General features: G+C 46.1%; 1 protein-coding gene across 1 annotated transcript; it reads right to left on the bottom strand.

The window, feature by feature from the left end:
• Positions 1 to 810: 810 nt before the first annotated feature.
• Positions 811 to 2,073, bottom strand: LOC138647915 (beta-1,3-galactosyltransferase 2-like). Its single transcript, XM_069737274.1, has one exon. It carries the CDS (start codon positions 2,060 to 2,062, stop codon positions 932 to 934), a length of 1,131 nt encoding a protein of 376 aa, XP_069593375.1. The 5' UTR covers positions 2,063 to 2,073; the 3' UTR covers positions 811 to 931.
• Between the last annotated feature and the right edge of the window lie 142,106 nt (positions 2,074 to 144,179).

Genomic DNA, 144,179 nt, shown 5'->3' with positions numbered 1-144,179 from the left:
AGAACACTTTCATTCGAAACGCGTAATCCATCACTCACTATTTTAACAGCATGTTTTTAAAGGCATTGTAATAAAATGAAGTTTTGGATGTCTGATGCTGGAACTTTTTTGTTTGATTAATCTCCTCACTATATATTTATATATTAAATGCTTTACATTATCACGGAACTTGATCCTGCGATTGCTTCATTGCTTGTACTATATATAGTAATACCACAGTACTGCACAGTGGTTCAATGGTTAGCACTGTAGCACTGGAGTTCTGGGCGCAAATCCCACCAAGGACAACATCTGCTAAGAGTATGTTCTCCCCGTGTTTGTGTGGTTTCCACTGGGTCCTCTGGTTTCCTCCCAAACTCTAAAGGCACAATGATAGGGAAGTTAGATTGTGAGAGCATATGGGGACAGTGATGGAGATTTCTGTAGAGTGCTGTGCATTACATAAATAACAGTCATATCTGCTCAGTATGATGCAGATCTTATGCTTGAGAATCATTTTGTAATTGATTGCTGAACATTTAAATTATAACAGAAAATAATGTATTTTGGAGCAGTCCAGAAGGATGATGATGTTTTAAGGAATTTTTTTGACAAGTCTATATGTAGTAAGGCTACCTTCACATTTGCGTTGCTTCAGGCGCAGGTTTGGCGACGCATAGCGACGCATGCGTCATGCGCCCCTATATTTAACATGGGGGCGCATGGACATGCGTTGTCTTGTGTTTTGTGACGCATGAGTCTTTTTTGGCGCAAGCGTCAGAGCGCAAAGGACGCAGCATGTTGCATTTTTTTGCGCCCAAAATCATGCCAAAAAAGGACGCATGCATTACAAAACAATGCATTTTGCATGCGTTTTGCATGCATGGTGCGTTGCGTTGCCGACGCGTCACCAACGCAACGCCCAACAACGCAAATCTGAACGTAGCCTAACTTATGCGCAGAGGTGCTTAGTGTCTTGTAGTCTGGTCCAATAATACAGTATCTCACTAGGACTCATTTGATGGGCTGTAACAATATTGTGGTATCTGCAATTTGAAAACGCGACTCTCCAGTTATTAAATTCAGAGTTTGGGGGTGGCGCCACTGGTTCAACTCCTAATTTCTTAAGGCATAAACCAATAAACACATCCTCCAGATGTATCCATCTAACATTTGGAAGGATTTTGATTATTTTGTGGGTCAGGTCTCCTGAGAGAACATATCCAGTCCCAGAACAAAAAGAAGGATATGTTTCTTCGGGATACTCATCTGGTGACACATACCATTTACTGTCTAAATTGCGAATGGGTGAACCATTAAGCATTAGAAATCCTGTGAAATAATTTGTTCTTGGTGGATGATTTGGTTGGAGGAGCTTGTTGACCAAATTTTCAGTATTAACAAACATGTCACTGTCTGTCTTCATTACATACAAGGCGTGGGGACAGTATGTGGTTATCCAGTTCAAACCCATCAGAACCTTCATGGTGAGGTTTGCGTATGTGTCCAGGTAATTCTGTTGGATAATGTCATGAAATCCTTGACTTTCTACTGAAATGGCTGTTTCAGCTTCAGTATTTAGTATAGGGTCTTTACCTAGGAAAAATAACCTAAGTATCTTGACTCCAGGTAGAAGATCCTCTCTTCCCCAAGTTTTTCTTATTGCCTGACGAGCTTCATGTTGCCACCTTTGTACAGTTATAAGCAGAACTAGAAATGGAACACGTTCCTTGCATTTATCAGGTTCATTGATAATATATTCATATTTTGATTTGTGGATATTGTCAGATATTTTAGTCATATTTATTCTAGTAAATGAAGGATATCTTGATTCATTTTGTGATTGTTCAGTGTAGAGTTCATTCACTTTTGGTGCATCATTTTCCTGAGATTTCCATGACAATGTAGAAATCACACTTTTTAAATTACTATCCTGACTTACTAATCTCAATGGAGACCAAGCAAAATTGCTTAAAATCAGCAGAGTCACAGTGAGAAGAACCAAAAAGAAAAACAATAGCAGTGTAACAGTCAACTTAGTGCAGTGTGACTTTTTAAAGAAAATCATCTTGAAATAATTCATAATGCAAATTCTTGACTTCTATCCTTTTGAACACAGCATCTGAAAAACATGAATGAAATAAATCAATATTACATGAGGTAACACCCTGAGCTAGATAGGATAGGGCTACCCAAAAAATATAGTGTGCAATGGCAAATCTCAAAAGGGAATCTGTCAGCAAGATTTTGCCAGCTAATCTGAGAGTAGCATGATATAGGGCAAGATGCTCTGATTCCAGGTATGTCTTATTTATTAGGTTGTGCTTTGTAGTTGAAGCGATGGCCAGGGGACCCCCACGGTGCAAGAAGACTATTGTACACAAGATGAGGTGCAAACAACAAAGGGTAGATTTATTGGAAGGCAAGGAACTAAGTGGATGAGGAAGATGCAAGCAGGCGTATACAATGGCAAAAGACAAGTTACAAGAGTTATAAACTTTATCTTTTCCGTAAAATAGCATGGTGCTCCAACTATTACAGACTCAAAATATGTCTAACAAGCAAATGTAAACAATAAACAAGTGATGATGCTACTCTACGTATAACCTCCCTGGCCTTTACTAAGCAGGCCACATGGCTCCCGTGTACTGACTATTGAAGCCTACACTAGGCCCTAACAGGTGCACCAAACAGGAACAAACTCACGGCGATGTTGGAGAATCAGATCCAGTGCCAGGGGGGCCCCCCAGCAGTCTAAAACGGTGGTGCGCACGGCTTTCTGTCAGCTCTGTGAAACGTGGTCTTCTCCTTGCTTCTGGATCCTAGGGATGCTCCTGGAAACTGTAAATCCCTTTCTCTGTATCTTTGTGGCCCTCTTGCAGCTATATCAGGACACAGTTCTTTTCTCTTTCAGCTATCAGCACAAAAAGTCCTCTCTGTAGCAGCTCACACACGCTGCTCCAGCTCCACACCTGCACTCTGCACAGACTAGTTCATTACACCGACTATTGCAGGGGAGAAGCAGAACATTCCATCATGCCAGACAAGAGGGTGCAGCCTCTTAAAGTTACAGTGTGTTCCTTACTGTCCATAACAGCACCACCCTCTTACATAGTTTCAATGCAAACAGTATTTTATTAGCAGGAGATTATCACTTTATTATCACTACAGCTCACATGCATAGCGGTCAGGCTCATATGTGTGTGATCCCCCAGCCACCACTGTGAAGCAGCTTGGTGACATTGCACAGGGCATCAAGGAGCTGCCTAAGGGCTATGGGAAGGTTATGTACAGAACAGAAGACTTAGTGTTGATGCATCTACATAATGCTAAACAGATGTTCTATTAAATAAACACCAAGCAACCCAGTAAGTGATGCATCTATGGAATCATGTTTTCTTCCCCTATGTTAAAATCACAGACATATCACATGCGAGTTACAGTTTCATAGTTATGGCAACTACTAGTAATGAGTAAATACATTCGGCACTCTTTGTTACTCGCACAAAAAGTACACTATTCGGGCTATTCATTTCTCAGCAAGTAATTTGCTATTCACCTCGGCATATTCGAGTGACCTTCCCAGCATGTTTAGAGCTTTATTTGAGCTTGTTTGCCGATCACAGTAATGCTGGCGCTATCTTTGGTGTGACATTACTGTGATTGGCTGGCCTGAGTAAGGGATATTTAATCTCTGCCGGCACCATCTTGTGCACATTGGAGCCGGAAACAGCGCAAAGATAGGGAAGGGTGAGTGTAGGGTGAGTGATAGCACTGTATAGGGAGAGGTTGTGATTCCCGGAAGCTCTTTTAAGAGCTACTGAGGGTGAAGATTAGTGCATTGTTAGGTGGACATAGCATAGGGAGAGATTTAATACTAGTGAAAGTGAAAGGCAGGCACCTAGGTGTTATCATCATTACAAGTACATGCTGGAGATCTCTGCTAGTTTGCATTGTGTTGTATAGTTTAGTAACATACTGTGGAATTAGGGAGAGATAGGAAGGCTTTCATCCACTACCATAATATACAAAGCAGCTCTTTTTAGAGCCAAATAATATTACTTAGTACCAGCATATACTAAACAAATTATTTTGGAGCTACATAATATTCCTGCGTACCACCAGCATATAATTTTTTTTTACAGCTAAATAATATTCATCAGTGCCAGCATATAGCAAACATCCGCTTTAAAAGTGAATTGTTAAATAATATTCCATGCCTATTGCTGAAATAAGCAATATTTATCTAGCAGTTGTGCGACTGTCACAAAACCTGCTGAGCTACGGAAGCCTCACTATTTATCAGTAGTTTCCCCGAGTCTGCTGTTGGCTTGTCTCATAAAGGCAATATAAAAACTAAGAAAAAATGTATATTGGTTAAATAAATAGCGTATCTTTCTAGCAGTTTTGCAACTGGTGCCAAGCCTGCAGGGATACGTAAGCGTCACAATTTCCCAGAGGCAATAATTTTCCTTAGGCCGGGGTCATACTAGCGTATGGCATCTGATATGAAAGCATGGGATGTGATATGCTAATGACTCAGCTTCTGCTCTGCTGCAAGCGGTAGCCAAGTGTCATGCTACTGTGCTCTAAGCCTCTCGCACAGAAAGGATCAGAGCACAGCTGCGGAGGAGGTGGAGAAACCAATTCCTCCATCTCCTCCATTGCTGGCATCTGCATATATCACACAGCAATCGGATGATATCCGAGTGATGTGCACTGTGTCACTCGCACTCATAGACTTATGTGGGTGCGAGTGAGCAGAGATTCGGCTGAGACTTGGTGCCAATCGCAGCATGCTGCGATAATTCTTGCATGCCGATCCGGAATGAAAAAGTAATCATAGATGTGATCTGCCCCATAGGTTAACAATGGTCCGAGTGCTATGCGATGTTTTCTCGCATAGCACTCATCGATGTTATAAGCTAGTGTGACCCAGGCCTTAATCTGCTGTCAACATGTGTCGTAAAGGTGATATAAAAAAATAGAATTAAATAAATAGCGTATCTCAAGCTAGCAGTTGTGCGACTGGCGCCAAGCCTGCAGAGATATGCAAATTTCACAGGAATTTTCTATTGTTTAAATAAATAGCATATCTTTATCTCCCAGTTTTGTGACTGACGCAAAGCCTGCTGAGATACGCAAACATGACTGCTTACCTGTGATTTTCCCGAGTCTGCTGTTGCCATGTGTAATAAAGCCAATATCTGAAAAAAAAAAAACCCACACATTGCTAGATACAGGAAATTTCTACATAACACCTCTGTGAGGGTACTTGTGAAAAATAAAGCAAGGATTTTTTTTTCTTAACACATTTAATATGGGAAAGGGTGACATTAAGGAAAGTGGACGTGGATGTGGTGGTGCCGACCAAGGCCATGTGACAGATAAGAAGGTGACTGCATCTCTTTCTAGCTTCCTGCAAAAATTCGGTTAGCGTGTTACACCACTGATGAAGTGAGATGTTGTTGGTTGGATGGCAGACAAAGGCTCCAGTGTGTTGACAAGCAGCACCACCAATTCTTCCAGATGGTCCAGTCTCAGTAGCCAAGAGCCTGTGCCTCAGAATTCTCAACCCGGTTCTCCTTCCTCCCCCATCAAGAGTCCCAGGAGACATATAACTAGAGATGAGCGAATATTTCAAAGTTCGATTCGGATTACGATTGCCGAATTTGTAATAATTGCCAATTAATTTGTTTAATATTCACTGAACATAACCGAACACCATTAAAGTCAATGGGAGGCAAAAACAAACACATGCACAACCCCTTATAACGGTGTATATGTGGTTATGTCCTGTGGAAGAAGACATTTGAACTTTGAAACGCGTAGAATAAACCACTTTCTTTTATCTGGATATCCTGATTCTACATCGATTTCAGCAGCGCGTATTACATCCACAAACCCTTTATTTCGTCATGTCATCCACTTGAGCACATCATCTTTCTGGGCCTCATCAACAAGGTGTACCACTGTGCATTGTCACGCTCGCGCCTAGACTTGTTGGTGCGGAGGTGTGGCCGGGGCATGCGGGGGTGTGGCCCCACTGTGCCACAGACCAGACTACACTGGAAGGGGCATAGCTAAGTCGTTTCCTTGGTATTCGCTGGAGCCTCTGATGGTGAGGTCAGGCTTGTGCGGCAGGAAGCTACCAGGCTCCACTCCAGGGTGGTGTTTGGCTGTGGCTGCTGATCCCAGTGGGGGAACGGAACATAGATAGACAGGCGGGCATGGCTGGGACACAGGCAGACAGACGGGTACAACAGACACTGACAGGCACGGCTGGGACAATGGCAGGCCGATGGGCATGGCTGTCACTCTGGGAGGAGAGGCGGACAAGGCTGGTACACTGGCAGAGCCAGTAGGGAAGGGGAAAAAAGGCAGATACGTGAAAACAGTTAGGAACCTGTTCAGACAGGAGGACTTATGAATAGGAAAAGAAAGACCGTAAGAGCAGATGCAAAGCGAAAGCACAGGAGGCAGAGCCAAGAACATAAACACAGGAGGCGGAGCCAAGAGCTGGAGGCAGAGCCAAGAACAGAAACACAGGAGGCGTAGCCAAGAGCTGGAGGTGGAGCCAAGAACAGAAATGCAGGAGGTGGAGCCAAGAGCAGGAGGCGTAGTCAAGTACAGAAATGCAGGAGGCGGAGCCAAGTAGAACTGCAAGGAGCGGAGCAGGGAAGAGCCGCAATGAGCGGAGCCGCAGAGCAAGAGCTGAGCGGAGAACAAGACCACAGAGTGCAGAGCCAAGAGCAGAGCAAAGCAAGACAGAGTGCAGAGCAAAGCAAGACACAGAGTGCTGAGCAGAGAGCATAGCAAAGCAAGACAGTGCAGAGCTGAGAGCAGAGCAAAGCAAGACACAGAGTGCAGAGCAAAGCAAGACACAGAGTGCAGAGCCAAGTGCAGAGCAAAGCAAGACACAGAGTGCAAAGCCGAGTGCAGACAAGGGCACAGGCCAGGGTACAACTCCCCACTGGGTGGCAGACACAAGACACAGGCCAGGGTACAATGCCCTACTGGGTGGCAGACACAGGAGTCAGAACACAGGGGCCTCAGCACCCCAGCAGCAAGGAACTGACTGAGGAAGTGCGGTGCACAGGCCCCCACCAATGGGTGGGGAAGTCTTAAGTACAGAAAGCCTCATGGCTTACCTGATGTGCAATATTGTTATACAGGGTTTTCACTAAGGAATGTTATTATTGAAGGATGCCATAGGCACTGGTTTATTATACTAATATATAATACCATGCATGACTGTTTACATGTGCTATATAGCTTTATGCAATACTGTTTTTTGTTAGGCACCAGGTCCGTATATGTTTACATTGTAGGGAGCCATTATATATTTATCTAATTAAGTTTTCTTGGGGTGGTGTACTTGGTCCCCTCTATGGGTATTTCTGTGTGATGATGTATTATGTATTTTATCAATTTTAATAATTATTAATAAATTTGATATTTTGAGTGTATTTTGGTTCTCTTCTTTTGGTCGTCTGGTTAATTCCAGTCCAGCCCTATTGGGCTGTTAAGATAAATTGAAGTGCCAAATTTGTTTACTTTAGGACATTTTTGCTGTGTACTTAAACTATTTTAGAATCAGGTCCCCTACTGTATGACACTGGGAACAGAAGATTTTTAGTGGCCTCTGAGTCAGGCCTCTATAACACACTAGATGCTACAAACTATTTTAAAGTCAGGTCCCTTACCGTATGACGTTAGTAACACAAGAATATTTGGGTGGCCTCTGGATCAGACCTCTACAGCTTAATTTCAACCCAACAAAATGACAAAGTGTGATATTGCTGGCTGTCTAACTTTTTGCAACTGAAAAATTATGATTTGCACATGGAGCACAACAGAAGCAGTACATAACATACTTTTAGGACATGTGCCCTGCTGGCTTTGTCTGTAGACCTCAGTAATGGCAAAAAAATGCTGGAAGGCAAATTTAACAGCCACACTGGACACAAGCTAGCTACACTACCTGACTGATATACAACCGCCTAGCTAACTAGCTAGCTAAAATATTGCTGCTAACAGTGCCTGTGTCAGGAGGAGCCTCTCTGCGCTATTACAGTGTCAAAATGGTGCTAACACAAGATGTCCACTCTTTATATGGAGAGGTACTTGTGATTTCAGCAGCCAATGACACAAGCCATTGTGTCAGGACATTGTGGATGTTTCTCAGTGAGAAATACACTACCGTTCAAAAGTTTAGGGTCACTTAGAAATTTCCTTATTTTTTAAAGAAAAACACAGTTTTTTTCCTATGAAGCTAACATTAAATGATTCAGAAATACGCACTATACATTGTTAATGTGGTAAATGAATATTCTAGCTGCAGACATCTGGTTTGTAATGCAATATGTTCATAGGTGTAAAGAGGCCCATTTCCAACAACCATCACTCCAGTGTTCTTATGGTACTTTGTGTTTGCTAACTGTGTAAGAAAGCTTATGGATGGTTAGAATACCCTTGAAAACCCTTGTTCAAGTATGTTAGCACAGCTGAAAACAGTTTGGCTGATAAGAGAAAATATAAACCTGACCTTTCTTTGAGCTAGTTGAGAATCTGGAGCATTACATTTGTTGGTTCAATTAAACACTCAAAATGGCCAGAAAAAAAGAACGTTCATGTGAAACTTGACAGTCTATTCTTGTTCTTAGAAATGAAGGCTATACCATGAGAGAAATTGTCAAGAAACTGAAGATTTCCTACAACAGTGTGTACTATTCACTTTGGAGGAGAGCTCAAACATGCTCTAACCAGAGTAGAAAGAGAAGTGAGAGGCTCCGCAGCACAACTGAGCAACAAGACAAGTACATTAGAGTCTGTAGTTTAAGAAATCAATGCCTCACAGGTCCTCAACTTGCATCTTCATTAAATAGTACATGCAAAACACCAGTGTCAACGTCTACAGTGAAAAGGCGATTCCGGGATGCTGGCCTTCAGGGCAGAGTGGCAAAGAAAAAGTCATATCTGAGACTGGCTAATAAAAGGAAAAGATTAATATGGGCAAAGAACACAGACATTGGACAGAAGAAGATTGGAAAAAAGTCTTAAGGACAGATGAATCCAAATTTGAAATGTTTGGATCACACAGAGCAACTGAAAAGATGCTGGAAGAGTGCCTGATGCCATCTGTCAAGCATGGTGGAGGTAATGTGATGGTCTGGGGTTGCTTTGGTGCTGGTAAAGTGGGAGATTTGTACAAGGTAAATTGGATTGTGAATAAGGAAGGCTATCACTCGATTTTGCAGCGCAATGCCATACCCTGTGGACGGCGCTTGATTGGATCCAATTTCATCCTACAACAGGACAATGACCCAAAGCACATCTTCCAACTATGCAAGAAATATTTAGGGAAGAAGCAGGCAGCTGGTATTCTATCTATCATGGAGTGGCCAGCACAATCACCAGATTCAACTCCATTGAGCTGTTGTAGGAGTAGCTTGACCGTATTGACCATCAAGCCACACCAACTTGTAGGAGGGGCTTCGGGAAGCATGGGGTGAATTGCTCCAGATTACGTCAGCAAATTAACTGCTAGAATGCCAAAGGTCTGCAATGCTGTAATTGCTGCAAAGGGAGCATTCTTTGACAAAAGCAAAGTTTGAAGGAGAAAATTAATATTTCAAATAAAAAATTTTTTTTCTAACCTTGTCAATGTCTGGACTAGATTTTCAATTCATTTGGCAACTCATTTGATAAATATAAGTATGAGTTTTCATGGAAAGCACAAAATTTTCTGATTGACCCTAAAGTTTTGAACTGTAGTGTATTTGATCCCCTACCAACCATTAAGAGTTATGGCTTCTACAGACCTGTTAGATGCTCCTAATCAACTTGTTACCTGCATTAAGGACATCTTTCTGACAGTCACCTTTATAAAAGACCCTGTTCACAAACTCAATTAATCAGTCAGACTATATCCTTTACAACATGGGTAAGACCAAAGAGCTTTCTAAGGATGTTATGGACAAGATCATAGACCTGCACAAAGCTGGAGTGGGCTACAAAACCATAAGTAAGATGATGGGTGAGAAGGAGACAACTGTTGATGCAATAGTAAGAAAATGGAAGAAATAAAAAATGAATGTCAATCAACATCGATCTGGGGCACCATGCAAAATCTCACCTCATGGGGTATCATTGATCATGAGGAAGGTGAGAGATCAGCCTAAAACTACATTGGGGTACTAGATAATGATCTCAAAGCAGCTGGGACAACAGTCACCAAGAGAACCTTTGGTAACACATTATGCCGTAAAGGTTTAAAATCCTGCAGTGCCCGCAAGGTCCCCCTGCTCAAGAAGGCACATGCGCAGAATTATCTGACTTTTGCCAATTAACACCTGAATTATTTTGTGATTGATTGGTAGAAGGTGCTGTGGTCAGATGAGACAAAAATTGAGGTGTTTGGCATTAACTCAAATTGCCATGTTTGGAGGAAGAGAAATGCTGCCTATGACACTAAGAACACCATTCCCACTGCCAAGCATGGAGGTGGAAACATTATGTTTTGGGGGTGTTTCTCTGCTAAGGACACAGGACTACTTCACCGCATCAATAGGAGAATGGATGGAGCCATGTACTACAACATCCTGAGTGACAACCTCCTTCCCTCCAGGACATTAAAAAGGGTCATGGCTGGGTTTTCCAGCAAGACAATGACCCAAACATACAGCCAAAGCAAAACAAAGGAGTGGCTCATAAATAAGTACATTAAGGTCATGGCATGGCCTAGTCAGTCTGCAGACCTTAATCCCATATAAAACTTATGGAGGGAGTGGAAGATTTGAGTTGCCAAGCGACAGTCTCAAAATATCAATGATTTAGAGATGATCTGCAAAGAGGAGTGAACCAAAATTCCTCCTGACATGTGCGCAAACCTCATCATCAACTAGAAAAAAAGTCTGACTGCTGTGCTTGCCAACAAGGGTTTTTCCACCAAGTATTAAGTCTTGTTTGCCAGAGGGATCTAATACTTATTTTTCACTGCAAAATGCAAATAAATTTATATAATTTATACAATGTGATTTTCTGGATTTTATCTCTCAATGTTAAAATTAACCTACCTTTGAAATTATAGACTGTTCATGTCTTTGTCAGTGAGCAAACTTATAAAATCAGCAAGGAATCAGATACTTATTTCCCCCACTGTACGTGGCAAGGTATGCTGCGTCAGCACCAATTTCCAAAAGTCATCTCAGGCTTTTGCCTGTCTGGCTTCGCTACAGCAGCGCTTTAATTTGCCTCGTCATGACTGATTTGTGACCTGCTCACACGCTAGAATTCAACCTTTCATATGTTGGCAAGGCTTATTGAGCAGCAGAGGGCAATGGCTGAATTCCAGCTTCTCAATGCCCGTCAGAGTAACACTCAGCCCCCACACATAACAACTGCCAAGTTGGTGTGGATTGCTGACATATGTGAGGTTCTTCAAAACTTTCAGTACTGCACCAAGATGGTGAGCACTGATGACACTACTATCAGTTTAACCATCCCGCTGCTTTGTCTATTAAAACGTTCGCTGCAGAATCTCAAAGAGGAAGCTTTGAATGCTGAGCAGGTGGCTATGGAGCATGATTTTACAGCGGCTGATAGCACACAACCCAGCTTCACACAATATTTCCAGGCCACATTGGGTGATGATAAGGAACAGGAGGAGAAGGAGGAGGAACAGGAGATTTTAGTCTGTGCTGCAGACGAGGAGTAGGCAATGCATCATGAGGAGAGGATGGTTAGTGTTCATCCTGGTGGGGATACTGAATGTTTGACTCTTTGTAGTCTGCCACACATGGCACAGTTCAGGCCCAGATGCCTTTACCAAGACCCTCGTGTGAAACACATTTTGTACACCATGAAATACTTGCTGTGCACCTTTCTTGACCCATGGTACAAGGAGACATTTCCTTCTCTTATGTCGGAGGCAGGCATGCCATTTTCAGGGCATGCATGTCAGAGAGCTGTTGTGGAAGACTTACTGAAAATATAACCCTTAGACAACGCTGCTGGCTGAGGTCCCGGCTCTTTTCACCCACAAAGATTACAGGGGAGGACCACGGACGACACCAGGTGCAACTCGGGGGGAGAGGGGGGGGAGGCCACCAACTGTGCCATTTACATGAAACCATCACAGCAAGGGCTATCTGTGGGTGTAGCTATGACGAGGAGGCAGAAGTTGACCAAGATGGCAAAGGAGTACTTAAGTGACCATACCAGCATCCTTCCTGATTCTTCAGTGCTCTTTAACTATTGGTTGTCCAAGCTGCACACATGGCCCGACCTCTCCTTGTACGCCTTGGAGGTGCTGCCATGCCCTGCCGCAACTGTGTTATCTGAGCGGGTTTTTAGTTCAGCTGGTGCAATCATAACGGATAGGTGCACACGCCTGTCTATAGAAGATGAAGACAGGCTGACTTCTAAAATTGAACAAGGGCTGGATTTCCTCTGACTTTGTAAGCCCTACGGATGAGAGCAATGTAAAAGCAGCCCAAATGTTTTTTTTTTTCGAAAGTTGTCTTAATGTCCATGTTTTACCATCCAAACCCATTTTGTTCATGAAATCACATACTACTCCTCCAACAAGTACTTAGTGGTCATATATTTATACCCCACGTGGGTAATGTTTTTTAATTTATGGAAACCTTTGTACATTGTGCAATGGTGAAACTTGTACTTCCTATATCTACCCACTGTAATAACTGCAAAATGTATTGTGACGTCCCCATCACGTTCTCTTTCAGAGTGATTAATACAGACTAGTGATGAGCGAATAGTGAAAGACTCGGATTCAAGAAAATCGGCACAAATAATTTTTAATATCCATGTAATCGTACCGAATAACAAATCCAATATAAGTCAATGGGAAAGCCAAATATTTTTCTTCTGGACCCAACAAACAGGTATGGTTGCCTGAGAAAAATGAGAAAAAAGCTGAAATGGATGGGAGAGTGCTAAAGCTAAATGGGAACAGCATGTAGAAGATTCCTTCATGCCTTTATGACTCACATATGGTATCTGGGAATAATGTTGTCAGACTATTTTGCGGATTTATTGAAAGACCTACTAAAACAAACCTACTTTTTTTTTTAAAGGAAAAATGCTAAGAAACATTTTTTTCTTCATAATTACATATATAACGAAAAATAAAAATAAAAAAATGATACCTCCCTTTTAGCATATGTTCACACAGAGCGATTTGGCTTTAGTTTTTCCGTTAACATTTGTGAAGCCTCTCTCCATCTCCTCACTCCTATATGTGGGAGGTCCCTCCCTCAATCCAAATTGTTAGCTAGATAATGGACTACATATTCCCCATCACTTTTCAATGCCGGCTAAAACATGCCCACATCCACTTCGTTGTTGCAGAGCAGCGTTCAGTTGTTCCTTGTCAGCATCTATGTCTCCTCCCAAATTGTTAGTTAGGTAGGGCATACATATTCAGCACCACTTTACATTGTCCGGTGCTAGACAAAGACCATTGTTGGCTTTTCCAGGCTCCTAAAAAACAGTCTCTATATTAAACGGTCAATTCCCTTAATGTTTCTAAATTTGGGTCCAAAAAAATGGTGATGGGGTATTGCTCAGTTTCGGTTCATTTTAAACATGTCTAAGAGACTGGGTGATACGCTCCACAGACCTATTCAGGCCGCAGACTTACACATATTGGAACATGGTCATTGCCATGCTAAGAACTTTACCTGAGCTCTGTAGCAATGCCTGTCACCTGAGTAATACACTCCACAGACCTCGACACTCTCTGGGAGTGGGGAGTGAAGAATCATACTCTTCTTTGATGGAGGAGGGATAACGTTAAGGGGGTGTTTTTCAGGGTTTAGTCTTAGGCTATCTCTTAAAACAAGGAACCTGTTATGATCTGGTGGCCTTGGAGCAGCATGAGACGTACTCTGGAGAAGGTGGTCCCTGTACTGACCGCAAACCCTGAACCTAGCAGCGCAACTAAAAGTAGCCGTGGGGGGTACCTAACACTCCCTAGACCCCTCGGCACAGCCTAAGATCTAACTACCCCTAAAGACAGAAACAGGAAACCTATCTTGCCTCAGAGAAAATCCCCAAAGGATAGATAGCCCCCCACAAATATTGACGGTGAAAGGAGAGGGAAAAAACATACGCAGATATGAAATCAGATTTTAGCATAGGAGGCCATACTAGCTAAAAAGAAAGAATAGAACAAAGTACTATGCGGTCAGTATAAAACACTAGAAAATATCCACCGCAGAAAATACGGATCACCACATCTGACTAAAGACATGGGGGGTATATCTGCATCTCCAGAGAAATAGCTAGGCTACAAAAAATCCTTCACAGACCAAGCTGGACAAGACAAAAACATGAAAATGCACAGAACTATAAGGTCCACTGCAGGTGGACAGCAAAAACAAAGCCAGGACTTATCTTTGTAGAAAAACACAGCAAACTGGAGAGACCAGCAGGGAAGTGAATCCTTCAAGAACAATGGACAACTGGCACTGACTAAAGGATCCTGCAAAGCTATATACCCCAGTCAGTCCTGCAATTAGTAGATACACATGTCCACTCCTGCAATCCAGGAACAACTGCATTACCCTCTACCACCACCGGAGGGAGCCCAAAAGCTGAATTCACAACAGTACCCCCCCTTGAGGAGGGGTCACCGAACCCTCACCAGAGCCCCCAGGCCAATCAGGATGAGCCCGATGAAAGGCACGAACCAAATCAACGGCATGGACATCAGAGGCAGAAACCCAAGAATTATCCTCCTGGCCATAACCCTTCCACTTGACAAGGTACTGAAGCTTCCGCCTCGAAAAACGAGAATCCAAAATCTTCTCAACAACATATTCCAACTCCCCATCGACCAATACAGGGGCCGGAGGATCAACAGAGGGAACAACGGGCTCCACATATTTCCGCAACAAAGATTTATGGAAGACATTATGAATAGCAAACGAGGCCGGAAGCGCCAGGCGAAAGGACACCGGATTAATAATCTCAGAAATCCTATAAGGACCAATAAATCGAGGCTTAAACTTAGGGGCAGAAACCTTCATAGGAACATGACGGGAAGATAACCAAACCAGATCACCAACCCGAAGCCGGGAATTAACACACCGACGACGGTTAGCAAAACGCTGAGCCTCCTCCTGAGACAGCACCAAATTGTCCACCACATAAGCCCAAATCTGCTGCAACCTGTTGACCACAGAATCCACACCAGGAAGGTCAGAAGGCTCAACCTGCCCAGAAGAAAAACGAGGATGAAAACCAAAATTACAAAAAAAAGGCGAAACCAAAGTAGCCGAACTAACCCGATTATTAAGGGCAAACTCGGCCAATGGCAAAAAAGCCACCCAATCATCCTGATCAGCAGACACAAAGCATCTCAAATAGGTCTCCAAGGTCTGATTAGTTCGCTCAGTCTGGCCATTTGTCTGAGGATGAAACGCAGAGGAAAAAGACAAATCAATGCCCAGCTTGGCACAAAAGGCCCGCCAAAACCTAGAAACAAACTGGGAACCTCTGTCGGACACAATATTCTCCGGAATACCATGCAAACGTACCACATGCTGAAAAAACAATGGAACCAAATCAGAAGAAGAAGGCAATTTAGGCAAAGGCACCAAATGAACCATCTTAGAAAATCGGTCACAGACAACCCAGATAACCGACATTCTTTGGGAGACAGGAAGATCGGAAGTAAAATCCATAGAAATATGCGTCCAAGGTCTCTCAGGGACCGGCAATGGCAAAAGCAACCCACTAGCGCGGGAACAGCAAGGCTTAGCCCGCACACAAATCCCACAGGACTGCACAAAAGAACGCACATCCCGCGACAAAGAAGGCCACCAAAAGGACCTACCAACCAAATCTCTGGTACCAAAAATCCCAGGATGGCCAGCCAACACAGAACAATGAACTTCAGAAATCACTTTACTAGTCCATCTATCAGGAACAAACTAGGGTTGAGCGAAACGGGTCGTTCATTTTCAAAAGTCGCCGACTTTTGGCAAAGTCGGGTTTCATGAAACCCGATCCGACCCCTGTGCGGGGTCGGCCATGCGGTACGCGACTTTCGCGCCAAAGTCGCGTTTCAATGACGCGAAAAGCGCCATTTCTCAGCCAATGAAGGTAAACGCAGAGTGTGGGCAGCGTGATGACATAGGTCCTGGTCCCCACCATCTTAGAGAAGGGCATTGCAGTGATTGGCTTGCTGTCTGCGGCGTCACAGGGGCTATAAAGGGGAGTTCCCGCCGACCGCCATGTTACTGCTGCTGATCTGAGCTTAGGGAAAGGTTGCTGCCGCTTCGTCAGAAGCAGGGATAGCGTTAGGCAGGGTCCATTAACCACCAAACCGCTTGTGCTGTAGCGATTTCCACTGCCCAACACCACCTTCGGTGTGCAGGGACAGTGGAAGCTACATTTTTTTTTCTTTTCCCCCTCAGCGCTGTAGCTCATTGGGCTGCCCTAGAAGGCTCCCTGATAGCTGCATTGCTGTGTGTACGCCGCTGTGCAAACCAACTGCTTTTTTCAAAGCACAAATCCTCTTGTTCCTTCCTTTCTGCACAGCTATCTTTTTGGTTTGTACACACTTTTTATTTAATTTGAGCATCAGTCCACTCCTTATTGCTGCCTGCCATACCTGGCTGAGATTACTGCAGGGAGATAGTAATTGAAGGACACTCCCTGTTTTTTTTTTTTTTTTGTGGGAGATTAAGATTGACATTTCTGCTAGAGTGCCATCCCTGTCTGTGTCATCTCTCACTCAGTGGGCCATAGAAAGCCTATTTATTTTTTTGCTTGATTTGGGTTCTAAAATCTACCTGAAAAAATCACTACATCAATCAGTGGGAGAAAAATATTGGCCTCAGGGCTTGTGTGCCACTCCTGACTCCTGTGTGCATCATCACTCACTCAGTGGGCCATAGAAAGCCCATTTTTTTTTTTTTGCTTTATTTGGGTTCTAAATTCTACCTGAAAAAATCAATAAATCAATCAGTGGGAGATTAATATTGGCCTTTGGGCTTGTGTGCCAGTCCTAAGCGTGCCATCTCTCTCTCTCAGATAGTGGGCCATAGAAAGCCTATTTATTTTTTATTTTTTTTATTGGGTTTATAAATTTTCCCTGGAAAAAAAAAAAAAAGTGGGAGATTAATATTGGCCTCTGGGCTTGTGTGCCAGTCCTGAGCGTGCCATCTCTCTCACAAATAGTGGGCCATAGAAAGCCTATTTATTTTTTTTTTTTTGGTTTTATAAATTCTCCCTTACAAAAAAAAAGGGAGATTAATATTGGCCTTTGGGCTTGTGTGCCAGTCCTAAGCGTGCCATCTCTCTCTGTCTCTCAGATAGTGGGCCATAGAAAGCCTATTTATTATTTTTTTTATTGGGTTTATAAATTTTCCCTGGAACAAAAAAAAAAAAGTGGGAGATAAATATTGGCCTCTGGGCTTGTGTGCCACTCCTGACTCCTGTGTGCGTCATCTCTCACTCAGTGGGCCATAGAAAGCCTTTTTTTGTTTTGTTTTCTAAATTCTCCCTGAAAAAATCATTTTATTTTCTTTGGTTTCTAAATTCTTCCTGAAAAAATCATTTTATTCTATTTTTTTTTTTCCTAAAGTCTCCCTGAAAAAACAAAAAAAAACAAAACAAATCAGTGGGAGATTAATATTGCCCTTTCTGCTTGTGTGCCAGTCCTGACTCCTGGGTGTGCCATCTCTCTCTCTCTCTCCAATTGTGGGCCATAGAAAGCCTATTATTTTTTTAGCTTGATTTGGGTTCCAAAATCTACCTGAAAAAATCACTACATCAATCAGTGGGAGATAAATATTGGCCTCTGGGCTTGTGTGCCACTCCTGACTCCTGTGTGCGTCATCTCTCACTCAGTGGGCCATAGAAAGCCTTTTTTTGTTTTATTTGTTTTCTAAATTCTCCCTGAAAAAATCATTTTATTTTATTTGGTTTCTAAATTCTTCCTGAAAAAATCATTTTATTCTATTTTTCTTTTCCTAAAGTCTCCCTGAAAAAAAAAAAAAACAAAACAAATCAGTGGGAGATTAATATTGCCCTTTCTGCTTGTGTGCCAGTCTTGACTCCTGGGTGTGCCATCTCTCTCTCTCTCTCCAATTGTGGGCCATAGAAAGCCTATTATTTTTTTAGCTTGATTTGGGTTCCAAAATCTACCTGAAAAAATCACTACATCAATCAGTGGGAGATAAATATTGGCCTCTGGGCTTGTGTGCCACTCCTGACTCCTGTGTGCGTCATCTCTCACTCAGTGGGCTATAGAAAGCCTTTTTTTGTTTTATTTGTTTTCTAAATTCTCCCTGAAAAAATCATTTTATTTTATTTGGTTTCTAAATTCTTCCTGAAAAAATCATTTTATTCTATTTTTTTTTTCCTAAAGTCTCCCTGAAAAAAAAAAAAAAAAAAAAAAAAATCAGTGGGAGATTAATATTGCCCTTTCTGCTTGTGTGCCAGTCTTGACTCCTTGGTGTGCCATCTCTCTCTCTCTCTCTCTCTCTCTCTCTCTCTCTCTCCAATTGTGGGCCATAGAAAGCTTATTATTTTTTTTAGCTTGATTTGGGTTCCAAAATCTACCTGAAAAAATCACTACATCAATCAGTGGGAGATAAATATTGGCCTCTGGGCTTGTGTGCCACTCCTGACTCCTGTGTGCGTCATCTCTCACTCAGTGGGCCATAGAAAGCTTTTTTTTGTTTTATTTGTTTTCTAAATTCTCCCTGAAAAAATCATTTTATTTTCTTTGGTTTCTAAATTCTTCCTGAAAAAATCATTTTATTCTATTTTTTTTTTTTTCCTAAAGTCTCCCTGAAAAAAAAAAAAAAATCAAATCAGTGGGAGATTAATATTTACATTTGTGCTTCAGTGACAGTCCTGCATGTGTGGCATCTCTCTCATTTGTTGCCACCAACAACAGAGTGTGTAACATTGTGCCTGATTTTCGTTGTGGTCTCACTCACCTGTAAAGGGGTAGCTAAATCATACTGAAGTTATAGCTCACCGTGTAATTTGTGTGACAGCAACAAATACCGTTAGTTTGTTTACGTTTTTAAAACAATGAGGAAGTATGGTGGAAGAGGTCGTGGCCGGGGGCGTTCATTGTCAGCTGGTAATGAGGGTAGTGGTAGTGGTGGAGCATCAGCTGGTCGTGGGAAAAAAAATATTGCACCTAAGTCTGGAGCTGTGGAGCCAGGTTCGTCGTCTGGCTACACAAGGCCTCGAACGCTCCCTTTTCTGGGAGTAGGAAAACCGCTTTTAAAGCCGGAGCAGCAAGAGCAAGTTTTGGCTTATCTTGCTGACTCAGCCTCTAGCTCTTTTGCCTCCTCTCGTGAAACTGGTAAATGTCAAAGCAGCGCGTCGTTAGTGGATGTTCACGGTCAGGGACAAGTCCCTTCCTTGTCCTCTTCAGCAAAAACAACAACAGAGAAGAATGCAGCAGGCGACACAACGGGTTACTCCATGGAGCTCTTTACACATACCGTCCCTGGCTTAGAAAGTGAAGCAGTTAACAGTCCATGCCCATTACAAGTTGAATCTGACATGGAGTGCACTGATGCACAGCCACAGCCAGACTACTATGCTGGTCCTTTGACTCAGACCACAACATTGCCCTCGCAGGGTGCTGATCAAGAATCAGACCCTGATGAGACTATGTTGCCCCATCACGAACGCTATACCACCGACCGACACGGTGACACAGACGAAGTTGCACACGAGCTACAAGAAGAGGTAATAGATGACCCAGTTCTTGACCCCGATTGGCAGCCATTGGGGGAACAGGGTGCAGGCGGCAGCAGTTCTGAAGCGGAGGAGGAGGGGCCGCAGCAGGCATCAACATCGCAACAGGTTCCATCTGCCGGGCCCGTATCTTGCCCAAAATGCGTGGCAAAGCTAAAACCTGTTGGAGGACAGCGTGGCCATCCGGTTAAAGCTCAGTCTGCAATGCCTGAAAAGGTATCCGATGCTAGAAAGAGTGCAGTCTGGCATTTTTTTAAACAACATCCAATTGATCAGCGCAAAGTCATCTGTCAAAAATGTTCAACTACCTTAAGCAGAGGACAGAATCTGAAAAGTCTCAATACAAGTTGCATGCATAGACATTTAACCACCATGCATTTGCAAGCCTGGACTAACTACCAAACGTCCCTTAAGGTTGTAGCACCCTCGGCCAATGAAGCTAGTCAGCAACGCAACATCCCTTCCGGCAGTGTAGGGCCACCATTTTCCGCACAACCTGCAGTATCTGTGCAGGTTTCTTTGCCAGGCCAAAGTCGTCAGGGTCAGGGAATCACCAGTTTCGTAGTAGGAAACACTGCATCTAGGGCACCGGTGGCAACAATACCATCTCCCACCGTCTCTCAGTCTGCCATGTCCACCGGCACCCCCGCTAGTTCCACGATCTCCAGCTCTCCAGTCCAGCTCACCCTACATGAGACTATGGTTAGAAAAAGGAAGTACTTAGCCTTGCATCCGCGTACACAGGGTTTGAACGCACACATAGCTAGACTAATCTCGTTAGAGATGATGCCCTACCGGTTAGTTGAAAGCGAAGCTTTCAAAGCCCTGATGGACTACGCTGTACCACGCTACGAGCTACCCAGTCGACACTTTTTTTCCAGAAAAGCCATCCCAGCCCTCCACCAGCATGTTAAAGAGCGCATCGTCCATGCACTCAGGCAATCTGTGAGCACAAAGGTGCACCTGACAACAGATGCATGGACCAGTAGGCATGGCCAGGGGCGTTACGTGTCCATCACGGCACACTGGGTAAATGTGGTGGATGCAGGGTCCACAGGGGACAGCAAGTTTGGGACAGTTCTGCCTAGCCCACGGTCTAGGAAACAATTGGCTGTAGCCGTTCGCACCCCCTCCTCCTCCTCTTCGTCCTCCTGCAGAAGCGAGAGCTCGTCCACAGACCGCAGTCGCACAACCACTTTATCCGCAGCTGCCACTGTTGCACACCAGGTCTCCCATTATGGGGCAGCTACTGGCAAACGTCAGCAGGCTGTATTGGCTATGAAGTGTTTGGGCGACAACAGACACACCGCGGAAGTTCTGTCCAAGTTCTTGCAGAAAGAAACGCAGTCGTGGCTGGGCACTGTAGATCTTGAGGCAGGCAAGGTAGTGAGTGATAACGGAAGGAATTTCATGGCTGCCATCTCCCTTTCCCAACTGAAACACATTCCTTGCCTGGCTCACACCTTAAACCTGGTGGTGCAGTGCTTCCTGAAAAGTTATCCGGGGTTATCCGACCTGCTCCTCAAAGTGCGTGGACTTTGCTCACATATCCGCCGTTCGCCCGTACACTCCAGCCGTATGCAGACCTATCAGCGTTCTTTGAACCTTCCCCAGCATCGCCTAATCATAGACGTTGCAACAAGGTGGAACTCAACACTGCACATGCTTCAGAGACTGTGTGAACAGAGGCGGGCTGTTATGTTTTTGTGGGAGGATACACATACACGGGCAGGCAGTAGGATGGCAGACATGGAGTTGTCAGGTGTGCAGTGGTCGAAGATTCAAGACATGTGTCAAGTCCTTCAGTGTTTTGAGGAATGCACACGGCTGGTTAGTGCAGACAACGCCATAATAAGCATGAGCATCCCCCTAATGCGTCTGCTGATGCAAAGTTTGACGCACATAAAGGATCAGGCGTCTGCAGCTGAGGAAGAGGAAAGCCTTGATGACAGTCAGCCATTGTCTGGCCAGGGCAGTGTACAGGACAAGGTAGCGGGCGAAGAGGAGGAGGAGGACGAGGAGGATGATGGGGATGATTATATTTTTAATGAGGAAGCTTTTCCGGGGCCACTGGAAATTGGTGGCGCGGCAAGGCCGGGTTCTGGTTTTTTGAGGGACACAAGTGACGTTGATTTGCCTGAAACTGCCCCTCAACCAAGCACAACCGCAGATTTGAGAACTGGAACTTTGGCCCACATGGCGGATTATGCCTTACGTATCCTCAAAAGGGACACACGCATAACTAAAATGATGAATGATGACGATTACTGGTTGGCCTGCCTCCTTGATCCTCGCTATAAAGGCAAATTGCAAAATATAATGCCACATGAGAACTTGGAACTAATATTAACAACCAAACAATCAACTCTTGTTGACCGTTTGCTTCTGGCATTCCCTGCACACAGCGCCCGTGATCGTTCTCACACGAGCTGCAGGGGCCAGCAGACCAGAGGAGTTAGAGGGGCAGAAATCAGAAGTGGCGTTGGCCAGAGGGGTTTTCTGACCAGGTTGTGGAGTGATTTTGCTATGACCGCAGACAGGACAGGTACTGCAGCATCAATTCAAAGTGACAGGAGACAACATTTGTCCAGTATGGTTACAAACTATTTTTCATCCCTTATCGATGTTCTCCCTCAACCGTCATTCCCATTTGATTACTGGGCATCAAAATTAGACACCTGGCCAGAATTGGCAGAATATACATTGCAGGAGCTTGCTTGCCCGGCAGCTAGTGTCCTATCAGAAAGAGTATTCAGTGCTGCAGTTTCAATACTAACAGAAAAAAGGACTCGTCTGGCTACCCAAAATGTAGATGATCTAACCTTCATTAAAATGAACCACAACTGGATTTCGAAATCTTTTGCCCCACCTTGCCCGGCTGACACCTAGCTTTCCTATGAAAAGGTCTTGCCTGTGGACTATTCTGAATGCCTTTTCCAATCTCGTAATTTTCTGCACCTGATTGTCCAGCATACGACATGTTTACACCTCACTAAATGGCCAAACTCCCCACACGGGGCCGTGGTATCGACACTTGGCGACAGCACCCGTGAGATTGCAGTTTGTCTGAAGAGGTGGGTGAGCCCGCTTTTGGTCGACGGCACTGCCACTGGGTCCCTCCTAGTACAATAAAGTGTCTCTGGCGGTGGTGGTGCGCACCCAACGTCAGATACACCGTTGTAATATGAGGGGCCCTGGGCCTGTACCGCCGGCCACAAGACAGTTTCCCCCCACCCCAGCTCAAACAGTGCTCTACCACTTGCAAAATTATCTCACAGCTCCACCAATGTTTAGTCTATGCGCTGACATCCTTCAATGCCTGCCACTGACAATACCATTGTATTGACATTTTTGTTATGTTAGGCCTTCGATGCCTGTCTGTGGTCACTCCTTCCACTAGGCCTCCACTGACCACACCACTGCTGCCCGTGTACCCCTGGAACCAATTTAAAATTGCCTACAGCCATGTGTTATTATTTTAGGCCTTCAATGCCTGTCTGCGGTCACTCCTTCCACTAGGCCTCCACTGACCACACCACTGCTGTCCGTGTACCCCTGTAACCAATTTAGAATTGCCTACAGCCATGTGTTATTATTTTAGGCCTTCGATGCCTGTCTGCGGTCACTCCTTCCACTAGGCCTCCACTGACCACACCACTGCTGCCCGTGTACCCCTGGAACCAATTTAAAATTGCCTACAGCCATGTGTTATTATTTTAGGCCTTCGATGCCTGTCTGCGGTCACTCCTTCCACTAAGCCTCCACTGACCACACCACTGCTGCCCGTGTACCCCTGGAACCAATTTAAAATTGCCTACAGCCATGTGTTATTATTTTAGGCCTTCGATGCCTGTCTGCGGTCACTCCTTCCACTAGGCCTTCACTGACCACACCACTGCTGCCCGTGTACCCCTGGAACCAATTTAAAATTGCCTACAGCCATGTGTTATTATTTTAGGCCTTCGATGCCTGTCTGCGGTCACTCCTTCCACTAGGCCTCCACTGACCACACCACTGCTGCCCGTGTACCCCTGTAACCAATTTAGAATTGCCTACAGCCATGTGTTATTATTTTAGGCCTTCGATGCCTGTCTGCGGTCACTCCTTCCACTAGGCCTCCACTGACCACACCACTGCTGCCCGTGTACCCCTGGAACCAATTTAAAATTGCCTACAGCCATGTGTTATTATTTTAGGCCTTCGATGCCTGTCTGCGGTCACTCCTTCCACTAGGCCTCCACTGACCACACCACTGCTGCCCGTGTACCCCTGGAACCAACATCAGAAAATATAAAAATAAGTATTTTGCTTATAAAAAAGAAAATACTGGAGAGATATCAAATGCAGACATTTTAACATTAAAAACAAACACATACAACAAAAATCTGGTACAGTACTAAAAATGGCCACCAGCTACAATAACTTTCTCCTGCAAGTAGTTAACTGAAAGGTTTTTTCAATTTTAAACACACATATGGCATCCACCGAGTGTTGTCCTGTCGCGTCTTCTTTATATTATTGCCAAGAAGATGCAAAACAATGAAAATAATAAAATCATTATTTACCAAAAAAATAGAGTAAGTCAAAACCACATTGCAAATAAACATTCATTACAAATAAAGAAGCAGGGCGCGTCCGAGGGTGAGTATATACCTATTAAGAATATAATCACCCTCGGACGCGCCCTGCTTCTTTCCGACAGCCTTCCTTCCTAAGAATCAGCCCTTCCGTGGTGTAGAGAGAGGGTTTGTTACACTCCAAGGTGTTCCCCAGGTTGCCTTTCCTGAGCTTCGATCTTCCGGCTCTCGTTTAGTAGTTGTTGGAAACTACGCTGCATTAGGCCTACAAATTGGGTATGGGGTGTAGAGAGATGGTGTGTTCCACTGTAGAGAGATGGTGTGTTCCACTCCAAGGTGTTCCCCAGGTTTCCTCGCCAATGCTTCGATCATCATGCTCTCGTTTAGTAGTTGTTGGAAACTACGCTGCATTAGGCCTACAAATTGGGTATGGGGTGTAGAGAGATGGTGTGTTCCACTCCAAGGTGTTTTCCAGGTTGCCTTTCCTGAGCTTTGATCTTCCGGCTCTCGTTTAGTAGTTCTTGGAAACTACACTGCATTAGGCCTACAAATTGGGTATGGGGTGTAGAGAGATGGTGTGTTCCACTCCAAGGTGTTCCCCAGGTTTCCTCGCCAATGCTTCGATCTTCATGCTCTCGTTTAGTAGTTGTTGGAAACTACACTGCATTAGGCCTACAAATTGGGTATGGGGTGTAGAGAGATGGTGTGTTCCACTCCAAGGTGTTCTCCAGGTTGCCTTTCCTGAGCTTCGATCTTTCGGCTCTCGTTTAGTAGTTCTTGGAAACTACACTGCATTAGGCCTACAAATTGGGTATGGGGTGTAGAGAGATGGTGTGTTCCACTCCAAGGTGTTCTCCAGGTTGCCTTTCCTGAACTTCTATCTTCAGGCTCTCATTAAATTGTGGTTAAACGGAACAACTGCATTTGGCGTACTAGTTGGTTTGGGGCCTACTATCGGTGTCTGCCACTCCTTGCTGTTCTCCTGGTTTCCTGTCCTGAAATTCCGTTTTCAGGCGCTCGTTAAGTAGTTGTTAATGTTAGACTGCATTTTGCCTACTAGTTGGGTTGGGGCCTACTATCGGTGTCTGCCACTCCTTGCTGTTTTCCTCCACTGAACAAAGCTGTGCCGCCTGTTTACTACGGTTGCCAATTTTGAACTGCATTTCGACTACTTACTGATTTGGGCCTACTCTCTGTGTCAGCCTCTCATTCCAGTTGTCCTCCACTGCAATGCCCCCTGGTTATTCCTGTGTTACCAATTTTGAACTGCATTTAGCCAACTTTATTCATTGGGCCTATATCTGTGTTTCCTCCTCATCCTGCCCATTGCCCAGCCAGTGATAGATGAGTCTGCTGGTACATTGACCCATAACGCAACATTCCCCGTGCACGCTACACAACAACATTGTGACCCTGCTGAAAGTCAGGTTGCTCTTCCCGCATACCATACCACCTTACACGGGGACAAAGAGGAAGGTGCAGATGAAAGTGCAGGTTCCTTCATCAGGTGGGGGGGAGGAATACTAGTTGGCGACGTCACTGGCACAGGGCCTCTCATAGTACGCAAAAGTGTTGCTGCCGGTGGGAGGCGCCCCCGCCGTGCAAACACACCGCTGTACTTTGAGGGGCCCTGTGCCAGTGCCAATGCCAACGAGTGGGCCCCCCCTGCTTGCTCAGGTTCACAGCACTTGCAAAGTTGAAATACTTACCTCTCCCTGCTCCACTGCCGTGACGTGGTCCAGATTTCCTGGGCCCACTAATTACTTGAACCAGCCCTACCCACCACAACTTTAGCCAAATGACCCCCAATTTCAAATGCCTTCCAATTATTATAAGGTAAATTACGCTTGACAAGCTTCATTAAGAAGAATGGATGGTTTTGACATTAAAATGGGCACTCTAGGTGTTTTCCTGGCCCCCACTCACTGCCGACTATGCTGCCCCATTGACTTGCATTGGGTTTCGTGTTTCGGTCGATCCCGACTTTACGTCATAATCGGCCGATTTCACTCGACCCGACTTTTGAGATAGTCGGGTTTCGCAAAACCCGGCTCGACTCTAAAAAGGTCAAGGTCGCTCAACTCTAGAACAAACAGTTTCCCCACAGGACAGCGGTCAGGCTTATCAGCCTGAAATTCCTGAAGAACCCGTCGCAAATCAGGGGAGATGGCAGAAAGAATCACCCATTCCTTCAAAATGCCGACCGGCTCAAGAACCCCAGGGGAATCAGGAAAAAAACTCCTAGAGAGGGCATCCGCCTTAACATTCTTAGTACCAGGAATGTACGAGACCACAAAATCAAAACGAAAGAAAAACAAGGACCATCGAGCCTGTCTAGGATTCAGCCGTTTGGCAGACTCGAGGTAAATCAGATTCTTATGATCGGTCAGGACCACAATACGGTGCTTGGCCCCCTCAAGCCAATGTCGCCACTCCTCAAATGCCCACTTCATAGCCAACAACTCCCGATTGCCGACATCATAATTGCATTCCGCAGGCGAAAACTAACGAGAAAAGAAGGCACACGGTTTCATTAAGGAACCATCAGAATTCCTCTGAGACAAAACGGCCCCTGCCCCAATCTCAGACGCGTCAACCTCTGGTATGACCTGGTGGTTAAACTCACAGGACAAGCTCTGGGAAGTGGGAACTTTGCTGACCGCAATCCCTAATCCTATCACACACACTAGAAATAGCCGTGGAGCGTACCTAACAGGCCTAGACGCCTCGGACACAGCCTAAGAACTAGCTAGCCCTAGAGATCGAAAATAAAGCCTACCTTGCCTCAGAGAAATTTCCCCAAAGGAAAAGGCAGCCCCCCACAAATATTAACTGTGAGTTAAGATGAAAGTCACAAACACAGAAATGAAACAGGTTAAGCAAAGGGAGGCCAGACTAACTAAATATACAGAGGATAGGAAAGGTATCTTTGCGGTCAGCACAAAACTACAAAAGACCACGCAGAGTGTGCAAAAAGACCCCCGCACCGACTCACGGTGCGGAGGCGCCACCCTGCATCCCAGAGCTTCCAGCTAGCAAGACAAAATCATGAAAGCAAGCTGGACTAGAAAACCATGAACAGAAAACAACAAACGGGGACTTAGCTTCTTGCAGGAAGAGACAGGTCTCCAGAAGATCCAAGAGCAAACTGAACCAGCACAGGACCATTGACAGCTGGCCTGGAGTAACGATCTGAGTGGAGTTAAATTGAGCAGCCAACCAAAGGATAAACCACGTCACCTGTGTAAGGAACCTCAGAAGCAGCAGCTTCACTCACAGCCACCAGAGGGAGTCCATGGACAGAACTCGCCGAAGTACCATTCACGACCACAGGAGGGAGTTCAACAACAGAATTCACAACAGTACCCCCCCCTTGAGGAGGGGTCACAGAACCCTCACCAGAGCCCCCAGGCTGATCAGGATGAGCCAAATGAAAGGCACGAACCAGATCGGCAGCATGAACATCAGAGGCAAAAACCCAGGAATTATCTTCCTGACCATAACCCTTCCACTTGACCAGGTACTGGAGTTTCCATCTCGAAACACGAGAATCCAAAATCTTCTCCACCACATACTCCAACTCCCCCTCGACCAACACCGGGGCAGGAGGATCAACGGAGGGAACCATAGGCGCCACGTATCTCCGCAACAACGACCTATGGAACACATTATGGATGGCAAAAGAAGCTGGAAGGTCCAAACGAAATGACACAGGATTAAGAACTTCAGAAATCTTATATGGCCCAATGAAACAAAGCTTAAACTTAGGAGAGGAAACCTTCATAGGAACATGACGAGATGACAACCAAACCAAATCCCCAACACGAAGTCGGGGACCAACACAGCGCCGGCGGTTAGCAAAACGTTGAGCATTCTCCTGGGACAATGTCAAATTGTCCACCACATGAGTCCAAATCTGCTGCAACCTTTCCACCACCGTATCCACACCAGGACTGTCCGAAGGCTCAACCTGCCCTGAAGAGAAACGAGGATGGAAACCAGAATTACAGAAAAAGGAGAAACTAAAGTAGCCGAGCTGGCCCGATTATTAAGGGCGAACTCAGCCAAAGGCAAGAAGGACACCCAATCATCCTGATCAGCAGAAACAAAGCATCTCAGATATGTTTCCAAAGTCTGATTAGTTCGTTCGGTTTAGCCATTAGTCTGAGGATGGAAAGCCGAAGAAAAAGACAAATCAATGCCCATCTTAGCACAAAAGGACCGCCAAAACCTCGAAACAAACTGGGAACCTCTGTCCGAGACGATGTTCTCCAGAATGCCATGCAAACGAACCACATGCTGGAAAAACAGTGGCACCAAATCAGAGGAGGAAGACAATTTAGACAAGGGTACCAAATGGACCATCTTAGAGAAGCGATCACAAACCACCCAAATGACCGACATCCTTTGAGAAACAGGGAGATCAGAAATAAAATCCATGGAAATATGCGTCCAGGGCCCCTTCGGGAGCGGCAAGGGCAAAAGTGTCATGATCCCAATGGCAGGGGATCACAAAAGGACAAGCACAAAAAACAAAACAAGCTCTAGGGTGATGGAAACTGAGCTGACCGCGATCCTGAACCTAACACACAACTAGCTGTAGCCGGGGAACGTGCCTACGATGATTCCTAGACGTCTCGCGCCAGCCGAAGGACTAACTTCCCCTATTAGAAGAAACACAGACCTCTCTTGCCTCCAGAGAAACACCCCACAGAAATAGCAGCCCCCCACATGTAATGACGGTGAAATGAGAGGAAAGCACATACGTAGTTATGAAAACAGATTCAGCAAAATGAGGCCCGCTAAAGCTAGATAGCAGAGGATACAAAAGTGAACTGCGCGGTCAGCGAAAAACCCTACAAAAAACCATCCTGAAATTACTTGAACTCATGTGCCAACTCATGGAACATGAGGAGTAATATCAGCCCACTAGAGCAACCAGCAAAAAGGAATCACATATCTGCAAGCTGGACTAAGACAAAAATTAAGCAAAACGTGGAACAGGAAAATCAAAAACTTAGCTTGTCCTGAAGATTACAGAAGCGGGAAGCAGAGGTAACAAGACACACTGATTACATTGATAGCCGGCGAGGAAATGACAAGAAAGCCAGGTTAAATAGGAAACTCCCATATCCTGATAGAACAGGTGGACACCAGAGACCGCAGAAAACACAAGTCACCCAGTACCATCTGTAACCACCAGAGGGAGCCCAAAAACAGAATCCACAACAGTACCCCCCCCTTGAGGAGGGGTCACCGAACCCTCACGAGAACCACCAGGGCGACCAGGATGAGCCCTATGAAATGCATGGACCAAATCAGCAGCATGAACATCAGAGGCAACCACCCAAGAATTATCCTCCTGACCATAACCCTTCCACTTGACCAAATATTGGAGTTTCCGTCTGGAAACACGAGAATCCAAGATCTTCTCCACAACATACTCCAATTCTCCCTCCACCAGCACCGGAGCAGGAGGTTCAAGCGAAGGAACAACAGGTACCTCATACCTCCGCAACAACGACCGATGGAACACATTATGAATAGCAAACGATGCCGGGAGATCCAAACGAAACGACACAGGGTTAAGAATTTCCAAGATCCTATAGGGACCGATGAACCGAGGCTTGAACTTAGGAGAAGAGACCTTCATAGGAACAAAACGAGAAGACAACCACACCAAGTCCCCAACATGAAGTCGAGGACCCACGCGGCGACGGCGATTAGCAAACTGCTGAGCCCTCTCCTGGGACAACTTCAAATTGTCCACCACATGACTCCAAATCTGATGCAACCTATCCACCACCATGTCCACTCCAGGACAATCAGAAGGCTCCACCTGACCACAGGAAAAACGAGGATGAAACCCCGAATTACAAAAGAAAGGAGAAACCAAGGTAGCAGAACTAGCCCGATTATTAAGGGCAAATTCGGCAAGCGGCAAAAAGGTAACCCAGTCATCTTGATCAGCAGAAACAAAACACCTTAAATAAGTTTCCAAGGTCTGATTAGTTCGTTCCGTCTGGCCATTCGTCTGAGGATGGAATGCAGACGAAAAGGATAAATCAATGCCCATCTTAGCACAGAACGTCCGCCAAAATCTAGACACAAACTGGGATCCCCTGTCAGAAACGATGTTCTCCGGAATCCCATGCAAACGAACCACGTTCTGAAAAAACAGAGGGACCAACTCAGAGGAGGAAGGTAACTTAGGCAAGGGTACCAGATGAACCATCTTAGAAAAGCGGTCACACACAACCCAGATGACGGACATTTTTTGAGAGACAGGGAGATCCGAAATAAAGTCCATGGAAATGTGCGTCCAAGGCCTCTTCGGGTTAGGCAAAGGTGACAACAATCCACTGGCCCGAGAACAGCAAGGCTTAGCCCGAGCGCAAACTTCACAAGACTGCACAAAAGAATGCACATCCCTCGACAAGGAAGGCCACCAAAAAGACCTGGCCACCAAGTCTCTAGTACCAAATATTCCAGGATGACCTGCCAACACAGAAGAATGGACCTCGGAGATGACTCTACTGGTCCAATTATCCGGAACAAACAGTCTTTCAGGCGGACAACGATCAGGTTTATCTGCCTGAAACTCCTGCAAAGCACGTCGCAAGTCTGGGGAGACAGCCGACAAAATCACCCCATCCCTAAGGATACCAGTGGGCTCAGAATTTCCAGGGGAGTCAGGCACAAAACTCCTAGAAAGAGCATCCGCCTTCACATTCTTTGAACCTGGTAGGTATGAAACCACAAAATCGAAACGGGAGAAAAACAGTGACCAACGAGCCTGTCTAGGATTCAGACGCTTGGCAGACTCAAGGTAAATCAGATTTTTGTGATCAGTCAAGACCACCACACGATGTCTAGCACCCTCAAGCCAATGACGCCACTCCTCAAATGCCCACTTCATGGCCAAAAGCTCCCGATTACCAACATCATAATTCCGCTCAGTGGGCGAAAACTTTCTAGAAAAGAACGCACATGGCTTCATCACAGAGCAATCGGAGCTTCTCTGCGACAAAACCGCCCCCGCTCCAATCTCGGAAGCATCAACCTCAACCTGAAAAGGAAGTGAAACATCTGGCTGACGCAACACAGGAGCAGAAGAAAACCGGCGCTTAAGTTCCTGAAAGGCCTCCACAGCCGCAGGAGACCAATCAGCAACATCAGCACCCTTCTAAGTCAAATCCGTCAAAGGCTTAACAACACTAGAAAAATTAGTTATGAAACGACGATAAAAATTAGCAAAGCCCAAGAACTTCTGTAGACTCTTAAGAGATGTAGGCTGCGTCCAGTCACAAATAGCCTGAACCTTGACGGGATCCATCTCAATAGTAGAAGGGGAAAAAATATACCCCAAAAAAGAAATCTTCTGGACTCCAAAGAGACACTTTGAACCTTTTACAAACAAAGAATTGGCCCGCAGGACCTGAAACACCTTCCTGACCTGCTGAACATGGGACTCCCAGTCATCAGAAAAAACCAAAACATCATCCAAATACACAATCATAAATTTATCCAGATATTCACGGAAAATATCGTGCATAAAGGACTGGAAGACAGAAGGAGCATTAGAAAGTCCAAAAGGCATCACCAAATACTCAAAATGGCCCTCAGGCGTATTAAATGCGGTTTTCCACTCATCACCCTGCTTTATCCGCACAAGATTATACGCACCCCGAAGATCAATCTTAGTGAACCATTTAGCCCCCTTAATGCGAGCGAACAAATCAGTCAACAATGGCAAAGGATACTGATATTTGACTGTAATCTTATTCAAAAGACGGTAATCTATACAAGGCCTCAAGGAACCATCTTTTTTGGCCACGAAAAAAAAACCTGCTCCCAAAGGGGACGAAGATAAACGGATATGTCCCTTTTCCAAGGACTCCTTAACATAATCCCGCATAGCAGTATGCTCTGGCACTGACAGATTGAACAAACGTCCTTTAGGAAATTTACTGCCAGGAATCAAATCTATAGCACAATCGCAATCCCTGTGAGGAGGAAGCGAATTAAGCTTAGGCTCCTCAAAAACAATATAATCAGACAAAAATACAGGAACCTCAGAAGGAGTAGATGAAGCGATAGAAATCGGAGGTGCATCATCATGAACCCCCTGACATCCCCAGCTTAACACAGACATCGTTTTCCAGTCCAAGACTGGGTTATGAGTTTGTAACCATGGCAGACCAAGCACTAAGACATCATGTAAATTATACAGTACCAGGAAGCGAATCACCTCCTGATGAACGGGAGTCATACGCATGGTCACTTGTGTCCAGTACTGAGGTTTGTTCATAGCCAAAGGTGTAGAGTCAATTTCTTTCAAAGGAGTAGGGACTTCCAGAGGCTCCAGACTAAACCCACAGCGGTTGGCAAATGACCAATCCATAAGACTCAGGGCAGCGCCTGAATCCACATAGGCATCGACGGAAATGGCTGATAATGAACAAATCAGAGTCACAGACAGAATGAACTTAGACTGTAAAGTACTAATGGCAACAGACTTATCAACCTTTTTTGTGCGTTTAGAGCATGCTGATATAACATGAGCTGAATCACCACAATAAAAACACAACCCATTTTTCCGCCTATAGTTTTGCCGTTCACTTCTGGACTGAATTCTATCACATTGCATTGTCTCAGGTGCCTGTTCCGAAGACACCGCCAAATGGTGCACAGGTTTGCGCTCCCGTAAACGCCGATCAATCTGAATAGCCATAGTCATAGACTCATTCAGACCTGTAGGCGCAGGGAACCCCACCATAACATCTTTAATGGCCTCAGAAAGGCCATCTCTGAATCTTGCAGCCAGGGCGCACTCATTCCACTGAGTAAGCACCGACCATTTCCGAAATTTCTGACAATATATTTCTGCTTCATCTTGCCCCTGAGAGAGAGCCAATAAAGCTTTTTCAGCCTGAATCTCTAGGTTAGGTTCCTCATAGAGCAAACCCAATGCCAGAAAAAACGCTTCCACATTGAGCAACGCAGGATCCCCTGGTGCCAATGCAAATGCCCAATTCTGAGGGTCACCCCGCAGGAAAGATATAACAATTTTGACTTGCTGAGCAGGGTCTCCAGAGGAGCGAGATTTTAAAGAAAGAAACAACTTGCAATTGTTCCTAAAATTCAGAAAACCAGATCTATCTCCAGAAAAAAACTCTGGGATAGGAATTCTAGGTTCAGACATAGGAGCATGTACAACAAAATCTTGTATATTTTGAACCTTAGCAGCAAGATTATTCAGGCTGGAAGCCAAACTCTGGACGTCCATGATAAACAGCTGAGGTCAGAGCCATTCAGGGATTAAGAGGAGGTAAGACGCAGCCAGGCTGCAATTAAGGCTAGGCAGCAAACTCTGAGGGAAAAAAAAAAAAAAACTTCCTCAGACTACTTTTCCTCCTACTTCAGCCAATACGATTACAACTTTTTGGCCGGCTATACTGTCATGATCCCAATGGCAGGGGATCACAAAAGGACAAGCACAAAAAACAAAACAAGCTCTAGGGTGATGGAAACTGAGCTGACCGCGATCCTGAACCTAACACACAACTAGCTGTAGCCGGGGAACGTGCCTACGATAATTCCTAGACGTCTCACGCCAGCCGAAGGACTAACTTCCCCTATTAGAAGAAACACAGACCTCTCTTGCCTCCAGAGAAACACCCCACAGAAATAGCAGCCCCCCACATGTAATGACGGTGAAATGAGAGGAAAGCACATACGTAGTTATGAAAACAGATTCAGCAAAATGAGGCCCGCTAAAGCTAAATAGCAGAGGATACAAAAGTGAACTGCGCGGTCAGCGAAAAACCCTACAAAAAACCATCCTGAAATTACTTGAACTCATGTGCCAACTCATGGAACATGAGGAGTAATATCAGCCCACTAGAGCAACCAGCAAAAAGGAATCACATATCTGCAAGCTGGACTAAGACAAAAATTAAGCAAAACGTGGAACAGGAAAATCAAAAACTTAGCTTGTCCTGAAGATTACAGAAGCGGGAAGCAGAGGTAACAAGACACACTGATTACATTGATAGCCGGCGAGGAAATGACAAGAAAGCCAGGTTAAATAGGAAACTCCCATATCCTGATAGAACAGGTGGACACCAGAGACCGCAGAAAACACAAGTCACCCAGTACCATCTGTAACCACCAGAGGGAGCCCAAAAACAGAATCCACAACACAAAAGCAACCCACTGGCCCGAGAACAGCAGGGCTTAGCCGAGCACAAGTCCCACAGGACTGCACAAAAGAACGCACATCCCGTGACAAAGAAGGCCACCAAAAGGATCTAGCCACCAAATCTCTGGTACCAAAGATTCCAGGATGACCAGCCAACACCGAACAATGAACCTCAGAGATAACTCTACTAGTCCATCTATCAGGGACAAACAGTCTCTCCGCTGGACAACGGTCAGGTCTATCAGCCTGAAACTTCTGCAGCACGCGCCGCAAATCAGGGGAGATGGCAGACAAAATTACCCCCTCTTTAAGAATACCCGCCGCCTCCGGAACACCCGGAGAGTCAGGCACAAAACTCCTTGACAGGGCATCAGCCTTCACATTCTTAGATCCCGGAAGATATGAAACCACAAAATCAAAACAGGAGAAAAAGAGCGACCATTGAGCCCGTCTAGGATTCAACCGTTTGGCAGACTCGAGATAAATCAAATTCTTGTGATCCGTCAAGACCACTACGCGATGTTTAGCTCCTTCAAGCCAATGTCGCCACTCCTCGAATGCCCACATCATGGCCAACAACTCTCGATTGCCAACATCAAAATTGCGCTCAGCAGACGAGAATTTTCTAGAAAAGAAGGCACATGGTTTCATCACCAAGCCATCAGAACTTCTTTGCGACAAAACAGCCCCTGCTCCAATCTCAGAAGCATCAACCTCGACCTGAAACAGGAGCGAAACATCTGGCTGGCACAACACAGGGGCAGAGGAAAAATGACGCTTCAACTCCTGAAAAGCCTCTACAGCCGCAGAGGACCAATTGACCACATCAGCACCTTTCTTGGTCAAATCAGTCAACGGTTTAGCAATACTAGAAAAATTAGCGATGAAGCGACGGTAAAAATTAGCAAAGCCCAGGAACTTCTGCAGGCTCTTCACAGATGTCGGCTGAGTCCAATCATAAATGGCCTGAACTTTAACAGGGTCCATCTCGATAGTAGAAGGAGAAAAAATGAAACCCAAAAATGAAACCTTCTGAACTCCAAAGATACACTTTGACCCCTTCACAAACAAGGAATTCGCACGAAGGACCTGGAACACCATTCTGACCTGCTTCACATGAGACTCCCAATCATCTGAAAAGACCAAAATGTCATCCAAATATACAATCATGAATCTATCCAGGTACTCTCGAAAGATGTCATGCATAAAGGACTGAAACACAGATGGAGCATTAGAAAGCCCGAATGGCATAACCAGGTACTCAAAATGGCCCTCGGGCGTATTAAATGCTGTTTTCCATTCATCGCCCTGTTTAATTCGCACAAGATTATACGCCCCTCGAAGATATATCTTGGTGAACCAACTAGCCCCCTTAATCCGAGCAAACAAATCAGTAAGCAGCGGCAAAGGTTACTGAAATTTGACTGTGATCATATTAAGAAGGCGGTGATCAATACAAGGTCTCAAAGAGCCATCCTTCTTGGCCACAAAAAAGAACCCTGCTCCCAATGGTGAAGACGACGGGCGAATATGACCCTTCTCCAAGGACTCCTTTATATAACTCCGCATAGCGGCGTGTTCCGTCACCGATAAATTGAACAGTCGACCCTTAGGAAACTTACTACCAGGAATCAAATCAATAGCACAATCACAATTCCTATGAGGAGGTAGGGCACCGAATTTGGGCTCATCAAATACATCCCGGTAATCCGACAAAAACTCAGGGACTTCAGAAGGAGTGGAAGACGAAATTGACAGCAATGGAACATCACCATGTACCCCTTGACAACCCCAGCTGGACACAGACATTGATTTCCAATCCAATACTGGGTTGTGGACCTGTAGCCATGGTAACCCCAAAACGACCACATCATGCAGATTATGCAACACCAAAAAGCAAATATCCTCCTGATGTGCAGGAGCCATGCACATGGTCAAATGAGTCCAGTACTGAGGCTTATTCTTGGCCAAAGGCGTAGCATCAATTCCTCTCAATGGAATAGGATACTGCAAGGGCTCCAAGAGAAAACCACAGCACCTGGCAAACTCCAAGTCCATCAAGTTCAGGGCAGCACCTGAATCCACAAATGCCATAACAGAATAGGATGACAGAGAGCAAATCAGAGTAACGGACAAAAGAAATTTAGACTGTACAGACCTAGCGAACAGCTTAGTGCGCTTAGGACAATCGGAGATAGCATGAGTGGATTCACCACAGTAAAAACACAGCCCATTCCGACGTCTGTGTTCTTGCCGTTCAGCTCTGGTCAAAGTCCTATCACACTGCATAGGCTCAGGCCTATGCTCAGAGAGTACCGCCAGATGGTGCACAGCTTTGCGCTCATGCAAGCGCCGATCGATCTGAATGGCCAAGGACATAGACTCATTCAGACCAGCAGGCGTGGGAAATCCCACCATGACATCCTTAACCCCTCTGTGACCTTAGACGTACTATCCCGTCGAGGTGCCCTGGGCTTATCTGACCCTGGACGGGATAGTACGTCATAGCCGATCGGCCGCGCTCACGGGGGGAGCGCGGCCGATCGCGGCCGGGTGTCAGCTGCTTATCGCAGCTGACATCCGGCACTATGTGCCAGGAGCGGTCACGGACCGCCCCCGGCACATTAACCCCTGGCACACCGCGATCAAAGATGATCGCGATGTGCCGGCGGTGCAGGGAAGCACCGCGCAGGGAGGGGGCTCCCTGCGGGCTTCCCTGAGCCCCCCGCAGCAACGCGATGTGATCGCGTTGCTGCGAGGGTCTCCTCACCTCCCTCCCTGCTCGAGCCCCGGATCCAAGATGGCCGCGGATCCGGGTCCTGCAGGGAGGGAGGTGGCTTCACAGAGCCTGCTGAGAGCAGGCACTGTGAAGCCTGCAGCGCTGCATGTCAGATCAGTGATCTGACAGAGTGCTGTGCAAACTGTCAGATCACTGATCTGTGATGTCCCCCCCTGGGACAAAGTAAAAAAGTAAAAAAAAAATTTTCCAAATGTGTAAAAAAAATAAAAAAAAATATTCCAAAATAATGAAAAAAAAAAAAAAATATTATTCCCATAAATACATTTCTTCATCTAAATAAAAAAAAAAAACCAATAAAAGTACACATATTTAGTATCGCCGCGTCCGTAACGACCCGACCTATAAAACTGTCCCACTAGTTAACCCCTTCAGTAAACACCGTAAGAAAAAAAAAAAAAAAACGAGGCAAAAAACAACGCTTTATTATCATACCGCCGAACAAAAAGTGGAATAACACGCGATCAAAAGGACAGATATAAATAACCATGGTACCGCTGAAAGCGTCATATTGTCCCGCAAAAAAAGAGCCGCCATACAGCATCATCAGCAAAAAAATAAAAAAGTTATAGTCCTGAGAATAAAGCGATGCAAAAATAATTATTTTTTCTGTAAAATAGTTTTTATCGTATAAAAGCACCAAACCATAAAAAAATGATATAAATGAGGTATCGCTGTAATCGTACTGACCCGAAGAATAAAACTGATTTATCAATTTTACCAAACGCGGAACGGTATAAACGCCTCCCCCAATAGAAATTCATGAATAGCTGGTTTTTGGTCATTCTGCCTCACAAAAATCGGAATAAAAAGCGATCAAAAAATGTCACGTGCCCAAAAATGTTTTCAATAAAAACGTCAACTCGTCCCGCAAAAAACAAGACCTCACATGACTCTGTGGACCAAAATATGGAAAAATTATAGCTCTCAAAATGTGGTATTGCAAAAAATATTTTTTGCAATAAAAAGGGTCTTTCAGTGTGTGACGGCTGCCAATCATAAAAATCCGCTAAAAAACTCGCTATAAAAGTAAATCAAACCCCCCTTCATCACCCCCTTAGTTAGGGAAAAATAAAAAAAAATGTATTTATTTCCATTTTCCCATTAGGGCTAGGGTTAGGGCTAGGGTTAGGGCTAGGGCTAGGGTTAGGGCTAGGGTTAGGGCTAGGGTTAGGGCTAGGGCTAGGGTTAGGGTTAGGGCTAGGGCTAGGGCTAGGGCTAGGGTTAGGGCTAGGGTTAGGGCTAGGGTTAGGGTTAGGGCTAGGGTTAGGGCTAGGGTTAGGGTTAGGGCTAGGGTTAGGGCTAGGGTTAGGGTTAGGGTTGGGGCTACAGTTAGGGTTGGGGCTAAAGTTAGGGTTAGGGTTTAGATTACATTTACAGTTGGGAATAGGGTTGGGATTAGGGTTAGGGGTGTGTCAGGGTTAGAGGTGTGGTTAGGGTTACCGTTGGAATTAGGGTTAGGGGTGTGTTTAGATTAGGGTTTCAGTTATAATTGGGGGGTTTCCACTGTTTCGGCACATCAGGGGCTCTCCAAACACGACATGGCGTCCGATCTCAATTCCAGCCAATTCTGCGTTGAAAAAGTAAAACAGTGCTCCTTCCCTTCCGAGCTCACCCGTGTGCCCAAACAGGGGTTTACCCCAACATATGGGGTATCAGCGTACTCAGGACAAATTGGACAACAACTTTTGTGGACCAATTTCTCCTGTTACCCTTGGGAAAATACAAAACTGGGGGCTAAAAAATAATTTTTGTGGGAAAACAAAAAGATTTTTTATTTTCACGGCTCTGCGTTATAAACTGTAGTGAAACACTTGGGGGTTCAAAGTTCTCACAACACATCTAGATAAGTTCATTGAGGGGTCTAGTTTCCAATATGGGGTCACTTGTGGGGGGTTTCTACTGTTTAGGTACATTAGGGGCTCTGCAAACGCAATGTGACGCCTGCAGACCAATCCATCTAAGTCTGCATTCCAAATGATGCTCCTTCCCTTCCGAGCCCTCCCATGCGCCCAAACGGTGGTTCCCCCCCACATATCGGGTATCAGCGTACTCAGGACAAATTGGACAACAACATTTAGGGTCCAATTTCTCCTGCTAACCTTGGAAAAATACAAAACTGGGGGCTAAAATATAATTTTTGTGGAAAAAAAATATTTTTTATTTGCATGGCTCTGCGTTATAAACTGTAGTGAAATACTTGGGGGTTCAAAGCTCTCACAACACATCAAGATGAGTTCCTTAGGGGGTCTACTTTCCAAAATGGTGTCACTTGTGGAGGGTTTCTATTGTTTAGGTACATTAGGGGCTCTGCAAACGCAATGTGACGCCTGCAGACCATTACATCTAAGTCTGCATTCCAAATGGCGCTCCTTCCCTTCCGAACCCTCCCATGCGCCCAAACGGTGGTTCCCCCCCACATATTGGGTATCAGCGTACTCAGGACAAATTGGACAACAACTTTTGGGGTCCAATTTCTCCTGTTACCCTAGGGAATATACAAAACTGGGGGCTAAAAAATAATTTTTGTAGGAAAAAAATTTTGTTTTATTTTTATGGCTCTGCATTATAAACTTCTGTGAAGCCCTTGGTGGGTCAAAGTGCTCACCACACATCCAGATAAGTTCCTTAGGGGGTCTACTTTCCAAAATGGTGTCACTTGTGGGGGGTTTCAATGTTTAGGCACATCAGTGGCTCTCCAAACGCAACATGGCGTCCCATCTCAATTCCTGTCAATTTTGCATTGAAAAGTCAAACGGCGCTCCTTCCCTTCCGAGCTCTCCCATGCGCCCAAACAGTGGTTTACTGCCACATATGGGGTATCAGCGTACTCGGGACAAATTGGACAACAACTTTTGAGGTCCAATTTCTTCTCTTACCCTTGGAAAAATAAAAAATTGGGGGCAAAAATATAATTTTTGTGAAAAAATATGATTTTTTATTTTTACGGTTCTGCATTATAAACTTCTGTGAAGCACTTGGTGGGTCAAAGTGCTCACCACACCTCTAGATAAGTTCCTTAGGGGGTCTACTTTCCAAAATGGTGTCACTTGTGGGGGGTTTCAATGTTTAGGCACATCAGTGGCTCTCCAAACGCAACATGGCGTCCCATCTCAATTTCTGTCAATTTTGCATTGAAAAGTCAAACTGCGCTCCTTCCCTTCCGAGCTCTCCCATGCGCCCAAACAGTGGTTTACTGCCACATATGGGGTATCAGCGTACTCAGGACAAATTGGACAACAACTTTTGAGGTCCAATTTCTTCTCTTACCCTTGGAAAAATAAAAAATTGGGGGCAAAAATATAATTTTTGTGAAAAAATATGATTTTTTATTTTTACGGTTCTGCATTATAAACTTCTGTGAAGCACTTGGTGGGTCAAAGTGCTCACCACACATCCAGATAAGTTCCTTAGGGGGTCTACTTTCCAAAATGGTGTCACTTGTGGGGGGTTTCAATGTTTAGGCACATCAGTGGCTCTCCAAACGCAACATGGCGTCCCATCTCAATTCCTGTCAATTTTGCATTGAAAAGTCAAATAGCGCTCCTTCCCTTCCGAGCTCTCCCATGCGCCCAAACAGTGGTTTACTGCCACATATGGGGTATCAGCGTACTCAGGACAAATTGGACAACAACTTTTTGGGTCCAATTTCTCCTGTTACCCTTGGTAAAATAAAACAAATTGGAGCTGAAGTAAATTTTTTGTGTAAAAAAGTTAAATGTTCATTTTTATTTAAACATTCCAAAAATTCCTATTAAACACCTGAAGGGTTAATAAACTTCTTGAATGTGGTTTTGAGCACCTTGAGGGGTGCAGTTTTTAGAATGGTGTCACACTTGGGCATTTTCTATCATATAGACCCCTCAAAATGACTTCAAATGAGACGTGGTCCCTAAAAAAAAATGGTGTTGTAAAAATGAGAAATTGCTGGTCAACTTTTAACCCTTATAACTCCCTAACAAAAAAAAAAATTGGTTCCAAAATTATGCTGATGTAAAGGAGACATGTGGGAAATGTTACTTATTAAGTATTTTGTGTGACATATCTCTGTGATTTAATTGCATAAAAATTCAAAGTTTGAAAATTGCGAAATTTTCAAAATTTTCGCCAAATTTCCGTTTTTTTCACAAATAAACGCAGGTACTATCAAAGAAATTTTACCACTATCATGAAGTACAGTATGTCACGAGAAAACAATGTCAGAATCACCAGGATCCGTTGAAGCGTTTCGGAGTTATAACCTCATAAAGGGACAGTGGTCAGAATTGTAAAAATTGGCCTGGTCATTAACGTGCAAACCACCCTTGGGGGTAAAGGGGTTAAGGGCTTCAGAAAGACCCTTTCTGAAAATTGCCGCCAAGGCACACTCATTCCACTGAGTAAGCACAGACCACTTTCTAAACTTCTGACAGTACACCTCCGCTTCATCCTGACCCTGACACAAAGCCAGCAAGATTTTCTCTGCCTGATCCACTGAATTTGGTTCATCATAAAGCAATCCAAGCGCCAGAAAAAACGCATCAACATCACGCAATGCAGGATCTCCTGGCGCAAGGGAAAATCCCCAGTCTTGAGGGTCACCACGCAAGAAAGAAATAATGATTTTTACTTGTTGAATGGGGTCACCAGAGGAGCGGGGTTTCAAAGCTAGAAACAGTTTACAATTATTTTTGAAATTCAGAAACTTAGATCTATTCCCAGAAAATAAATCAGGAATAGGAATTCTAGGCTCTAACATAGGATTCTGAACCACAAAATCTTGAATGTTTTGTACCCTTGCAGTGAGATGATCCACACAAGAGGACAGACCTTGAATGTCCATCTCTACACCTGTGTCCTGAACCACCCAAAAGTCTAGGGGAAAAGAAAGACAAAACACAGTGCAAAGAAAAAAAAATGGTCTCAGAGCTTCTCTTATCCCTCTATTGAGATGCATTAATACTTTAGGCCAGCTGTACTGTTATGACCTGGTGGTTAGGAGCACCAGGAATGACCTGATGGTTAAACTCACAGGACAAGCTCTGGGAAGTGGGAACTTTGCTGACCGAAATCCCTAATCCTATCACACACACTAGAAATAGCTGTGGAGCGTACCTAACAGGCCTAGACGCCTCGGACACAGCCTAAGAACTAGCTAGCCCTAGAGATCGAAAATAAAGCCTACCTTGCCTCAGAGAAATTTCCCCAAAGGAAAAGGCAGCCCCCCACAAATATTAACTGTGAGTTAAGATGAAAGTCACAAACACAGAAATGAAACAGGTTAAGCAAAGGGAGGCCAGACTAACTAAATAGACAGAGGATAGGAAAGGTATCTTTGCGGTCAGCACAAAACTACAAAAGACCACGCAGAGTGTGCAAAAAGACTCCCGTACCGACTCACGGTGCGGAGGCGCCACCCTGCATCCCAGAGCTTCCAGCTAGCAAGACAAAATCATGAAAGCAAGCTGGACTAGAAAACCATGAACAGAAAATAACAAACGGGGACTTAGCTTCTTGCAGGAAGAGACAGGTCTCCAAAAGATCCAAGAGCAAACTGAACCAGCACAGGAACATTGACAGCTGGCCTGGAGTAACGATCTGAGTGGAGTTAAATAGAGCAGCCAACCAAAGGATAAACCACGTCACCTGTGTAAGGAACCTCAGAAGCAGCAGCTTCACTCACAGCCACCAGAGGGAGTCCATGGACAGAACTCGCCGAAGTACCATTCACGACCACAGGAGGGAGTTCAACAACAGAATTCACAACAAACCTCAACCTAAAATGAAAGTGAAACATCTGGCTGATGCAACACAGGGGCAGAAGTAAATCGGCGTTTAAGCTCCTGAAAGGCAGAAACAGCCACGGAGGACCAATTCGTCACATCAGCGCCTTTCTTGGTCAGATCGGTCAGAGGTTTAACCACACTGGAGAAGTTGGCAATGAAACGACGATAAAAATTAGCAAAGCCCAAGAATTTCTGAAGGCTCTTCACAGATGTGGGCTGAATCCAATCATGAATGGCCTGAACCTTAACCGGATCCATTTCTATAGATGAGGGAGAAAAAAATGAAACCCAAAAAAGAAACCTTCTGCACTCCAAAGAGGCACTTTGACCCCTTCACAAATAAAGCATTATTACGGAGGATCTGAAATACCATCCTGACCTGTTTCACATGAGTCTCCCAATCATTGGAAAAAATCAAAATATCATCCAAATATACAACCATGAATTTATCAAGATAACTCCGAAAGATATCATGCATGAAGGATTGGAGCACAGATGGGGCATTAGAGAGTCCGAATGGCATCACAAGGTATTCAAAATGGCCTTCAGGCGTATTAAATGCAGTTTTCCTTTCGTCACCCTGCTTGATACGAATAAGATTATATGCCCCTCGAAGGTCAATCTTAGTAAACCAGCTAGCCCCCTTAATCCTAGCAAACAAATCAGTAAGCAAAGGCAAGGGGTATTGAAATTTGACCGTGATCTTATTCAAGAGGCGATAATCAATACAGGGTCTCAAGAAGCCATCCTTCTTGGCAACAAAAAAGAACCCCGATCCCAACGGTGAAGAATATGGCCGAATATGCCCTTTCTCCAAAGACTCCTTAATATAGCTCCGCATGGCGGTATGTTCAGGCACAGACAGGTTGAAAAGTCGGCCCTTAGGGAACTTACAACCTGGAATCAAATCAATAGCACAATCACAGTCCCTATGCGGTGGAAGGGAACTGGATTTGGGCTCATCGAATACATCCTGGAAGTCAGACAAAAACTCAGGAACTTCAGAAGAGGGGGAAGAGGAGATTGACATCAAAGGAACCTGATCATGAACCCCCTGACAACCCCAACTAGTCACAGACATGGATTTCCAATCTAACACCAGATTATGTAGCTGCAACCATGGAAAACCCAGCACAATATCATCATGCAAATTATGCAACACCAAAAAACGACAATCTTCCTGATGGGCTGGTCAGCTGTGTCCAAAATTGAGGTTTATTTTTAGCCAACAGTGTAGCATCAATGCCCCTCAAAGGAATAGGGTTCTGCAAAGGCTGCAAGGGAAAACCACAACGTCTGGCAAATTCTAAGTCCATTAAGTTCAGAGCGGCACCTGAATCCACAAATGCCATGACAGAAAATGATGATAATGAGCAGATCAAGGTCACAGGTAACAGAAATTTAGGTTGTATAGTACTGATGGCAACAGAACTAGCGATTCTCTTAGTACGCTTAGGGCAATCAGAAATAACGTGAGCAGAATCGCCGCAGTATAAACACAACCTATTCTGACGCCTGAATGTTTGACGTTCAACTCTAGACAAAATCCTATCACACTGCATAGGCTCAGGGCTCCGCTCAGAGGAAAACGCCACAGTGTGCACAATTCTGCGCTCGCGCAAGCGCCGATCAATCTGAATGGCCAGAGACATAGAATCACTCAGACCAGCAGGTGTGGGGAACCCCACCATAATATCTTTAACGGATTCAGAAAGACCCTTTCTGAAAATTGCCGCCAAGGCATCCTCATTCCATTTAGTCAGTACAGACCATTTTCTAAATGTCTGGCAATACAATTCTGCCGCTTCTTGACCTTGACACAGGGCTAACAAGATTTTCTCAGCCTGATCCACAGAATTAGGCTCATCATACAACAACCCCAATGCCTGAAATAACAAATCAACATTAAGCAAAGCAGGATTGCCAGATTCCAGGGAAAATGCCCAATCCTGTGGGTCACCACGCAGCAGAGATATGATGATTTTAACCTGCTGAATAGGATCACCAGAAGACCGGGGTCTGAATGCAAAAAACAGTTTACAGTTATTTTTGAAACTCAAAAATTTGGATCTGTCACCAAAGAATAAATCAGGAGTGGGAATCTTAGGTTCTAAGGCAGGAGTTTGAGCAATAAAATCTGAAATACCCTGTACCCTAGCAGCAAGCTGATCCACCCGAGAAACTAACTCCTGAACATTCATGTTAATACTAGACTCCATAGCCACCCAGAGGTAAAGAGGGAGGAACAGACCAAACAGGCTAAGGAAAAAAAATGGCTCAAAATCTTTCCACCCTTCTTCTGAGATGCAATTAACTCATTGTGGGCCATTTGTACTGTTATGATCTGGTGGCCTTGGAGCAGCATGAGACGTACTCTGGAGAAGGTGGTCCCTGTACTGACCGCAAACCCTGAACCTAGCAGCGCAACTAAAAGTAGCCGTGGGGGGTACCTAACACTCCCTAGACCCCTCGGCACAGCCTAAGATCTAACTACCGACAGAAACATGAAACCTATCTTGCCTCAGAGAAAATCTCCAAAGGATAGATAGCCCCCCACAAATATTGACGGTGAGAGGAGAGGGAAATAACATACGCAGATATGAAATCAGATTTTAGCATAGGAGGCCATACTAGCTAAAAAGAAAGAATAGAACAGAGTACTATGCGGTCAGTATAAAACACTAGAAAATATCCACCGCAGAAAATACGGATCACCACATCTGACTAAAGACATGGGGGGTATATCTGCATCTCCAGAGAAATAGCTAGGCTGCAAAAAATCCTTCACAGACCAAGCTGGACAAGACAAAAACATGAAAATGCACAGAACTATAAGGTCCACTGCAGGTGGACAGCAAAAACAAAGCCAGGGCTTATCTTTGTAGAAAAACACAGCAAACTGGAGAGACCAGCAGGGAAGTGAATCCTTCAAGAACAATGGACAACTGACACTGACTAAAGGATCCTGCAAAGCTATATACCCCAGTCAGTCCTGCAATTAGTAGATACACATGTCCACTCCTGCAATCCAGGCACAACTGCATTATCCTCTACAACCACCGGAGGGAGCCCAAAAGCTGAATTCACAACAGATCCACACCGGAGTTGAGCAGCAGCATCAATGGTGTAAGGGAATGAACACAATTCTCCCCAAGGTGTTTTTCCAGTACAGTGCCTTCACCTGTTGCCAGTGACATTCATGTCCTATCTAGTGAAGAACGAACTTGTTTGATAAGGTGTTATCCGAGCATGCTTTCATGCCGGCATGTCTCATGACACTTGAACAGCCGCAACACATGCAGGGATTACTTGCTTGTTAGGCAATCCTAAGTCACTCGGTTAGCACTTGATCATGCTTGGATAACACCTTATCCGAGCATGTACACTCATCACTAGTCCTATCCCTTGTTGCAGCCATTATAGTAGTAAAAATATACAGCAGAAGGTGGTAACCCCAGGGATCAGTCGTCTTGACACGTGTTACCTATATAGTTATTAATCATTTTCATCAATACATTTCTCCTACCAATTCGAGTCCATTAACGTTGCTTCCACATGTACCACCCCTATTATTGGGGTATATACCTCTTCTGTGTGTCAACGTTCTGATTATTTTATATTTCAGGTTCCTTGCTCTGTTGTATATCGATACTGCTGTGATTAGGAACCTGCACTTTATCCTGTGGTTCATTTTGGATGTTGTGATTGAATTATGTCACAATATCCATCAGTTATTGGATCACCCACTGCTTAGTAATCTGGCATGCTAAGATTCTAGCAAATGGTGCATCTGGGTGGTTTATGCCTAATGACTAGTGTTGAGCATTCTGATACTGCAAATATCGGGTATCGGCCGATATTCGCTGTATCGGAACTCCGATACCGAGTTCTGATACTTTTGCGATATCGGATACCGGAATTGGAAGTTCCTATAGTGCAATGATGCACTATAATGGAGTGTGGGTGGTGCGTGGGTGGAGACTGTGTGTGTGTGCGGGCGGGGTCTGTGCGTGACCGTGAGGGGGTCTGTGCGTGCCTGCCGGGGGTCTGTGCTGGCCTGCCGGGGCTCTGTGCGGCGTGCCGGGGCTCTGTGCGGGCGTGCCGGGGCTCTGTGCGGGCGTGCCAGGGCTCTGTGCGTGTGTGCCGGGGCTCTGTGCGGCATGCCGGGGCTCTGTGCGGCGTGCCAGGGCTCCGTGTGGGCTGCCGGGGCTCTTCTGTGCGTGTGCCGGGGCTCTGTGCGGGCTGCTGGGACTCTGTGCAGGCGTGTCGGGGCTCTGTGCGGCGTGCCGGGGCTCTGTGCGGGCTGCCGGGGCTCTGTGCATTTGTGCAGGCATCGTCCGATGGGACTACAAGTCCCATCGGACGATGCCTACTACAGTGACAGTGATTGACACATTAGCCAATGATGGGACAGTAGTAGTCCCATCATCCGGCTAATGTGTTGAATGAAAAAAAACATACATACTACATACATACTACATACTACATACATACTATATACATACTACATACATACAACATACATACTACATACTACATGCATACTACATACATACTACATACATGCTACATACATACTACATACATACTACATACTACATACATACAGTACATACAACATACTACATACTACATACATACTACATACATACAACATACTACATACATACTACATACATACTACACACATACATCATACTACATACATACTACATACATACATCATACATAAAACATACATACAACATACTACATACATACTACATACATACAACACACTACATACATACTACATACATACTACATACATACAACATACTACATACATACTAAATACATACTACATACATACATTCTACATACATACTACATAAATACTACATAAATACATACATACAGACATACAGTACATTAAACATAGAGTACATACTCACCATTACTTGTCACTTTGTTCCCCGAAGCCAGTGTCATCTGTAAAAAAATATGAAAATAACAAACAACCAATATACTCCCTGTGGCCATCCGTCACGATCCGTCGCTAATATAAATTTCTGGGTAAAAAACGCATCCTGCGAGCACATTTGCAGGATCCGTTTTTTTCCCAAAACGACGGATTGCGACAGATTGCTAAAAACGCAAGTGTGAAAGTAGCCTTAGAAACATTGGCCTTTCTATTATAGGTATATGGATATTTTTATATCTATAGATATAATTATAGATAGATATAGCTATAGATGCATAGATGTATCTATCCATATATCTGGCTGCTTGCACACATCAGGTTTTTGCCGTCAGGCACAATCCGGTGAGTTTTGAAAAAAAAAAAAAGTTTTTTTCTTCCGCCTGATCAGTTTTTTTCTGCCGGATCCATTTTTTCTTCCGGATTTCCTGTGGAAATTGAATAAAGTTTATGTTCATGACGTCACCTGTGGTATTCAGTCAGTGAGGACCGACGCTGCTTGAAGGGGTTCTCTAGGGTGATGTTATGGCAGCTAAATGATATAACTTCCCACAGATGAAGTATATCCCCAGGGCTCCCGGTGTGTAGATGGAAGATGGTGAATAGTGCAGTAAACAACGAGGACACAGGTGTGCAGTCTCTTTACCTGGTTTACTGAAGACTTCAGGCAGCCACAGTCCAGGGCACCAGATCACAGGACAGGCAAGGTCCGGCCAGCTTGGAAGCGAATTTAGAGTCCCCTTTACCAGGTGGAGTTAAAAGCCTTCCTCATAGCGCGGTGGTGTTGTAGTCCCTTACTACCTATGGTTTCTGATAAGGTCCTCACAGTTCTTCTCTGTCCTCCATAAAGGTGGGACATAAACCCGTATGGCAGGTGACTCGAGCCTTTTAACAGGATCTCGATCATGACCCGGGCTCTATGTGTCACTGTGCCTCCTGGGTATTAGGGCAGACAGGTGATATGTAATCCAGCTGTCCTGCCGGTTTCTGCTGTCAGTCTTAGAGTCCCTCACAACCTTGGTGTTCCTGCTACCGGTAATCTGCGCCAGCCAGGGAGGTAGCTAATTCACTGATCTGCTCCACTGGTGTTCCTTCTCCTGTGCTTCGCTCTCCCACACGCTCACTACAATCTATTCGGCTTTCGATATTATCTCTGTCCAGGAGCTGCAGCACTTTCTCGTGGCTGCACGGCCCCTCATACGTTATTCCTGCCTCACACTGCTCCAGTCTGCTCTCCGGCACTATCTGACTAACTTTCCCTTCAAACCACAATATATCTCTATAACTAGGGGAGTCACCTAGAAATAGGATCAAAAGCTCCCCCTTGTGGCCTGGAGTGTGAACATGTTGCATGTTTGTGTTACCTGGTGAGAGTTATCCTTCATCGCTTCCAATTGTGATATCACTCTCCCTGTGGGTAAAGCAATGCCACTGTGACGACCAGGACCCTGGGGCATCACACTGGCTTACTAGCAGAGATGGCAAAATCATCAGTGGGTGTCAGCTATACATCATAGATGACACCCATCAGTAACACCCACGATTAGCACTAGTACTGATCACAGGCGTTTAACCCCTCTGATGCTTATAGTGGGAGGAAGATCCCTGTTTGATCCGATTGGCACATCGTGATTGCAATCGTGTCATGCCAATGGTCTCATGGTGACCCCAGGCTGAATAATGGCCACAGGGTCACCCAGGTACGAATGCCTGTAAAGTCCTGCCTTGAGTAGGACCTGACAAGCCTCCTGCCTATATGCAATTGACAGCTTTAATACCCTGAAATGCAAAATAATTGCAGAGAATTAGACTAGCAAAAAAAGGTAAAAAAAAGTTAAATAAGGTTTAGAAAAATTGGAAAATAAAAGGGAATGTACGAAAAAAAATGCTGTCTTTCTGTGAAAGGAAAAGTAAAGGGAAAAAGTATACATATTTGGTTTTTGCATGTTCAGAACTAACCAACCTATAAAACGGTCATATTATTTAACCTATTTGGTGATTAAAATAAAAAAATAAAAAAAATGCCAAAAATATAGCTTTTTTGTCATACTGACACATAAAATCTAGAATAAAAAGTGATTAAAAAATCACATTACAAAAATGGTATCAATAAAAACATCTTGTCCAACAAAAAAACAAGCCCTTGTATAGCTTAAAAAATTTAAAAAGATATCTGTCAGAGTATGATGATGGAAAAACAAGATTGTTTATAAGCAAAACATAAAAACTTATGTAAATGTGCCATCACTTTGATACCTGAAGTATAAAGTTATCTGATCAATTTAATGCATTATGAATGGCGTGAAAAAAAAAAACATTTATGAATTTCTATTTTTTCTTTACACTTCAACCCAAAAATTGAAAAAAGTGATCAAAATCAATTATATACAGTGGGGCAAAAAAGTATTTAGTCAGTCAGCAATAGTGCAAGTTCCACCACTTAAAAAGATGAGAGGCGTCTGTAATTTACATCATAGGTAGACCTCAACTATGGGAGACAAACTGAGAAAAAAAAATCCAGAAAATCACATTGTCTGTTTTTTTAACATTTTATTTGTATATTATGGTGGAAAATAAGTATTTGGTCAGAAACAAAATTTCATCTCAATACTTTGTAATATATCCTTTGTTGGCAATGACAGAGGTCAAACGTTTTCTGTAAGTCTTCACAAGGTTGCCACACACTGTTGTTGGTATGTTGGCCCGTTCCTCCATGCAGATCTCCTCTAGAGCAGTGATGTTTTTGGCTTTTCGCTTGGCAACACGGACTTTCAACTCCCTCCAAAGGTTTTCTATAGGGTTGAGATCTGGAGACTGGCTAGGCCACTCCAGGACCTTGAAATGCTTCTTACGAAGCCACTCATTCGTTGCCCTGGCAGTGTGCTTTGTATCATTGTCATGTTGAAAGACCCAGCCACGTTTCATCTTCAATGCCCTTGCTGATGGAAGGAGGTTTGCACTCAAAATCTCACGATACATGGCCCCATTCATTCTTTCATGTACCTGGATCAGTCGTCCTGGCCCCTTTGCAGAGAAACAGCCCCAAAGCATGATGTTTCCACCACCATGCTTTACAGTAGGTATGGTGTTTGATGGATGCAACTCAGTATTCTTTTTCCTCCAAACACGACAAGTTGTGTTTCTACCAAACAGTTCCAGTTTGGTTTCATCAGACCATAGGACATTCTCCCAAAACTCCTCTGGATCATCCAAATGCTCTCTAGCAAACTTCAGACGGGCCCGGACATGTACTGGCTTAAGCAGTGGGACACGTCTGGCACTGCAGGATCTGAGTCCATGGTGGCGTAGTGTGTTACTTATGGTAGGCCTTGTTACATTGGTCCCAGCTCTCTGCAGTTCATTCACTAGGTCCCCCCGCGTGGTTCTGGGATTTTTGCTCACCGTTCTTATGATCATTCTGACCCCACGGGGTGGGATTTTGCGTGGAGCCCCAGATCGAGGGAGATTATCAGTGGTCTTGTATGTCTTCCATTTTCTAATTATTGCTCCCACTGTTGATTTCTTCACTCCAAGCTGGTTGGCTATTGCAGATTCAGTCTTCCCAGCCTGGTGCAGGGCTACAATTTTGTTTCTGGTGTCCTTTGACAGCTCTTTGGTCTTCACCATAGTGGAGTTTGGAGTCAGACTGTTTGAGGGTGTGCACAGGTGTCTTTTTATACTGATAACAAGTTTAAACAGGTGCCATTACTACAGGTAATGAGTGGAGGAAAGAGGAGACTCTTAAAGAAGAAGTTACAGGTCTGTGAGAGCCAGAAATCTTGATTGTTTGTTTCTGACCAAATACTTATTTTCCACCATAATATGCAAATAAAATGTTAAAAAAACAGACAATGTGATTTTCTGGATTTTTTTTTCTCAGTTTGTCTCCCATAGTTGAGGTCTACCTATGATGTAAATTACAGACGCCTCTCATCTTTTTAAGTGGTGGAACTTGCACTATTGCTGACTGACTAAATACTTTTTTTCCCCACTGTAGTTCAAAATGCTACTAATAAAAATGCTGACTTATTTCACAAAAGCAAGCCCACACACAGCTCATTCAGCGGAAAAATAATAAGTTATAGCTCTCAGAATATGGTGATGTAACAATAAAAACTTTTTTCATTGTTTTAGTGTGCAAATTCTCAAAACAACCCTGGTGTCACGGTCTTTGGACTGTAATGAAGAATAAAGACGTCTTATCACTTTTACCACTCGGTAAACAGTGTAGAATGGTGCCAAAAAAATGAAAGACAATTCCTGAATTGTTTTTACTTGTTCATTGTTTCTCTAGAATTGGAATAAAAAGCAAATGAAAAAATGTAATATGAACACCCAAATGGCACCAACAAAAATCTCATCCTGCAAAAATCAAGCCCCTACTCGGATCTGTCATATGTCGACGGAAAAATAGTAGTTGTCCATGTTCTTAGTACTTCAGACGTGTTGGAAAAGAGACATGTCTCCCAAAAAACAATCCAGTAAAATTCACTCTCAGAAAGTCAAATGACCCCCTCTTCTGAGCCTTGCAGCATTCCCAAATGCCACGAAACGTCAACATGTATGGAGAACACACTTAGGGCTCATACTCACCTGCGAGAAACTCGGATGAGTCTCGCATGTTAATACTCGTCACTGCACCCGGCACTCAGATCAGAGCGTGAGGCCACATAGGAATACATGCAGCTGCACGCTCCGCTCCTGAGTTCCAGCAGCAGCGCCGGGTATTGACGTGCGAGTCTCATCCGTGTTTCTCGCAGGTGGCTATGAGCCCTTAAGGTAGTTCTCCAGGTATAATCACTGATGATCTAACTGCTGGATAGTTTTTCAATATGACATTGGTGGGGGTCTGACACTAGCAAACCTGCACATCAGCTGAAAACTGTTTTGGCAGTGGCCATTTCTAAGTGATGTACAGTACAGACCAAAAGATTGGACACACCTTTTCTGTATTTTCATGACTATGAAAATTGTACATTCACACTGTAGGCATCAAAACTATGAATTAACACATGTGGAATTATATACTTAACAAAAAACTGTGAAACAACTGAAAATATGTCTTATATTCTAGGTTCTGCAAAGTAGCCAACCTTTTACTTTGATGACTGCTTTGTACAGGTCCTTCTCAAAAAATTAGCATATAGTGTTAAATTTCATTATTTACCATAATGTAATGATTACAATGAAACTTTCATATATTATAGATTCATTATCCACCAACTGAAATTTGTCAGGTCTTTTATTGTTTTAATACTGATGATTTTGGCATACAACTCCTGATAACCCAAAAAACCTGTCTCAATAAATTAGCATATTTCACCCATCCAATCAAATAAAAGTGTTTTTTAATAACAAACAAAAAAACCATCAAATAATAATGTTCAGTTATGCACTCAATACTTGGTCGGGAATCCTTTGGCAGAAATGACTGCTTCAATGCGGCGTGGCATGGAGGCAATCAGCCTGTGACACTGCTGAGATGTTATGGAGGCCCAGGATGCTTCAATAGCGGCCTTAAGCTCATCCAGAGTGTTGGGTCTTGCATCTCTCAACTTTCTCTTCACAATATCCCACAGATTCTCTATGGGGTTCAGGTCAGGAGAGTTGGCAGGCCAATTGAGCACAGTAATACCATGGTCAGTAAACCATTTACCAGTGGTTTTGGCACTGTGAGCAGGTGCCAGGTCGTGCTGAAAAATGAAATCTTCATCTCCATAAAGCATTTCAGCCGATGGAAGCATGAAGTGCTCCAAAATCTCCTGATAGCTAGCTGCATTGACCCTGCTCTTGATGAAACACAGTGGACCAACACCAGCAGCTGACATGGCACCCCACACCATCACTAACTGTGGGTACTTGACACTGGACTTCAGGCATTTTGGCATTTCCTTCTCCCCAGTCTTCCTCCAGACTCTGGCACCTTGATTTCCGAATGACATGCAAAATTTGCTTTCATCAGAAAAAAGTACTTGGGACCACTTAGCAACAGTCCAGTGCTGCTTCTCTGTAGCCCAGGTCAGGCGCCTCTGCCGCTGTTTATGGTTCAAAAGTGGCTTTACCTGGGGAATGCGGCACCTGTAGCCCATTTCCTGCACACGCCTGTGCACGGTGGCTCTGGATGTTTCCACACCAGACTCAGTCCACTGCTTCCTCAGGTTCCCCAAGGTCTGGAATCGGTCCTTCTCCACAGTCTTCCTCAGGGTCCGGTCTCCTCTTCTCGTTGTACAGCGTTTTCTGCCACATTGTTTCCTTCCAACAGACTTACCATTGAGGTGCCTTGATACAGCACTCTGGGAACAGCCTATTTGTTGAGAAATTTCTTTCTGGGTCTTACCCTCTTGCTTGAGGGTGTCAATGATGGCCTTCTTGACATCTGTCAGGTCGCTAGTCTTACCCATGATGGGGGTTTTGAGTAATGAACCAGGCAGGGAGTTTATAAAAGCCTCAGGTATCTTTTGCATGTGTTTAGAGTTAATTAGTTGATTCAGAAGATTAGGGTAATAGGTCGTTTAGAGAACCTTTTCTTGATATGCTAATTTATTGAGACAGGTTTTTTGGGTTATCAGGAGTTGTATGCCAAAATCATCAGTATTAAAACAATAAAAGACCTGACAAATTTCAGTTGGTGGATAATGAATCTATAATATATGAAAGTTTAATTGTAATCATTACATTATGGTAAATAATGAAATTTAACACTATATGCTAATTTTTTGAGAAGGACCTGTATACTCTTGGCATTGAGCTAGTTCCAATCATTAACTTTAACTCTACTATCGGGCAGAAACAAAATACCAATACTATTAACGCATATCACAGTTCACATTACACAATACAACAATGTGCATGTTCTTCAATGGGGAACGTGGACAGTATGTCCATACCCTTACAACTCCAGCAGCAAAGGTTAGAAGTAGCCACAAGGGGACAAAAGATAGCAAAAATATTTTGAAAAAGTTATATTTTGATCTAGAAATGCTGCAAATTATTCTAAAACAGCAATTAACAGCATTGCAGGACTCATGATATGAAACAAAAATGATAACCTATACAGACCTTTCTGTTCGTGTCAAATATGCAACAGGTGAATTCATTGTGTAAACATTTACCAACTCTTCTGGTATGTTTTTCCTGGGCTATTCTATACTTACTGTATACTTACAGCAATTTGAGAACTCTCTATATTCATGTTATGCAAAATATATTAAAAGTGTTAGTCCCACCAAATAAAGCAATTCCATATACAAATGGTGAAAATGTCACAGAGCCACCAGCACTAAACCTTCATGAAAAAAGGTGTGGGGTAAAACGTCTATCTCCTGTCAGTTTTCAACACTGGGTTTCATAATCATTAATGAAGGCCTCCACCCAGAGAAGGAGCTAGTAATATTCAAACACCAGCATATAATATAAAGCATGATTCACTCATGGTCCTTTAATGTGAAAGTGTATTCTATCAATAGTAGTGATGAGCGAGTGTACACTCGTGTGTACACTATGAAAACTAAATCTCAGAACAGTCATAAATATTCGAAGGTCACTCGAGCGTGCTTGGGGAAAACCCGAGCAACGAGTACACTCGCTCATCACTAATCAATAGGACCTTTCACCAGGTCAAACGTGGCTAATTTTTGCTCCTTTTTAAATTCTCACCTTTCCCATTTTTTTTCTTAAGTTCCACAGGAGTTCCAGAGATATTGGCACTTATTCAGTGCTAGTTTTTTTAGTCTTTACCAAAGGGGTGTTGTTCACATACTAATAATGAAGAGCAGTCTAAAGAACTACACCGAGGTTATACTGTGAGCCATACTCTATGGTAAAGAAGATAAAAATTAGCACTAAACAGGTTTTTATTTCTGCAACCATACAACAGATTTAAAAGGAAGTAAAAAAATAAAACACACACAAATGTGGCACCCTATACTCCGGTTGTCACAGTGACATTGCCTCCCTCTAAGGGGTGATGTCCTGCCTGGAGGCAAGAAGGAAGGTCCCTATGCCAGGTAACACAGTGTACAAGTCAATTCCTGCTCCAGGCCAGAAAGGGGAGCTTCATTATAAATTATGGCCAGCAGGTGGGGTTAGTGAATCAGAAAGAAGTCAGCTGAGAGAGTAAACAGCGATGTTGTCATGGAAACGGGAACCAGCTGGAGCTCGTGACAGGAGAGTGAGAGAGGGGAGTTGGCAGTTGGTCTGTGGAGAGGGAAGGAACAGTGTCATGATCCGTTCCAGGGTTTACTAGTTTCTGCCCATTTTTCTGGACGGATCATGTCAATGGTTAACTTTGCTCTGCCTCATTCTGGGTTCAGATTTGCTAGTTAGCTCCCATGAATCTTGCTGGCAGTGTCAGCTATAGTTCTGCCTTTGGCATTTTAACCTGACCCTGCTGGTAGCTCTTGATTTGCCCTGCTGTGAACCCTGACTTGTCCTGTGTCTGTTAACTCCCTCTGTCTGCCCTTTTCCCAGTATTTCTCTGTCTGTTTGTCTGCTTGATTCTCTGGTTTACTGATCTCCTGGCTTGGTTATTTACTTCTTTGCTGTCTGTCCCTATTGTACCGTATATTACCCGTTCTGGTTTACTGATCTCTGGCTACATTCTGACTATCAATCTGTCTAATCCTATTATACTGTCGTGCTATCTCGATCTTTTGACTTGGCTTGTCTGACCACTCTCTTGCCACTTGGTGGCATCTGTTCTGCTGTCCTGTGTGTGCAGTCTCACTTTCCTCTCAAACTCCCCCTGGTGGAGGTTGCACTGTACTGCACTGCAGCAGCCTGACATTATAGCTGACCCTTACATTTAAAGGGATTTCTGCATATTTTTCCCTCTGCTCTGTTTGCTATGGATCCTGTTGTGAATTCTGTTATCGAACTCCCTCCTGTGGTCATGAATGGTACTTCGGCGAGTTCTGTGCATGGACTCCCTCTGGTGGCTGTGAGTAGAGCTGCTGGTTCTGAGGTTCCTTCCACAGGTGACCTAGTTTATTCTTAGGCAGGCTGCTCTATTTAACTCCACTCTGATCGTTACTCCATGCCAGCTGTCAATGTTCTTGTACTGGTTCAGTTCGCTCTTGGATCTCTCTGGTGACCTGTCTTCTCCAGCAGAAGCTAAGTCCCTGCTAGTTAATTATTTGTTCATTGTTTCCTTGTCCAGCTAGTTATCATGATTTTGCCTTGCTAGCTGGAAGCTCTGGGATGCAGAGTGGCACCTCCGCACCGTGAGTCGGTGCGGAGGTCTTTTTGCACACTCTGCGTGGTCTTTTTGTAGTTTTTGTGCTGACCGCAAAGATACCTTTCCTATCCTCAGTCTGTTTAGTAAGTCTGGCCTCCCTTTGCTGAAACCTGTTTCATTTCTGTGTTTGTGACTTTCATCTTAACTCACAGTCAATATAAGTGGAATGGGTGGCCTTTTTTGTCACGGGATGTGCGTTCTTTTGTGCAGTCCTGTGGGACTTGTGCTCGGGCTAAGCCCTGCTGTTCTCGTGCCAGTGGGTTGCTTTTGCCCTTGCCGGTCCCGAAGAGGCCCTGGACGCATATTTCCATGGATTTTATTTCAGATCTCCCTGTCTCTCAAAGGATGTCAGTCATTTGGGTGGTTTGTGATCGCTTCTCTAAGATGGTCCATTTGGTACCCTTGTCTAAATTGCCTTCCTCCTCTGATTTGGTGCCATTGTTTTTCCAGCATGTGGTTCGTTTGCATGGCATTCCGGAGAACATCGTCTCGGACAGAGGTTCCCAGTTTGTTTCGAGGTTTTGGCGGTCCTTTTGTGCTAAGATGGGCATTGATTTGTCTTTTTCTTTAGGGCTTTCCATCCTCAGACAAATGGCCAAACCGAACAAACTAATCAGACTTTGGAAACATATCTGAGATGCTTTGTTTCTGCTGATCAGGATGATTGGGTGTCCTTCCTGCCTTTGGCTGAGTTCGCCCTTAATAATTGGGCCAGCTCGGCTACTTTGGTTTCGTCTTTTTTCTGTAATTCTGGTTTCCATCCTCGTTTCTCTTCGGGGCAGGTTGAGCCTTTGGACTGTCCTGGTGTGGATACTGTGGTGGACAGGTTGCAGCAGATTTGGACTCATGTGGTGGACAATTTGACATTGTCCCAGGAGAAGGCTCAACGTTTTGCTAACCGCCGGCGCTGTGTTGGTCCCCGACTTCGTGTTGGGGATTTGGTTTGGTTGTCATCTCGTTATGTTCCTATGAAGGTTTCCTCTCCTAAGTTTAAGCCTCGTTTCATTGGTCCGTATAAGATTTCTGAAGTTCTCAATCCTGTGTCATTTCGTTTGGCCCTTCCAGCTTCTTTTGCCATCCATAATGTGTTCCATAGGTCGTTATTGCGGAGATACATGGCGTCTATGGTTCCCTCCGTTGACCCTCCTGCCCCGGTGTTGGTCGAGGGGGAGTTGGAGTATGTGGTGGAGAAGATTTTAGATTCTCGTATTTCGAGATGGAAACTCCAGTACCTGGTCAAGTGGAAGGGTTATGGTCAGGAAGATAATTCCTGGGTTGTTGCCTCTGATGTTCATGCTGCCGATCTGGTTCGTGCCTTTCATTTGGCTCGTCCTGATCAGCCTGGGGGTTCTGGTGAGGGTTCGATGATCCCTCCTCAAGGGGGGGGTACTGTTGTGAATTCTGTTATCGAACTCCCTCCTGTGGTCATGAATGGTACTTCGGCTGGTTCTGTCCATGGACTCCCTCTGGTGGCTGTGAGTGGAGCTGCTGGTTCTGAGGTTCCTTCCACAGGTGACCTAGTTTATTCTTAGGCTGGCTGCTCTATTTAACTCCACTCTGATCGTTACTCCATGCCAGCTGTCAATGTTCTTGTACTGGTTCAGTTCGCTCTTGGATCTCTCTGGTGACCTGTCTTCTGCAGCAGAAGCTAAGTCCCTGCTAGTTAATTATTTGTTAATTGTTTCCTTGTCCAGCTAGTTATCATGATTTTGCCTTGCTAGCTGGAAGCTCTGGGATGCAGAGTGGCACCTCCGCACCGTGAGGTCTTTTTGCACACTCTGCGTGGTCTTTTTGTAGTTTTTGTGCTGACCGCAAAGATACCTTTCCTATCCTCAGTCTGTTTAGTAAGTCTGGCCTCCCTTTGCTGAAACCTGTTTCATTTCTGTGTTTGTGACTATCATCTTAACTCACAGTCAATATATGTGGGGGGCTGCCTTTTCCTTTGGGGAATTTCTCTGAGGCAAGGTAGGCTTTATTTTCTGTCTCTAGGGCTAGTTAACTCTTAGGCTGTGAAGAGGCGTCTAGGCGGTGTTAGGTACGCTCCACGGCTATTTCTAGCTGTGTGATAGGATTAGGGGTTGCGGTCAGCAGAGCTCCCACTTCCCAGAGCTTGTCCTGTGTAAGTTTAACTATCAGGTCGTTCCGGGTGCTTCTAACCACCAGGTCCATAACAGGATCCGCTCCATATCTTGGTGGATCAAATGGACAATTTGACTATTATGTTACAAGACCTGTTTGTGGAACAGAGGGCCTTGTCCTTGTCTCATAACCACCTGCAAAGGGAGCTTTCTGACACAGTTAAATTGTTGCAGACTGACTGTAAGCACTCTGACACTGTTGATGTCCTTTGCACTCTCCTGAACCTACTGTCAAGCTCCCAGACACCTTCTCTGGGGAGAGGGAGAGATTTCATACTTTTAAAGATGAGTTGCAAGCTTTTTTTTTCTCTTAGACCTCGATCTTCTGGAGATGAGAGTCAGCGGGTGAGGATAATTATTTCCATACTGCAGGAGGGACCTCAATCATGGGCTTTCTCTTTACCTGCTTCTGCCCCTGAACATGTGTCTGTGGATAGATTCTTTGAGGCTCTGGGACTTATTTATGACGAACCAGACCGGGTCAGGGTAGCAGAGGACATGATCATGAGACTCTCCCAGAGTGAACTCACTGCTTAACAGTATTGTTCTGAGTTTAGGCGGTGGTCAATTGAGGTGTCTTGGGGTGACGCTGCTCTGAAGCGCCTGTTTGAGAGAGGACTTTCAGATCATCTCAATGAGACGCTGGCCTTTCACATGCCTCCCAGTTCCCTGGTGGAGGCCATGACTCAGGCCATTTGTATGGACCGGAGATTACAGGAGTGTTGTGAATTCTGTGGCTGAATTCACTCCTGTGGTCACAAGTGGTACTGCAGCTTCTGAGCTTCCTCCCTCAGGTGTTCTGGTGAGCTCGTTAACTGCTTCATTACTTAACTCCGCCTGATGCTGCTATCCTTGCTCCTTGTCAATGTTTCAGTGTTGGATCTGAGCTTCTCCTGATTGTTCATGTGACCTGCTGCTCTGTATAGCTAAGTGCTTTTTGCTTTTTTGTTGCTTTTTTTCTGTCCAGCTTGTCTTTTGTTTTGCTGGAAGCTCTGAGACGCAAAGGGTGTACCGCCGTGCCGTTAGTTCGGCACGGTGGGTTTTTTTTTGCCCCCTTTGCGTGGTTTTGCTTTAGGGTTTTTTGTAGACTGCAAAGTTCGCTTTACTGTCCTCGCTCTGTCCTAGAATATCGGGCCCCACTTTGCTGAATCTATTTCATCCCTACGTTTTGTCTTTTCATCTTACTCACAGTCATTATATGTGGGGGGCTGCCTTTTCCTTTGGGGAATTTCTCTGGGGCAAGTCAGGCCTATTTTTCTATCTTCAGGCTAGCTAGTTTCTTAGGCTGTGCCGAGTTGCCTAGGTAGTTGTTAGGCGCAATCCACAGCCGCTTTTAGTTGTGTTTAGGATAGGATCAGGTGTGCAGTCTACAGAGTTTCCACGTCTCAGAGCTCGTTCTTGTATTTTTGGGTATTTGTCAGATCACTGTGTGCGCTCTGATCGCTAAGCACACTGTGTTTCTGGATTGCCTTCATAACACCTGTCATTAGCAAACATAACACAGGAGAGAATTATCCAGCGTGAGATTCCTGTTTTGCCTGCCAAGTCTGAGGTGATGCATGTAGAGGAGCTGCGGAGACACCATCACGTGTTTCTCAATGCAGTCAGTGAATAGCCAGGCCTTTCCCCAGGAAGGAACAACCAAGGGAAGGGCAGCATCCAATAAAGGAAAACATCTAATAAAGGAAAACCACCTATGCCAAGCATGGTATCTATCCTGTTATGGCTGGCAATCAGGCAACACAGCGTGCAGTAATCAGCGCACATACAGAGATCTGGCAATAACCAAAAACAATAGGACGAGCTCTGAGACGTGGAATCTCTGTAGACTGCAGTACCTGATCTATCCTCACACAACTATAAGCAGCAGTGGATTGCGCCTAACAACTACCTATGCAACTCGGCACTGCCTGAGGAGCTGACTAGCCTGAAGATAGAAATACAAGCCTGACTTACCTCAGAGAAATACCCCAAAGGAATAGGCAGCCCCCCACATATAATGACTGTTAGCAAGATGAAAAGACAAACGTAGGAATGAAATAGATTCAGCAAAGTGAGGCCCGATATTCTAGACAGAGCGAGGATAGCAAAGAGAACTATGCAGTCTACAAAAAACCCTAAAACGAAAACCACGCAAAGGGGCAAAAAGACCCACCGTGCCGAACTAACAGCACGGCGGTGCACCCCTCTGCTTCTCAGAGCTTCCAGCAAAAGACAATAGCAAGCTGGACAGAAAAAAACAGAAAACAAACTAGAAGCACTTATCTAGCAGAGCAGCAGGCCCAAGGAAAGATGCAGTAGCTCAGATCCAACACTGGAACATTGACAAGGAGCAAGGAAGACAGACTCAGGTGGAGCTAAATAGCAAGGCAGCCAACGAGCTCACCAAAACACCTGAGGGAGGAAGCCCAGAGACTGCAATACCACTTGTGACCACAGAAGTGAACTCAGCCACAGAATTCACAACAGTACCCCCCCCTTGAGGAGGGGTCACCGAACCCTCACCAGAACCCCCAGGCCGACCAGGATGAGCCACATGAAAGGCACGAACAAGATCTGGGGCATGGACATCAGAGGCAAAAACCCAGGAATTATCTTCCTGAGCATAACCCTTCCATTTGACCAGATACTGGAGTTTCCGTCTAGAGACACGAGAATCCAAAATCTTCTCCACAATATACTCCAATTCCCCCTCCACCAAAACAGGGGCAGGAGGCTCCACAGATGGAACCATAGGTGCCACGTATCTCCTCAACAACGACCTATGGAATACATTATGTATGGAAAAGGAGTCTGGGAGGGTCAGACGAAAAGACACCGGATTGAGAATCTCAGAAATCCTATACGGACCAATAAAACGAGGTTTAAATTTAGGAGAGGAAACCTTCATAGGAATATGACGAGAAGATAACCAAACCAAATCCCCAACACGAAGTCGGGGTCCCACACGGCGTCTGCGATTAGCGAAAAGCTGAGCCTTCTCCTGGGACAAGGTCAAATTGTCCACTACCTGAGTCCAGATCTGCTGCAACCTGTCCACCACAGAATCCACACCAGGACAGTCCGAAGACTCAACCTGTCCTGAAGAGAAACGAGGATGGAACCCAGAATTGCAGAAAAATGGAGAGACCAAGGTAGCCGAGCTGGCCCGATTATTAAGGGCGAACTCAGCCAACGGCAAAAATGACACCCAATCATCCTGGTCAGCGGAAACAAAACATCTCAGATATGTTTCCAAGGTCTGATTGGTTCGTTCGGTCTGGCCATTAGTCTGAGGATGGAAGGCCGAGGAGAAAGATAGGTCAATGCCCATCCTACCACAAAAGGCTCGCCAGAACCTCGAGACAAACTGGGAACCTCTGTCAGAAACAATATTCTCAGGAATGCCATGTAAACGAACCACATGCTGGAAGAACAAAGGCACCAAATCAGAGGAGGAAGGCAATTTAACCAAGGGCACCAGATGGACCATTTTAGAAAAGCGATCACAGACCACCCAAATGACCGACATTTTTTGAGAAACGGGAAGGTCAGAAATGAAATCCATCGAAATATGTGTCCAAGGCCTCTTCGGGACCGGCAAGGGCAAAAGCAACCCACTGGCACGTGAACAGCAGGGCTTAGCCCTAGCACAAATTCCACAGGACTGCACAAAAGCACGCACATCCCGTGACAGAGATGGCCACCAGAAGGATCTAGCAACCAACTCCCTGGTACCAAAGATTCCTGGATGACCGGCCAGCACCGAACAATGAAGTTCAGAGATAACTTTACTAGTCCACCTATCAGGGACGAACAGTTTCTCGGCCGGACAACGATCAGGTTTATTAGCCTGAAATTTCTGCAACACTCTCCGCAAATCAGGGGAGATGGCAGACACAATGACTCCTTCCTTGAGGATACTCGCCGGCTCAGATAACCCCGAAGAGTCGGGCACAAAACTCCTAGACAGAGCATCCGCCTTCACATTTTTAGAGCCCGGAAGGTATGAAATCACAAAATCAAAACGAGCAAAAAATAACGACCAACGGGCCTGTCTAGGATTCAAGCGCTTGGCAGACTCGAGATAAGTCAAGTTCTTATGATCAGTCAATACCACCACGTGATGCTTAGCACCCTCAAGCCAATGACGCCACTCCTCGAATGCCCACTTCATGGCCAGCAACTCTCGGTTGCCCACATCATAATTACGCTCAGCAGCAGAAAATTTCCTGGAAAAGAAAGCACATGGTTTGAACACTGAGCAACCAGAACCTCTCTGTGACAAAACCGCCCCTGCACCAATCTCAGAAGCATCAACCTCGACCTGGAACAGAAGAGAAACATCAGGTTGACACAACACAGGGGCACAGCAAAAACGACGCTTCAACTCCTGAAAAGCTTCCACGGCAGCAGAAGACCAATTAACCAAATCAGCACCCTTCTTGGTCAAATCGGTCAATGGTCTGGCAATGCTAGAAAAATTACAGATGAAGCGACGATAAAAATTAGCAAAGCCCAGGAATTTCTGCAGACTTTTTAGAGATGTCGGCTGAGTCCAATCCTGGATGGCCTGAACCTTAACCGGATCCATCTCGATAGTAGAAGGGGAAAAGATGAACCCCAAAAATGAAACTTTCTGCACACCGAAGAGACACTTTGATCCCTTCACGAACAAGGAATTAGCACGCAGTACCTGGAAAACCATTCTGACTTGCTTCACATGAGACTCCCAATCATCTGAGAAGATCAAAATGTCATCCAAGTAAACAATCAAGAATTTATCCAGATACTCACGGAAAATGTCATGCATAAAAGACTGAAAAACAGATGGAGCATTGGCAAGTCCGAACGGCATCACCAGATACTCAAAATGACCCTCGGGCGTATTAAATGCCGTTTTCCATTCATCTCCCTGCCTGATTCTCACCAGATTATACGCACCACGAAGATCAATCTTAGTAAACCAACTAGCCCCCTTAATCCGAGCAAACAAGTCAGAAATCAATGGCAAGGGATACTGAAACTTAACAGTGATCTTATTAAGAAGGCGGTAATCAATACACGGTCTTAGCGAACCATCCTTCTTGGCTACAAAAAAGAACCCTGCTCCCAATGGTGACGACGATGGGCGAATATGTCCCTTCTCCAGGAACTCCTTCACATAACTGCGCATAGCGGTGTGTTCAGGTACGGACAAATTAAATAAACGACCCTTAGGGAATTTACTACCAGGAATCAAATCGATAGCACAATCACAATTCCTATGCGGAGGTAGGGCATCAGACTTGGACTCTTCAAATACATCCTGAAAGTCCGACAAGAACTCTGGGATGTCAGAAGGAATGGATGACGAAATAGACAAAAATGGAACATCACCATGTACTCCCTGACAACCCCAGCTGGTTACCGACATAGAGTTCCAATCCAATACTGGATTATGGGTTTGTAGCCATGGCAACCCCAACACGACCACATCATGCAAATTATGCAGTACCAGAAAGCGAATAACTTCCTGATGTGCAGGAGCCATGCACATGGTCAGCTGGGCCCAGTACTGAGGCTTATTCTTGGCCAAAGGTGTAGCATCAATTCCTCTCAACGGAATAGGACACCGCAAAGGCTCCAAGAAAAATCCACAACGTTTAGCATAATCCAAATCCATCAGATTCAGGGCAGCGCCTGAATCCACAAACGCCATGACAGAATACGATGACAAAGAGCACATTAAGGTAATGGACAAAAGGAATTTGGACTGTACAGTACCAATAACGGCAGAGCTATCGAACCGCCTAGTGCGTTTAGGACAATTAGAAATAGCATGAGTAGAATCACCACAATAGAAACACAGTCTGTTCAGACGTCTGTGTTCTTGCCGTTCTACTTTAGTCATAGTCCTGTCGCACTGCATAGGCTCAGGTTTACTCTCAGGCAGTACCGCCAGATGGTGCACAGATTTACGCTCGCGCAAGCGACGACCGATCTGAATGGCCAAGGACATAGACTCATTCAAACCAGCAGGCATAGGAAATCCCACCATTACATCCTTAAGAGCTTCAGAGAGACCCTTTCTGAACAAAGCCGCTAGTGCAGATTCATTCCACAGAGTGAGTACTGACCATTTCCTAAATTTCTGACAATATACTTCTATATCATCCTGACCCTGGCATAAAGCCAGCAGATTTTGCTCAGCCTGATCCACTGAATTAGGCTCATCGTAAAGCAATCCGAGCGCCAGGAAAAATGCATCAACATTACTCAATGCAGAATCTCCTGGTGCAAGAGAAAACGCCCAGTCCTGTGGGTCGCCGCGCAAAAAAGAAATAATAATCAAAACCTGTTGAATAGGATTACCAGAAGAATGAGGTTTCAAGGCCAAAAATAGCTTACAATTATTTCTGAAGCTCAGGAACTTAGTTCTGTCACCAAAAAACAAATCAGGAATCGGAATTCTTGGTTCTAGCATCGATTTCTGATCAATAGTATCTTGAATCTTTTGTACATTTACAACGAGATTATCCATTGAGGAGCACAGAGCCTGAATATCCATGTCCACAGCTGTGTCCTGAAGCACTCTAATGTCTAGGGGAAAAAAAAGACTGAAGACAGAGCTAAGAAAAAAAAATGATGTCAGGATTTCTTTTTTCCCTCTATTGGGAATCATTGGTGTGGCTCCTTGTACTGTTATGGCTGGCAATCAGGCAACACAGCGTGCAGTAATCAGCGCACATACAGAGATCTGGCAATAACCAAAAACAATAGGACGAGCTCTGAGACGTGGAATCTCTGTAGACTGCAGTACCTGATCTATCCTCACACAACTATAAGCAGCAGTGGATTGCGCCTAACAACTACCTATGCAACTCGGCACTGCCTGAGGAGCTGACTAGCCTGAAGATAGAAACACAAGCCTGACTTACCTCAGAGAAATACCCCAAAGGAATAGGCAGCCCCCCACATATAATGACTGTTAGCAAGATGAAAAGACAAACGTAGGAATGAAATAGATTCAGCAAAGTGAGGCCCGATATTCTAGACAGAGCGAGGATAGCAAAGAGAACTATGCAGTCTACAAAAAACCCTAAAACGAAAACCACGCAAAGGGGCAAAAAGACCCACCGTGCCGAACTAACAGCACGGCGGTGCACCCCTCTGCTTCTCAGAGCTTCCAGCAAAAGACAATAGCAAGCTGGACAGAAAAAAACAGAAAACAAACTAGAAGCACTTATCTAGCAGAGCAGCAGGCCCAAGGAAAGATGCAGTAGCTCAGATCCAACACTGGAACATTGACAAGGAGCAAGGAAGACAGACTCAGGTGGAGCTAAATAGCAAGGCAGCCAACGAGCTCACCAAAACACCTGAGGGAGGAAGCCCAGAGACTGCAATACCACTTGTGACCACAGAAGTGAACTCAGCCACAGAATTCACAACACTATCCACAGACAGCTGTTTCGGGGTTTTTGCCCCTCATCAGTGTGGAGTAGGAAACTGGCTATCAGGAGCAGTGCCTAGTAGAAAGTCTATAAAGGCACGGATGATTGACCTCGTGGAGACCAAAGCATCCAACACCGCGGAGACACCATCACGTGTTTCTCAACGCAGTGATCCAGAACACTGCCCCCAAATATGCAAATGCATGTAGAGGAGCTGCGGAGACACCATCACGTGTTTCTCAATGCAGGCAGTGAATAGCCAGGCCTTTCCCCGGGAAGGAACAACCAAGGGAAGGGCAGCATCCAATAAAGGAAAACATCCAATAAAGGAAAACCACCTATGCCAAGCATGGTATCCATCCACAGACAGCTGTTTCGGGGTTTTTGCCCCTCATCAGTGTGGAGTAGGAAACTGGCTATCAGGAGCAGTGCCTAGTAGAAAGTCTATAAAGGCATGGATGATTGACCTCATGGAGACCAAAACATCCAACACCGCGGAGACACCATCACGTGTTTCTCAACGCAGTGATCCAGAATGCTATTTAGCTCCCATGAATCTTGCTGGCAGTGTCAGCTATAGTTCTGCCTTCAGAGTGTTAACCTGACCCTGCAGGTAGCTCTTGATTTGCCCTGCTGTGAACCCTGACTTGTCCTGTACCAATACGCTTCTTGAATTGTGGGGAGAGAGAGGTCCATTTACCCCAGTATGCTACCCTTGCTAAACTGTTCACTGTCAGCAACAATGCAATAGAGGCAGGAGAACCTTTGCTTCCATCCAATCAGGTGGAAGACAATGGCTCTGAAGGGCAACTGGTGGATTGGTGTAAGCAGCTACACGTAGGCACTGACTCCACCCCTTTGCATCAAAAGCATGGGGCTTACGGGTGGCTCGAGAATTTGAATGGGTCTTCAGCAAACATCCTCTAGACTTTGGGCAGGCAAAAGGGGTCCACATCCCCACCGGAGATCATCCGCCCATTAAAGAGAGGTACCGGACTGTACCTCCAGCACACTATCAATATCATACAAGAGTATGTTACGAGAGATGAAGGAGGCTGAGATAACCAGAGATAGTTGTAGCCCTGGGCAGCTCCGTTAGTCCTCGTTAGAAAAAAAGATGGTATCATGAGAATGTGTGTTGACTACAGGTGAATTAACAGCATTACACACAAGGATGCCTACCCATTACCTAGAATTGAGGAGTCACTAGCTGCACTGAGAACCGCTAACTATTTCTCCACCTTAGATCACACCAGTGGGTATTGGCAGGTTCCTGTGGCAGAGGCGGATAAAGAGAAGACTGTCTTCATGACATCAATGGGCCCCTCCGAGTTCAACTACATGCCATTCGGGCTATGCAACGCACTCAGATGTTTCAGAGGATGATGAAGTGTTGCCTCAAAAACTTTGAGATTGTTCTGCTGTACCTGGATGATGTCATCGTCTTCTCTAAAACTTATGAAGACCATTTGAAGCACCTGGCTGAGGTGTTTGAAGCCCTGTCCAACTTTGGCCTGAAGGAGAAGCCGTCCAAATGCCACCTGCTGAAGCACAAGGTGAAGGACCTAGGTCATGTGGTAAGCGCCAAAGATGTGGCACTGGATCCTGACAAAGTCACTGTGATCAGGGACTGGCAAAAACCCAGCAATATTCATGAAGTACGGCAGTTCCATGGGTTGGTGGGCTACTCCCGAAGATTCGTCAAGGACTTCACCAAGCTAGCCGCACCCCTGCAAGACTCGCTAGTGGGCCAATCTAAGAAGGCCAAGAGCAAGAATCCTCCGTTTGAGTGGAATGACAGGTTGGAAGAATCCTTCACCCGTTTGAAGTTGGCTCACACGGGAGATGAAGTTCTGGCCTGCCCTGTCTATGACCAACCATATGTATTTATACTGACACCAGCAACGTGGGATTGGGAGCAGTGTTGTCACAAGTGCAGAAAGGCAGAGCGAGAGTAATTACATATGCCAGCAGGAAGCTTTGTCCCACTGAAAGGAACCCCGACAATTACAGTTTCTTTAAACTGGAGTTCCTCACCATAGTCTGGGCGGTAACGGAACGCTTCAAGCACTACCTGCCTTCAGCGAAGTTTACCATTTACATGGACAATAATCCGTTAACCCACCTTGAAACGGCAAAGCTAGGTGCACTTGAGCAGCGATGGATGGCCCGGCTGTCCAACTATGAGTTTACCATCAAGTACTGAGCGGGACATAAGAACGCTAATGCTGATGCGCTGTTCAGGATGCCCAATTCACCAGACAGGGGAGAAGATCCAGAAGAACTCAAAGAAATGAAGTTACCAACCTTCCACCATCCAGTTGCAGCCCAGCGCTCCCAAGGAGTGAGGAATAAGTGCTATATTGCATGAGAGGCAACTTTGAACCCATTACCTCATTATGAGTGGGCAGAGACTCAACATAGAGACCCAGCCGTTCGCCTAGTAAAGTAGTTGCTGTCCCAAGCTGATTCACACCCTGGTCCAGATGCCCCACAGGAAGCACAGCAGTTATGGAAGGAGAGAGGCAAGCTGCTCATCTATGAGGGTAAGCTGTGTTGGAGGCACATCAACTCGCACATACACGAACTGGTCTGGCAGGTGGTAGCCCCAAAGTGGGATGTGCCAATAGTCTTGGAGGCGTACCACTATGGAGCAGGATACTTCGGGTGGAAGAAGTTGAAGGTCCTACTTCATGAAATATTCTACTGGGTTAGCATGAGGAGAGCCATTGAGAAGTGGTGCCGAGAATGTGGCCCATGTATCCTGCTCAAAAGACTCTAGCAGCCAGTGAGCCCCATTACAGCCAATTATCACGAAGCAGCCGCTTGAACTGGTAGCTCTGGATTACGTGAAGTTGACTCCGAGTAGGACTGGCTACACCTACGCTCTGTCCATTGTTGACCATTACTCAAGGTTCTTGGTAGTCATGCCTGTCAAAGACCAAACAGCGAAGACATCAGCCAAGGCATTTCAACAACACAACATTTTTGTCGACCGCACGGTTACCCTGAACAAGTGCTCACCAACCAAGGTCCAGCCTTTGAGGCAGAAGTGTTCCAGGAGTTCTGTAACATGTACGGTTGCAAGAAAATCAGGATGCCGCCGTGCCATCCACAGACAAATGGCATGTGTGAGAAGATGAACCAGGTGATAATTGACCTATTGAAGACCTTACCTCTGGAAGAAGGAAACCAGTGGCCAAAGAAGTTGCCAGATCTGGTAGAGCTATATAATCATATACCGGTAAACTCCACCAATTGCACTCCAGCCTACCTGATGAGGGCAAGACTTGGCAAGTTACCCATTGATTTGGACATGGGAGTCTTAACACCTGAGATGACATCACCAGATGCAGACTGGGATACGGAGCGGCATCAACAATACCGCAAAGTGCAACAATGTGTGGAGAAAAGTTTGTCCCAGGAAAGACAGAGGCAGGAAAAGAATTACAATCAACATGCCCCTGCAGTTCCTTTGACACCAGGAGAACAAGTACTCAAAAGAAAGAGACGAGTTCACAAACTAGATGACCAGTGGGAGGCTGAGCCATACTCCGTTATACCTTCAGACTTTAATAACACCAGGGTATGCCTCATCAGCAAGGATGGAGGAGAAACATCAGAGGCAGTCTCATGAGATCATCTAAAAGTGTGCCCTGATCAACTGAAAGACAGAGGAAGTCCAAGACACCCCTCGGCATACAGTAGAGGTGGAAGAGAAGATCCATACTATCCTTGGAGAATTTCCTCGGTTGTGGACACAAGTGAAACAGGCTATCGTAGTACCAGTCCTAACATTTTACCAGCCTACTGCACCAGATGAAGCAGAGGCTCTTAATAAAACGGCACCAGTAACAGATGCCACATCTGCAGTGGAAAGCGGAAATCTGCCCCCTGCTAGCGGCGAATTTGTCAGTCTCATGGTGAGTCTAAGAGTCAGGAGAAGGCAGTCCGGAATACCAATACTACACAGGTCCACTTATAGCGTAGTGACCAGTGCAGTCACTGCACCAGCAGTAGACACTAGAGAACAGGTCAGGTCATCGGAGATACCTGTACTGTGTAGGTCCATTCGTAGTACCAGAGATCAGATCCCTGTCTGTTATAGAGAATACATAATGTAAATAAGTTAATAAGAACGTATAGTTGTAACCATTAAGCATGAGAGCCTACAGAGATTTACTGTATGAACTTTTTGAGTATTCACAATAACCAGTTGAAGGACAATTGGGCCACAGGACTATGTGTGGTCAGGACTTTAATTTGTAAATAGTTACCCTAACTTGGCTGTGAAAATAAGCTGCCGGCATGGCCAAAAAAAAGGTCCATCTACAGAGTGCCCTGTATCCACACCCAGGGATGACACACAACGTGGGCTAAGGCGGTTCCCACCAACCAAACCCCAGGTACAAGGACAAAGACAACTCCTGGATGGCAGCGTAAGGATTGGTCGCTGCAGTAACTGTGTTATTGTTATTTTTTAGGTTTTGATAATTTTTGCATTTTCAAGACTTTGTATATTTTAATTTATTGTTGTTGTTAACAGTTCTTGTTATGTTACCTCAGTCTGGGAGTACTGAATTTAACTGCGGGGGGGGGGGGGGGGGGAAGGAATGTGGCACCCCAGAGTCTGATTGCCATGGTGACATTGCCTCCCTCTAAGGGGTGGTGTCATGCCTGGAGGCAAGAAGGAAGGTCCCCATGGCAGGTAACACAGTGTACATGTCAATTCCTGCCCCTGGCCAGAAAAGAGAGATCCATATATATTCTGGCCAGCAGATGGGGTTAGTGAGTCAGAAAGAATTCAGTTGAGTAAACAGGGGAGTTGTCATAGAAATGGGAGCCAGCTGGAGCTCCTGACAGGAGAGTGAGAGAGGAGAGTTGGCAGTAGGTCTGTGTAGAGGGAAGGGACAGGAGCAGAGACAAGAGCTCAGGGGAGTAAAAACTGTGCATAGCTGACCTGACCTCAGCCGAGCGCTGAAAAAAAGGGACCCCTGAGTCCTGACAGCCGAATATGGAGGGCAGGGGACTTCAAGTTTCTTTGCCATGCCAAACATGTGAAGGCACGGTAGCAGACCATGGGTTGCATCACGACCAAACGCTACATAATTATCCTCCATTTTTATGACACGGCCAGGGCCATGGAAAGGGATCACAGCCCCGGGACCTCCCCCATAGAAATTTCCGGCCCGATTCCAGGTACCCCATGGCCCTGGCGGCACGTCACACACATACTTTCAGGAGCAGCATGAACGAAATAACAGCGGATCTCTCTATGGGACCGGGCGCATGTCCAAATTTTTCCTTGTACAGAGAAAACGTGTGCACAGCTGACTAATGGTGCTCAGGTAGGTTCCCAAACCGTAAGAAATAAAAATAAAACCCAGCACTCAACTTAGTGTAAAGATTGTTGGTAATTTTATTCTATCCCAAACAGTAGCATTACAAGACGTTTCGGTCCATACAAAATACCTTCGTCAGTTGCAGCAGAGATATACATGAGTATATTACATATCGTATATCAGAAGAAGGGAAAACAATAAAAGACAAACAAAGTATATACAAGAAAATATATTTCCCTTTTTTGCAAATAGGTAAATCGTTATAATTGTTATTAGGAAGACAAAAAAAATCAAGGCACAGTTGAAAGTGAGTAGAGATAAAGATGACATACCGTACTGAGGGTTTTCCTTGGACAGAGTTTCTCCAAGGAAAAAATAGCAGCATACCCGAGTTTGATCGATATTTGGATAACACGCAGCCATACCAGTCAACAAATCCATGGAAAACGTTCAGACTGTATATGGATGACATCTGAGTGCAGTCTGATTTCCACGCACGCACAGAGTGGAGAACATGGGGCGACCTACTTACCGCGAAAGCTAATGGACAATACTCTGTACTCCTCCTTCTAGACCTGTCCTCTGCTTTCGACACGGTTGACCACTGCCTCTTACTACAGATCCTCTCCTCCTTTGGCATCAAAGACCTCGCCTGGATCTCCTCGCACCTTTCCAACCGCACATTCAGCGTCTCCCACTCCCACAATACCTCATCTCACCCTCTCTCTGTTGGAGTCCCCCAAGGCTCTGTTGTAGGACCCCTACTCTTCTCAATCTATACACTTGGCTTGGGACAACTCATAAAGTCCCATGGATTGCAGTACCACCTCTATGCTGATGACACTCAGATCTACCTCTCTGGCCAAGACGACACCACTCTGCTGTCCAGAATCCCAGAGTGCCTATCAGCCACATCCTCCTTCTTCTCCTCTCGCTTCCTCAAACTCAATGTGGACAAATCTGAACTCATCATCTTGCCTCCATCCCATAGATCTTCCTTACCTGACCTATCTATCGCAATCAATGACATCATGCTTTCCCCCGTCCTTTCCTCAACTGTCAATCTACTAAAATGCTTGTGCATGCCCTCATCATCTCCGGCCTTGACTACTGCAACATCCTTTTCTGCGGACTCCCTGCTAACACCTTTGCATCTCTCTAGTCCATTCTTAACTCTGCTGCCCGACTAATTCATCTCTCTCCTCGCTACTCCTCCGCTTCCCCCCTCCGCAAATCTCTTCACTTGCTCCCATTCCCTCAGCGTATCCAGTTCAAATTACTAATACTGACCTACAAAGCCATCCATAACCTGTCTCCTCCATATATCTAATCTCCCGATATCTTCCCTCATGTGATCTCCGATCCTTCCAAGACCTCCTTCTCTCCTCCACACTTATTCGCTCCTCCTCCAACCGCCTCCAAGACTTCTCCCGAATATCCCCCATCCTCTGGAATTATTTGCCCCAACACGTCCGACTATCAACCACATTCGGATCCTTCAGACGGAACTGAAAACCCATCTCTTCAGGAAAGCCTACAACCTGCACTGACCCCGCTGCCGCCTCATCACTACCGAAGCTACTGCCTCACCAACACCAGAGCTGCTGCAACCCTCAACCTATTGTCTCTTTCCCCATAATCCTGTAGAATGTAAGCCCGCAAGGGCAGGGTCCTTGCCCCTCTGTATTAGTCTGTCATTGTTAGTTTGTTTACTGTAAGTGATATCTGTAACTTGTATGTAACCCCTTCTCATGTAAAGCACCAGGGAATCAATGGTGCTATATAAATAAATAATAATAATAATGGAGATTTTTTTCTCCATCTCCTCGTCTGAGAGAACCGGATCACGCTATAATAACACACTGAACAAACATTGATCAGAGTGTGATCAGAATGTCCTCTAATCAACCCAATTCTCTCAGATGAGAGAAAAGGCCTCGCTCACACTGATGTATATCACTGACTAGTGCTCTGCGATGTTTTGTCGGATAGTACTCGGACCAATGTTATACTATGGGGTAGTGCAGATCTGAGATATTTTTTTCTCATGCCAATTAGGCTTGGGAAAATATTTGTAGCATGCTGAGTGCATCAGATAATCGGATCACGCGCACCCATACAACTCTATGGTGCAGTCCGATTACTGTAGACACAGAGAATATGGACAAATTAAGTTCTCCATCTTCTCCGCACTGGAGCTGTGACTCTCTCACGCCAGAGAATCGGATCACACTAAGCTGATGCTCGGATCAAACTGTGACAGAGTTTGCTCTTAGCTGCACCTGCCCTAAAGCAGTGTAAATTAGTCAGGCTTGTCCATAACTAACCAAATTACGGTATATACTGAATAAAATTAACAAAGAATGAATAGACAAAAATCATTTAACCTCTTCACCCATTTATTTTGTTTTTGCTTTTTCCTCCCCTTCTTCCAAGAGCCATAACTTTTTTATTTTTCCATCCACATAGACATATGGGGGCTTGATTTTTGTGGGATGAGTTGCACTTTTGAATTACATCATTTATTTTATCATGTGATGCACTGGAAAGCAGGAAAAAAATTCAAGTGCATTGAAGTAGCAAAAAAAGTGCAATTTCACATTTTTTGGGGGGTGGGCGACTTTTCATTTGCCATGTTCACTAGGAGGTAAAATCTACCTAGCAATATGACTCTCCACATCAACACGAGTATGCAGACACAGTAGGTGAGCATAGAGCTGGTGGTGCAGCGGTTTGGTGGTTACTGAAGGTTGAAGGCTTGTCAGAAGAGGTAGGTCTTCAGGTTCCTTTTGAAGGTTTCCATGGTAGCTGAGAATCTGATATGTTGTGGTAGAGAATCCCAGAGTAGGGGGATGCACATGAGAAATCTTGTATGTGATTGTGGGAAAAGGAGATAAGAGGGGAGTAGAGCAGGAGCTCTTGTGAGGATCGAAGGTTGCGTGCAGGTAAATACCGGGAGACTAGGTCACAGATGTATGGAGGAGACAGGTTGTTGATGGTTTTGTATGTCATGGTTAGGGTTTTCAACTGCAGTCTCTGGGTAATGGGGAGCCACTGAAGGGATTGATAGAGGGGAGAGGCCGGGGCAAAGCAGTGGGGTAAGTGTAAGTTTTAGAAGTGAGGCCACAAAGGAGGAGGTTGCAGTAGTCAAGGCGGGAGATGAGATGATGAGTGCATGGACTAGGGTTTTTGCAGGTTCTTGGTTGAGGAATGTACGGATCAGGGAAATATTTTTTAGTTGAAGTGGAAAGGGCTTGGATATATGGTTTGAACCAGAGAACAGAGTCAAGGATTACTCTAAGGCATCATTTTGTCCATATAAAGTTTTAGAAATCTAGCAGAGAAGAACAATGAAATAGAGAACAGATATTGTGGGATTCTGATTAGTAGGAAGGCGCTATCTGGTCCAGAGAGGTAGATCTGTGTGTCATCAGCATAGAATTGATACTGAAATCCATGAGATTCTATGAGCTGTTCCAGTCTGAAGGTGTAAATGGAGAAGAGCAAGGGCCCTAAGACTGAACCATGTGAGACTCCGACAGATATGGTGTGAGGTGAGGAGGTGGTGTGTGAGTGGGAGACACCGAATGTCCAGTCTGTTAGGTATGACAAGATCCAAGATAGGGCCAAGTCTGTGATGCCAAGAGATGAGAGTGTCTGTAGTAATAGAGAATGGTCCACTGTGTCAAAGGCAGAGGACAGGTCCAGGAGGAGGACAGATTAGTGTCGCTTGGATTTGGTGGTTAGTAGGTCATTGGTGACTTTAGCCATGGCAGTTTCAGTGGAGTAATGTGGTTGGATGCCAGATTGTAAGTGGTCAAAGAGGGAGCAGGAAGAGAAGTGGTAGGATAGTTTGAAATGGACGATTTGTTCCAGTAGTTTTGAAGCATAGGGCAGAAGTGATATGGGGAGATAGATAGACACAGAGGATGGGTCAAGAGAGGGCTTTTTTAGGATGGGTGTGATTGAGGCACGTTTGAAGCATGAGGGGAAAACACCATTTAGTAATAGGTTGCAGAGATTGGTTAGGGTTGGGTAGAAGACTGTGATGAGGTTTTGGAGGAGGAGGGTTCAGTAGTTAGGAAGAAGGGTTGTGGGGGTTGTAGGCCAAAGCTTTCTTTGATATTATAAATCTTCTGCTTGAAGAATGAGGCAAAGTCTTCAGCTGAGATTAGTGGAGAGCTAGGAGATGCTGGGGATAAAGGAGAGGATTGAAAGTGCTGAATAGCTGTTTAGAATTGTGAGACAAAGAGGATCTGAGAGATAAGCCGGATTACGTACCGGTAATGCTCTTTTAATGAGTCCACGACAGCACCCCACATGAGAGAGAGGGATCCGCCCATAGGAACAGGAAACCTACAGAATAAAAGGAGGCGATCCCCTCTCCTCCTCAGTTTAGTTACAGAGTATAAAAAGGGAACCGCAAAAGTGTTAGTATTCATTCTTATTCAGTCACATAAATTTCTTAACTCTATACAACCATTATTTGTGACCTTAAAGGAAAGAGCTGTGCATAATTTAGGGAGGGTAATACATGGGTGCTGTCGTGGACTCATTAAAAGAGCATTACCGGTACGTAATCCGGCTTTTTACCCTTCGCCACGACAGCACCCCACATGAGAGATTTTCAGAGAGTCATTATTTGGGTGGGATTACTGTATTAAGAACAGCTCTACCAAAGGTCAGATCAGAAGACGTGGACAGATCAAGTCTATAATGGTTGTAGAAGGTAGAAGGTGTAGACCAAGTTGCAGCCTTACATATTAAATGGATCGGTACATCTGCTTGTTCCGCCCAGGAGGAAGCCATGGCTCGTGTTGAGTGCGCTTTTATACCCACTGGAGGAATCTCGCCTTTTGACGTATAGGCCAAGCAGATAGCATCTCTGATCCACCGAGATATGGTAGCTCTCGTGACCCCATGTCCTTTCTTGTGGCCCTGAAAGGAGATAAACAGAGCCCTACTCTCCCTCCATGTCTGACACCTTTCTATATAAGTCAGGATGGCTCTTCTGACATCTAAGGTGTGGAACTTATGTTGTTCTGGAGTTACAGGTGAATCAAAAAAGGAAGGGAGAAATATTTCTTGTGACCTGTGGTAGGTGGACGCTACCTTAGGGAGGTATGAGGGGTCTGGTTTCAGGACTATCCGATCATGAAATATCAGTAAGAAAGGTGGGTCTACTGATAGAGCCTGGATGTCACTAACCCGTCTAGCTGAGGTTAGGGCTACTAGTAAGGCTACTTTATATGTTAGGATTTTTAAAGGTATTGAATCTAATGGTTCAAATGGAGAGCTTGTTAAGGCCTCTAATACTAGATTTAAATCCCACGGAGGTAGACGGGGAATGTGGACCGGTTTACTACGTTCACAAGATTTTATGAATCTGGAGATCCACCTATTAGCTGCTATATTGCATCCATATAGGGCTCCTAATGCCGAGACCTGAACTCTTAAGGTATTTACAGATAGTCCTAACTCTCGGCCTTTTTGCAAGAACTCTAGGATAGGTGTGAGTGGAACTTGCTTAGTGAACGGTACCGTGTAGAAGTCTAAAAATTTATTCCATACCCTACTATATATTAGGGTGGTAGATCTTTTCCTGCTCAATAAGAGGGTGTTTACTAGTTCTGTTGAGAACCCTCTGGAACTTAATAGTTGCCTCTCAAATTCCACGCCGTCAAGTGAAGACCTTTCACTTGCGGGTGGAAAAAGGGGCCTTGGTACAGCAGCTCCTTGTCTGATGGGAGAATCCAAGGATCGCATAGGCACATGGTCTGGAGACAAGAGAACCATGGTCTTTTCGGCCAGAATGGTGCAATGAGGATTACTCTTGCCTGTTCCCTCCTGATCTTTCTGATCACCAGAGGAATCAGAGACATTGGAGGAAAGGCATATGCCAGTCTGAACCGCCAAGGATGGTGGAGAGAGTCCAACATATCTGGGTGATCCCTGGTGTTCAGGGAAGCGAACCTTTGTACTTGCCGGTTGTCTCTTGTGGCAAATAGGTCGATTTGTGGTATCCCCCATGCTTCTGTTATCCTTCTGAATATGGATTTGTTTAAGGTCCATTCTCCTTGACGCAACTCGTTTCTGCTGAGGTAGTCTGCCCTGATGTTCTCTACACCTTTGATGTGCAGGGCTGTTAAGGATGTTAGATGAGCCTCTGCCAGCTGAAAGATGTTTGCAGCTATGGTCATCAGACTTCCTGACTTTGTACCACCCTGACGGTTCAAGTATGCCACTGCGGTGGAATTGTCTGAGTAAATTCTTACATTTGTTCCATGAATCTGCGGAAGAAAATGATATAAGGCACATTCTATTGCTTTTAACTCCTTCCAGTTGGAGGAACATATTAATTCTGTCTGATCCCAAGTATTTTGGGCCAGATTGTCTTCCATATGTGCTCCCCACCCAATAGGGCTGGCGTCGGTGGTAATTATTTTAGACGGGTCTATTATCCATGGCACACCCCGTGATAGGTGGTCCATGTCTAGCCACCAGGATAGTGATTCTAAGACATTACTGGAAAGAGTTATTCTACTTTCTAGATAACCGTCTTTCCCCTGAGCCGACAATACTTCGTACTGCAATTGACGGGTATGGAATTGTGCCCAAGGTACAGCAGGGATACATGATGATAATGACCCCAGTAAGGACATGGCCTTTCTTAGTGTCATGTAGGGTTTGCGTATTGCGTCTGATACCTTTGATTGTATAGTCAACCTCTTTGACTGAGGAAGAAAGCATTTCTGACTTACGGAGTCTAGCTGGATTCCTAGAAATGTCTGAACGGTTTCTGGATTCAGCCGAGATTTTTCGAAGTTGACGATCCAACCTAACTCCTGTAGGGACGAGATCGTATTAGATAAACGAGTTTTACATTGAAGTGCAGAGCTTCCTACCACTAGAAAGTCATCTAGGTAGGGTATTATCAAGGTATCTCGTTGGCGTAGATGAGCCATCACTTCTAGTATCACCTTAGTGAAGACGCGGGGAGCCATAGAAAGCCCAAATGGCATTGCAACATACTGAAAGTGACGAACCTTTCCCTCCAGGGTGACTGCTACCCTTAGGTACTGCTGATGTTCGGCATGTATGGGAAGATGGTAATAGGCGTCCTTTAAGTCTATTCCGGCCATGACACACCTAGGGAATAAGAGTTTTATGGTAGAACTAATGGATTCCATTTTGAAGGTATGATTACGCAGGAAATAATTTAATTTTTTAAGATTTATGATGGTTCTAAATGAACCATCTGGTTTATTAATCAGGAATAAAGGGGAGTAGAACCCTTTCCCTTTTTGATCCTGGGGAACTTCTATCAGGACTTTTTTAGATAGAAGAGATAGGATCTCTATTTCTAGAGCCCTCTGTTGGTCCTGACCTTTTGGAGATGTTATTATGAAGGAATCCCAAGGGATTCGATCAAATTCTAATTTAAGGCCGTATTGCACAATGTCCAGAATCCACTGGCTGGATGTTATCTGTTCCCATTGGGGAAGAAAAAATTTTAATCTGCCGCCTACTTCCTGGTTAGCGGTATTTACGTCTCGGATTATGGGACCCGCTAAAAAAGGCACCTTTTTGCTTTGGGTCCTTCGACTCCCATCGCTCTCTTTGTTCAAGCGGCTTGTTCCTAGTAAAGGGGCGTCTCCTGAAGGCTCTCCTGTAGGATGGGAGATATTGGTTAGGGAAGCCTTTCTTCCTTTCACCTGCTTTATTCAGGAGTTCATCCAGCGTCTTCCCAAAAAGGAACTCACCCTGACAGGGAATCGCACAAAGTTTCGCTTTAGCTTGTGCGTCCCCCTTCCAATTCTTTAGCCAGAGTGCACGCCGGGCTGTGTTGACTAGGCCGGCTGACCTGGCTGCAAGACGTAGCGAGTCCACTGAGGCATCAGCTAGGAATGCTACTGCTTCTTTAATTTGAGGCAATTTCAGCAGGATAGATTCCCTCGAAGTTTTGCCTCTAATCTGTTCCTCCAATTGCTCCGTCCATACTAGTAGAGATCTTGCAGTACAGGTACTAGATATGGCGGGCCTGAACGCCCCCGTATTGACTTCCCATGACCTCTTTAGTAAAGCTTCTGCTTTACGGTCCAGCGGGTCTGTCAGGACCCCTGAATCCTCCACTGGTAGGACCGACTGTTTGGTTGTGGAGGCTACCGCAGCATCAACTTTCGGCACCTTTGACCAGGTGTTTAGGTCTTCATCGCTGAAGGGATAGCGCCTTTTAGAGGATGATGGTAAAAACCCTCTATTCTGCTTGTCCCACTCCTTTTTAACAATATCTTTGATGGTTTGTATGACGGGGAAGGACCTACGTTTCCTCTGTCCTAACCCCGCAAACATTATGTCCTGTGCTGATTTCTTTTCTTTCCCATCTGGGCACCCCATCGTGCTCCTGACAGATTTTATTAAATTGTCCACATTACTGTTGGGAAGACAAAGTCCCCCTTCAGTCTCGGATGAGCTCGGCTGAGATCTGAAGAAATACATACACCCTCTGACTCCGAACTAACCGGAGACCGGGACCTGCTAGGCTGACGGGTACTGGCGCTACTTGTCTGCGCCAAACCCTGCATCTCTTCTTGGATAATAGCTCTGACATCTGAGGGAGTCATGATATTTTCCTGCCGTAGAGTTTGCATGATACACTCCGCACACAGTTTTTTGGCATAATCATCCGGGAGGGGCTGCGTACATAAAGCACACCCTTTATGCTTAGATTTGTGTGTCCTTTTCTTAGTCTAGAGGAAGGATACAGGAGGAACATATATCAGCATATAGGAAGAGACTCTTTCAAAAACTCACCCAGTGAAGCTGACAGGTACCGGTTCTGGAGGCGAAATTCGTTTGGTGGTAGAACTCTTCTCTGGAGGTCGGCCACCACTCTTTGTGCTGCTCCTCGTGCTTCTCTCCCTGCTGGGAGAGCGCTGTTGCACTGCGGGCAGGTGCGCTTCGTCGGCCGGTGAAGCCATTTCACACACACCGGCCCGATGCTAGCGCTGCATTTTTAAAACTGCCGCCCATTCTCCTGCCTCCCCGGACCAACCCGGAAGTGCTCCCGCGACTTCCGGGTTAGACGCGCCGCTCTCACTCACCATGCGGCAGCCGGAGGCTATTAAGCCGGCCGCTGCAGCGCGCGCGTCCTCACAGTGCCGGCCGGACCTACGGTGACCGGACCCGGACCGTGAATGTTTGGCCAGACGAGGGGGGAGGCTGCAAGCAGGGGCTCCCCCGCCGCTGCTTCTGGTACCGCAGCCCCTGCCGTTCCCACAGAAACCGGCGCAGGCGGGTGCATGGCCCAGGGATCCTCTTCATCTGTAGGTAAGCCGGGTCCCTGTAGGAACAGGAAACCTAAACTGAGGAGGAGAGGGGACCGCCTCCTTTTATTCTGTAGGTTTCCTGTTCCTATGGGCGGATCCCTCTCTCTCATGTGGGGTGCTGTCGTGGCGAAGGGTAAAAAGAAGTAGGTTTGTTTTGCTGCAGCGAGTGTGGCCTTAAAGGTAGTGAGGGACTGTTTGAATGCGATAAAGTGCTCGTTGGAGTGTGATTTTTTTCCATCTCTGCTCAGCAACCCTGGAAGCCCGCCTCAGTTCTTTGGTCAAGCTGGTGTGCATATTTACAAGCATGCATATTTATATTTATTTAAGTGGTGAAAAAAAATTACTTTTGTCTCTATTTTCCGAGACTGTTTAGCTTTCAATTTTTGGGGTATAGTAATGCGTGAGAGATTATTATTATTATTATTACTAGATTGTGGCCCGATTCTAACGCATCGGGTATTCTAGAATATGCATGTCCCCGTAGTATATGGACAATGATGATTCCAGAATTCGCGGCAGACTGTGCCCGTCGCTGATTGGTCGAGGCAACCTTTATGACATCATCATCGCCATGGCAACCATTATGACATCTACGTCGATACTGTGCCCGTCGCTGAATCAGAAACGTGGGATTTCTACGTCCTTTATGACATCATCGTTGCTGTGCCCGTCGCAGCTTGGCGGCCTCGACCAATCAGAGACGCGGGATTTCCAGGACAGACAGACAGACAGACAGATGGAAAAACCCATAGACAAATATATATATAGATTATCATTCCTTTCTTTCATTCCACAACAGTGCTGTGTGAGGGCTTATTTTTTTGCACTCTGAGCTGACATTTTTACTGTTACCATTTTAGGGTCTTTGATGCTTTGATTGCCTTTTATTGTATTTCATTATAATGTTGCAGCAGCCTAAAAAAACATAATTCTGTAATTTTTATTTTTCCGCTGTTTACCGATTAGAATAATTTATTTAATATTTTGATAGATCGGACTTTTACAAGCCAGTGATATCAAATATGTGTATTTTTTTATTGTTTTTCTTTTAACTGAGCAAAAGGAATGATTTGAACTTGTGGTTTTTTTAATTTGTTTACATTTTTTTTTTTCACTTTTTACTGTATTCGATAGTCCCCTAGAAGACCTTAAGCTAAGATTGTCTGATCACCTGTGCTATACATAGCAGTACATTAGCACTGCAATTCATAGTGAAAATCCTGATCTCCAATGAACGACAGCCACGGGCTAGCTTTAGCAGGTGAATAGTCATAACAAGCATGGTGTTCTTCAGCAGATCTCCAGGGCTCTCATGGCAACCCATGATCATGTCACAAGTATGCCAATGGCCGCCGCTGGCACGTGTTAAATTCCGATGTCAGAGATTGACAACAGCATTTAACAGGTTAACAGCCAAGGACATAGCTTTACTCCACCTGCAGGTGTCCACCTTCAGGTCTTCTAAGCCATCATTTGCCTGTAAAGATACAGATGCAGTGTGCTAGCCTGCACGAAAGTCAGGGACATGATATATGACATACAGTGAGTATGGAAAGTATTCATTCCCTTTTAAATTTTTCACTCTGTTTCATTGCAGCCATTTGATAAATTCAAAAAAGTTTATTTTTTCTCAGTAATGTGCACTCTGCACCCCATCTTGACTGAAAAAAACAGAAATGTAGAAAATGAAAAACAAATATCACATGATCATAAATATTCAGACCCTTTGCTCAGTATTAAGTAGAAGCACCTTTTGAGCTAATACAACTATGAGTCTTCTTGGAAATGATGCAACAAGTTTTTCACACCTGGATTTGGTGTGGCTCAGCCACAGTGATCTTGGGGGTCACCAAGACTCTTCTCCCACGGTTGCTCAGTTTGACTGGACCTCCAGGTCTAAGAAGACTTCCTGTGTTCCCAAACTTCATCCATTTAAGGATTATGGCAGCCACTGTGCTCTTAGGAACCTTGAGTACTGTAGAAATTCTGTTGTAACCTTGACCAGATCTGTGCCTTGCCACAATTCTGTCTCTGAGCTCCTTGGCCAGTTCCACTGACCTCATGATTTTCATTTGGTCTGACATGCACTGTGAGCTGCAACTTAAATATGAGTGTCTGAGCAAAGGGTCTGAATACTTATGACTAGTGTTGAGCGATACCTTCCGATATCGGAAAGTATCGGTATCGGTTTGGATCGGCCGATATTCAAAAAATATCGGATATCGCCGATACCGATACCCGATCCCAATGCAAGTCAATGGGACCAAAATATCGGAATTAAAATAAACCCTTTCTTTCCTTGTAGGTTCATTCTACATGAAGGAAAACAACTAAGAATAATGTAGGATGTATGGGGGAGGTGGCGGAGACATTAAAGGCAATGAGGATTAGTCCAATCAAATAGAATAGCATGATTTTTTTTTTTTTTAAAGACGTTCGGATTGAAAAAGATATTGACTATGTAAATTTTTTTTATTTTGTCAGATATTGATGTTTCACTATTCCACGACCTTCCCCTTCTTTTTTTTCCTTTTCCCACACTTTCATCTTCATCATCATCAGCATCTTTGACATCAACTTCTTCACCTTATTCATCTTCTTCATCTTCTACCTATTTTTTTTTTTTTATTACATTCTTCATATTCATTTTCTTCAACTATTATTATTCTTCCTATTCTACATATTCTTTTTATTCCACTGTTATTATTCTTCCTATTCTACTTCTTCATCATATTCTCATTTGTGACAGGCATTCCCGTAGTTGTTATCTATAAAAGTTGGAAGATTACACCTTCCGTTCTGCCAGTCACAAAAGTTACATTTGTCCGCGTTCAGTTTGGCCTGCAGCATCAGGCTTTATCCAGGGGCACCACGAGGAGGAACGGACTCACCCCCATACACTGCTTAGTCTTCTTCTGCATATAATTTAGATAATATCTTTTGCTCTGATATTAAGTCTTATGCTTAATGTTCTTCTGCTCTTTGTTCTGCAGCCTCTTGTTCTTCTGCTTCTCGGTCTTCCATGTTGTCGTCTCCAGGGTCGTCGTCTCCAGTGTCATCATCTCCGCCGTCGTCGTCTCAGCCGTCGTCGTCTCCGCCGTCGTCGTCGTCGTCATCGGGGTGGTCTTCCGGGTCGTCGTCATCGGGGTGGTCTTCCGGGTCGTCGACGTTAGGGTCTTCAACTTGGAAATGTAGCAGAAGGTACAAGAAGGCTGAGAAAATGCCAAGAACCAGCTGATGGAACTGGAACTCGGATGGCTACCCGAAGGTTCAAGAGCCTATGGAACTACCGAGGACCAGCTGACGTTACTGGAACCCGGTTACTAAGCAGGAGGTACCCGTGCTAAAAAGCACTAACAAGGACCGCCTGACGTTGGCGGAACTCGGATACCCAGAAGGAGGCACCTAAGCCAAAGGCTCTGCCCGGAACCAGCTGACGTTACTGGAACCAGGATGGGGAGCAGAAGGTACAAGAGCAAAAGACACTGCCGAGAACCAGCTGACGGTACTGGAACCCGGATGGGTAGCCGAAGGTCCAAGAGCCAATGGAACTACCAAGGACCAGCTGACGTTACTGGAACCCGGTTACTAAGCAGGAGGTACCCGTGCCTGAAAGCACTACCAAGGACCACCTGACGTTGGTGGAACTTGGATACCCAGAAGGAGGCACCTAAGCCAAAGGCTCTGCCCGGAACCAGCTGACGGTACTGGAACCAGGATGGGGAGCAGAAGGTACAAGAGCAAAAGACACTGCCGAGAACCAGCTGACGGTGCTGGAACCAGGTGGTGGACCCGAAGGCCCACAGGAGAGGAGAGAACAGCTAGGCCGCGAGGCAGCCGCAGTTACCGAACCCCAACAGTCCTACAGGGGGAGCTGGGCCTACTGGCACTACAGAACCAGCCTTGACTACCAGTTCACGCAGCCCACATAGGAAGCTCCTAAACTGGAGGCACCCTGGAGTTGGCTAACTCGACCGCACCACGACGGGGCAAGCATAGGCGTCTCAGTGAAGTTGACACAACCCGGAAACAGCTGACGGTGCTGAAACCAGGCTTGGCACGAGGGAGTACCTGTGACAAGAACACTGCCGAGAACCAGCTGGCGGTGCTGGAACCCGGATGCGTTGCCCCAGTGTGCAAGAGCCAATGGCACGACCGAGGACCAGCTGACGGTGCTGGAACCCGGTTACTAAGCTGTAGGTGCCCGCGCTTAAAAGCACTACCAAGGACCGCCTGGCGTTGGCGGAACTCTGATACCCAGGAGGAGGCACCTAAGCCAAAGGCTCGGCCCGGAACCAGCTGACGGTGCTGGAACCAGGTGGTGGACCCCAAGGCCCACAGGAGAGGAGAGAACAGCTAGGCCGCGAGGCAGCCGCAGTTACCGAACCCCAACAGTCCTACAGGGGGAGCTGGGCCTACTGGCACTACAGAACCAGCCTTGACTACCAGTTCACGCAGCCCACATAGGAAGCTCCTAAACTGGAGGCACCCTGGAGTTGGCTAACTCGACCGCACCACGACGGGGCAAGCATAGGCGTCTCAGTGAAGTTGACACAACCCGGAAACAGCTGACGGTGCTGAAACCAGGCTTGGCACGAGGGAGTACCTGTGACAAGAACACTGCCGAGAACCAGCTGGCGGTGCTGGAACCCGGATGCGTTGCCCCAGTGTGCAAGAGCCAATGGCACGACCGAGGACCAGCTGACGGTGCTGGAACCCGGTTACTAAGCTGTAGGTGCCCGCGCTTAAAAGCACTACCAAGGACCGCCTGGCGTTGGCGGAACTCGGATACCCAGGAGGAGGCACCTAAGCCAAAGGCTCGGCCCGGAACCAGCTGACGGTGCTGGAACCAGGTGGTGGACCCCAAGGCCCACAGGAGAGGAGAGAACAGCTAGGCCGCGAGGCAGCCGCAGTTACCGAACCCCAACAGTCCTACAGGGGGAGCTGGGCCTACTGGCACTACAGAACCAGCCTTGACTACCAGTTCACGCAGCCCACATAGGAAGCTCCTAAACTGGAGGCACCCTGGAGTTGGCTAACCCGACCGCACCACGACGGGGCAAGCATAGGCGTCTCAGTGAAGTTGACACAACCCGGAAACAGCTGACGGTGCTGAAACCAGGCTTGGCACGAGGGAGTACCTGTGACAAGAACACTGCCGAGAACCAGCTGGCGGTGCTGGAACCCGGATGCGTTGCCCCAGTGTGCAAGAGCCAATGGCACGACCGAGGACTAGCTGACGGTGCTGGAACCCGGTTACTAAGCTGTAGGTGCCCGCGCTTAAAAGCACTACCAAGGACCGCCTGGCGTTGGCGGAACTCGGATACCCAGAAGGAGGCACCTAAGCCAAAGGCTCGGCCCGGAACCAGCTGACGGTGCTGGAACCAGGTGGTGGACCCCAAGGCCCACAGGAGAGGAGAGAACAGCTAGGCCGCGAGGCAGCCGCAGTTACCGAACCCCAACAGTCCTACAGGGGGAGCTGGGCCTACTGGCACTACAGAACCAGCCTTGACTACCAGTTCACGCAGCCCACATAGGAAGCTCCTAAACTGGAGGCACCCTGGAGTTGGCTAACCCGACCGCACCACGACGGGGCAAGCATAGGCGTCTCAGTGAAGTTGACACAACCCGGAAACAGCTGACGGTGCTGAAACCAGGCTTGGCACGAGGGAGTACCTGTGACAAGAACACTGCCGAGAACCAGCTGGCGGTGCTGGAACCCGGATGCGTTGCCCCAGTGTGCAAGAGCCAATGGCACGACCGAGGACTAGCTGACGGTGCTGGAACCCGGTTACTAAGCTGTAGGTGCCCGCGCTTAAAAGCACTACCAAGGACCGCCTGGCGTTGGCGGAACTCGGATACCCAGAAGGAGGCACCTAAGCCAAAGGCTCGGCCCGGAACCAGCTGATGGTGCTGGAACCAGGTGGTGGACCCCAAGGCCCACAGGAGAGGAGAGAACAGCTAGGCCGCGAGGCAGCCGCAGTTACCGAACCCCAACAGTCCTACAGGGGGAGCTGGGCCTACTGGCACTACAGAACCAGCCTTGACTACCAGTTCACGCAGCCCACATAGGAAGCTCCTAAACTGGAGGCACCCTGGAGTTGGCTAACTCGACCGCACCACGACGGGGCAAGCATAGGCGTCTCAGTGAAGTTGACACAACCCGGAAACAGCTGACGGTGCTGAAACCAGGCTTGGCACGAGGGAGTACCTGTGACAAGAACACTGCCGAGAACCAGCTGGCGTTGCTGGAACCCGGATGCGTTGCCCCAGTGTGCAAGAGCCAATGGCACGACCGAGGACTAGCTGACGGTGCTGGAACCCGGTTACTAAGCTGTAGGTGCCCGCGCTTAAAAGCACTACCAAGGACCGCCTGGCGTTGGCGGAACTCGGATACCCAGGAGGAGGCACCTAAGCCAAAGGCTCGGCCCGGAACCAGCTGACGGTGCTGGAACCAGGTGGTGGACCCCAAGGCCCACAGGAGAGGAGAGAACAGCTAGGCCGCGAGGCAGCCGCAGTTACCGAACCCCAACAGTCCTACAGGGGGAGCTGGGCCTACTGGCACTACAGAACCAGCCTTGACTACCAGTTCACGCAGCCCACATAGGAAGCTCCTAAACTGGAGGCACCCTGGAGTTGGCTAACCCGACCGCACCACGACGGGGCAAGCATAGGCGTCTCAGTGAAGTTGACACAACCCGGAAACAGCTGACGGTGCTGAAACCAGGCTTGGCACGAGGGAGTACCTGTGACAAGAACACTGCCGAGAACCAGCTGGCGGTGCTGGAACCCGGATGCGTTGCCCCAGTGTGCAAGAGCCAATGGCACGACCGAGGACCAGCTGACGGTGCTGGAACCCGGTTACTAAGCTGTAGGTGCCCGCGCTTAAAAGCACTACCAAGGACCGCCTGGCGTTGGCGGAACTCGGATACCCAGGAGGAGGCACCTAAGCCAAAGGCTCGGCCCGGAACCAGCTGACGGTGCTGGAACCAGGTGGTGGACCCCAAGGCCCACAGGAGAGGAGAGAACAGCTAGGCCGCGAGGCAGCCGCAGTTACCGAACCCCAACAGTCCTACAGGGGGAGCTGGGCCTACTGGCACTACAGAACCAGCCTTGACTACCAGTTCACGCAGCCCACATAGGAAGCTCCTAAACTGGAGGCACCCTGGAGTTGGCTAACCCGACCGCACCACGACGAGGCAAGCATAGGTGTCTCAGTGAGCTTGACACAACCCGGAAACAGCTGACGGTGCTGAAACCAGGCTTGGCACGAGGGAGTACCTGTGACAAGAACACTGCCGAGAACCAGCTGGCGGTGCTGGAACCCGGATGCGTTGCCCCAGTGTGCAAGAGCCAATGGCACGACCGAGGACTAGCTGACGGTGCTGGAACCCGGTTACTAAGCTGTAGGTGCCCGCGCTTAAAAGCACTACCAAGGACAGCCTGGCGTTGGCGGAACTCGGATACCCAGAAGGAGGCACCTAAGCCAAAGGCTCGGCCCGGAACCAGCTGACGGTGCTGGAACCAGGTGGTGGACCCCAAGGCCCACAGGAGAGGAGAGAACAGCTAGGCCGCGAGGCAGCCGCAGTTACCGAACCCCAACAGTCCTACAGGGGGAGCTGGGCCTACTGGCACTACAGAACCAGCCTTGACTACCAGTTCACGCAGCCCACATAGGAAGCTCCTAAACTGGAGGCACCCTGGAGTTGGCTAACTCGACCGCACCACGACGGGGCAAGCATAGGCGTCTCAGTGAAGTTGACACAACCCGGAAACAGCTGACGGTGCTGAAACCAGGCTTGGCACGAGGGAGTACCTGTGACAAGAACACTGCCGAGAACCAGCTGGCGGTGCTGGAACCCAGATGCGTTGCCTTGCCTATTAAAGATTGTCTTCCTAGAGCCCCAACTAGCGGTGTTGGAGCAAAGGGTAAGCAGGGGGAGATGAGTGTAGACCGAAGCCTGCACTGGAGGCAGCTTTGTGTCTGCGTTGCGTTTGCAGGACACTTTGCCGGCTACACACTGGGGGAACAGCTGGCGTTGCTGAACCCCACTAACACAATGGCGTGTGTTTTTCTCTGTGCAGCTAGCACTTGCGGGCAAAAACTAGCGATGTTAGAGCCCGTGTTGAAGCAGGAGGAGGAGGAGAGGAGCAGAGTGTAGGCCGAAGCCTAGTTGAACCAATTTCAAAGGAAACCTTTAACCCCCCCCTCAGGTGTTACAAAGTACAAGAGACACACCTTGTGCAGTATTAATGATGCACAAGTGAAAGGTTGCTCTATTAATTTGTCTACTTGCACACGCTGAATGAAAGACATACACAATTTACCCCATTCTACAGTCAAACTGTAGTGGATGCGTGACTTGGTTTTTTGATGAGACGCAGCACAGGTGTCCAAAATAACGCCTTGGTGCTTGGCGCAGCTTCCTGAGCGTTGTTATTTGCTGTACAGGAGTCTGCGCTCTTGTGTTATCCCTTGGCAATGCCCTGTTAGCGCTGCCCATCTTATGACATCATTTCATGTTGGCCGGTGCGGTTAACGATGGCCATAAATCCCAGACCCACAGTGTCTTTTCATAAAGCCACACTGCGGTGCTGGGATTCGTGGCCTTGAGCAGTAAATATTTTGGCCGCTCACACACGTCCTTACACCTGCTTCAGACTGGGCGGCCTCTGCTGATCCCTTCTCGCATGCCGCGGCCATGAGGCTGCACAGTCTGAAGAAGGCGGAAGGAGATGAGTTAAGACAGGCGAAGATATGCACTGCTCGTGCCCATCAATCACACCCTCGCAGTCAAAATAATTAAGACAACGAGGAGCATTTTATTCAGGCAGGGCGGACGAACAGGCGCAAGTAGCCAACCAATGATGTCAGAAGACGGGAAGCGCTACCAAGGGGGGTGCTGCGTATCATTAGAAAGGAAAGTCACACCTCAGGGACAGTGGAATGGTCTCAAAGAGACACATTTTGTACGTGTTGAGTTCCACGTGGGCAAGGAGAAAACATCAGCCACCTTGTACAAATGCAGCAGTACTGCTGTACAAGGTGGCTGTTATACATAGAAACACCTGGGGGTGGGGGCCAGGCTCCCTTCAATTTCAGTTCATGTGCCTGCGTGGCGTTTGCAGGTCACGTTGCAAGCTGCACAGCAGGGGAACAGCTGGCGGTGCTGAACCCCACTAACACATTGGCTGGTGTTTTTCTCTGTGCAGCTAGCATTTCCGGGCAAAAACTAGCGGTGTTTGAGCCCAGGGTCAGCAGGAGGAGGAGGAGAGGAGCAAAGTGTAGGCCGAAGCCTGCACTGGTGGCAGCTTTTGGTCGGTTGTGCCAGCGTGGCTTGTGCTGGACACGATGCCGGCTACACAGCGGGGGAACAGCTGGCGGTGCTGAACCCCACTAACACATTGGCTGGTGTTTTTCTCTGTGCAGCTAGCATTTCCGGGCAAAAACTAGCGTTGTTAGAGCCCAGGGTCAGCAGGAGGAGGAGAGGAGCAGAGTGTAGGCCGAAGCCTAGTTGAACCAATTTCAAAGGTTACCTTTAACCCCCCCTCAGGTGTTACAAAGTACAAGAGCCACTCCTTCTGCAGCATTAATGCTGCACAAGTAAAAGGTTGCTCTATTAATTTTTCTACTTGCACAAGCTGAATGCAACACGTAGACTATTTAGCCCATTATACTGTTAATCAGTAGTGGAGGCGTGACTTGTCTTTTTAAAGAAAAGCAGCACAGGTGTCGAAAACAACACCTTTTTGCATGGGCGCAGCTTCCTGAGTGTTGTTAGTTGCTGTACAGGAGTCTGCGCTCTTGTGATCCTTTGGCCATGCGCTGTGAGCGCTTCCTGTCTTATGACCTCATTTCATGTTGGCCGTTGCGGTTAGCGATGGACATGAATCCCAGACCCACAGTGTGTTTTTAAAAAATCACACTGCGGTGCTGGGATTCGTGCCCTGGTGCACTAAATATGTTTGCCGCTCACACATGTCCTTACACCTGCTTCAGACTGGGCGGCCTCATCTGATCCCTTATCGCCTGCCGCGGCCATGAGGACACCCAGTCTGAAGAAGGCGGAAGGAGATGAGTGAACACAGGCAAACATATGCACTGCACATGCCCATCAATCACACCCTCGCTGTCCAAAAAAATAAGACACCGAGGGGCGTTGTTTCGAGCAGGGGAGATGCACAGGCGCAGCCAGCTAACCAATGATGTCAAAAGACGGGCAGCGCTAACAAGGGTGGTGCTGCGTGTCATTACAAAGGAAAGTCACACCTCAGGGACATTGTAATGGTCTCTAATGAGACACATTTTGTACGTGTTGAGTTCCACGTGGGCAAGGAGAAAAAGTCAGCCACCTTGTACAAATGCAGCAGTACTGCTGTACAAGGTGGCTGTTATACATAGAAACACCTGTGGGTGGGGGGCAGGCTCCCTTCAATTTCAGTTCATGTGCCTGCGTGGCGTTTGCAGGTCACGTTGCAAGCTACACAGCAGGGGAACAGCTGGCGTTGCTGAACCCCACTGACACATTGACTGGTGTTTTTCTCTGTGCAGATTGCATGTCCGGGCAAAAACTAGCGGTGTTAGAGCCCAGGGTCAGCAGGAGGAGGAGGAGAGGAGCAAAGTGTAGGCCGAAGCCTGCACTGGTGGCAGCTTTTGGTCGGTTGTGCCAGCGTGGCTTGTGCTGGACACGATGCCGGCTACACAGCGGGGGAACAGCTGGCGGTGCTGAACCCCACTAACACATTGGCTGGTGTTTTTCTCTGTGCAGCTAGCATGTCCGGGCAGAAACTGGCGTTGTTTGAGCCCAGGGTCAGCAGGAGGAGGAGGAGAGGAGCAAAGTGTAGGCCGAAGCCTGCACTGGTGGCAGCTTTTGGTCGGTTGTGCCAGCGTGGCTTGTGCTGGACACGTTGCCGACTACACAGCAGGGGAACAGCTGGCGGTGCTGAACCCCACTAACACATTGGCTGGTGTTTTTCTCTGTGCAGCTAGCATTTCCGGGCAAAAACTAGCGGTATTTGAGCCCAGGGTCAGCAGGAGGAGTAGAGGAGCAGAGTGTAGGCCGAAGCCTAGTTGAACCAATTTCAAAGGTTACCTTTAACCCCCCCCTCAGGTGTTGCAAGGTACAAGAGCCACACCTTTAACAGCATTAATGATGCACAAGTCAAAGGTTGCTCTATTTAATTTTGCTCCTTGCACACGCTGAATTAAACACGTACACTATTTAGCCCATTATACTGTCAAACAGTAGTGGAGGCGTGACTACTAGTCTTTTTAAGGAGACGCAGCAGAGGTGTACAAATTTACACCTAGGTGCTGTGCGCAGATTCCTTACCGTTGTTATTTGCAGTACAGGAAACTGCGCTCTTGTGTTATCCCTTGGCAATACCCTGTTAGTGCAGGCCGTCTCATGACCTCATTTCATGTTGGCCGGTGCGGTTAACGATGGCCATAAATCCCAGACCCACAGTGGCTTTTCCTAAAGTCACACTGCGGTGCTGGGATTCGTGGCCTTGTGCAGTAAATATGTTCGCCGCTCACACATGTCCTTACACCTGCTTCAGACTGGGCGGCCTCAGCTGATCCCTTATCGCATGCCGCGGCCATGAGGCCGCACAGTCAGAAGAAGGCGGAAGGAGGGGAGTGAAAACAGGGGAACATATGCACTGCTCGTGCCCATCAATCACACCCTCGCAGTCAAAATATATGAGACAACGGGGGGCGTTGTGTCGGGCAGGGGGGACGCACAGGCACAGCCAGCCAACCAATGATGTCAGGAGACGGGCAGCACTAACAATGGGGGTGCTGCGTGTCATTAAAAAGGAAAGTCACACCTCAGGGACATTGTAATGGTCTCTAATGAGACACATTTTGTACTTGTTGAGTTCCACGTGTGCAAGGAGAAAAAGTCAGCCACCTTGTACAAATGCAGCAGTACTGCTGTACAAGGTGGCTGTTATACATAGAAACACCTGGGGGTGGGGGCCAGGCTCCCTTCAATTTCAGTTCATGTGCCTGCGTGGCGTTTGCAGGTCACGTTGCAAGCTGCACAGCAGGGGAACAGCTGGCGGTGCTGAACCCCACTAACACATTGGCTGGTGTTTTTCTCTGTGCAGCTAGCATTTCCGGGCAAAAACTAGCGGTGTTTGAGCCCAGGGTCAGCAGGAGGAGAGGAGCAAAGTGTAGGCCGAAGCCTGCACTGGTGGCAGCTTTTGGTCGGTTGTGCCAGCGTGGCTTGTGCTGGACACGATGCCGGCTACACAGCGGGGGAACAGCTGGCGGTGCTGAACCCCACTAACACATTGGCTGGTGTTTTTCTCTGTGCAGCTAGCATTTCCGGGCAAAAACTAGCGTTGTTAGAGCCCAGGGTCAGCAGGAGGAGGAGAGGAGCAGAGTGTAGGCCGAAGCCTAGTTGAACCAATTTCAAAGGTTACCTTTAACCCCCCCTCAGGTGTTACAAAGTACAAGAGCCACTCCTTCTGCAGCATTAATGCTGCACAAGTAAAAGGTTGCTCTATTAATGTTTCTACTTGCACAAGCTGAATGCAACACGTAGACTATTTAGCCCATTATACTGTTAATCAGTAGTGGAGGCGTGACTTGTCTTTTTAAAGAAAAGCAGCACAGGTGTCGAAAACAACACCTTTTTGCATGGGCGCAGCTTCCTGAGCATTGTTAGTTGCTGTACAGGAGTCTGCGCTCTTGTGATCCTTTGGCCATGCGCTGTGAGCGCTTCCTGTCTTATGACCTCATTTCATGCTGGCCGTTGCGGTTAGCGATGGACATGAATCCCAGACCCACAGTGTATTTTTAAAATATCACACTGCGGTGCTGGGATTCGTGCCCTGGTGCACTAAATATGTTTGCCGCTCACACATGTCCTTACACCTGCTTCAGACTGGGCGGCCTCATCTGATCCCTTATCGCCTGCCGCGGCCATGAGGACACCCAGTCTGAAGAAGGCGGAAGGAGATGAGTGAACACAGGCAAACATATGCACTGCACATGCCCATCAATCACACCCTCGCTGTCCAAAAAAATAAGACACCGAGGGGCGTTGTTTCGAGCAGGGGAGATGCACAGGCGCAGCCAGCTAACCAATGATGTCAAAAGACGGGCAGCGCTAACAAGGGTGGTGCTGCGTGTCATTACAAAGGAAAGTCACACCTCAGGGACATTGTAATGGTCTCTAATGAGACACATTTTGTACGTGTTGAGTTCCACGTGGGCAAGGAGAAAAAGTCAGCCACCTTGTACAAATGCAGCAGTACTGCTGTACAAGGTGGCTGTTATACATAGAAACACCTGTGGGTGGGGGGCAGGCTCCCTTCAATTTCAGTTCATGTGCCTGCGTAGCGTTTGCAGGTCACGTTGCAAGCTACACAGCAGGGGAACAGCTGGCGTTGCTGAACCCCACTGACACATTGACTGGTGTTTTTCTCTGTGCAGATTGCATGTCCGGGCAAAAACTAGCGGTGTTAGAGCCCAGGGTCAGCAGGAGGAGGAGGAGAGGAGCAAAGTGTAGGCCGAAGCCTGCACTGGTGGCAGCTTTTGGTCGGTTGTGCCAGCGTGGCTTGTGCTGGACACGATGCCGGCTACACAGCGGGGGAACAGCTGGCGGTGCTGAACCCCACTAACACATTGGCTGGTGTTTTTCTCTGTGCAGCTAGCATGTCCGGGCAGAAACTGGCGTTGTTTGAGCCCAGGGTCAGCAGGAGGAGGAGAGGAGCAAAGTGTAGGCCGAAGCCTGCACTGGTGGCAGCTTTTGTTCTGTTGTGCCAGCGTGGCTTGTGCTGGACACGTTGCCGACTACACAGCAGGGGAACAGCTGGCGGTGCTGAACCCCACTAACACATTGGCTGGTGTTTTTCTCTGTGCAGCTAGCATTTCCGGGCAAAAACTAGCGGTGTTTGAGCCCAGGGTCAGCAGGAGGAGTAGAGGAGCAGAGTGTAGGCCGAAGCCTAGTTGAACCAATTTCAAAGGTTACCTTTAACCCCCCTCAGGTGTTGCAAGGTACAAGAGCCACACCTTGTGCAGCATTAATGCTGCACAAGTAAAAGGTTGCTCTATTTGTTTTGCTCCTTGCACACGCTGACTAAAACACGTACACTATTTAGCCCATTATACTGTCAAACAGTTGTGGAGGCGTGACTTGTCTTTTTAACGAGACGCAGCACAGGTGTCAAAATTTGCACCTAGGTACTGGGCGCAGATTCCTGAGCGTTGTTATTTGCTGTACAGGAGTCTGCGCTATTGTGATCCCTTGGCCATGCGCTGTGAGCGCTTCCTGTCTTCTGACCTCATTTCATGTCGGCCGTTGCGGTTAGCGATGGACATGAATCCCAGACCCACAGTGTGTTTTCAAAAAATCACACTGCGTGGCTGGGATTCGTGGCCTTGTGCAGTAAATAGGTTTGCCGCTTACACATGTCCTTACACCTGCTCCAGACTGGGCGGCCTCAGCTGATCCCTTATCGCCTACCACGGCCAGAAGGCCGCATAGTCTGAAGAAGGCGGAAGGAGATGAGTTAAGACAGGCGAACATATGCACTGCTCGTGCCCATAAACCACACCCTCGCTGACAAAATAAATATGACAACGAGGGGCGTTGTTTCTAGCAGGGCGGATGCACAGGCGCAGCCAGCTAACCATGATGACAAAAGACGGGAAACGCTACCAAGGGGGGTGCTGCGTATCATTACAAAGGAAAGTCACACCTCAGGGACAGTGGAATGGTCTCAATGAGACACATTTTGTACGTGTTGAGTTCCACGTGGGCAAGGAGAAAAAGTCAGCCACCTTGTACAAATGCAGCAGTACTGCTGTACTAGGTGGCTGTTATACATAGAAACACCTGGGGGGGTGGGGCCAGGTTCCCTTTAATTTCAGTTCCTGTGCCTGCATGGCGTTTGCAGGTCACGTTGCCGGCTACACAGCAGGGGAACAGCTGGCGTTGCTGAACCCCACTAACACATTGGCTGGTGTTTTTCTCTGTGCAGCTAGCACTTCCGAGCAAAAACTAGCGGTGTTTGAGCCCAGGGTCAGCAGGAGGAGGAGAGGAGCAGAGTGTAGGCCGAAGCCTGCACTGGTGGCAGCTTTTGTTCTGTTGTGCCAGCGTGGCTTGTGCTGGACACGTTGCCGACTACACAGCAGGGGAACAGCTGGCGGTGCTGAACCCCACTGACACATCACCTAGTGTTTTTTCTGTGTAGACAACACTTCCAGGTGGCAACTGACAGTGTTGAAACCCAGGGAATCAAAGAGGAGCAGAGTGTAGGCCGAAGCCTGCAGTGGAGCAAGTTGAAAGGGATCCTTTAACCCCCCCCCCCAGGCATTTGTTGCTGAAAGAGCCATCTTGTACAGCAGTAATACTGCACATGGAAAATGGTGGCTCCGAAAATTATGCTCCTTGCAAACGCTGAAGTACACACTCATATAATGTGTCCCCTTACACCGTCAAACCATCCCGGAAGTGGGACTTTCCTTTGTAATGTGACACAGCACAGCCGTCATTCCAACCCCCTTGGTGCCGGGCGCCACCTCCTCAACGTTGTTTGGTTCTGTCACGGAGCCCGCGCTGTAATGTTATCCCTTGGCCATGCACAGTTAGCGGTGCCCGTCTTCTGACATCATGTAGGTGTCAGGCTGGCAGTGCCTGTGCGTCCAAGCTGCCCGAGATCCAACCTTGCAGTGTCATCTAATGTAGTCCCACTGCGGGCCAGGGATCCATGGGCATGCGCAGTGCATATCATCGCCTCTCACTCACCTCCTTCCTGCTTCTTCAGACTGTGCGGCGTCACGGCCGTGGCATGCTATTAGGGATCAGCTGACGCCGCCTAGTCTGAAGAAGCGTGAAGAAGGGGAGTGAGAGGCTAGTATATGCACTGCGCATGGCCATGGATACCAGGCCCACTGTGGGATCACATTAGACGACACTGTGAGGTGTGATTTCGGGCAGCGTGGACGCACAGGCGCAGCCAGGACGACAACAAATGATGTCAGAGGACGGGCAGCGCAAACTGTGCATGGCCAAGGGATAACATAACAGCGCAGGGTCCATGACGGAATCAAACAACGCTAAGGAGGCAGCGCACGGTGCCAAGGGGGTAGCAATGACGGCTGTGCTGCGTCACATTACAAAGGAAAGTCCCACCTCCGGGACGGTTGGACGGTGTGAGGGGACACATTACATGAGTGTGTAGTTCAGCGTTTGCAAGGAGCATAATTTCAAGAGCGACCTTTCCCTTGTGCAGTATTAGTGCTGCACATGGTGGCTCTTTCAGTAACAAACGCCTAGGGGGGGGGGGACAGGTCCCCTTACATTTTAGTTGTGCCAGCGTGGCGGTCGCATGACACGTTGCCGGATTCACAGCTGGGGATCAGCTGACGTTACTGAACCCCAATAACAGAGGAGCGACTGTTGACTGTGCACACAGCACTTCCAGGCACCAACTGGCGGTGTTAGAGCCCAGGGACAGCAGGAGGAGCAGATTGGAGGTATTGCCGCACACACAGCTGGGGATCAGCTGACGTTACTGAACCCCAATAACAGAGGAGCGACTGTTGACTGTGCACACAGCACTTCCAGGCACCAACTGGCGGTGTTAGAGCCCAGGGACAGCAGGAGGAGCAGAGGAACAGAGTGTAGGCTGAAGCCTGATTGGAGCAAGTTGAAAGGAAACCTTTAACCCCCCCCCCCCCAAGACGTTTGTAGCTGAAAGAGCCATGTTGTGCAGCACTAAGGATGCAAAAGGAAAAGGTTGCTCTTTTAATTATGCTCCTTGCAAACACCGAAGTAAACACTAAAAATGTGTCCATTTATACCGTTAAACCGTCCCGGAGGTGCGAATTTCCTTCGTAATGGGACACAGCACAGCTGTCATTCCTATCCCCTTGATGCCGTGCGCTGCCTCCTCAGCGTTGTTTTAAGCTGTCACGGAGCCTGCGCTGTTCTGTTAGCCCTTGGCCATGCCCAATTAGCGCTGCCTGTCTTCTGACATAATTTGGTGTCAGGCTGTCAGTGCCTGTGCGTCCACACTGCTCCAGATCCCACCTCGCAGTCTCATCTAACGTAATCCCACTGCGGGCCTTGGAACCATGGGCATGCACAGTGCATAACCTCGACTCTCACTCCCCTCCTTCCCTCTTCTTCAGACTGTGCGGTGTCACGGCCGTGGCATGCTAGGGATCAGCTGACGGCGCACAGTCTAAAGAAGGCGGAGGGAAATGAGCGAGAGCCCGAGGGGAAGATATGCACTGCGCATGCCCATGGATCCCAGGCCCGCAGTGTGACTCAATCAGAAGACACTGCGAGGCGGGATCTCGGGCACCGCGGCCGCACAGGCGCAGCCAGCCTGACACCAAATTATGTCAGAAGACAGGCAGCGCAAATAGGGCATGCCCAAGGGATAACAGAACAGCGCAGGCTCCGTGACAGCTTAAAACAACGCTGAGGAGGCAGCGCATGGCACCAAGGGGGTAGGAATGACGGCTGTGCTGCGTCACATTACGAAGGAAAGTCCCAGCTCCGGGACGGTATAACGGTATCAGTGAACACATTTTATAAGTGTTAAGTTCTGCGTGTGCAAAGAGCTAAAAAAAAAGAGCTACCTTTTCCTTGTGCAGCATTACTGCTGCACAAGATGGCTCTTTCAGTAACAAACGACGGGGGGGGGGACAGGTTCCCTTACATTTAGGTTGTTGTGCCAGCGTGGCGGTCGCAGGACACATTGCCGGCTACACAGCTGGGGATCAGCTGACGTTACTGAAACCCAATAACACTGGGTCATATGTTTTTACTGTGCAGCCTGCACTTCTGAGCCGCAACTGGCGGTGTTGGAGCCCAGGAATAGCAGTTCAGGTGGTAGAAAGATGAACACAGCAGGAGACCTGGATGACACCCAATTACTTAATCAGGCAGAGGAGTGGCAAATTCCTGCGAGATCCAGGCCTGGTTCATTTTCAGGAAAGTAAGCCGGTCAACGTTATCGGAGGATAGTCGCATGCGACGGTCTGTTAGTACACCACCTGCGGCACTAAAGACACGTTCCGATAAGACACTAGCCGCAGGGCAAGCCAGCACCTCCAATGCATACTGGCTTAGCTCTGGCCATGTATCCAGCTTAGAGACCCAAAACTTGAACGGGGAAGAGCCGTCTGGGAGTACAGTAAGAGGGCAAGCCATGTAGTCTGTCACCATCTGACGGAACCGTTGCCTCCTGCTGACTGGAGCCGCCGGTGATGGTGTAGACATTTGGGGCGGGCACACAAAAGTGTGCCAGAGTTGTGCCATACTGGGCTTGCCTTGGGCAGAGGCACTGCTTCTGCTCCCTCTTTGGGCAGAGCCTCCCCCACTGCCTCGACGCACTGAGCTGCTTTGTAAAGCACTAGCAGCACTCCTCTCAGTTGGACAGGAGAAGATGATGGAATTCACCAGTGTGTCGTGGTACTCCCGCAATTTACGCTCCCGGGTCAACGCAGGGATGAGGTTTTGGACGTTGTCCCGGTAGCGAGGATCGAGGAGGGTGAACACCCAATAATCAGGCATGTTGAGAATGTGGTCGATGCGGTGGTCGTTTCTCAGGCACTGCAGCATGAAATCCACCATGTGCTGCAGAGTGCCAACTGGCCCAGAAACGCTGTCCCCTGCTTGAGACATGATCTCTGCCCGCTCGTCATCACCCCACCCTCGCTGTACACACTGACCACTGGACAATTGTGTCGCTCCCTCCTCTGGACGGAGCTCTTCCTCCTCCATTGACTCCTCCTCATCCTCCTCACAAATTGGCCCCTGCGTACCCCTTTGTGAGGAACCACGTGGCGCTGACTCTCCAGAAGCTGATGGAAAAGGTGACTCCTCATCCTCCACCTCTTCCACCACATCATCCCTTAACCCTTGCAAAGTTTGCTGAAGCAGGCAGATAAGGGGGACAGTCATGCTGACTAGTGCATCATCTGCACTTGCCATCCGCGTGGAATAATCAAAAGGACGCAAAACCTGGCAGACGTCCTTCATAGTGGCCCACTCTGTGGTTGTGAAGTCTGATCGGCGCTGACTGCGACTTCTTTGCGCCTGATGCAGCTGGTACTCCATAACTGCTTGCTGCTGCTCACACAACCGCTCCAACATATGTAACGTGGAATTCCACCGGGTAGGTAGGTCACATATGATGCGGTGTTCCGGAAGGCGGAATCGGCGCTGCAGAGCAGCAATGCGGGATCTGGCCAAGCTGGAACGCCGCAAGTGAGCACACTCTAGGCGGACCTTGTGCAGCAGGGCATCAAGATCCGGATAGTCCCTCAGAAAACTCTGCACAACCAAATTGAGCACATGTGCCAGACATGGGATGTGAGTGAGGTTGCCAAGGGCCAAAGCTGCCACCAGATTTCGGCCATTGTCACACACTACCATGCCTGGCTGGAGATTCGCTGGCAGTAACCACACATCGCTCTCCTGCTTTATGGCATTCCAGAGCTCCTGCGCTGTGTGGCTTCGATGCCCCAATGAAACTAGTTTCAAGACGGCCTGCTGACGTTTGGCCACGGCTGTGCTCATGTCGGTCATAGGTAAACGTTCACGGGTCCATGTGGGGGTGGACTGTGACGGATCCTGCAGAGAGGAATCAGAGGAACTGGTGTAAGAGGAGGAGTTGATGCGTACAGACTGGATTCCTGCAATCCTTGGAGTGGGCAGGACACGTCCTGCGCCACTCGCACGATCTGTACCTGGCTCAACAACATTAACCCAATGGGCAGTGAGGGAAACATATCGCCCCTGTCCATGCTGACTGGTCCACGCATCGGTGGTGAGGTGGACCTTGCTACTGACGGCGTTCAGTAGCGCATGTTTTATGTTTGCCTCAACATGCCTGTGCAGGGCAGGGACAGCCTGCCTGCTGAAGTAAAAGCGGCTGGGCACCTTGTACTGTGGGACTGCCAATGCCATCAAGTCACGGAAGCTGTCAGTCTCCACCAGCCTGAACGAGAGCATTTCCAGGGACAACAGTTTGGCAATGCCTGCATTCAGAGCCTGTGCTCGGGGGTGGTTGGCCGAGAATGCCCGCCTTTTCTCCCATGCCTGTACTACCGATGGCTGTAGAGTAGACTGGGAGTGTGAGGATGACTGGGAAGGTGGTGCTGTGGGTGGAATTACACAAGGTCTCTGGGAGGAAGCCAAACCAGCTGTGCGTGAGCTGGAGGAAGAGGCAACACGAGCTGAAGAGGTGGTAGCTGCCGCTGTTGGTTGGCCTACATCTTCAGTGTGTTTCTGTAACTCCACCGCGTGCCTGGTCCGCACATGTTTCCACATATTTGTGGTATTGAGGTTGCTGACATTTTTCCCTCTTTTTACTTTATGATGACACAGCTTGCATTTGACAAAACAAATGTCATCTGCAACTGTGTCAAAAAAGGACCAGGCACTGCAAGTCTTGGGAGCGCCCTTTTTGGCTTTGGAAAGAGACAGGCTCCTAACGGGTGCCAAAGTGGAGGCTACAGGCTCCGCAGTCTTCCCCCTCCCTCTCCCTCTTTGGCCCGTAAGAGGAAGCTCTTCCTCTGAGCTGCTCCCACCACCTTCCTGTTCCTCACGCCACGATGGGTCAAGGACCTCATCATCTCCACTACCCTCTGCCACCAACTGCTCCTCCTGGGTAGTCTCAGCAGCACAGTACGCACGAGAAAGCGGCACCTGAGTTTCATCATCAGATGCGTACTGCGCTGTGGTCACCGGAGGCACTGGCCCACCTGCCTCTTCAGAGTCAGAGAGAAAAAGGTGTTGGGCATCACTGCACACTGCCTCTTCTTCCATTTCTCCAATGCTGCTTGGCTGGCCCCCTGTTTCCAAGCCAAGAGATTCAGAGAACAGAAGTAGAGACGGCTCCTGTCCTGGGCTCTCTGACTGCCTGGCCAATTTGGCAGGTGGTGAAGAGACAGATGGCTGCTCTCCAGTGCTCTGTGCCTGAGAGGATGTGGCACTAACTGAAGTCGATGCCGAGGCGTTAGCTGCCATCCACCCGACAACGGCTTCAATTTGGTCTTCACGCAGCAGCGGTGCACGGCGCTCTCCGACAAAGCTGCGCATGAAGGACTGTTCCCTGCTGAAACTGAGTGACGACGAGTCACCGGCGCCCGCAGCAGGCACAGAATCACCACGTCCTCTCCCTGCTCCTCTCCCTGCTCCGCGCCCACGCCCACGTGCCTTACTCCCTGCCCTCTTCATCTTGGTTGACAGATAAAGATAAGCAGAAAAGTACTAAGGCCTTAGTGTGCTTATTCCTGAAATGCTCCTCCTAACAGGTGTAAGAAACACTAATGTTGTAAATTGTGGACTAAACTTTATTATTTTTCAAATGTGGCCTACACAAGTGTTAAGTTGTGTTTGGTGAACTTTACTTTTTTTTTGGTGCAGATCGGGCTACAGAGCTAGTTTAAATCACACGGAGACCGTGCAGACAGCCGTAAACGGCGCTGCAAGGCCAAAAAACCCTCCTCTAGGTTATCCTATATAGTGTTTTTCCACTATTTAGCTGGATACAAGTGGAAAGACACTAATAGGAATTTTTTTTTTCAAATTTTAAACTGGCTGCACTATTTGAAAAAAAGGAAATTGTTTTTCAAGGTATGAGGCAGTAACGCACCCTGAGCTGAATCCAACCGGCTATGGCTGCACACAGACTACAGGGCGAGCTGCGCTCACACAGAAACCGTGCAGACAGCCGTAAACGGCGCTGCAAGGCCCCAAAAAAAACCTCTAGGTTATCCTATGTAGTGTTTTTCCACAATTGAGCTGGAGACTGGTGGAAAGACACTAATAGGAATTTTTTTTTTTTCAAATTTTAAACAGGCTGCACTATTTCAAAAAAAGGAAAATTTTTCTCAAGGTATGAGCCAGTAACGAACCCTGAGCTGAATCCAACCGGCTATGGCTGCACACAGACTACAGGGCGAGCTGGGCTCACACGGAGACCGTGCAGACAGCCGTAAACGGCGCTGCAAGGCCAAAAAACCCTCCTCTAGGTTATCCTATATAGTGTTTTTCCACTATTTAGCTGGATACGAGTGGAAAGACACTAATAGGAATTTTTTTTTTCAAATTTTAAACAGGCTGCACTATTTGAAAAAAAGGAAAATTTTTCTCAAGGTATGAGCCAGTAACGAACCCTGAGCTGAATCCAACCGGCTATGGCTGCACACAGACTACAGGGCGAGCTGGGCTCACACGGAGACCGTGCAGACAGCCGTAAACGGCGCTGCAAGGCCCTAAAAACCCCCTCTAGGTTATCCTATGTAGTGTTTTTCCACAATAGAGCTGGAGACTGGTGGAAAAACACTAATAGGAAATTTGAGAAAAAATGTGCAGCAGGCTGCACTAAGAGCAAAAAAGAACAACTGTGTGAGGCAGTGTGAACCCCCCCTGAGCTGAATACAACCGGGTATATGGCTGCACACAGACTACAGAGTGAGCTGCACACACACACACACACACACACAGAGACCTTGCAGAACGCTGTTAAAACAGCGCTGCAAGGCAAGAGCAAGGTGAACAGTGAAGAACACACAGCGTTTTGCTAAATTAGCCTTTGGAAAGGAAAATAAAGCAATTAGCAAGCTCAACTGGCCCTCAGTTAGAACACAGCGTCCTGTCCCTAACTGAAATCACAGCAGAGTGAGCGCAAAATGGCGGCAGCGCTTTTTTATAGTGCAGAGTGACATCATTTCAGCAGCCAATCCAAGCCTTGCCAGTACTTACATGCCCACCATGCTAAACAGGATGTGCCCACACTTTCATTCATTCCTCATTGGCTGCTGCGTTCAATTTGAATTCTGGGAACTTCCGATTCCGGTATCCGATACGCGGGAAGTATCGGAATTCAGTATCGGAATTCCGATACCGCAAATATCGGCCGATACCCGATACTTGCGGTATCGGAATGCTCAACACTACTTATGACTATGTGATATTTCAGTTTTTCATTTTTAATAAATTTCTATATTTTATGTTTTTTTCAGTCAAGATTGGGTGGTGCAGAGTGTACATTAATGTGAAAAAAATGAACTTTTTGAATTTATCAAATGGCTGCAATGAGTGAAAAATTTGAAAGCGGTCTGAATACTTTCCGTACCCACTGTACATGTATGTCATATGTTCTGAAGAGGTTAAAGAAAAGTATTAAAACAATGACCTGCTGTTAATTGCAGGAAAAAGGTCCTACGGGTCCATCATGTGTGTTACTATGTGTGATACTTGTTTGTAGGGTGTGTGTTCTCTCATGGAAACTTTATCTTTGAATAAGTTAAAGGTTCAAGTTCTGCAGAAACAAAAACCGTATGCCGACATTTGTCATGATCTAGTGTTACATTTACCTAGTACGATAATACATATTATGTGTGAAATGGTATTCTGTGTCCAGTTTCAAAAAGATTGCGTCATATAATATACTGGTATGCTATAGAATATCCTGTTTCTTCACAGAATCTTAGTTTTTACACATAATACCTTTACATGCTATTAAGTATTATTTTCAGACAGAATACAATCTTGTTTTGCAGTTATTGAGGTAACTTAACCCTCAACAGGAAATTTTTGTTCGGCTGCCATTCATTGAAAAATGCTGGTATGAGGATACCTGTCTCACCAGCTTCCATCCATTTCCTTGTCAACAGGATGTCGTCAAGGCCTCTTCTGGCCACGCATAACAGAGCTAGCTGTCGCTAAGTGCTGTCTTGGCCTTGCTGAACCCCACATCACCACTCATGTAATTCTTTTTTACACATTTTCAAATTTTGAAAACTTCTTTATTTTTATCAAAGTATTACATTTACTCATGTGTAATCAATCGCCAATAAGAAAACGATTAAAACAAACATGATCTTTGCAATATCTGTAAAAAAAAACACATTTCTAAATTTAGGAAACCTCACATCACCAGTTGCGTGACAAAAACCCCACCTCCCCAGTTGAGGGTTAAAATATTATGTTTCATATCATGTGATTAAAAAATTGTTTATGTGCTACAAAATATAAAGGGGTTATCCAGTCACAAGATATTGATGACTTATCCTGTGGAAAGATCAATAATAGATTAGTGGGGGTCTGACACCTGCTGACACCCCCACCAATAAGCTGTTCGACAGCCTGATGTAAACCCACTGCAAAGAGAAGCAATGTATAGTGTTATGTCTGCTAATGAAAGGTGTAATGAAGGCAATCCAGAGACACAGTGTGCCTAGCGATCAGAGCGCACACAGTGATCTGACAAATACCCAAAAACAAAAGAACGAGCTCTGAGACGTGGAAACTCTGTAGACTGCACACCTGATCCTATCCTAAACACAACTAAAAGTGGCTGTGGATTGCGCCTAACCACTACCTATGCAACTCGGCACAGCCTAAGAAACTAGCTAGCCTGAAGATAGAAAAATAGGCCTGACTTGCCCCCAGAGAAATACCCCAAAGGAAAAGGCAGCCCCCCACATATAATGACTGTGAGTAAGATGAAAAGACAAAACGTAGGGATGAAATAGATTCAGCAAAGTGGGGCCCGATATTCTTAGACAGAGCGAGGACAGTAAAGCGAACTTTGCAGTCTACAAAAAACCCTAAAGCAAAACCCACGCAAAGGGGCAAAAAAGACCCACCGTGCCGGACTAACGGCACGGCGGTACACCCTTTGCGTCTCAGAGCTTCCAGCAAAACAAAAGACAAGCTGGACAGAAAAAAGGCAACAAAATAGCAAAAAAGCACTTAGCTATACAGAGCAGCAGGTCACAGGAACAATCAGGAGAAGCTCAGATTCAACACTGGAACATTGACTAGGAGCAAGGATAGCAGCATCAGGTGGAGTTAAGTAACGAAGCAGCTAATGAGCTCACCAGAACACCTGAGGAAGGAAGCTCAGAAGCTGCAGTACCACTTGTGACCACAGGAGTGAATTCAGCCACAGAATTCACAACAGTACCCCCCCCTTGAGGAGGGGTCACCGAACCCTCACCAGAGCCCCCAGGCCTACCAGGATGAGCCGCATGAAAGGCACGAACAAGATCGGAAGCATGAACATCAGAGGCAAAAACCCAGGAATTATCTTCCTGAGCATAACCCTTCCATTTAACCAGATACTGGAGTTTCCGTCTAGAAACACGAGAATCCAAAATCTTCTCCACAATATACTCCAATTCCCCCTCCACCAAAACCGGGGCAGGAGGCTCAACAGATGGAACCATAGGTGCCACGTATCTCCGCAACAATGACCTATGGAATACATTATGTATGGAAAAGGAGTCTGGGAGGGTCAGACGAAAAGACACAGGATTGAGAACCTCAGAAATCCTATACGGACCAATAAAACGAGGTTTAAATTTAGGAGAGGAAACCTTCATAGGAATATGACGAGAAGATAACCAAACCAGATCCCCAACACGAAGTCGGGGACCCACACGGCGTCTGCGATTAGCGAAAAGTTGAGCCTTCTCCTGGGACAAGGTCAAATTGTCCACTACCTGAGTCCAGATCTGCTGCAACCTGTCCACCACAGAATCCACACCAGGACAGTCCGAAGACTCAACCTGTCCTGAAGAGAAACGAGGATGGAACCCAGAATTGCAGAAAAATGGAGAAACCAAGGTAGCCGAGCTGGCCCGATTATTAAGGGCGAACTCAGCCAACGGCAAAAAGGACACCCAATCATCCTGGTCTGCAGAAACAAAACATCTCAGATATGTTTCCAAGGTCTGATTGGTTCGTTCGGTCTGGCCATTAGTCTGAGGATGGAAAGCCGAGGAAAAGGATAGGTCAATGCCCATCCTACCACAAAAGGCTCGCCAGAACCTTGAAACAAACTGGGAACCTCTGTCAGAAACAATATTCTCAGGAATTCCATGCAACCGAATCACATGCTGAAAGAACAAAGGTACCAAATCAGAGGAGGAAGGCAATTTAGCCAAGGGCACCAGATGGAGCATTTTAGAAAAGCGATCACAGACCACCCAAATGACTGACATCTTTTGAGAAACGGGAAGGTCAGAAATGAAATCCATCGAAATATGTGTCCAAGGCCTCTTTGGGACCGGCAAGGGCAAAAGCAACCCACTGGCACGAGAACAGGAGGGCTTAGCCCTAGCACAAATCCCACAGGACTGCACAAAAGTACGTACATCCCGTGACAGAGATGGCCACCAGAAGGATCTAGCCACTAACTCTCTGGTACCAAAGATTCCAGGATGACCAGCCAACACCGAACAATGAAGTTCAGAGATAAGTTTATTAGTCCACCTATCAGGGACGAACAGTTTCTCTGCTGGACAACGATCAGGTTTATTCGCCTGAAATTTTTGCAGCACCCGCCGCAAATCAGGGGAGATGGCAGACACAATGACTCCTTCCTTGAGGATACCCGCTGGCTCAGATAAACCCGGAGAGTCGGGCACAAAACTCCTAGACAGAGCATCCGCCTTCACATTTTTAGAGCCCGGAAGGTACGAAATCACAAAGTCGAAGCGGGCAAAAAATAACGACCAACGGGCCTGTCTAGGATTCAAGCGCTTGGCAGACTCGAGATAAGTCAAGTTCTTATGATCAGTCAATACCACCACGCGATGCTTAGCTCCTTCAAGCCAATGACGCCACTCCTCGAATGCCCACTTCATGGCCAGCAACTCTCGGTTGCCCACATCATAATTACGCTCAGCGGGCGAAAACTTCCTGGAAAAGAAAGCACATGGTTTCATCACTGAGCAATCAGAACCTCTCTGTGACAAAACCGCCCCTGCTCCAATCTCAGAAGCATCAACCTCGACCTGGAACGGAAGAGAAACATCTGGCTGACACAACACAGGGGCAGAACAAAAACGACGCTTCAACTCCTGAAAAGCTTCCACAGCAGCAGAAGACCAATTGACCAAATCAGCACCCTTCTTGGTCAAATCGGTCAATGGTTTGGCAATGCTAGAAAAATTACAGATGAAGCGACGATAAAAATTAGCAAAGCCCAGGAACTTTTGCAGACTTTTCAGAGATGTCGGCTGAATCCAATCCTGGATGGCTTGGACCTTAACTGGATCCATCTCGATAGTAGAAGGGGAAAAGATGAATCCCAAAAATGAAACTTTCTGCACACCGAAGAGACACTTTGATCCCTTCACAAACAAAGAGTTAGCACGGAGGACCTGAAAAACCATTCTGACCTGCTTCACATGAGACTCCCAATCATCTGAGAAGATCAAAATGTCATCCAAGTAAACAATCAGGAATTTATCCAGGTACTCACGGAAGATGTCATGCATAAAGGATTGAAACACTGATGGAGCATTGGCAAGTCCGAACGGCATCACTAGATACTCAAAATGACCCTCGGGCGTATTGAATGCAGTTTTCCATTCATCTCCTTGCCTGATTCTCACCAGATTATACGCACCACGAAGATCTATCTTAGTGAACCAACTAGCCCCCTTAATCCGAGCAAACAAGTCAGATAACAATGGCAAGGGATACTGAAATTTAACAGTGATCTTATTAAGAAGGCGGTAATCAATACACGGTCTCAGCGAACCATCCTTCTTAGCTACAAAGAAGAACCCTGCTCCCAGTGGTGATGACGATGGGCGAATATGTCCCTTCTCTAGGGATTCCTTCACATAACTGCGCATAGCGGTGTGTTCGGGCACGGATAAATTAAATAATCGACCTTTAGGGAATTTACTACCAGGAATCAAATTGATAGCACAATCACAATCCCTATGCGGAGGTAGGACATCGGACTTGGGCTCTTCAAATACATCCTGATAATCAGACAAGAACTCTGGGACCTCAGAAGGGGTGGATGACGAAATCGACAAAAATGGAACATCACCATGTACCCCCTGACAACCCCAGCTGGATACCGACATGGAATTCCAATCCAATACTGGATTATGGGTTTGTAGCCATGGCAACCCCAACACGACCACATCATGCAGATTATGCAACACCAGAAAGCGAATAACTTCCTGATGTGCAGGAGCCATGCACATGGTCAGCTGGGCCCAGTACTGAGGTTTATTCTTGGCCAAAGGTGTAGCATCAATTCCTCTCAATGGAATAGGACACCGCAAAGGCTCCAAGAAAAACCCACAACGTTTAGCATAATCCAAATCCATCAGATTTAGGGCAGCGCCAGAATCCACAAACGCCATGACAGAAAACGACGACAAAGAGCATATCAAGGTAATGGACAGAAGGAATTTGGACTGTACAGTACCAATGACGGCAGACCTAGCGGACCGCTTAGTGCGCTTAGGACAATCAGAAATAGCATGAGTGGAATCACCACAGTAGAAACATAGCCCATTCAGACGTCTGTATTCCTGCCGTTCCACTCTGGTCATAGTCCTATCGCACTGCATAGGCTCAGGTTTAACCTCAGGCAATACCGCCAAATGGTGCGCAGATTTACGCTCGCGCAAGCGTCTACCGATCTGAATGGCTAAAGACAAAGACTCATTCAAACCAGCAGGCATAGGAAATCCCACCATGACATCCTTAAGAGCCTCAGAGAGACCCTTTCTGAACAAAGCTGCCAGCGCAGATTCATTCCACTGAGTGAGTACTGACCATTTCCTAAATTTCTGACAATATACTTCTATATCATCCTGACCCTGGCACAAAGCCAGCAAATTTTCCTCAGCCTGATCCACTGAATTAGGCTCATCGTACAGTAATCCAGTAGTGCCAGGAAAAACGCATCGACACTACTCAATGCAGGGTCTCCTGGCGCAAGAGAAAATGCCCAGTCTTGAGGGTCGCCGCGCAAAAAAGAAATAATAATCAAAACCTGTTGAATAGGATTACCAGAAGAATGAGGTTTCAAGGCCAGAAATAGCTTACAATTATTTTTGAAACTTGGAAACTTAGTTCTATCTCCAAAAAACAAATCAGGAATAGGAATTTTTGGTTCTAACATAGATTTCTGATCAATAGTATCTTGAATCTTTTGTACATTTATAACGAGATTATCCATTGAAGAGCACAGACCCTGAAAATCCATGTCCACAACTGTGTCCAGAAACACCCAAATGTCTAGGGGGAAAAAAAAAAAAAATGATGTCAGAACTTTTTCTTTCCCTCTATTGAGAATCATTAGTTGGCTCCTAGTACTGTTATGTCTGCTAATGAAAGGTGTAATGAAGGCAATCCAGAGACACAGTGTGCCTAGCAATCAGAGCGCACACAGTGATCTGACAAATACCCAAAAACAAAAGAACGAGCTCTGAGACGTGGAAACTCTGTAGACTGCACACCTGATCCTATCCTAAACACAACTAAAAGTGGCTGTGGATTGCGCCTAACCACTACCTATGCAACTCGGCACAGCCTAAGAAACTAGCTAGCCTGAAGATAGAAAAATAGGCCTGACTTGCCCCCAGAGAAATACCCCAAAGGAAAAGGCAGCCCCCCACATATAATGACTGTGAGTAAGATGAAAAGACAAAACGTAGGGATGAAATAGATTCAGCAAAGTGGGGCCCGATATTCTTAGACAGAGCGAGGACAGTAAAGCGAACTTTGCAGTCTACAAAAAACCCTAAAGCAAAACCCACGCGAAGGGGCAAAAAAGACCCACCGTGCCGGACTAACGGTACGGCGGTACACCCTTTGCGTCTCAGAGCTTCCAGCAAAACAAAAGACAAGCTGGACAGAAAAAAGGCAACAAAATAGCAAAAAAGCACTTAGCTATACAGAGCAGCAGGTCACAGGAACAATCAGGAGAAGCTCAGATCCAACACTGGAACATTGACTAGGAGCAAGGATAGCAGCATCAGGAGGAGTTAAGTAACGAAGCAGCTAATGAGCTCACCAGAACACCTGAGGAAGGAAGCTCAGAAGCTGCAGTACCATTTGTGACCACAGGAGTGAATTCAGCCACAGAATTCACAACAGTATAGTTCCCAGTCAGGTATTACACAATAGCTTCATTCTCTTGATCAGATCTGCGCATTGCAGCTTCATTATATGTATCTACATCAGGCCATCGATGGAGCATATAACAGCTGTTTGGCAGAGGTCCCGATTTTCAGACCATCACTATTTATGACCTACCCACTGCATTGGTCATCATAAGCTTGGACAATCCTTTTAACCACTTGCTTTGACTGTTTTTATTTATATAGTAATTACAGACGAAGTCAGTCCAAGGTAACTATATTCTCTAGTATTTAATTAATCATCTTGTATATTTTTTAAATTTGACACGTAGAAGTGAATTAAAGTCCATAGGGATCACGCTCCTGTGTAAGGAGCAGTGAGACAAGATAACAATTATTTGGATTCCAGCTATCTAGTGTGTATGGGAGCTTTGATCTGCGATTCTATGAGCCTGCGATAATAAATAAATTCACGCTGCCAACTCGAACTACTTCAAAAGTGGTTTAAAGATCTCCTAAAGGTTGCCTCTGGATTCTCAACTTAGAGGACTCTATTGCCGGGATATTCATCTAATTCAACCCTGGCAAGGCCAGTTTCACATTTGCGGTTGTGTCCGCAGCGTTTGTGCCGCAATTTTCCGCATGCGTCGTGTATTCCTATCTTTAACATTAGTGACGCATGTGTCTGCAATTGGTTGCGTTTTGCCGCGTTTAACGGCGCATGCGTCGTTTTGTCGTCTGCGGTTTGGCGCGGTAAATGCTACATGTAGTAATTTTAGAGGCGTCAATTTGCCACCTAGAAACATATGCGGTTGTTAGCGGAAGGAATGCGGCAAAAAATGCATTACTGTGTATGGGAATGCATGCGTACACATGTCTTTGTGTACGCATGTGTTTGATGCGCTTGTTTACTTCGGACTGCGCATGTCCAGGAACTGATTTAGACATGCCCATTAAAGATACACCCTCCTGGAAATATCAAACGCATGCGCATAAAAAGTGCAAACACATGTAAAAACGCATGCAAACGCTGCATATTTTTTTACCATCATATGTAAGCTGATGCGCATAAAAAATGTTGCGTTACCAGATGTTTACATGTGTTTTTGCATGTGTTTGCGGTTGCGGACGATACGCTGCGAACTTAACCGCAAATGTGAAACTAGCCTAAGTGAACTATGGGTATGTGCACACGTATTCTGGAGGACTGCGGATTTTTCCGCAGCGGGTTTGGAAAAACCGCAGTGCAAAACCACTGCGGTTTTTCCTGCGGATTTATCGCGGTTTCTATTGCGGACTCCGCTGCAGCTTTACACCTGCAGTTTTCTATTGGAACAGGTGTAAAACCGCAGCGGAATCCGCACAAAGAATTGACATGCTGCGGAATGTAAGCTGCTGCGTTTCCGTGCGTTTTTTTCCGCAGCATGTGCACTGCGGATTTCATTTCCCATAGGTTAACATGGTACTGTAAACTCATGGGAAACCGCTGCAGATCCGCAGTTGCGGAAACGCTGCAGATCCGCAGCAAAATCCTCAGCATGTGCACATACCCTAAAACTGGTTTCCAGCGCACCCTTACTGCACCAGTGGAGTAATTACCAGTGCCTAATAGGGGTATGCATTTGGGGGAACCAATGTTTATGTTGTTTAATTGTATCTATTAATTATGGTCAGTGTATCCATTTGTAGCGTTATGTGGACTTCAGTGCCCATTATATAATGCATGCAATAACTTCTAAAGGAAAGTACATCACCCAGCATGTCTCTCTGGGAAGTAGTTCTCTGGGAAGCTATCAGTTACTATCTATATAGTATTCAATGTGCTATCAATGCTCACATGCATTATGTATGTGCTTGTATACATTTAAAAGGGTGACATTATTCATTTTTATTCTAAGTGTTGATATTATAGATGCACAAAAACAAGGTTTTTTTGCTCTTCTGAGTGCCCCTTGGTACTAATATCACCATATACACAAACTTAAGAGCCCCAGTATTTAGATCCAAGAGCCAGAAAGAACATTGGCTTATTGTGCTGTTTCCAAAATAAAAACCTAAATATTAGGCCGGGTGCTCATGGTCTGGAACTCGCAGTGCATATTTGCTTCGTCCAAAGAGATGTTGTATATTGAATGCACCGCGTTCATCAAGTTCAATACATTCTATTGATGTAATTTCTCTTGCAGAGGCTCGCGTCTCTGCAAGAGAAATAGACAAGCTGCTGTCTGGAAAGACGCGCTACATGTCAGTGTCTGTGGGTGATCTGCGGGTGTCTATGGATGCATTGTCAACATCCGCTAGGCTGCAACATCTGGCCACTGTGGGTTTGACGTTGCGTAAAACCCACAGCAGTTTCTAATCGTGGGCACATACACTTAGGTCTTTCCTCTACTGACTAAAGTTGATCCAGGCACAGGGCGTCATGTCTATGTGAGTCTATACCTGGCACTTTAACGGTATGTGCACACGTTCAGGTTTTTTTCATGTTTTTTTCTGCGTTTTTCGTGACAAAAATGCGATAAAACCACATTAGAAACTGCAGATATATGCATCCTATCATTTAGAATACATTCTGCAATTTTTGGAAGTGCATTTGAACAGCAAGGTTGATTGCTGTTGAGGGGAACTAGAAAAAAAAAAAATCTATAAATCTTCAGCAGAGCGAGTGTGAGCGAGCTGAGTGTGTCCTGAGCGTAAGTGTGGACGGCGGTAAGTGTGACTTGTGATTCAGTGAAGAGGTATTTGGAAAGCCTTTAACAAATACCTGTGTGAATTGGTGTGAGTTGCTGAATTGGGGGTAGGTATATTCATAAGGGTTAACTTAGGGTGGGGGCTCATAGTTAAGGGTTTATAAGGGGCAGCTGTTTGGGGCTCAAGTCCTTTTTGGAAGTGCATTTGAACAGCAAGGTTGATTGCTGTTGAGGGGAACTAGAAAAAAAAAAAAAAAAATCTATAAATCTTCAGCAGAGCGAGCTGAGTGTGTCCTGAGCGTAAGTGTGGACGGCGGTAAGTGTGACTTGTGATTCAGTGAAGAGGTATTTGGAAAGCCTTTAACAAATACCTGTGTGAATTGGTGTGAGTTGCTGAATTGGGGGTAGGTATATTCATAAGGGTTAACTTAGGGTGGGGGCTCATAGTTAAGGGTTTATAAGGGGCAGCTGTTTGGGGCTCAAGTCCTTTTTGGAAGTGCATTTGAACAGCAAGGTTGATTGCTGTTGAGGGGAACTAGAAAAAAAAAAAAAAAAAAAATCTATAAATCTTCAGCAGAGCGAGTGTGAGCGAGCTGAGTGTGTCCTGAGCGTAAGTGTGGACGGCGGTAAGTGTGACTTGTGATTCAGTGAAGAGGTATTTGGAAAGCCTTTAACAAATACCTGTGGGAATTGGTGTGAGTTGCTGAATTGGGGGTAGGTATATTCATAAGGGTTAACTTAGGGTGGGGGCTCATAGTTAAGGGTTTATAAGGGGCAGCTGTTTGGGGCTCAAGTCCTTTTTGGAAGTGCATTTGAACAGCAAGGTTGATTGCTGTTGAGGGGAACTAGAAAAAAAAAAAAAAAAATCTATAAATCTTCAGCAGAGCGAGTGTGAGCGAGCTGAGTGTGTCCTGAGCGTAAGTGTGGACGGCGGTAAGTGTGACTTGTGATTCAGTGAAGAGGTATTTGGAAAGCCTTTAACAAATACCTGTGTGAATTGGTGTGAGTTGCTGAATTGGGGGTAGGTATATTCATAAGGGTTAACTTAGGGTGGGGGCTCATAGTTAAGGGTTTATAAGGGGCAGCTGTTTGGGGCTCAAGTCCTTTTTGGAAGTGCATTTGAACAGCAAGGTTGATTGCTGTTGAGGGGAACTAGAAAAAAAAAAAAAAATCTATAAATCTTCAGCAGAGCGAGTGTGAGCGAGCTGAGTGTGTCCTGAGCGTAAGTGTGGACGGCGGTAAGTGTGACTTGTGATTCAGTGAAGAGGTATTTGGAAAGCCTTTAACAAATACCTGTGTGAATTGGTGTGAGTTGCTGAATTGGGGGTAGGTATATTCATAAGGGTTAACTTAGGGTGGGGGCTCATAGTTAAGGGTTTATAAGGGGCAGCTGTTTGGGGCTCAAGTCCTTTTTGGAAGTGCATTTGAACAGCAAGGTTGATTGCTGTTGAGGGGAACTAGAAAAAAAAAAAATAAATCTATAAATCTTCAGCAGAGCGAGTGTGAGCGAGCTGAGTGTGTCCTGAGCGTAAGTGTGGACGGCGGTAAGTGTGACTTGTGATTCAGTGAAGAGGTATTTGGAAAGCCTTTAACAAATACCTGTGTGAATTGGTGTGAGTTGCTGAATTGGGGGTAGGTATATTCATAAGGGTTAACTTAGGGTGGGGGCTCATAGTTAAGGGTTTATAAGGGGCAGCTGTTTGGGGCTCAAGTCCTTTTTGGAAGTGCATTTGAACAGCAAGGTTGATTGCTGTTGAGGGGAACTAGAAAAAAAAAAAAAAATCTATAAATCTTCAGCAGAGCGAGTGTGAGCGAGCTGAGTGTGTCCTGAGCGTAAGTGTGGACGGCGGTAAGTGTGACTTGTGATTCAGTGAAGAGGTATTTGGAAAGCCTTTAACAAATACCTGTGTGAATTGGTGTGAGTTGCTGAATTGGGGGTAGGTATATTCATAAGGGTTAACTTAGGGTGGGGGCTCATAGTTAAGGGTTTATAAGGGGCAGCTGTTTGGGGCTCAAGTCCTTTTTGGAAGTGCATTTGAACAGCAAGGTTGATTGCTGTTGAGGGGAACTAGAAAAAAAAAAAAAAATCTATAAATCTTCAGCAGAGCGAGTGTGAGCGAGCTGAGTGTGTCCTGAGCGTAAGTGTGGACGGCGGTAAGTGTGACTTGTGATTCAGTGAAGAGGTATTTGGAAAGCCTTTAACAAATACCTGTGTGAATTGGTGTGAGTTGCTGAATTGGGGGTAGGTATATTCATAAGGGTTAACTTAGGGTGGGGGCTCATAGTTAAGGGTTTATAAGGGGCAGCTGTTTGGGGCTCAAGTCCTTTTTGGAAGTGCATTTGAACAGCAAGGTTGATTGCTGTTGAGGGGAACTAGAAAAAAAAAAAAAAAATCTATAAATCTTCAGCAGAGCGAGTGTGAGCGAGCTGAGTGTGTCCTGAGCGTAAGTGTGGACGGCGGTAAGTGTGACTTGTGATTCAGTGAAGAGGTATTTGGAAAGCCTTTAACAAATACCTGTGTGAATTGGTGTGAGTTGCTGAATTGGGGGTAGGTATATTCATAAGGGTTAACTTAGGGTGGGGGCTCATAGTTAAGGGTTTATAAGGGGCAGCTGTTTGGGGCTCAAGTCCTTTTTGGAAGTGCATTTGAACAGCAAGGTTGATTGCTGTTGAGGGGAACTAGAAAAAAAAAAAAAAATCTATAAATCTTCAGCAGAGCGAGTGTGAGCGAGCTGAGTGTGTCCTGAGCGTAAGTGTGGACGGCGGTAAGTGTGACTTGTGATTCAGTGACTTTGGATTCAGGGAGTTTCCAGGGGAGGAATTGCTGTCTGATTTTTATTAATACTTTGTATTTATTTATTTATTTATTTTTAATTGAACTGTTCTGTCTGGTGCAATCCCCATTAGGAAATGTGCTCCACGATTGTTAATGCCATCCAGTGCACATCTTGCCACATGTATGCAGTCCTTGAGCAGCCGATCGAGGGTGCATACTGCTGTGCGAGATGTGAGCACGTTGTGCATTTGGAAACCCAGATTCTGACTCTAAATGTGCAGCTGGCAACACTGAGATCCATAGACAATATGGAGAGGAGTCTTCTGCTCACGGAGCAGACGCTCAATGGGACAGATGAGGGGGGTGATGGTGGGATGGAGCTGCAGAACAATGAAGTAGTAAGCTGGGTGACAGTTAGGAAGCGGGGTAGAGGGAAGAGTGCCAGGGAGGCTAGTCCTGATCTGGAACACCCCAATAAGTTTGCTAAGTTGGCAGATGAGGGGGGTGCCAGTACAGGGGTAGCACTGCTGCAGCCAGGCATGTCCTCTGAAAGCCGGAGGAGTGACTGCTCCAGTAAGGAGGGAAATAGGAGAGCAGGGCAGGCCAGACAGGTGCTGGTAGTGGGGGACTCAATTATTAGGGGAACAGATAGGGCAATCTGTCACAAAGACAGGGATCGTCGAACGGTGTGCTGCCTACCTGGCGCTCGAGTCCGACACATCGCTGATCGGGTGGACAGATTATTGGGAGGGGCTGGTGAGGACCCAGCGGTCATGGTGCACATTGGCACTAATGACAAAGTTAGAGGTAGGTGGAAGGTCCTTAAAGATGATTTCAGGGAATTAGGTTGCAAGCTGAAAGCAAGGACCTCCAACGTGGTATTTTCCGAAATACTGCCGGTACCACGTGCCACGCCAGAGAGGCAACGAGAGATTAGGGAGGTTAATAAGTGGCTCAAGAATTGGTGTAGGAAAGAGGGGTTTGGGTTCCTGCAGAACTGGGCCGACTTCTCAGTTGGCTACAGGCTCTACGCTAGGGACGGGCTGCACCTCAATGGGGAGGGTGCAGCTGTGCTGGGGGAGAGAATGGCTAGAAGGTTGGAGGAGTGTTTAAACTAGGAATTGGGGGGGAGGGTATTCATTTTATAGGAGGGGAAGATAGTACAGACAGAGACCTGGGCACAAATAAGGAAGTTGGGGGTGGCGGTGGCATGGGGGTTGGGGTCAGAACAGTTAATAATTTAAGAAATAGAAGTACAGAGAGGAATATAAAGTGCATGTATACTAATGCCAGAAGCCTCGCCAACAAAATGGACGAATTAGAACGAATGTTGTTGGAGCATAATTATGACATGGTGGGGATATCTGAAACGTGGCTGGATGAGAGCCATGACTGGGCTGTTAACTTGCAGGGCTACAGCCTGTTCAGAAATGACCGTACAGATAAGCGAGGGGGAGGGGTGTGTCTATATGTAAAATCATCCTTAAAACCCATCCTGCGCGATAATATAGGTGAATTTAATGAAAATGTAGAATCCCTGTGGGTGGAGATAAGGGGAGGGGGAAAAAATAATAAATTACTGATAGGGGTTTGTTATAAATCTCCAAAAATAATGGAAGCAATGGAGAATATCCTCGTAAAGCAAATAGATGAAGCTGCGACTCAAGGAGAAGTCATTATTATGGGGGACTTCAACTACCCTGAAATAGATTGGGGAATAGAAACCTGCAGTTCCAGCAAAGGTAATCAGTTTTTGACAATTATGAGAGACAATTACCTTTCACAACTGGTTCAGGACCCAACAAGAAGGGGGGCACTTCTAGACCTAATATTAACCAACAGGCCAGACCGCATATCAAATATAAGGGTTGGGGGTCACTTGGGAAATAGCGATCACAAAATAATAAGTTTTCAAGTATCCTTTAAAAAGATGTGTAGTAGAGGGGTTACAAGGACACTAAACTTCAGGAGGGCAAATTTCCAACGGATGAGAGAGGATCTTGGTGCAATTAACTGGGACGATATCCTGAGACACAAAAATACACAAAGAAAATGGGAGACGTTTATTAGCATCCTGGATAGGACCTGTGCACAGTATATACCGTATGGGAATAAACATACTAGAAATAGGAGGAAACCAATATGGCTAAATAGAGCTGTAAGGGGCGCAATAAATGACAAAAAGAAAGCATTTAGAGAATTAAAGGAAGTAGGTAGTGAGGAGGCATTAAATAAATACAGAAAATTAAATAAATTCTGTAAAAAGCAAATCAAGGCAGCAAAGATTGAGACAGAGAGACTCATTGCCAGAGAGAGTAAAAATAATCCTAAAATATTCTTTAACTACATAAATAGTAAGAAACTAAAAAATGATAGTGTTGGCCCCCTTAAAAATAGTCTGGGTGAGATGGTGGATGAGGATGAGGAAAAAGCCAATATGCTAAATGACTTTTTTCATCAGTATTTACACAAGAAAATCCCATGGCAGACAAAATGTCTAGTGATAAAAATTCCCAATTAAATGGCACCTGCTTAACCCAGCAGGAAGTGCGGCGGCGTCTAAAAATCACTAAAATTGACAAATCTCCGGGCCCGGATGGGATACACCCTCGAGTACTGCAGGAATTAAGTACAGTCATTGATAGACCATTATTTTTAATCTTTAAAGACTCCATAATAACAGGGTCTGTGCCACAGGACTGGCGTATAGCAAATGTGGTGCCAATATTCAAAAAGGGGACAAAAACTGAACTCGGAAATTATAGGCCAGTAAGCTTAACCTCTACTGTGGGTAAAATACTGGAGGGCATTCTAAGGGATGCTATACTGGAGTATCTGAAGAGGAATAACCTCATGACCCAGTATCAGCACGGGTTTACTAGGGACCGTTCATGTCAGACTAATTTGATCAGTTTCTATGAAGAGGTAAGTTCCAGATTGGACCAAGGGAACCCAGTGGATGTAGTGTATATGGACTTTTCAAAAGCTTTTGATACGGTGCCACACAAAAGGTTGATACATAAAATGAGAATAATGGGGATAGGGGAAAATATGTGCAAGTGGGTTGAGAGCTGGCTCAGGGATAGGAAACAAAGGGTGGTTATTAATGGAGCACACTCGGACTGGGTAGCGGTTAGCAGTGGGGTACCACAGGGGTCAGTATTGGGCCCTCTTCTTTTTAACATATTTATTAATGACCTTGTAGGGGGCATTCAGAGTAGAATTTCAATATTTGCAGATGACACTAAACTCTGCAGGGTAATCAATACAGAGGAGGACAATTTTATATTACAGGATGATTTATGTAAACTAGAAGCTTGGGCTGATAAATGGCAAATGAGCTTTAATAGGGATAAATGTAAGGTCATGCACTTGGGTAGAAGTAATAAGATGTATAATTATGTGCTTAATTCTAAAACTCTGGGCAAAACCGTCAATGAAAAAGACCTGGTTGTATGGGTGGATGACAAACTTAAATTCAGTGGCCAGTGTCAGGCAGCTGCTACAAAGGCAAATAAAATAATGGGATGCATTAAAAGAGGCATAGATGCTCATGAGGAGAACATAATTTTACCTCTATACAAGTCACTAGTTCGACCACACTTAGAATACTGTGCACAGTTCTGGTCTCCGGTGTTTAAGAAAGACATAGCTGAACTGGAGCGGGTGCAGAGAAGAGCGACCAAGGTTATTAGAGGACTGGGGGGTCTGCAATACCAAGATAGGTTATTACACTTGGGGCTATTTAGTTTGGAAAAACGAAGACTAAGGGGTGATCTTATTTTAATGTATAAATATATGAGGGGACAGTACAAAGACCTTTCTGATGATCTTTTTAATCATAGACCTGAAACAGGGACAAGGGGGCATCCTCTGCGGTTGGAGGAAAAAAGGTTTAAGCATAATAACAGACGCGGATTCTTTACTGTAAGAGCAGTGAGACTATGGAACTCTCTGCCGTATGATGTTGTAATGAGTGATTCATTACTTAAATTTAAGAGGGGACTGGATACCTTTCTGGAAAAGTATAATGTTACAGGGTATATACACTAGATTCCTTGATAGGGCGTTGATCCAGGGAACTAGTCTGATTGCCGTATGTGGAGTCGGGAAGGAATTTTTTTCCCCAATGTGGAGCTTACTCTTTGCACATGGGGTTTTTTTGCCTTCCTCTGGATCAACATGTTAGGTTAGGCTATGGGTTGAACTAGATGGACATATAGTCTTCCTTCAACCTTAATAACTATGTAACTATGTAACTATGATGCGTTTTTTTCTGCGAAAAAAACGCATCGTGTTAAAAAAAGCAGCATGTTAATTAATTTTGCGTTTTTTTCGCGCTTTTCCCGCTATTCTATGCATTTGGAAAAAACGCATCAAAAACGCACAAAAAACGCATCAAAAACTAGCAAAATTTCTGCCAGAAATCCTGACGTGTGCACATAGCCTAACAGAGCATCATGGCCCGAATGAAAAGGCTGCTGCACAAGTGTTAGAACAGGATCAAGTATGGTCTGATTATCTTGAGTTGTGGGATAGTTGTTGGTGCCTGATGTGGTGACTTTAATATCTACTAATCCATTATCAATCTCCAAGAATTTTTACCCACAGCAGACTAGTCAACAAAACAGAAATCAGTCAGTCGTTTGTAGGTGACAAGACTTCTCAAGTTAAAGAGAATCTGTCAGTTGGATGAATTCCCCTCTGGGTGTCCGCCTCCAGCAGGCATTTATGGGCGAAAATGATGCACAGCAGAGCACACGTAGCCTATGGCCCCGTTGGATCAGAAGTCACAATCCCGTTTTCCGGGCGGGTCTGGAAGTAAAGCCCTTACCTCCTGGGCCCCTGTGTGGCTGCACAGGTTGCACCAATATGTCCGCCCTTGTGTAGATGAATGGGAGATAGCATTGTGCCATTTATACATCACCATACAACATTCAACCAAGCAATAACAGGATTCCCAAAAGCTCCATATGGAGGCAAATTCAAGGTTTCTCCTGTCCAATTTGAATGGGTCTATTGAAAGCCACATGCCTGAGATATTCTCTCCTCAAGACTAAAACATTGCTTTATATTGGGAACCTATATGACACAATATATGGTGCCGTTTGTCACATGGCTTTTCTCCCCACAAGGAAACAATGGACAAAATGAACAATTACCCAGTCTGTCTTCGTTTTGACTACATGAACACATTTTAGGAGAACAATGCTTGTTATATTCAGTAATAACTGCTCAAGCTGACATAACACGAAGCATATAGTATACACTGAGCATCTGTGTAGAACTATGTTGATTTTTAAACAAATTTGGTTGAGCAGATTGAACATTTTGTTACTTTAACTTTATATTTGTGTCACATAATTGAAAGCTGCCCAGCCATTGATAACAGGAACAATAGTCTCGGTGTCATTAAATATTGCTTGTAATTAGCGTTCGCAGGATGCCGACTTTACCCCCTGTAACTTGTGAACTATATTCTATTCTTTTACAGTTTTTTCTGTTATGTTATTCATACACTTCTATTTGATTACAATAAAAAGATTTAAAAAAGAAAAATTAAAGTGTAAATAAAAGCCAACTTACCGGGATCCAAGTGCTAAGCATTAAGCAGGCTGCAAATGAGTGAAGCAACAGGTAAGGCTGGATGCAATTACTGATGAGGAAGCAGAAAGGTGGAGCTCCGACACCTGGAGCTGTTTAACCCTTATTCTTAGTTCACCATATATTACAGTATGTGAGTATTAGAGAAGACACAGGACAATACACTAGGGTATAGAATAGACAGTGTACATAACAGTAAAGCTGCAGTGGTGTAAGATATCTGCAGACACATCTACCATTACATTGCACTGTGAAGGAGCAAGGTTTATGTCAAGCATGTCTACAACATAAAACTCACTGCACACAATCACTTTGGATCACTCCGTAATGTCTGGACTGGGTTTTCCAGGGTTTTCATTAACTTGTTTCATCGTGGGGTATTTGTCTATATTTGGCGTGTAAATGTTACCTAAAAATAGGAAAGTATAAAAATGCCCACATACTGTACATTGCATTGTAGCATTTCTGTGTGGTTGCAGGGGTCATTAGTGTTTTCGTTATGGAGAATCTGTCACCAGGTTTCTGCTAAGCCATCTTTGGAGCTGAATCCAGTGATGAGTCACTTTCTGAGCTCCTTGTTGTCATTTTGATAATAGCATAGCTATATCTAGCTGTTATCTGAATGCTGTGCTTTTTATAAACCCGCCCCCCACCACTGATTTGCAGTTTTTTGTCTGCTAACAGTGTATACAGGACACTGCCAGTCAGTTTTTGGGGGCGGGGTTATAAAGAGCTCATGAAAACGGAGGGACTACCTGGCGGTAGGTTTACTAATCCTCTAATGATGATTTTCTGATGATAAAACAGTGATTTTATCAAAATTATGCTAAGCAATGCAGTGACACATCACTGGAATTAGGGTTTCTGTCTCTACACTATGTTCCTGTTAGGCCAGGGTCACACTTGCGAGTGCAATGCGAGAAACTCACATGAGTCTCTTGCATCAATACCCGGCACAGCCGCTGGCACTCGAGAACTACATAGAACTGCATAGAATTACATGCAGCCGCACGCTCCGGTCCCGAGTGCCGGCGGCTGTGCTGGGTATTGATGCGAGAGACTAGTGCAAGTTTCTCACATTGCACTCGCAAGTTTGACCCTGGCCTTAGATTAGGTGGCAAAAACCTAATACACCCTTTAAAATGCTGCATAGTCTCAGTGTAGTGTTGAATCTGATATATTTCACCCATGGCTTGTTAATTGAGCTTCAAAAATGTCATTAAAAAAATCACCAAAAAGTTTCACACTTTTAACCCCTTTCCGACGTTGGGTGTAATAGTATGCCCACATCAGAATCCATCCCTTTGATGTTTTGAACAGCTAACATGTGCCTCTAACAGCCGCACGTGGAATCGCAATCCACCCGCAGCTGTTAACTAGTTAAATGTTGCTGTCAATCTCTTACAGCGGCATTTAATTAGCACTTTCAGGAAGCGTGTCATATATCCCGCCCATTGTTGACATGGTTGTGGGTCACCGATGGGTTGGCATGATAACCAGAGGTCTCAAGCATACCTGGTTGTCATAGCCGGATTGCTATGAGCACTGCCTGGGGTCGACGCTTATAGCAACTTAGCATTTCTGATGCATAGCATAGCCAGAGTGTGACTATTTGAGGTTGTGGACAGGTGTCTTTGATACTGATGACAAGTTCAAACAGGTGCCATTATTACAGGTAATGAGTGGAGGAAAGAGGAGACTCTTAAAAGAAGAAGTTTTGGGTCTGTGAGAGGCAGAAATCTTGCATGTTTTTAGATGACCAAATGCTTATTTTCAACCATAATTTGAAAAATAAATCTTGCCAAATCAGACAAAGTGATTTTCTGGATTTGTTTTCTCAATTTTGACTCTCATAGTTGTGGTCTACCTATGATGTCAATTACAGCCCTCTCTCATCTTTTTAAGTAGGAGAACTTGCACAATTGGTAGCTGACTAAATACTTTTGTCCCCACTGTAAATAGAAAAGAACCAAGACATGTTTGGTGCCTATGAACTCGTAATGACCTAGAAAATTATAATGGCAGGTCAGTTTTAGCATTTAGAGAACATAGTATAAAAAACCCTGTGGAATTGTACTTTTTTTGCAATTTCACTTAATAACCAAGCTAATTTTTACAATTCTGACCAGTGTCACTTCATGAGGTTATATCTCTGGAATGCTTCAATGTATCCCACTGATTCTCAGAATGTTTTTTTCAGGACATATTGTACTTCATGTTAGTGGTAAAATTTCAGTTGCATTTATGTATGAAAAAATGGAAATTTGGCAAAAAATTTTAGTTAATAAATAACAGTTCCACATGTATGCTTTACATCAGCACAATTTTGGAAACATTTTTTTTTTTTGTTAGGAAGCTATAAGAGTTAAAAGTTGGCCACAATTTCTCATTTTTCCAACAAAATTTACAACACCATTTGTTTTAGGGACCACATCACATTTAAAATGAGTTTTGGGGGGGGGGGTCAATATGCTAAAACATACCCCAAAGTGACACCATTCTTAAAACTGCACCCTTCAAGGTACGCAATACTACATTCAAGAAGTTTATTAAACCTTCAGATTCTTCATGTGAACTAAAGCAATGTGGAAGGAAAACATTTACATTACATTTTTTTCACAAAAAAATCATGTACAGCACCATGGAATCAGTGTTGATCTAAAAATGAGGTAAATCTCTGTGTAGCCTGACAGCTCTTTCTAGGACTTTCATGTACAGACTGTGATCAAGCCTCTCCGCTTAGCAGGTCCCGGAGGAACCCTGGCTTTCACTCTTTTTTGCAGGGCTCGCTGGGTTAAACCCATGGTGTGTTTGCTGGCAGGTGATGATATCTGCAAAGTCTATGTGCTGAGTCAAAACCATGGAGAGTTTACTCAGGACACACTCTGAAATCAGGGACATGGTCAGGAAGAACTTGAGATCAATACCAGGAGAACTGTATCAGAGAAAAAAAGGTAAAGTAGACAGGAAGTTATAATAGTCCAAAATCAGTAATAAGTAACCAGAAACAAGTGTAGAATTAAGCATCAGAGAAGCACAAAGAAGCAGACTAGAAAAATCTCATAACTGGCAGAAAGCTGAACACTGTTTGGGGTTTAAATAGGGTGTGTCCCCACTCAAGGCTCACATAAGAAAGCTAATTACTGCTGATGATCTGTATTAACCCATAGGAGTAAAAATATATTGGGCAGGAAATTCGAGAGAAAGGAAAGAAAAAAATAAAGGGAACTATGCTCCTCCTATCACATTTACAGATCTTTACACATCAGGAGGTGGCACCAAATAATAATAATAATAATAATAATCTTTATTTTTATATAGCGCTAACATATTCCGCAGCGCTTTACAGTTTTGCACACATTATCATCACTGTCCCCGATGGGGCTCACAATCTAGAATCCCTATCAGTATGTCTTTGGAATGTGGGAGGAAACCGGAGTGCCCGGAGGAAACCCACGCAAACACGGAGAGAACATACAAACTCTTTGCAGATGTTGTCCTGGGTGGGATTAGAACCCAGGACCCCAGCGCTGCAAGGCTGCAGTGCTAACCACTGCGCCACCGTGCTGCCCTCAAAATTATCCTTCTATCCATTACGTCACAAAAGTCACCATTTGGGAACATTGTATTCCCTAGTGATGGAGGAATTTGAATATATTAATAGATATAAAATAAATGTTTGCAATCTCAATAAGAAAGAAAAGATAGCCTTGAAATGGTTACAAAATAATGATAAAATTTTAATCAGACAAGCAGATAAGGGGGTTGGGAGTGGTTGTGCAAACAGAGCCTATTATATCAGGGAGGCATACAACATTCTCTCCGATACCAAATGTTACAAACTCATTCTGTCTGACCTGACAGAACATTTTGAAAGAGAACACCATTCACTGATAAATGAGGCCTCCAAATGTCAAATCATTAACAAAAAGGAGAAACACTTTCTCACGAATTTCTCAGTCCAAATCAGGCAATTTTTAACCACCTTCCCAAATTAGATAAAGATATATTTAGTCCTCATGAATGGCCTTTATATCAGGGATCGGTTCCCTCACAAGTTTGTTATCCCATTAGATTGATTTGTTCTTACAAAAATATGTTATTCGATTACCATCTTACTTACCATCATACTCCAAAATTGAGCACAATCTGGGCTTGGATGCAATGGATTTTTTTCTCACTGGAGATCCTAGTATGTTGGTAGAGCAAAAAACATTTCTTTTGAGGGGTTTAAGATTCATTCTTGGACACTCTTTTCAAGGCAAAGTATACCTCCAGCAGTTTGGGACTGCGATGGGGACTTGGGCCTCACCAAACGAGAAAGATATATAGAATCCAGAGAGCAGCTATGTTCACTTAAAATATAGCTTTTAATGAGCCATTTAAAAAAGAAAAAACAATAATGCACAATGGTGTTCCACAAAAAATGAATGAATGCTGCACATAACAGCAGTATACACACAGGGTATAGTTATAACCAATGCGTTTCGACTATTTTCTTATTCATGGTATAAAGAAAAGGAATGCTAGAGGCTTTAAATACTCTACCACACGAGAGAGCTCCAGCTGGATAATCAGGGAAACTACCAGACAGCTCATTAAGAAACAGCTGCGTATAACATACAAAAAGACAAGTATCGTATTGTAGAATAATAAGGTTAAAAAAACAAAATAATATATATTAAAAACAATAATGACTAGCTATTTAGAAGAAAATGTGGCACCCCAGGAGTTCGGGTACCACAGTAGTGCTGCCTTTCTCTTGGGGAGGGTAATGCCATGTCTGGAGACAGGAGGGATCCCTTTGGCAGGTAATCTTACATTCAACACATTCTGACTCCAGGCCAGAAAAGGGAGTTCAAAACCTGGTTTAAGAGGAGCTTCCCTGATATATACATCCTGGTCTGGAGGAGGAGTGGGACAGTCTGGTGCAGACAAAAGACAGGGAAGGAGCAGAGGAGTGATCAGGAGCTAGAGGAGAGCTGCGATTGGGTCTCCTCTAAGCCAGAGCGCAGAAACCCGACACCGGCAGCCCGAGATCGTGGGGAACTGCAGGTCCCATGGCAGAACCGGAGGGCAAGAAGCTAACAGTGACTTGCCCATATAACACCTGAGGTACAGCAGCATTCAAGGGCCCGGAGTCACCGTGTAAAGAGACCCCAGAGAAACGGCTCAAGCTGCCTACCATGCAGGTACTGTCCCAGGACAGGAGAGCAAGAGAACCTTGTTAGGACACCACAGGCAGCAAGGGACTAGAAACCAGCGCATAGTGGAAGGTTCCCAAACTGACCTGTCAAGGGGATTCCCACTTGTTTTCGGGCTGCCTGGACTTCATCCACACTTGTTGCAGGTAACCTGGACTGAAGCTGACTACAACATCAGTAAACCAGGTAAAGACTGCAACCCTGTGTCCTCCATTTATTTGCCTGCATTCACCATCCCTGCCAAACACACCGGGAGCCCTGGGGACTCCGCTTCCTTGTTACAGTAACACTACTGCAATACTACACGCAGGAGGAACTGCTACAGACTCTGGTGGCAAGACATTAGCCCTGCAAGGTTAGTGTTGTGAATTCTGTGGCAGAGCGCCCTCTTGTGGTCACAAGTGGTATTTCGGCTGATTCTCTCTGTGAGCTTCCGTTGGTGGAGGAAAGTGGTACTGCGGCTTCTGAGTTTCCTTCTTCAGGTGATATGGTGAAGTCGTTAGGTGCTGCTCTATTTAACTCCACCTAGTGCTTTGATCCTGGCCTCCAGTCAATGTTCTAGTATTGGACCTGTCTCCTCCTGGATCATTCCTGTGGCCTGCTGCTCTGCATAGCTAAGTTATTCTTTGCTATTTGTTGCTGTTTTTTTCTGTCCAGCTTGTCTATTTGTTTTTTCCTGCTTGCTAGAAGCTCTGGGACGCAGAGGGTGTACCTCTGTGCCGTTAGTTCGGTACGGAGGGTCTTTTTGCCCCCTTTGCGTGGTTTTTGTAGGGTTTTGTGTTGACCGCAAAGTTACCTTTCCTATCCTCGCTCTGTTCAGAAAGTTGGGCCTTGCTTTGCTAAATCTATTTCATCTCTACGTTTGTGTTTTCATCTTAACTCACAGTCATTATATGTGGGGGCTGCCTTTTCCTTTGGGGATATTTCTCTGAGGCAAGGTAGGCTTATTTTCTATCTTCAGGCTAGCTAGTTTCTCAGGCCGTGCCGAGTTGCATAGGGAGCGTTAGGCGCAATCCACGGCTGCCTTTAGTGTGGTTGGAGAGGATTAGGGATTGCGGTCAACAGAGTTCCCACGTCTCAGAGCTCGTTCTTGTTTTTTGGGTTATTGCCAGGTCACTGTATGTGCGCTGACCTCTATGTCCATTGTGGTACTGAATTACCTTTCATAACAGGTTAGCAAGGGGGAAGGGACATGTCTGACCCAGGAGGAGAATTGGTGGCCGTCGCAGCCGCAGGCCCCATGATGTCCCCAGGCCCCGCGGTGGTCACAGCCGTCGGCACCCATGATTCCCCCAGGCCCCATGGTGGACTCAGCCGCAGGTCCCATAATGTCACCAGGCCCCGCAGTGACCGCAGCTCCTGCAGGCTGGCTGGACCCCGCCGCAGTAAAAGCTCCTATAATGCCGCTATCCATGCCCTATATACCAGGAGCGGCCTGGCTTCCCCAATATTCAGGGGAGTCCCATACACTGAGTTACTTTAAGGAAAGTCTCTGCAGCCTATTTGAAGTATATCTTCTGACAGAACATCAAAAGGTTAGCATCCTAACTTGCCATCTATTTGGCGCAGCCCTAAGAGAAATAAAATTCTGGCCAGATATGGAAAAAGGAACTATTAAGCAGATATTTGCCAAACTTAAAATCACTTTTGACACCCGCACCTCTGCAGAAATCAAAAGGAGGTATTTCAGGTGCAAAAAAGGAGCACAGGATAGCATAAGGGGCTATGTGCTTAATCTCCAGAAAGCACTATGGGCCATCAAAGACAGGGCCATCCGGGTGCTGCATGAACCACCACCCAGCCGCACAGTACCCTCTAGGCGTCCAGCATTCGCTTACCACTAGGAGGTGGCACCCTGTCATCAAATCCCCAATGAGGCCGACGCACAGACCCTGGATGATGATCCCTCCGCAGGACTGCGACTCCAGGTCCAGGAACTGACTAAAAGTGTAGCTGCACTACCAGAATCGTGCAGTCCCTGCAGGAATCCACAAAGGAGAAAATCCAGCTGGCTTCCAGTCCGGAGGATGTCACCTGGTGATGACAAAAGAGGACCCCACTGATCAGAGGAAGAGACAACGACCGCTATCATCAGGACGGACAACCCATCTGCCACCGTTGCAACCGGGCAGGACATATCACAAGGTTCTGCCATTTAAACGAGTGACCCCTGAGGCAGAGGGCCAACCCGCAGGAATAGGATGACCAGGCCCCCAAAACTGGCGAGCCAAGTACGTCGGAGGACGATCGGTCCTCCCCATTGTGATTGATTGCATCCCATGAACGCTTTACTGGACACCGGCTTTCAGGTGACGACTATGCCTTACATTCTCTATAAACGGTATTGGGCTGACTCAGACATTACCTGTGGCCCAGATAGTGATTTGACAATAGTAGCCAGTAATGGTCAGCCTTTGCCACAGGTGGGGTACAAGGAGGTAACCATTAAGGTGGGGGGTAGAATTGAAGGTTCAAGGACTGGTGATTGTTGATATTGACCGATGAGAATGTAACCTCATGATGACCTTAGGTATTAATGTCACAGAAAACTGTCTTGCCGAGGTTATTGTCTTGTTACAACAGGTGGCCGCATGTCCTGCAAAAAAAATCTGAGCCCTGGTGAATAGGGTTGAGCGGAACGGATCGCACAAATTCAAAAATCGCCAACTTTCGGCAAAGTCGGGTTTCATGAAACCCGACCCGATCCTAGTGTGGGATCGGCCATGAGGTCAGCGATCAGCGTGCCAAAGTTGCGTTTCGTATGATGTTTTCAGCACCATTTTTCAGCCAATGAAGGAGGACGCAGAGTGTGGGCAGCGTGATGACATAGGTCTCGGTCCCCACCATCTTTTAGATGGGCATGACAGTGATTGGCTTGCTTTCTGCGGCATCACAGGGGCTATAAAGGGGCGTGCACGCTGACCGCCATCTTACTTCTGCCGATCATAGCATAGAGAGAGGTGGCTGCAGCTGCATCAGAAGAAGGGATATAGTTAGGGAGAGAAGATTAAGCCCCGAAACTGCTTGTGCTGTAGCAATTTCCACTGTCCAACACCACCTTTTCTTTGCAGGGACAGTGGAGTTTATATTTTTGTGCATCAGCTCTGCAGCTTATTAGGCTGCATTGCTGTTTGTACGCCCCTGTGCAAACCATCTGCTTTTTTGAAAGCAAAAATCCTGTTGCTCCTTTCTGCACAGTTATCTTGTTTATTTGTCCACACTTTTGTGTGCAGCAGTCCTTTTTATTGCTGCCATACTTGTCCTGAGATCATTGTAGGGAGATTGAAATTGTACTACAGTCCTTGTTTTTTTTATCTATCTTCCAGCCACGTTGTGCCACTTACATTGTGTTGTGTAATACACTGGGCCTGAGTTTTACACGAGCTGTAGGGGGCAACATGGCAGAGGTGTTAGAGGTGCACAAATCCGAAGTGGCGTTGGACACAGGGGTTTTATGACCAGGTTGTGGAGTGATTTCGCAGTGACCGCGGACACGACAGGTACTGCTGCATCGATTCACAGTGACAGGAGACAGCATTTGTCCAGTTACTAACTATTTTTCATCCCTTATCGATGTTCTCCCTCACAGGTCATTGCCCTTTGATTACTGGGCATCTAAAATAGACACCTGGCCTGATTTGGCAGAATATGCATTACAGGAGCTTGCTTGCCCAGCTGCTAGTGTGCTTTCAGAAAGAGTCTTCAGTGCTGCTGGTTCAATACTGACCGAAAAAAGGACACGTCTGGCTATCAGAAATGTTGATTATCTAACCTTCATTAAAATGAACCAATCATGGATTTCAAATTATTTTGCCTCACCTTCCCCTGCTGACACATAGCTTGCCTGAAAAATGTTTTGCTTTTGGCCTCCTCTTACTGACTGCTCCAATTCCTCCATTTGCAGCTGCTGAATGTCCACCATAGGCCATTTTTATACCTCCTTAAATGGGCTGACTCCCCTGACAGGGCCGTGGTCACCACTTGGCGCAAGCACCCGTGTGAGTGCCGTTTGCCTGGACAGGTGGGTGTGCCCACTCGTGGGCGACGGCACTGGCACTGGCACAGGGTCCCTCATAGTACAATGAAGTGTCTCTGATGGTGGTGGTGCACAACCAACGTCAGACACACCGTTGTAATATGAGGGGCCCTGTGCCAGTACCGCCGCCCACGAGAGAGTGTTCCCCCCAGCTCGAACAGTGCTCTACCACTTGCAAAACTTACCTCTCCCTGCTCCACCACTGTGTAGTCTGTGCTGTTAAATCCTTCAATGGCACTGCCAATACAAATTTGTTGAAATGATATATGATAGTAAAAATATACAGGGGCCCTGGCCTCCATTTAGACCAGTTAATACTTTGCGCCAACTACCACTGTCTGCTGCTCAGCAGAGGAGCCCACCCCTGTACCTAGCTATGCCACCTGTTTATTTATGAACAATTTTTTGGCAGACATTTAGCCCACTTTATTATTTTGGCCTACAAACTGTGTCAGCCACTCATTACAGTTGTCCTCCACTGAATAAAGCAATGCCGCCTGTGTAGTCCTGTTACCAATTTTGAACTGCAGTTAGCCTACTTACTTATTTAGGCCTAGTAACTGTGTCAGCCAATCCTTACAGTTGTCCTCCACTGAACAAAGCTATGCTGCCTGTGTACTCCTGTTACCAATTTTGAACTGCATTTAGCCTACTTTTTTATTTTAGGCCTACTAAGTCTGTCTGCACCACTCATTACAGTTGTCCTTCTCCACTGAACAAAGCAATGCCGCCTGTGTACTCCTGTTACCAATTTTGAACTGCATTTAGCCTACTTACTTATTTGGGCCTAGTAACTGTGTCAGCCTCTAAATACAGTTGTCCTCCACTGAACAAAGCTATGCCGCCTGTGTACTCCTGTTACCAATTTTGATCTGCATTTAGCCTACTTTTTTTATTTTAGGCCTACTAAGTCTTTCTGCGCCACTCATTACAGTTGTTCTTCTCCACTGAACAAAGCAATGCCACCTGTGTACTCCTGTTACCAATTTTGAACTGCATTTAGCCTACTTTTTTATTTTAGGCCTACTAAGTTTGTCTGCGCCACTCATTACAGTTGCCCTCCTCCACTGAACAAAGCAATGCCGCCTGGGTACTCCTATTACCAATTTTGAACTGCTTTTAGCCAACTTTTTTACTTTGGGCCTATATCTGTCTTTCCTCCTCATCCTGCCCATTGCCCAGCCACTGCTAGATGAGTCTGCTGGTACATTGACCCAGACCACTACATTCCCCTTGCACTCTATACAGCCAGAATCTGACCCTGCTGAAAGTCAGGTTCCCCTTCCCGCATACTATACCACCTTACACGGGGACAAAGAGGAAGGTGCAGATGAAAGTGCAGGTTCCTTCATCAGGTGGGGGGCATACTCATTGGCACTGGCACAGGGCCCCTCATATTACGCAAAAGTGTCTCTGGCAGTGGGAGGCGCCACCCACCGTCAAACACACCTCCGTACTATGAGGGGCCCTGTGCCAGTGCCAACTAGTGGGCCCCCCCTGCTTGCTCAGGATCACAGCACTTGCAAAGTTGAAATACTTACCGCTCCCTGCTCCACCGCCGTGATGTATTCCGCTTTTCCTGGGCGCACGAAAATTTTGAGCCAACCCTACATCCCCCACAACTTTAGCCAAATGGCCCCCTGTTTTCAATGCCTAACTATTATTATAAAGTAAATTAAGTTTGACAAGCTTCAGTAATACGAATTGATGTTTTTGGCATTAAAATGGGCACTGTAGGTGTTTTCCTGTCCTCCATTCACTGCCGACTTTGATTCCCCATTTACTTGCATTGGGTTTCGTGTTTCAGTCAGCCCCCGACTTTTCGCAATAATCGTCCGATTTCACCCGACCCGACTTTTGACAAAGTCGGGTTTCGCGAAACCTGACTCGATCCTAAAAAAGTAAAAGTCGCTCAACTCTACTGATGAAGAGACAACAGGTAGAATTGTCTGGTGGAGAAGTTGGCAGTGTCACAGTGAGTGATCCGATCCCCATTGCAATATTCCCCAGGAGTGAAATGTTAATATGGTGTCGGGCAGCAATAGGCCTCAGAGGTAAAGACTTCCAGGCCCTGGTAGACCCTGTGTATTCAGACAGTAGGCCCACAATCCTGACAGCCAGAGGGGTGGTTGATGGCCGCATTCGGAGGGTACCAGTACGTGTCTTTAACTATGGAGAGAAAGAGGTCCACTTACCCAGATATGCCACACTTGCTAAACTGTTTACTGTTAATTATAATGCAATAAAAACAACAGAACCCTTAGTCCAATCCGACCAGGCGGAGGACAATGGCTCTGCAGACCCGATGGAGGATTGGTGTCAGAAGTTACAAGTGGGCACTGAATCTACCCCATCACACCAAAAACAAGGGGCTTACTGGGTGGTCAATGAGTATGAGCGGTATTTAGCAAACACCCTGATTTTGGGCAGGTAAAATTGGTTCAACATCATATCCCCACGGGAGGTCATCCGACTATTAAAGAGAGGTACCGGCCTGTGCCTCCAGCTAACTACCAATTTGCCAAAAGTATGTTACGAGAGATGAAGGAGGCTGGGGTAATCAGAGATAGTTGTAGCCCATGGGCAGCTCTATTAGTCCTCGTCAGGAAAAAGGATGGTACAATGAGGATGTGTGTTGATTACAGCCTGATACTGTAAACCGCATTACACACAAGGATGCCTACCCATTGCCCAGACTCAAAGAGTCATTAGCTGCTTTAAAATCTGCTAACTATTTCTCTACCTTAGATCTCACAAGTGGGTATTTGCAGGCTCCCATGGCAGAGGCTGATAAGGAAAAAAACTGCCTTCATGACACCGATGGGCCTCTCTGAGTTCAATTACATGCCGTTTGGACTGTGCAACGCACCTGGAAAATTCCAGATGATGATGGAGTGCTGTCTCGGGCACAATAATTTTGAAACCATCCTATTGTACCTGGATGATGTCATCGTCTTCTCCAAGATTTATAAAGACTACCAGAAACACCTGGACGATGTGTTTGAAGCTCTGTCTATCTTTGGCCTGAAGGTAAAGCCGTCTAAGTGTCACCTGTTAAAGCCCAAATACAGTACCTGGGCCATGTGGTAAGCACTGAAGGAGTGGCACCAGACCCTGACAAGGTCACCGTGATCAGGGACTGGCCGAAACCCAGCAACATCCGCGAAGTCCGGCAGTTCCTTGGGTTGGTAGGCTACTACTGAAGGTTCATTAAGGACTTCACTAAGAGAACCGCACCCCTGCAAGACCTGTTATTTGCCAATCCAGGAAGACCAAGAGCAAGGGCCCTCCATTTGAATGGAACAACAGGCTGGAAGGATCATTCACGCGGTTGAAGTTGGCTCTCAAGGAAGATGAGGTACTGGCCTACTCTGACTATGACCAACTCTTTGTGCTCTACACAGATGCCAGCAACGTGGGATTGGGAGCAGTGCTGTCCCAGGTATAGAAAGGCAAAGAAAGGGTAATTGCCTACGCCAGCAGGAAGCTTCATCCCATTGAAAGGAACCCCAAAAACTATAGTTTCAAGCTGGAGTTCCTTGCCATAGTCTGGGCGATAACAGAGCGGTTCAAACACTACCTGGCCTAATCAAGATTCACAGTTTTCAAGGACAAAAATCTGCTGACCCACCTGGAAACGGCAAAACTAGGTGCATTGGAGCAGCAATGTATGGCTCGGTTGTCCAACTATAAATTCACCATCAAGTACCGTGCAGGGCACAAGATGCAAATGCCGATGAGCTGTCCAGAATGCCCAACTTACCAGAGGTGGAAGAAGATCCGGAAGCACTTGAAGAGATTTGAGTTACCAGCTTTCCATCACCCCGGGGCGACTCAGTATTCCCATCATGTGAGGAACAAGCGTTATAACAAGGAAGAAGTCACGCTGAACCCATTGCCCCACCATTGATGGTCAGAGATGCAGGACAGTGGCCCAGCAGTCCATTTGGTAAAAGAGCTGCTAACACAAGCAGATTCACACCCTGGTCCAGATGCTCCACAAGAGACTCAACAGCTGTGGAAGGAGAAGGGCAAATTGTTTAGCTACGACGATAAGCTGTGCTGGAGGAATGACAACCCATGCACTCATCAGTTGGTCTGGCAGGTGGTAGCCCCAAGACGAGATGCGCCAATGGTCTTGGAAGCGTGCCACGATGGAGCAGGAAACTTCGGATGGAAGAAGTTAGAGATCCTACTTCGTGTGAGGTTCTATTGGATTGGCATGAGAAAAGCCATTGAAAAGTGGTGCCTGTCACAATCGCTTATACTTACCTGTCTGGCCGGCGCGCTCCCGATGTCCCTCCTCGTTCTTCTCTGCTTGGCTTCTCTGGCTCCCGGCAAGTTGGCGGTGCACGCATGCACCATAGCATCTCTTCCGCCGCTCGGGTTTCTGGGAGGTGATGACCTGGTGGTCCCGCCTCCAATATGGCAGCGCCCACCGGGTATTTCTGCTTGGTGCTTAAAATTTCTCCTTCAAATTTTGCTTTCGTCAAAGAATGCTCCCTTTGCAGCAATTGCAGAATTGCAGACCTTTGGCATTCTAACAGTTAATTTGCTGAGGTAATCTGGAGAAATTTCACCCCATGCTTCCAGAATCCCCTCCCACAAGTTGGTTTGGCTTGATGGGCACTTTTTGCGCACCATCCGGTCAAGCTGCTCCCACAACAGCTCAATGGGGTTGAGATCTGGTGACTGCACTGGCCACTCCATTACAGATAGAATACCAGCTGCCTGCTTCTTCTCTAAATAGTTCTTGCATAATTTGGAGGTGTGCTTTGGGTCATTGTCCTGTTGTTGGATGAAATTGGCTCCAATCAAGCGCTGTCCACAGGGTATGGCATGGCGTTGCAAAATGGAGTGATAGCCTTCCTTATTCAAAATCTCTTTTGCCTTGTACAAATCTCCCACTTTATCAGCACCAAAGCAACCCAAGATCATCGCATTACCTCAACCATGCTTGACAGATGGTGTCAGGCACTCTTCCAGCATCTTTTCAGTTGTTCTGCGTCTCACAAATGTTCTTCTGTGTGATCCAAACACCTCAAACTTGGATTTGTCTGTCCATAACACTTTTTTCCAATCTTCCTCTGTCCAATGTCTGTTATTTTGCCCATATTAATCTGTTCCTTTTTTTAGCCAGTCTCAGATATGGCCAGTCTCAGATAGACGCTTTGTCAGAAGCAGGGATAACGTTAGGCAGGGTACATTAACCCCCAAACCGCTTGTGCTGTAGCGATTTCCACTGTCCAACACCACCTTTTGTTTGCAGGGACAGGGGAGGCTACATTTTTTTCCTCAGCGCTGTAGCTCATTGGGCTGCCCTACAAGGCTCCCTGATAGCTGCATTGCTGTTTGTACGCCGCTGTGCAAACCAACTGCTTTTTTCAAAGCACAAATCCTGTTGCTCCTTCCTTTCTGCACAGCTATCTTGTTTGTTTGTCCACACTTTTGACTTTTTTGTGCAGCAGTCCACTCCTTGTTATTGCTGCCTGCCATACTTTGCTGAGATTATGGCAGGGAGATAGTAATTGTAGTACAGTCCCTTTTTTTGTTCGTTATATCTCTTCAAGCCACTTTCTGCCACAGAAAATATACTCTAATACAGTGGCCCAGATTTATTCACTAGTCTCCCTGAAGAAAAAAAAAAAGGGTGCAGATTAAAATTGGCAAATCTGCATCAGTGGCATTCCTGTGTGTGGCATCTGTCTCATTTTCTGGCACAGAAAACATACAGTCTAACAGTGGGCCTGATTTCTTGCCAATTCTCCCATAAATAAAAAAAAATAGTGGGAGATTAAGATTGGCAATTCTGCCTCAGTGCCAGTGGTGAGTGTGGCATCTGTCTCTCATTTTGTGCCACAGAAAACCTAGTGAGTAATACTGGGCCAGATTTTTTGACAATTCTCCCAGGAAAAAAATAGTGGGAGATTAAGATTGGCATTTCTGCCTCAGTGCCAGTCCTGTGTGTGCCATCTGTCTCTCATTTTGTGCCACATAAAACCTAGTGTGTAACACTAGGCCAGATTTTTTGACAGTTCTCCCAGGAAAAAAAAATAGTGGGAGATTAAGATTGGCAATTCTGCCTCAGTGCCAGTCCTGTGTGTAGCATCTGTCTCTCATTTTGTGCCACAGAAAACCTAGTGTGTAACACTGGGCCAGATTTTTTGACAATTCTCCCAGAAAAAAAATAAAATAGTGGGAGATTAAGATTGGCCATTCTGCCTCTGTGCCAGTCCTGTGTGTGGCATCTATCTCTCATTTTGTGCCACAGAAAACCTAGTGTGTAACACTGGGCCAGATTTTTTGACAATTCTCCCAGAAAAAAAAATAGTGGGAGATTAAGATTGGCATTTCTGCCTCAGTGCCAGTCCTGTGTGTGGCATCTGTCTCTCATTTTGTGCCACATAAAACCTAGTGTGTAACACGGTGCCAGATTTTTTGACAATTCTCCCAGGAAAAAAAAAAAGTCGGAGATTAAGATTGGCATTTCTGTCTCAGTGCCAGTCCTGTGTGTGGCATCTGTCTCTCATTTTGTGCCAAAGAAAACCTAGTGTGTAACACTGGGCCTGATTTCTTGACAATTCTCCCACAATAAAGTAAAACAAGTGGGAGATTAAGATTGGCCATTCTGCCTCTGTGCCAGTCCTGTGTGTGCCACAGAAAACCTAGTGTGTAACACTGGGCCTGATTTCTTTTTTTTTTTTTTTTTTTTTTTTAATTTTTAATTTTCAACTTTTCAAAATACATGAAACAATACAGTAGGACGCATGAAACTTGGGCCTGATTTCTTGACAATTCTCCCAGGAAAAAAAAAACTAAGATTGGCAAGTCTGCCTCAGTGCTAGTCCTGTGTGTGGCATCTGTCTTTCATTTTATGCCACAGAACATATACTGTATAAGAGAGGGCCACATTTCTTCAATATTATCCCTTAAAAAATAAAAAGGGGAGATTTTTATTGGTAGTGTGTACATCTGCATCAGTCCCGTTAGTGGCATATCTGTCTGCCACTGAAGCTGTGTACTGTTATACATTGGGCCTGATTTTCCCTGCAGTCTCACCCACCTATAAAGGGATATATAAATCCAACAGAAGTTTGAGTTCACCTTGTAACTGGTTTTACAGTAACAAATACCGTTAGTTTGTTTACGTTTTTCAAACAATAAGGAAGTCTGGTGGAAGAGGTCGTGGCCGTGGGCGGTCATTGCCAGCTGGTAATGATGGTAGTGGTGGTGGAGCATCAGGTGGTCGTGGGAAAAGCAATATAGCACCTAAGTCTCGAGTTGTTGAGCCAGCGTCATCGTCTGGCTACACAAGGCCTCAAACGCTCCCTTTTCTGGGAGTAGGAAAACCGCTTTTAAAGCCGAAGCAGCAAGAACAAGTTTTGGCTTTCCTTGCTGACTCTGCCTCTAGCTCTTTCGCCTCCTCTTCTGAAACTGCTAAAAGTAAAAGCAGCGCGTCGTTAGTGGATGTTCACGGTCATGGACAAGTCGCTTCCTTGTCTTCTTCACCAAGAACAACAGAGAAGGATGCGTCAGGCGACACAATGGATTACTCCATGGAGCTCTTTACACATACCGTTCCTGGGTTAGAAAGTGAAATAGTAAACAGGCCATGCCCATTACAAGTTGAATCGGACATGGAGTGCACAGATGCACAGCCACAGCCAGATTACTATGCTGTTCCTTTGACTCAGACCAGAACATTGCCCTCACAGTGTACTGATCCAGAATCTGACCCCGATGAGACTATGGTGCCCCGTCACGAATGCTATAGCACCGGCTTACACGGTGACACAGACAAAGTTGCACACGAGATAGAAGAGGAGGTCACAGATGACCCAGTTGTTGACCCCGATTGGCAGCCATTGGGGGAGCAGGGTGCAGGCGGCAGTAGCTCTGAAGCGGAGGAGGAGGAGCCGCAGCAGGCATCAACATCGCAACAGGTTCCATCTGCCAGGCCCGTATCTGGCCAAAAACGCGTGGCAAAACCAAAATCAGTTGTAAGACAGCGTGGCCATCCGGTTAAAGAAGCTCAGTCTGCAATGCCTGAAAAGAGGAAACAGGAACACATGGGCTACTTGCACAGTGAACAAGTCTGTATGATCATGTTCACACACCACCAAGAAACCTGAAGACACAAAAGAGAATAGTAAAACCAAAAACACTCAGTTTGAAAAAATGTTGCAGTAATCTGCAAGTGCTAGTAAAAGATGTAAAAAACAGGGTATTTGGTTGATACGTTTTTTTGCAAAAAATGTATACTAAGCTGCTCTACCAATCTTCACGGTATACCCTTATCAGAGCAGTCCTAACTAATGTATGCAATCCCTATCTGATGTATTTAAAAACCTGATCATCTGTATATAACCTGAGTGAACAGGGTTCAGAGAGGAAAAATCCATGTGTGCATACAGGGTAGAACAGCTTTTGTGCAGATAGCCCAAGAGGAGTGGTGGAACTCCCCAGTCTTGTAGACACAAGAGAACAATTATGGAAACAGGAACACATGGGCTACTTGCACAGTGAACAAGTCTGTATGATCATGTTCACACACCACCAAGAAACCTGAAGACACAAAAGAGAATAGTAAAACCAAAAACACTCAGTTTGAAAAAATGTTGCACTATGCTGTTCCTTTGACTCAGACCAGAACATTGCCCTCGCAGTGTACTGATCCAGAATCTGACCCCGATGAGACTATGGTGCCCCGTCACGAATGCTATAGCACCGGCTTACACGGTGACACAGACAAAGTTGCACACGAGATATAAGAGGAGGTCACAGATGACCCAGTTGTTGACCCCGATTGGCAGCCATTGGGGGAGCAGGGTGCAGGCGGCAGTAGCTCTGAAGCGGAGGAGGAGGAGCCGCAGCAGGCATCAACATCGCAACAGGTTCCATCTGCCAGGCCCGTATCTGGCCAAAAACGCGTGGCAAAACCAAAATCAGTTGTAAGACAGCGTGGCCATCCGGTTAAAGAAGCTCAGTCTGCAATGCCTGAAAAGGTATCCGATAGTAGAAAGAGTGCAGTCTGGCATTTTTTAAAACAACATCCAAATGATCAGCGCAAAGTCATCTGTCAAAAATGTTCAACTACCTTAAGCAGAGGTCAGAATCTTAAAAGTCTAAATACAAGTTGCATGCATAGACATTTAACCACCATGATTTGCAAGCCTGGACTAACTACCAAACGTCTTTTAAGGTTGTAGCACCCTCGGCCAATGAAGCTAGTCAGCAATGCTACATCCCTTCCCTCACTGTAAGCCCACCATTTCCCGCACCACCTGCAGTAAATGTGCAGGTTTCGTCACCAGGCCAAAGCAGTCAGGGAATCACCAGGTTCGTGGTAGGAAACACTGCATGTAAGGCACCAGCAAGAATACCATCTCCAACCCTCTCTCAGTCTGCCATGTCCACCGGCACCCCCGCTAGTTCCACGATCTGCAGCTCTCCAGTCCTGCTCACCCTACATGAGACTCTTGTTAGGAAAAGGAAGTACTCATCCTCGCATCCACGTACACAGGGTTTGAACGCCCACATTGCTAGACTAATCTCGTTAGAGATGATGCCCTACCGGTTAGTTGAAAGCGAAGCTTTCAAAGCCTTGATGGACTATGCTGTACCACGCTACGAGCTACCCAGTCGACACTTCTTTTCGAGAAAAGCCATCCCAGCCCTCCACCAGCATGTAAAGACCGCATCGTCCATGCACTCAGGCAATCTGTGAGTACAAAGGTGCACCTGACAACAGATGCATGGACCAGTAGGCATGGCCAGGGACGTTTCGTGTCCATCACTGCACACTGGGTTAATGTGGTGGATGCAGGGTCCACAGGAGACAGCAATATTATTACAGTTCTGCTTAGCCCACGATCTAGGAAACAGTTGGCTGTAGGCATTGGCCCCCCCTCCTCCCCGTCCTCCTGCAGAAGCAAGAACTCGTCCACAGACCGCAGTCGCACGAGCACTCCATCCACAGCTGCCACTGTTGCACACAAGGTGTCCCATTATGGGACAGCTAGTGGCAAGCGTCAGCAGGCTGTATTGGCAATGAAGTGTTTGGGCGATAACAGACACACCGCGGAAGTTCTGTCTGAGTTCTTGCAGCAAGAAACTCAGTCATGGCTGGGCACTGTACATCTTGAGGCAGGCAAGGTATTGAGTGATAACGGAAGGAATTTTATGGCTGTCATAGCCCTTTCACAACTGAAACACATTCCTTGCCTGGCTCACACCTTAAACCTGGTGGTGCAGTGCTTCCTGAAAAGTTATCTGGGGATACCAGACCTGCTCCTCAAAGTGCGCAGACTTTACTCGCATATCCGCCGTTCGCCCGTGCACTTCAGCCGTATGCAGAACCATCAGCGGTCTTTCAACCTTTCATGGCATCACCTAATCATCGACGTTGCAACAAGGTGGAACTCCACACTGCACATGCTTCAGAGACTGTGCGAACAGAGGCGTGCTGTTATGTATTTGTGGGAGGATACACATACACGGGCAGGCAGTTGGATGGCAGACATGGAGTTGTCAGGTGTGCAGTGGTCGAAGGTACAAGACCTGTGTCAAGTCCTTCAGTGTTTTGAGGAATGCACATGGCTGGTTAGTGCAGACAACGCCATAATAAGCATGAGCATCCCCCTAATGCGTCTGCTGATGCAAAGTTTGACGCACATAAAGGAGCAGGCGTCTGCAGCCGAGGAAGAGGGAAGCCTTGATGACAGTCAGCCATTGTCTGGTCAGGGCAGTCTACAGGACGAGGTAGCGGGCGAAGAGAAGGAGGACGAGGAGGATGATGGGGGTGAGTTTTTTTTGAATGAGGAAGCTTCTCGGGGGCCAATAGAAACTGGTGGCGTTGCAAGGGCGGGTTCAGGCTTTTTTAGGGAGACAAGTGACGTAGATTTGCCAGAAACTGCCCCTCAACCCAGCACAAGCGCAGATTTGACAACTGGAACTTTGGCCCACATGGCGGATTATGCCTTACATATCCTCAAAAGGGACCCACGCATTATTAAAATGATGACCGATGACGATTACTGGTTGGCCTGCCTCCTGGATCCTCGCTATAAAGACAAATTGCAAAATATCATGCCACATGAGAACCTCGAACAAATATTAGCAGCCAAACAAGCAACTCTTTTAGACCGTTTGATTCAGGCATTCCCATCACACAGCGCCGGTGATGGTTCTCACACGAGCTGCAGGGGGCAACAGGGCAGAGGTGTTAGAGGTGCACAAATCAGAAGTGGCTTTGGACAGAGGGGTTTTCTGACCAAGCTGTGGAGTGATTTCACAATGACCGCAGACAGGACAGGTACTGCAGCATCAATTCAAAGTGACAGGAGACAAAATTTGTCCAGTATGGTTACTAACTATCTTTCATCCCTTATCGATGTTCTTCCTCAACCGTCATTCCCATTTGATTACTGGGCATCCAAAATAGACACCTGGCCTGAATTGGCCGAATATGCATTGCAGGAGCTTGCTTGCCCAGCAGCTAGTGTGCTATCAGAAAGAGTATTCAGTGCTGCTGGTTCAATATTGACCGAAAAAAGGACTCGTCTGGCTACCCAAAATGTTGATGATCTAACCTTCATTAAAATGAACCACTCATGGATTTCGAAATATTTTGCACCACCTTTCCCGGCTGACACCTAGCTTTCCTATAAAAAGGTCTTGCTTGTGGACTGGTCTTACTGACTGTTCCAATCTCTTAATTTGCAGCAGCTGTTTGTCCAGCATACGACATGTTTACACCTCCCTAAATGGGCTAACTCCCCCCACGGGGCCGTGGTCTCGCCACTTGGCGCAAACACCCGTGAGAGTGCCATTTGTCTGAAGAGGTGGGTGTGCCCGCTTTTGGTCGATGGCACTGCCACTGGGTCCCTCATAGTACAATAAAGTGTCTCTGGTGGTAGTGGCGTGCACCCAACGTCAGACACACCGTTGTAACATGAGGGGCACTGGGCCTGTACCGCCAACCACAAGAGAGTTTCCCCCCCAGGTCAAACAGTGCTTTACCACTTTCAAAATTATCTCTCACAGCTCCACCAATGTTTAGTCTATGCGCTGACATCCTTCAATGCCTGGCACTGACAATACCAATTTGTTGACATATAACCACAATAACAAATGGAGTACTCAGTCCAAAAACTTTTTTTAAAAATGTGTACAGTACTTTATTCAATAATTTATTAATACAATAATAACAAAGAATTTTTCACAAAGACAGGGTAAGGGTAGTCACGGATAACCCGGCAAGTAACATCTAGTCATAAAGTGCATAGTGCCCATAGTTTTACTGGGAAGCTTACCCCCAACACATATCCAATTTAGTATCAGAGGTTCTCACAAAGTTGCGGCATACGAGTATATAACAGAGTCAAAGTACTCATTTGGGGAGCTTACCCATAATGTGGCAAGGAGCCGGGCCCGTGTCACGCCGCCACCGACGCGCGTTTCGCTACTCTTTCTCAAGGC

The sequence above is a fragment of the Ranitomeya imitator genome, chromosome 8 (assembly GCF_032444005.1).
Source record: "Ranitomeya imitator isolate aRanImi1 chromosome 8, aRanImi1.pri, whole genome shotgun sequence".
NCBI lineage: Eukaryota > Metazoa > Chordata > Amphibia > Anura > Dendrobatidae > Ranitomeya > Ranitomeya imitator.
This window is presented reverse-complemented; position numbering and strand designations above follow the sequence as displayed.

Excerpts from the sequence above, each read along its gene's own strand:
- LOC138647915 (XM_069737274.1), bottom strand. The coding sequence starts at position 2,062 with ATGAATTATTTCAAGATGATTTTCTTTAAAAAGTCACACTGCACTAAG.